Consider the following 144179-nt stretch of genomic DNA (forward strand, 5'->3'; position numbering starts at 1 on the left):
AATTGTTACGTGGGATGTGTAAGCACTTTATAAAATCAATGTACTGTTTATGTACTGTGTGGAAAGGATCATTATTGGTCAGAATATTGTATTAGTAATCTTGAAGCATTGCAATGATTATAACTAATCAAATCTGAAAGAGCTTAAGGGTGCGTTTCCACTAGTGCAGTGAGGAATCGCCGCGGATTCTCCACGGACGAATTCGCATGCAGAAGTGAAATCGCATGCGGTTGTATGCAAATTTTACAGCAAATTCGCATACGATTTTGCATGGATGACGCTGTGTGCGAATTTAACCATGGCAGTGCCTGTGTGCTTTTTTATTGATTTCATGCGAAATCGTATGCGAATTCGCATTAAAATTCGCATACAAAAACGCCATGCGAATTCCCTATTAAATACATTGTATGCGAATCGCGTGCGGTGTGTGCGGTGTCCGAATTCGGATGGCTCTTCTGTGCAGATTTTTCCTGCACAAGAAAACGCTCCGTTTTCCTGACAAGTGGACACAGGCTCATTTACTTTTATTGGTTATGCGAATTTGCATGCGGGGAACGCATGCATATTCACTTTAGTGGAAACGCACCCTGAAAGAATCTTGAAGTGAGTGAGATATTAAGGCTGACATCTCTATTTCCTTTTAACCCCCTTGCCGTTCCAATTATTAGCCTATCTCTAGCTACATGATAGCCGCTGAGCAGCGGCATCCCCCCCACCTACTCCGCCGATCTGCGCAAGCAGGAAATCCCGCCATGGCGACGGGGCGGGATGACGTCATGGACGTCGGGACGTCAGAGGGAATCCCGATCCACCCCTCAGCGCTGCCTGGCACTGATTGGCCAGGCTGCGCAGGGGTCTGGTGGGGGGGGCGGCTCGGCATGGCGGGTAGTGACGAATCGACGGGTAGCGGCGGCGATCGCGTACCCGCAAAGTGCTAGCTGCGTGTAGGAAAAAAAATTGCGAAAATCGACCCAGCAGGGCCAGAGCAATCCTCCTGCGCGAGTTACCCCGAGCTCAGCTCGGGATAACCGGCAAGGAGGTTAAACAATGAGGATTACCTGACAGTCCTGCTGATCCATTGACTCTAATACTTTTAGCCATAGACCCTGAACGTCATGCAGTTCAGATCTTTCTGACTGAACTGAAGTCTGACTGGATTAGATGTATGCATGTTTCTGGTGTGTGATTCCAACACTATTGATGCCAAGGAGATCAACAGGACTGCTAGGCAACTTGCATTGTTTACAAGAAAATAAATATGACAGACTCCCTATCCTTCTCAATTTAGGTGTCTTTCGTTTAGCACATTAAGGCCTCTTTTCCATGGACTGTTGAACTGTGTGCTCAGCAAGCAGTTACCAGGCAGCAATGAGCAGTTGTGAGAGTCTAAGAGGCATTTTACTGCCTATCAACAGTTGGTGGAAAAGAGGCCTAAATGTGCCTGTCATATACTTTGTTGTGCTAATCAGCAGTGCCCATTTAGGTCGAAAAATTACAATTCATTCATTTCTTAATGGAACTAGCAGTTAAGCATAAGAACTGAAATGAGAAGAGCACAAACACACGAAGGCCTCTTCTCCAAGGACTGTTGATAGGCAGTGAAATGACTCTCAAACTCTCACATCTGCTCACTGCTGCCTGGTAACTGCTTGTTGCTGCCTGCTAACTGCTCTCTGCTGCCTGGTAACTGCTTGCTAAGCACTCAGTTGAACAGTCTGTAGAAAAGAGCCTTAGGCCTCTTTTCCACGGCCAGTTGAACTGTGTGCTCAGCAAGCAGTTACCAGGCAGCAGTGAGCAGTTGTGAGAGTTTGGGAGGCATTTCACTGCCTATCAACAGTCCATGGAAAAGAGGCCTTAGTGTGTTTGTGTTCTTCTTATTTCAGTTCTAATGCTCAACTGCTAGTTCCATTAAGGGCTGGTGCACACCGAGCGGCTTTTTGGGCGTTTTCAGATCCGCTTGCGGCTGCGGATCTGCTTGGTCAATGTATCTCAATGGGGTGGTGCACACCAGAGCGGCAGGCGTTTTGCAGAAACGAAAAATGCCTGGGTGAGGCATTTTTTGGATTTCGGATGCGTTTCTGCCTCAATGTTAAGTATAGGAAAAACGCAAACCGCTCTGAAAAACGGCACTTCAGAGCGGTTTTGCAGGCGTTTTTGTTACAGAAGCTGTTCAGTAACAGCTTTACTGTAACAATATATGAAATCTACTATACTGAAAACCGCAGCAGCAATCCGCAAAACGCTAGCAAAACGCCATAGAAAAATTAAAAAAAGCGTTTAAAAATCTGCTAGCATTTTGCGGATCTGCTAGCGGGTTTTGGTGTGCACCAGCCCTTAGAAATGAATGACAGTCATTTCACTGCCTATCAACTGTCCGTGGAAAAGAGGCCTTAAATACATTAGTTAGTGAAATTGTCTGATAGCTGTACTTAATATAGATTGCCACACATCTGCTGAAAAAGGGAAATTGAAATTAAAGGATAAATTAACTCATAATATTCCATTCACCCTTTCCCAACTCCTGCACCATCTTATTGTGGCATGTTGTTGTCAACTCACTGCCCATACATTTCTATGTGCCTGTTCACAGTACAACAGTGTTACTGAATGTGTTAGGCTGGTTTCAGGCACTGTTCACAGTGGTCAGTTTTGTTGCAGAATAATTATGCATTACAACTCACTATCCTTACAATTATATTGGCCTGTTTACAGTACTGGGTTGTAACTAATCACAGTATTCTAACTCGCTGCATGCAGGCTTTGCATTAAAGTCTGTAGCCAGTCTCCATTTCAGTTCACACTCATTATAAAGCATTACAACTTGTGTGTTATGCAACTAACCACTGTGAACCTAGCCTTAGGCCTCATTTCCACGGACTGTTAATAGGCAGTGAAATGCCTCTCAAACTCTCACAACTGCTCACTGCTGCCTGGAAACTGCTTGTTACTACCTAGTAACTGCTCACTGCTGCTTGGTAACTGATTGCCGAGCACACAGCTCAACAGTCCGTGAAAAGGAGGCCTTAGATCTCTTTTCCACGGGAAGTTGAACTGTGTGCTCGGCAAGCAGTTTCCAGCCAGGCAGCAGCCAGTGAGCCGTTACCAGGCATCAGTGAGCAGTTACCAGGCAGCAGCAAGCATTTGTGAGAGTTTGAGAGGCATTTCACTGTCTATCAACTGCCTTATATGGATGGTCAATGAAATGCAAATCTTTCAGAGTTGATGCAGGATTATGCCAATTCTGAATGCAAATTTATTGAACCTGAAAATGGGTCAATCAAATTTCACCTTGGCTGGATACAAATAGTCCACTTTAAGATCTCTTTTCCTTGGACAGTTGAACTGTGTGCTCAGCAAGCAGTTACTAAGCAGCAGCAACTACAGCAAGCAGTTTGAGAGGCATTTCACTGCCTATCAACAGTCTGTCGAAAAGAGTCCTAAAGCTGCATACCTTTGCATTAAGTATTGGCATAATGCTGCATCAACTGAATGATTTGCATCTCATTGACCTTTAATTGGCTTATATAAGCCAGGTGCTGCTTGCTTTCCACGGGCTTGCCATTTCACTCTCCGTGCATTCAGTAGGATTTTTTGCTTGCTATTGATTTGCCAATCACATTTTATTGCTACTCTCTTTTTGAAGTGGGGTGACCCCTGGGGGAATCGCAAGCATTTTGCCATGATGTGAAATTGAATGTGAAAAAACACACATAATGTATGTCTATGGGCCTACCACAATTTCCAGCAGCATCTGAAATGTTTTTTTTCTATGTTTTAAAAACTGAGTACACGCACTACTCTATCACATACCACATGCAATTTCCATTGCCATTACCATTGCCAACCACTACCTGGTTTGCAGATGCTTCAGGAAGTTGTGGCTGGCCAATAGAGATGACATAATTTACAGTTTCATATTGAGTGAAATTTCCTGTGATTCCCCAAGTGTGATCCCTGCCTTAGGGCTGATTCACACTACATTAGCTTTTTAAACACTAGAGATTTTGAAAACTCTTGCTAATGCAATGCTATGGGGGATTTTTACAAAATCACATCGCTCCAGTGTGAACACTCACATAGGATTACATTGACAAGAGCTTAATCACAAAGTGCTTAGAAAAGCTCTTGTAGTGTGAACGAGCCCTCAGAATGACCACAAATACAGTAACTCCCACACAAGGTCAGGTAGGTAGTTGATTATTATTAGGGATGATTAGAAATGTAGATTTCCGATTCTGCAGAAATTTCGATTACTGAAAATGCCAATTACCGATTCCATGGGTTTCTGATCTCCGAGGAAAGTATTTTTGTTATTTTGTTAATAAAGTTAGTTCATAATAACAATTCTGAGTATTGAACCAATCAGAGAATGCAGAATGTTGCTCTGGTAATCGCAATACCACATACATTTTAGGCCAATCACAAGACTCAGAAATACTCGGTAGTACCTGAGTCTTGTGATTGGTGTAAAATTGCTGCGGTAATCTGATATGATATTCACTGACAAATTCAGCATTCTCTGATTGGCCCAATGTTTCCGAGTTCTGTGACTGGGCTAAAATGATTGTGGTTATGTGGCATTTCCGCAGAAATCCGATTTCTGATAAGGCCCAGTTCACATTCGCGTTACAAACAGATCATAAGCAGAATGGAATGAATACTGCACAAACGGAACGGAGGCGAACGGATCCAATGTTAACCTATGGAACCGCTCACATGCATCCGTTCTTACAGATCTGTTGCGTATGTTCCACTGAACGAAATGCAACTTAGTTGCAGCACCTATTTTTCCAGACCGCAGAGCCAAACAGAAACGGAAGCTGAAGTGCTGCATTGGGGGCAATGGGAGAACGGAACATTTCTTCACACTAGTGAAGAAACGGAATGTTCGGAGGGCTAATCCACTAGGTGTGTGGGTCTAGGGGGAATGTGGGGATGATCCTCTGGGAGTAAGGGTCTGCGGTGATGTGGGATCGGGATGTGTACCTGAGAGAGTGAGCGGATGGGTAAGGGAGGGTTTATTACCAGGCTTCTGTCTTCTTCCTTTATTGCGTCCCACATCGCGTCAAACTTCCTCCTTCCAGGTTGTGGCACGTTAATTGGTACGATTGCTGCATACATTGCTACTAAGGTTGTTTAATATAAATTTAAATAGTTCAGCAGTGTTTGTAAGTTTCCATATTACATGTGTGAATCCTTGTGTTCCAGCCTAGTGAGCACAAATTATTTATTGCAGGTCTGCTCTTGGTAGCCACTCCCATCCTCAGCTGAACTGTTTTTTCCCAATTTCTAATTGAGAATCACGTCCAATTCAACTATGGCAGCTATCATACCTATTTAAGCGCTGGAGGTTGGTCACTCGTGCCATTTAATTCCTAAGTGCCATTTATTATAAAGTGCTTTACAACTTACCAAGAATTTACCAAAACGTCAACCAGGAATTCAAACAGGATTCAACAGCCACAGGACTCTGCTGGAAACAATAACTCTGCATCCAGAACTGCCTCCAATGCTGTTGCTAAAAATGCCACTGCTGGACATATGTTGCACAGCCAAGTAGACTCTGCTTCTTTATTTACACAGGTTAGCTTGCACTAACTGCATACTCATATAAACTGTTTAGTAATTGGGAATGTCCTGGTTATAATCAGAGACCCTTACAATGTTTACTGCACTTTTTCTTATGTTCTGTCTGTCTGAATACCTTTACAAGTTGCATTGCAACATGCATCCTCCCAGTGTACCACACTCCATATTAATTTCACCTGCTCTGCTTTCCTCACCTTACTCAGCTTCTCATGAACTGTTAGCTCTCCTGAAATCTCTCTCTCCCCCCAGCAGCTCAAACACCTCACAAACATTTAAATCCCATTCACATTTGCTTACTCTCTCCCTCCTACTCTTACTTGCAGCTGGTGATATATCACCTGACCTCGGGCCACAGCTTGCTGCCTGACAAGCATCCCCTGCTCGCCTGCTTCACACACTTTACAGCCCTCTATCCACAAATAACCTCAACATCCATCCTCGCCCCAACCTTATTTCCATCCATCCCACCCACAAACACATGCTCCCCCTATCATGCGGTCTCTGGAATGCCAGATCCGTCCGCAATAAACTTACAGCGGTCCATGACCTCTTTCTCTCCAAATCCCTAACCATCCTCGCACTCACTGAGACATGGCTCACCCCCTCTGACTCTGCCGCAGAGGCTGCCCTCTTCTATGGTGGGCTTCACCTCAGTCACACACCTAGACCAGACAACAGGACCGGGGGAGGGGTGGGTCTGCTCCTCTCCCCATCCTGCACATTCCGTGTCCTCACTCCACCTCCCTCCCTGGCTACAATTCACATCATTCGAGGCCCACACCATCTGCCTCTACTACCCCCTCCCTGCCATTGTTGTGGTCTTATACCGCCCTCCAGGCTCCACACCACAATTTCTCGATGACCGTGCCTCCTGGCTCCCACACATCCTCTCCTCTGACCTCCACACCATCATCCTCGGGGATTTCAATATTCCCATCGATGAACCCCAGAACTCCGTTGTGACCCGGCTACTCACCATAGCAAACTCACTTGGCCTAGTACAACACACCAACACCCCCACCCACACTTCAGGTCACACTCTCAACCTTATATTCACTAAATCCAACACCATTGCAGACCTTGACATCGCACCCTTTCCACCCTCAGACCACCACCTTCTCACCTTCAACCTCCTCACAGAAGGCACCTCCAAACTACCCGCCCACTCACCTGGTCGATGGCAGTGAGATCTACGCAAGCTCTACCCTAGCATCTTTGCAGACCCCCTCCATGCCCTCTACTCCACTCTCCCCACCCTAACCTGTCCTAATCTTGCTGCAGCTCAGTATCGCCAAACTCTCTCATCAGCCCTAGAGAAAGCTGCTCCACCAATATCACGCCGCAACCGCCCCACGTAACCCCCAGCCCTGGCGCACTACCCATACTCGCAACCTCCAGAGGGAAACACGCGCCACTGAACGGAAATGGAGGAAAACTCGACTTAACCAGGATTTCCTACAGTACAAGACTAACCTGCTGCAGTTCCACACTGCCCTTGCTCATGCGAAGCAGGAATACTTTACCAAGTTAATCGGAGCATAAGCTACCAACCCCCCGGTGTCTTTTTGCCACTTTCAACTCCCTGCTTAAACCCACTCCCCCCACCCTCCGTTTCTTCCCTCTCTGCCACAGATTTAGCCACCTACTAAACAAACAAAATTGTCTCCATCCGTCAGGAAATATCCAATCTTCAATCTTCACCTCCCACCCCCTCCCAACCAGCTTCTCCTCCACCCTATCCTCCCCTCACATCCTTCACTCCTACTACCACCGAGGAAGTCAACCACCTACTGCAGACTTCCCATACCACTACCTCCCCCCTTGACCCCATCCCTTCTGATGTACTCAAGCCTCACTTCATGGAATTGGCCCCAGTCCTCACCACCCTGTTCAACCTCTCCCTATCCACAGGCACCTTCCCCTCAGACTTCAAGAAGGCCACTGTACTACCCCTGCTCAAGAACCCCTCCCTCAACCCCTCACTGCCCTCCAACTACCGCCCTATCTCCCTCCTCCCCATTGCCTAAAAACTCCTTGATCGTCTGGTTCACAAATGCCTGACCCAGTACCCCAATGCCAACTCACTGCTAGACCCACTGCAATCTGGATTTCAGCCTGCCCACTCAACCGAAACTGCTCTCACCAAAGTGCTCTCACCAAAAGTGGTCAATGACCTTGCCTTAGCTAAAGCTGAAGGTAAATACTCCATTCTCCTCCTCCTTGACCTCTCAGCAGCTTTTGACACAGTAGATCATCCCCTACTCCTCCAGTCCCTCCAGTCCATGGGCATTCATGATCTCGCCCTGACCTGGCTTTCAGCCTACCTCTCTAATCGCTCCTTCACGACCTCCTTCAATGAGTCCTTGTCCACCCCAACCACCTCTTGGTGGGGTCCCCCAAGGCTCGGTCCTTGGCCCCCTACTGTTCTCCCTATACACATCCTCCATTAGCAAGGTTATCTCCTCCATGGGTTTTAACCTCTTGAGGACTGCAGTGCTAAACTCCCTAGTGACCAGGCAATTTTTAGTAAAATGGGCCACTGCAGCTTTAAGGTTAAGCTGCAGGGCCGCACAACACAGCACACAAGTGATCCCCCCCCCTTTTCTCCCCACCAACAGAGCTCTCTGTTGGTGGGGTCTGATCGCTCCCCCATGTTTATTTTTTTTTTTAAATAAATATTGTTGTTTCTTTTTTTATTACAAAATCCCCTGTTTCTTTCAATGTCAACCCTCCCTCCCTCTCTCCCCACAGCCAGCCAATTATGGCGATCGGCTGTCATAGGCTTCTGCCTATGAGAGCCGATCGCTCTCTTGTCCCCCAGGGGGACAGCCGTGTCACACGGGTGTCCCCAGTGCAGCGCTGCTGCTGATCGCAGCGCTGCACCGTGTAAATAGACACCGATCACGCCCTCTAACAGTCTCCCGAGCGGCAATAGCCGCTCTGAGACTGAAGGCGGGGCGGAGGATCAGGAGAGGAGCCTGCGCGCGATCTCCTGCAAAACAGAGCCCCAGGACTTTACGCCAGTTGCCGTCACGCGAACCTGGGGCTGCCGCCGCGGCCATGCCCATCGGCGTCGGCAAAAGGTTAACTATAATCTGTATGCAGATGACACCCAAATCTACCTCCACACCCCTGACATATCTACCACTACCATCGACAAGGTCTCCTCCTGCCTATCAGCCATCTCCTCCTGGATGTCCACTAGGTTCCTGAAACTAAATCTAGACAAAACGGAATTTATGATCTTCCCACCCCGGCCATCCATGAACCTCCCAGATGTGCATGTCACTGTTAACCACACTACCATTCGCCCTACCTCTCAAGCCTGCTGTCTGGGTGTCACCCTGGACTCTCCTTCACTTCCCACATCCAAAACCTCACAAAGTCCTGCAACTTCCACCTTCGTAACTTCTGTAAGATTCGCCCTTTCCTGATCTCTGCCACCACCAAACTCCTCATCCATGCCCTCATAATTTCCCACCTTGACTTCTGCAATGCCCTTCTGTCTTGTCTCCCTATGACCCGAATAGCCCCACTGCAGTCCATCCTGAATGCGGCAGCCAGAATTATCCACTCCTCCCATCGCTCCACCACGGCGGCTCCCGTCCTTGAATCCCTCCACTGGCTTCCTATCAAGTCCAGAATCAGATTCAAGATACTGTGTCTGACCTACAAATCTGCCCACAAAACCTGTCCAACCTACATTTCCGATCTTACTCAGAGGTACACACCTAGCCGCTCACTCCGCTCTTCCAATGAACTTCGCCTGACCGCTGCCCGCATCACCCAGTCCCATGCACGCCTCCAGGACTTCTCAAGAGCTGCTCCAACACTATGGAACTCCCTACATTCACCCATTAGGGCAGCCCTCTGCTTCAACATCTTCAAGAAAGCCCTCAAAACTCACCTTTTCACTCTGGCCTACTACCCCTCACAAGTGCTCTAAACCCACAGCTGAACTCTGGTCCCCTACCTTTCTTGTCCCTACCTCTCCCTCTAGATTGTAAGCCTTTGGGCAGGGTCCTCCTCCTTTTGTGTCCTACCTGATCATGCACCCCCATTACTGTGCACCCATGCTATGCATTTGAGTGAACCTAACTAACTTGCCTAATCTCCATGCTCCATCCAGTGACTGACTAAGCATTACCTTGTACTCATACTGTGCTGTGTGATCTGGTTTTTCTTGTATTCCTGTATTGTCATTATGTCACCCCTAAATATTGTCTGTAACCTAAACTAATGTCCAGCGCTGCGTAATATGTTGGCGCTTTATAAATACAATAAATAAATAGTCATGTGACGCGATGTGAGACGCAAGGAAGAAGACAGAAGCCTGGTAAGTTAACCCTCCCTCACCTGCCCGTGTATGGTGTATGGATCGAAGTGAAAACGGATTGGATCGACCGGTGATCAGATCTCTTTTCACAGATCCTTTAGCCAGTGTGAACGAAGCCTTTTGGATCCGGTGAAGCGGAAACCGGATCCACATTACTGGATCTGTTTGGCTTTAAAATCGAATGTGAAATGGGCCGTACTGCTGCAGTAAGCCGATTTCCGATTAAAAATGTGGAAATTTCAATTCCACAGAATCTGAATGAACGTCCCTAATTATTATGTTTGAGTTCAACCTCTTGAGCGTAATATAATGGGGACATACCGTAAGTCAGCCAAGTTCACCCACGCAGCTTAATCTGATTCCTCAAATTATAATAAAATATTTAAATAAATATGCACATGGAATCATTTGAATGCATTCAATCTTGTAAAATTGTAAAATTTGCATTTTTACAATAATTGCTACACAGATGATATTCACGTCATACCGAGTGTATGCAGATGTCTGGGGCAGGCAGGTCAAGAACACTGGAAGACAAAATTAAAATCTATTAATATCAAGTTATGCAGCAACACAAAAGACATTAGGGGTGATGGTTGGGGCTTCAAATCTTTTGCACGGAAGGACGTGCAACAGAAAAGAAAAGCGATGCGTGGTATTCTTCTGTAGAAATAGTGCTAGGCCAAAATAAAACCTGCCCCGGACCACTTCCAAAGCCTGGAACCCACTAGGAGCGCTTTTTTGAGCCCTTTGTGATTTGAAAAGATCTTGCTAATGTAATGCTATGGGTGTGATCCCACTTGAGCGATGTGATTTTATAAAAATCCCCCATAGCATTGCATTAGCTAGAGCTTTTTCAAATCACTAGTGGTTAGAAAAGGCTGCTAGTGGGTTTGAGCCCTTAGGCCTGGAACCCACTAGCAGCACTTTTATAAGCCTTTTCTGAGCACTTGTGATTTGAAAAGCTCTTGCTAATGTAATGCTATGGATGTGATCCCACTTGAGAGAATTACCACTAATCGCCGAGCCGCTGGCAATCGCTAGCGCTTTTTAAAGTGCTAGTGCAATAAAAAGTATATGGCAGTGATCTCACTGCCGCCATTGCCGGCCATTCCCGATTATCTCATGAACGCAATATGCAGCGCTTTCTCATGATTTCTGAGTGATCGCAGTTACAGTGTTAAGAAAACGCTAGTTGCGATCGCTCAAAAAAAAGTACAATGAAAAATATGGTTTCATCGCGTAAAAATCACAGCAAAATGCTAGTGGTAATCGCTTGCGTTTTGCAATTGTAAGAATGAATGGGCCCTCCATAGCAAGAGCTTTAAAAAACGCTAGTGCTTAGAATAGCGCTGCTAGTGGGTTCCAGGCCTAAGAGCCCTTTTACACTTAATCAGTTGCTCTCAGTTATAACTGAAAGAAAACTGATTTTCAAAGTACAGTAAAGCCCATGTTTTCCTATGGCCTCTTTTACACTTAACGCACTTAAAGGGATACTGTAGGGGAGTCGGGGGAAAATGAGTTGAACTTACCCGGGGCTTCTAATGGTCCCCCGCAGACATCCTGTGTTGGCGCAGCCACTCACCGATGCTCCGGCCCCGCCTCCAGTTCACTTCTGGAATTTCTGACTTTAAAGTCAGAAAACCACTGCGCCTGCGTTGCCATGTCCTCACTCCCGCTGATGTCACCAGGAGTGTACTGCGCAGACACAGACCATACTGGGCCTGCGCTGTGCGCTCTTGGTGACATCAGCGGGATCGAGGACACGGCAATGCAGGCGCAGTGGTTTTCAGACTTTAAAGTCTGAAATTCCAGAAGTGAACCGGAGGCGGGGCCGGAGCATCGGTGAGCAGGATGTCTGCGGGGGACCGTTAGAAGCCCCGGGTAAGTTCAACTCATTTTCCCCTGACCCCCCTACAGTATCCCTTTAACTGAAATCCTCTTCCCAATGCACTGCTGTGGAAAAAACGCATACCAACATGCACTAACGTGTACTATCGCATACTAACGCACACTAACTGATTAAGTGTAAACGGGGCCTAAGGGTGAGTTCACACTGAGAAAGAGATCACACTCCTGTCTGTGGGAAAACGATTCCTAGTTGCAAGCTTTCTTCCACATGGTATGTGCGCTTTTTACAGTAGCCAGTGAATGTCAATGAAGGATTGCATGTGTTGTTTGGGAAAGTAGTGCAATTATATTTTTTCTTTTATGCTATACAGAACCGCAGATGGCTCCTGAAAACGTAGCAGCCCCATTGGAAAGCATTACTTTCATTTCCACCTGCGATTTTGCATTGCGGCAAAACACCTACGATTTTAAAGGGACACTGAGCAGGGATTAAAAACACAATATGGATTTACTTTGGGCTTCCTCCAGCCCTCCGTAGCCCGTGAGGTCCCCCTGCGTTCTCCTGGCTCCTCTCTTGGTCTCGCAGGCGGCATCATCAATCATCGACTTTCGCCTGAAGTCACCAGTACGAGTCCCCGCTGCGCACATTACGTGTCATCAGGCTTGCCGCTATGCATCATCATGCTGGCCGGCGTGAGAGTCCTGCACATGCACAGTTCTCTAGCTTTGAACCGCGCATGCACAGGACTCCCATGATGATGCATAACGTGCATTGCAAGATCCCAGAAATAACCTAGAAAATGATTTTTTTATAAAAGAAGTGGCCTTTTCATAAGTGCTTTTACTGAAACTGCCCACCTTGGGAACAAAGTCCTGGAATGCAGCAAGTCCCTTAGCGGCGGCCATCTTCTCTCTTTCCACTGAGGCTGAGCCATTTCTGTTGTGTGATGGTTTACTTCTTTTTGAGGGAAAGAAAAAGGCCTTGTAACAGAACTTCTGCCAGCACTCCTAGTGGTGTAAAGTGATATAACAAGGATATAACATTGAGTTATTATTCATTTTAATAAAAAAAATGAAGTAGTGGTATTTTAATTTAAATTACTTGCTGTATTGGAATCATCGTCCCCTTGCCCGCTCATTGGGCTCTGAGGAACAGCTAAAATCATCACAACAAATTTAGGCACCTGCTATGCAAGCTGCGGCATCACTCCCGCTATTAGTAGTTGTAGTTCACATAGTGGGAAACCCTGGATTCAGCTATTTAGCAGTAAGGTTAGGCGAGGATGGGGAAGGTTAGGAGTTAAGATTTAAGGGGGGGGATTAAGAGTTAGGGATTATGGAAGGGGAGGGGAAGGTTAGGAGTTGGGGTTAAGGATTGGGGTTAAGAGTTGGGGGTAAGATTAGGTTCCCAGGGAGGGTACCTAACCTTAATCCATAACCCTTAACCCTAACCATTACACCTAAACCTTAACCCCCTCCATAACCCTAAACCCTTTACCCTGACCCTTAACCCCAACCCTCAACCTTCTCTTTTTTAACCGCTAACCCTTAGGGCCCATTTACACTTAGTCAGTTGGTGTGTCTTAGTGTGCGTTAGTACGCTTTTTTTCCATAGCAGTGCATTGTGAAAAAGATTTCAGTTAAAACGCGTTAAGTGTGAAAGGTGCCATAGGAAAACATGGGCATTACTTTGAAAATCAGTTTACTTTCAGTTATAACTGAGAGCAACTGATAAAGTGTAAATGGGGCCTAAACCTCCCCTCCATATAGCGGGGCCCAGATTTGTTGCACTCCTTTCAGCTGTTCCTCACAGCAAAGTGAATGGGCAAGGCGGCGATTATTCTAGTAAAGCAAGTTATTTAAATTACAATACATTTTTTTTAATTTAAATTAATAATTCAAAGTTATATCTTTGTTATGTATTTTTTCACTAAGGCACACATTCTGCTACAAGGCTTTTTAAATTTCCTCACCTAGAAATCAACTAATCAGCAGCCAGGAATGGCTCAGTGAGACGAGGGAAGATGGCCGCCACTGAGGAACTTGCAGCATTCGGGGGCTTCGTTCTCGGCAAGTATCATTTTTTTTTTTTTACAGATTGTGTTAAGCAATTTAGGTGGCTAACAAACTGATGTAATTTTTTGTGTGTGTGTGTGGCACTAGTCTATGGGGATTCCTGCTGTGTATTAGGTAGGTGCTTACAATAAAAGCACTGCATGTTAAAATGGGTGAGAAATGCACGTGATAGTAGAATATTGGTAATTCTGCTACCTAAGCATGCTATCAAGGCCAGATTTATACTCTTTGTGCCCCTAGGACAAGTATGTTGTGGCTTCACTTTCATGTGCAACAGCGCCCCTTCCATTCCATGTGCAGCCCCCTCTTCCAAGAGTATTATTCGTGTACTGCAGCCCCTTTCTTTCATAAACAGCTCTCTTGTGCATCAGTTTCTTTTTTCATGTGTTGCTCCCCATTTTCAGCCTCCTCTTTCATGTCCAGGTGACCCCTTGGGCTGCAGCCGCCCAAGACCCAGGCCTTTGTGGCCTATCCAGAAATTCAGCCCTGGATGCTGTACATGAAAGAGAGGGACTGCTGTACATGGATGTTACTTACGTGAGAAGGAGCTGCTCAGTGGTGTCGCTTAGGAGCCGTGGGCCCCGATGCAAGTTTTACAGTGTGCCCTCCCCAAGTACTCTATACATAACAATTAATACGGGGCACCAAAACCTGCCAATGGCAACTACAGTGTCAGAGCAGAGGTGCAAGAAGGGAATGGAGAGCAGTTTGTTAATGATTACCACTAGTCAAAGTATCTATAGAAGTGATTATTATGAGCACAGGACAAATAGAGAGCTAATATTGAAGTTCAGGGAGGGCACTACGGGGCCCTTCTGGCCCAAGGGCCCCGATGTGGTCGCTACCTCTGCACTCCCTATTGCTATGCCCCTGGGGCTGCTCACAGAATGGGAGGGTATTTACTGGAAAGGGGTGGGGGCACAAGAAAGTCAGCCTAGGGGAGGAAAATGCATAAATCAAGGTTTCCAGTTTACTCTGTGACCCAACCAGCAAGAAGACATTTCATCAAGAATAAATTAACTGCCACTCAGCACAGGTTGTTTTTTTACTGCTTATTGATGTGCAAAAATAAACAGCTGCCGATCACCCTGATGTTTAATCAATGCATATTTAATGCTGCTACCAATCTCCAGTAGTGAGCTAATCGTATGACAGATTTGCACATTTTGGTTTGACCAAACCCAGAATGTGCATCAAAGGAAACAGGACCTTCAGTCAGGGACTGCTGTTTAATGAACTCCCAGCCAACTAATTAATCAGCTCTGTAAATTTCAGGATTGAGCTGGCACTTTGTAGTCAGCTCATCAGGTTTGAAAGCTGATTAATTAATTAGCTGCCAGTTAATTAATTGACATCTGATTAGCCTACTGCAATGTTACTGTAATGTTGCAAATTTAGGATCTGATCTTAAACCAGAATATGCATATTTGGTAAACTTTTTGCTCATCACGGCCAATCTTGCTTTTAGTCAATGAACTGCTTGAAATTAACTGAAAGTTATTGGTCAAATCCTTGGCAGCCGAAATTATTTATTTTGCACATACCTTAAGTGGTAGACTTGAAAAGACCCTGAGCAGTGCACTAAATTGAAAATTTGGACTTACCTGGGGCTTTCTCCAGCCCCCCTAAGCCTGCGAGGTCCTCCGGCATCCTCTTGCTCCCTTCTGTGGTCCTGCTCGCTGCTCCAGTCCACTTTGGCTGAAGTCCTGAGGGAGCCTCCCCGGCATGTCATGATGCCAGTCTCGGTAAGCGTCCTGCGCGGTTCTCTAAAGACTGAATCGCACATGCGCAGGACGCTTAAGGCAACCTGCATGATGAAGCGCTTGGGGCGTGCATGCATATGTAAAACTGTGTACCTTGTACAAATGAGTTTAGATGCTCACACAGCTACTCCCCAAAATACTTTGTCTACTCCCCTATTGTCTCCACCCCATTACCCTCTAAATTGCAAGCTTGCAATGGCAGGGACCTCCCCTAGTGTTTCCTGTTTCTGTGAACTTTTTCAAATAAGCCTGTACCAGTGCCCTATTGGTGATGTTTCAAACTGTGTATCAATTGTATGTGTTGTACTTATGTTGTTAAAAGATTTGAGTGCACATTATGTTAAAATACTCATTTATCTCTGCTCCCCACTATTGTTAGTTGTGTACTATGTAAAACACTACAGAAGACATTGGCGCTATAAAAAAAAACAAAAAAACCCCAGACTGTCAGGACTGGGAGGTTTCGAGTTGTTGCCAGTTTCTCAGTTTGTGCAAGTGTGGAAAATAAACAACAATTGTTACTACTCTGTGCAGTGTGTGATATGCCTTCTTAAAATAGAAGGCGCTTGCGATAATTCAGCTTTAAGTAAACAACTGTGGTTACCCACAATGCACCGCTACATAATATGCAAATTATCTCTTTATGCCCCTGAAGCCAGACTTAAATCCAGAACCGCTGGTGTCTAGCAAGCCTATAACTTGCTATAAATTATAGAGAGCCACACCAACCCCACATGCAGACAGCCTGTTTTGGACTCTTGGTCCTCCTCAGTACATGGCAGGGATTGGTATGGCTCTATGGGATAGGGCTTGAACCAGAACAACACAATACCCAAGCAGCTCAGGGTGACTTAAAACTAATTGGAAAGTATAGGGGACTAAAAGAGACTGAAAAGCCCTCACTTCCAGCTGCTTTGGTACCCCATGCAGCTGATTAGTCATGCACAAAGAGGAAAATATGTTCTGTACTGAAAAACTAGAGACAATGATTTAGAATAAATCTGTAAAGGTGGAATTCTACTTTTAAGACTTTATTTTTCCTGTAAGCTGCCTTGCATCTTCCCCTCCATTCTACAATTCCTAAAAATGAGTCAGATTGACAGCAATGTGCACTACAATAGAGTATGATTGTCTCATGAGTAACATACCACTCCTGAGTTGTTTATTTAGCTGTTTGGCTGGATACTACAATATATTTTAAGACAATCTCCAAAAATAAAAATGCATTTTGACAGAAGACATATACAGTATATCAAAACAGCTCAGCAATGGAATGCAGTTTAAGTACTTGTTTTAGAGTCCAGCAACCGGTCCGTATAGCATGTTCTATATAATTTAACGATAATAGAAGCTATCCATAATGTAGTGTAGATTGACATTGGCCAATGGTGAAAAGCAGGCATTGATCTGCTATTTAAATGTGATAAATGCATAAAAAGTGTTTCTAGGACTTTAGGTGCATAGGAAATGTGTTATTTCACATTTTTTTTAATACAGACAACATTAGGGGCATTTTTACTGTTGTCCCTGACAAAGCCTATTGTGCATATAAACTTTCGAGTGTAAAAAATTTATTTGAATAATGTTTCTATTTAAAGGAGAACTGTAGTGAGAGGTACTGTATATGGTGGCTGCCATATTGATTTCCTTTTAAGCAATACCATTTGCATGGCTATCCTGCTGATCATCTGCCTCTAATACTGTTTGCCCTAGACCCTGAACAAGCATGCAGCAGATCAAGTGTTTCTGACATTTTTGTCAGATCTGACAATATTAGCTGCATGCTTGTTTCCGGTGTGATTCTGCAGGCAGATAGCTCAGCAGGGCTTCCAGGTAACTGGTATTGCTTAAAAGGAAATCAATATGGCAGCCTCCATATACCTCTCACTACAGTTCTCCTTTAAATGTGCTAAATGCGTAAAAGGTATACCAATGCACTTAGCAGCTGTTTCAAATCGTGATAACAAATGCTGTAGCTGTAGATTCCATATTATAAAGAAAATACACCTTTTGGAAAGCACATGACATGAATATATATATATATATATATATATATATATATATATATATATATATATATATATATATATATATATATATATATATATATATATATATATTGTATTCAGCACTCCTTAAAAACAACGTACAGCCAACCATTGGGATCTAGGTAGGTGCTTTCATATAAAAAAATGTATTGAGCTTCCACTCACGCGTTTCGGTGTTTGCCACGTGGCGTGGCAACTCATGTTGCATCTGAGGCTGCAGCTGCTCTTAGATGTGACTCCATGACCCCATATTCAATTAACTTTTCTCCCAAGTTTTCTCGCAGGAGGTGTTTTCACAGCATATAAATAAAATATTTATTTTGCACCCACCCATTTTTTACATAGATAAGGATAATACTATGACTGTATTTCTGCTTTGCTGTGTAAATCTTAGGATTTCTGATTTAAAATGTACCTGAGCCAAAGCTGAGGTACAGAAATAGATAATTACCTGAAGTGAGGGAAGCCTACTGAGGCTTCCCTCTGTGTTCTGCTGTCCCCCCTCACTGAGTACGGCCCCATGCTACTGCGCATGCGTGGCTGTGCTCACAGGGCAACTGCACAGCTGTGCTAATGGCAGAGGAGGCACACGCCCTGGAAGTGGAAGGGGGCCGGGCTCGCGAGTGGGAGGACAGAGCATGCTGAGGAAAGCCTCAATAGGATCCCGAGGCTTCCCTTTCTTCCGGTAATTATCTCTTTTTGAACCTGAGCTCCGACTTGGGTTCCCTTTAACAAATTAGGTAGGGGCAAGAATATACTTTTCATTTGCATGAAGTGTATTCATTTACCACTTCCTACTCTAACTCATACTTTTATAAGTCAAAGAATGTATATGTATAGCACACACAGAGTAGTTACACTAGTCGGGATATTATCTGAGCAAACCATTCTACATAAAATCTAAAGTAATATGTAACTCCCTGGGATCTAAATATGACTATTTCATTTTCTACCGAGGGAATGGCTAAACTCCTCTAGGCCCAGATGTAAAATGTGGAACACGGGCCCCAAGATATTCCTCTATTAATAATTGATAACATCCAAAAACACTTGTGACACAAAATACAACACATTTCACAGCCTCAGTGAGTTTTTTCCCATTAGTCCACACCATGCAATGCCTGGAGAGCAGCACCTCAGGTGTATGAAACCTGATTGTAAGCTGGTGCCAAGTCTCGGCCGGACTGCCCACACAGCCCTGGAAGCATCCACTCTTCAAATAAGGAGATGGTCCACCACTGGCTGCAAATTACTGCTTATTGTGGAACAAGTACACTACATGTTACAGACTGTAGTCCTTCCTCAGATGTACAACAGCGACTGAACATACATACAGGGATGGTCGTAGTCAGCCAACTTCGCTACGCTGGAACTACACGTAGTTCTACGCAATTACGCTTCGCAAACTACGGTTTCGAAATCAGAAGCTTCGCTAGGTTTGCATTTCGTAGACTACGCTTTAAAACACGGAAGTTTCTTGTAGTGCGAAGTGTAGTGTATGTGGACCCTTATACCCATATGCGGAAAAATGTCTGCAATAATCCGCTAAATATGCGCATGGGTGAACTAATATCTCCGTACATTCCACCTTCCAATGGGGAATTGTATACGAATAGAAGGGCAATAATATTTCGGCGCGTGCGCAATGATCCGTATAGACGCAGTTACCGCACGTGTAGTTGACTTCGCAATACATATGTCAACTATGCGTAGCGGGCAAAGCTTCGAATAGCGGTACTACGACTATGTGGGAAAACATACGCAATGTTTTTAAACTTTATCTATGAACTACGATGCGTAGTTGCAGACTACGACGCGTAGATTCGCGCTGGCGTAGTTTACGAGCAAACCTGCATACATACACAGATATAAATGCATTGGTGGGCTGCCCCGCCCAACTTTCAATACTCCACCCAACACGCAATTAACCCTTTGAGTCTATAGTCCCAGTGTGGTGCATACATAGCACCCTGTCCAATACATAACGGTCTTATGGCACTCCCCATGGGCTACAAATAAATATAATCATATAACTGACCGTGACTCTAGGCACTTCTGACATGGGGAGTTGGGCGGGGTAGCCCACCAATGTATTTATACCTGTGTATGTATGTTCAGTCGCTGTTTTACACCTGAGGAAGGACTACGGTCCGTAACATGTAGTGTACGTTCCACAATACACAGCTAGTGATTTGCAGCCAGTGGTGTGCTGTCTCATTATTTGAAGTTTTTTCCCGTTACCCTGATGTGAAGGACAAGAAATGGAAGCAATGAGCTGTGCCCATATTAGCTGTAGTCAAGTCATAAGCTAACTTTTGATTGGCTATAGAAGGCATATGTAGCTGCAGTAGCCATATATGCATAGCTATTGTCTGACTATATGCTACCCTGAAGGAGAGTATTGTCTGGCAAATGCTGGATATTTGCCATGGCACAATATTTATACTTCTTGCACCCATGGCAAGGCAACAACGTAATTGTGCCAACCCCTCTCCCTTCGCTTGCTGCCCACATCCCATGAATAGCAGCCCCTCTTCTATGTGCAGCAGCTTTTCATCTACAGCCTCATTCCTCCTTTCATGCGCAGCCCCTTTAAAGGGAACATAAACTGAGAAGGATATGGATTTTTCCTTTTAAATAATACCAGTTGCCTGACTCTCCTGCTGATCCTGTGTCTCTAATACTTTTAGCCACAGCCCCTCAACAAGCATGCAGATCAGGTGCTCTGACTGTCAGACTGGATTAGCTGCATGCTTGTTTCAGGTGTGTGATTCAGCCACTACTGCCGAAGAGTTCAGCAGGACTGCCAGGCAACTGGTATTGTTTAAAAGGACACATCCATATCCTTCTCAGTTTATGTTCCCTTTAATGTACAGCTTGAGCCCTTTTTATATACAGCCCCACCCCTGCTTTCATGTGCAGCACTTTTCTTTTATTTAAGTACATTCCCACATGAGCAGGCGCTCCCTTCCCATCTCCTCTTTACTGTGTGGAGGCCTCTCTTAGCTGCTGAAGTCTTTCTTCAATAAAAGTATCCCCTCTCTTCCATGAAACAGGTGGTTTTGGCACAAGGTGCCAAACCCTGAAACTAGGCACTAGGGATGCTCATTCGGATTCTGCTGAAATGCAATTTCCGCATTTCCGATCGGAAATTGCATTTCCGCATCGGAATGCGGAAATCGGTAATACAAGTGCGGTAGGCATCATCAATCAAATCAAATCATGGAAATTTCCGCCGATTTTAACATCGATTTTCTCAAAAACTATAAGGTCTTTTTGAAAACTTTTTTTCCATCTTGTTCACAGTCTTCTGTTTAATAAATCCTGAAAATTTGGTGTCTAGGACCTATGGGGGCTTTGCTATTAACCGCAAAAGTCGTCAGCTTTTGACTGTAATTTAAAATGCAGAGCCAAAGTCAATCAGAAGACTCGGAATGAATAAACCAATCTAAGAATGAGGAATTAGGCGGAAATTTCCGTATTCTCTGATTGGCTCATTCATTCTGAGCCTTCTGATTGGCTTAAAATTACCGCATATCGGATATTGCAGATTTTCTGCATTTTATATTACAGTCAAAAGCCGCCGACTTTAGCGGTTAATAGCAAAGCCCCCAGAGGTCCGAGACACACAAATTTTTAGGGTTTATTAAACAGAAGACTGGGAACAAGATGGGAAAAAAGTTTTCAAAAAGACCTTTATAGTTTTTGAGAAAATCGATGTTAAAGTCGGCGGAAATGTCTGCGATTTCCGGCGGAAATCCGCATCGGAATGCGGCAATCGTTAGCGGTATTGGTAATCGGCAATGGCGGAATGCGGATTTTCCACAGAATCGGAAATTGGCATTTCCGACCATCCCTACTAGGCACCACCAATTACTCCTCCCACCGAGTTGCTAAGACTCAGAGTTGGAATAGTATTTAATGCCACCGGGGATTTGAGCGGTAGCAGAGTGAGCCGTCATTTGGCTTACCGTGCCCAGCTCACCGACAGCACACTAATATGTACGCCTCTTCCAGATACATTTCCCCTTCTTGGGCAGCAGCACACCTATTCCAGGTGCACACTTTACTCAAATGAATGTGTCTAACCCAACTTCTTCTATGCTTAAAGAGGAACTTCAGCCTAAACAAATATACTGTCATTAAAGAGACTCCGTAACAAAAATTGCATCCTGTTTTTTATCATCCTACAAGTTCCAAAAGCTATTCTAAGGTGTTCTGGCTAACTGCAGCACGTTCTACTATCACCATCTCTGTAATAAATCAACTTATTTCTCTCTTGTCAGACTTGTCAGCCTGTGCCTGGAAGGCTGCCAAGTTCTTCAGTGTTGTGGTTCTGTGATGCATCTCCCCCCTCCAGGCCCCTCTCTGCACACTGCCTGTGTATTATTTAGATTAGAGCAGCTTCTCTCTTCTCTCTTATCTTTTACAAGCTGGATAAATCCTCCTGTGAGCTGGCTGGGCTTTCACATACTGAGGAATTACATACAGGCAGAGCTGTCTGCACTCTGCAGGAAGAAACAACCTGACACTTCAGTGGAAGATAGCTGCAGGGGGAAAGAAACACACAAATGATCTCTTGAGATTCAAAAGGAAGGGTGTATACAGCCTGCTTGTGTATGAATGTATTTTCTATGTGTGGACATTCTGTACATCAACCTACTTCCTGTTTTGGTGGCCATTTTGTTTGTTTATAAACAAACTTTTAAAAACTGTTTTTAACCACTTTTAATGCAGCGAGGAGCGGCGAAATTGTGACAGAGGGTAATAGGAGATGTCCCCTAACGCACTGGTATGTTTACTTTTGTGCGATTTTAACAATACAGATTCTCTTTAAGTTACATTAGTTATGTTAATTAAAATAGATAGGTAATATAATCTCTTACCCACCCTGTTTTAAAAGAACAGGAAAATGTTTGATTTCATGAGGGCAGCAATCTTTTTGGTTGAAAGGAGGTGACAGGGTGCATGAGACACAGTTCCAACTGTCCTGTGTCCTGATCACCCCTCCCAGTTGCTAGGCAATGTGAATAACAACATATGAAATCCCATCCGCATCAGCATCAGGGAAAAAAGCCCGGGCAGTTTTCTTTGATGGGGCGGAGCTTAGCTTTTGTAAAGCTAAAAATAAGGCTTATGTAAGAAAAACAAAGTTCTGATGCTGTGAAACTGTTAAAGAAACACCAAGCCTTTTCAGTGCTGCTGAGCAGATTTTTAGTCTGGAGGTTCACTTTATCCTCCCTTGTTTGAGCAGCTGCAGCCCATGTGACTTTGGTAGAAATCCAGCCTTGACAGGGCTTTTCCCTGTTTGCAGACATATGCAAGTAATATCTTGCCCTTTTGTTAATTGTCACTACAGTGAGGATAGTTTGGGCATCAGCACTCAACTATAACATAGTGGGTGCCATCAAGTGCAATATCCGCTGTGGGTTAGTAGTTTAGATGTTTGCCTTTGGTTATTATACAGGCAAAGTGCCAGCTATCAGGATTTCAGGTGCTTGGATGTGGTGCAGGGGGTGAAGACAAAGAAAGATACACTCCATTTGGTAAGTTTAATGTTAGGCAGTTTAGTAGTTTTCATTAGTTAGAGTAAAGTTGCCTATTAATTGATTGCACAATCTTACCAATTCTATGTAATAGAAGGGTAAGCTGAGTAAATATATTTTGAATGGACCCGCTAGGTAGTCCCTCATATTACATAGAAGTGGTAAAATTGCACAAACAAGATTGTATCATTAGTGGGCACCTTAAGACAGAAACTCAGAACTTTCTTTATGCCCTAAAAGATTAGGCACAGCATGATACACTTAAAGAAAAATATTCTTTACAATTTACGGAAATCCTAAAAAACCCTGAAGTTTTAACTGGATTAATTTTCAAGGAGCCTCAGTCTTTTCCTGTACAGGCAGAGCCATGCAGCTCTCATTCACAGCTACTAATTAGGCTAATTGCACTCTGATGTAGCTAAACAAACACACAGAGCTCAGTGAAGTGGATTGCTACAGCATTTATATGTGGAATGAACATTTTTAAATTGTGTGCTGTGCAAAAATTTGGGACCTCTTCAAGATTAGGTGTCAAGAAGGGATTCATTCTGGTGTTCTATAAGCCATTTGCAGAGGCAAGAATCTTTCTATCACATTGCACTATCCAGAGATTCTGCAGTAATAGTAGGAAGACTTGTTCCACAAAGTCTTCGCTATACAATAAATCAACCGGCTTGCCACACACAAGTTCTAAGTACCTGATCTGCTGAGTGAACATTTACTCCCTAATCAAAAAAATTGGCCAGGGAGTAGAAATCATTTTACCACCTTTCAAGATTTGATCTGGAATCTAATTGGAAATTGATTGAATTGCCACATCTGTTGGTACTGTACTGCTCAATGAAATGCTAAAGTGATGCAGTCCCTTGCCACTCCCTATTACTGGAATTGATAGGTAGTATATTAATAAGGTCAATAGATTACTGGCAGTTTTGGTCAAGTGATCAGATCTGCCAAAAATCAAATATTTGACCACCTGTGGTTTCATTAGCAGCGAGAAAGAGAAGTGAAGTCTATTTGCAGCAACTAGTGGGTGCAACTAATCACTAGAGTAAGAATCTGTGAGGCTCATGCAATGTAAAATCCTCATTCATTTAGAACCAATGTTTCAGCAGAAGACTTTATGTAGAATTGTACCTTAAGATATACATTCTAGAGAAACTAATTCTACTCAAACATCTCGTTAGAAGTAAGGTCAGCTCTCAGCTACATGTTGTTTAGTACGTGACTTTCCCAGCCTGAATAGAACAACATTTTTCATCAAATATCAGGGTACATGTCAGCATAAACCCAAATGATAGTCTTGGTTTGACTGGCCTGCTCAGGGGATTGTACATCAATCGTAGAATCTGTCAGAAAGCTTATAATGTAGTTAACACCTATAATTCACCCACAGCCCACCTACATTGGGATGTGACTAATTAACGCTTGTTAGCTGGAGACTTTTACTGTATATAATATGTTTCCGTAATCCTATGGGGGGACCGCTTGTTACCACTTGTTACCCTAGCTTCTTTTACTTTGCTGCTGCTTCATAAGATGCTATGATGTATTTTTGCTTCCTGATTTCCTGTAACCAAGATTACTACTGAATGAACACCTTGTATCGCTGATTGATGCAAATAATACTCCTACATGCTACAAGTATCTGAAGGCCTGTGTATCTACTAAACAGCTGGGAGAACTTCCAATTGATAGAGATGAGTTGTGAGGATTGGTACTGAAAGAGATTTACAATAGAAGAATTTATCAATATTTACAACTAAGGACTCAGCTGACCATATGACTTGGACCTTAGTGGAAATGTAGATACATTCACTCCCCTTCCCATGTCATCATACAGACTTTTTAAATGTTCAGAGACTAGAGTGTGGTCATCTGGAGAAGAACTCCCTGACTATACATGGAAGGGATCTGTTGGAGTATGTATTGTTATGAATGTTGAATTGGGTGCCAGGTGATGCCAAAAGTGAAAATATAGGTAATATAATATTGGCAATATTTTACTATTGACTTATCCGGTTCCCTATTCTATTACTATCCTCACCCTTTAATGCCTAGCACTAACCCCCCCCTCTTAGTGCCTAACACTAAGCCTGCTCCAAATGACTACCATTAACTCCCATCCTATTTCCTAACACTATCCCCTGGTGCCCAATGTACCAAACCAGTAACCAAAATACTAGCCGTACAGCTACTAATAGCCAATCGACTAGTATTAACTCTAAGAAGTAGCGGAAGTACTAGTCGAACTGTATCCAGTTGGCTACTATCAGGTCCCCAACTCACTACCTTGGCTCCTTATGGCTGCAATTAACATTGTGGTCTATTATGGGCCTGCCAAAGTGGGCACCCAAATGAACTGTTAGGTACATCTGAAATTATTTTGTACAAAATGAGAGTGGTAAATAAGTCTTGAGATAAAGCATATTTACTTTTTTCTTTCTAAGTTCAAGTCCATTTTAAAGGAAAATAGAGGAGCTATATCCAAAATACAGTATTTCATCAAGTTGATTTTGATAAAAGCATTCAGGAAATGTTTTGAAATGTCAGTAAATGGGCCTCTCTAATCCTCTTGGTCTGCAGAAGAAAAATAAAAGCACTTTCCATCTGATAAACACAATTAGTAACTCGATACAAAAAGAAGAGAAAGAGACAATCTTTGTTTAATTTGTACTATTACAGGTCCTGTTTATATCTCTGGGCCAGGTAGCACTCGATCAATTGATGTTTCTGTTACTGTTGTTGTTACATCACTGCTGTCTTCCTCCAAAGTGACTCTCTTGGATAAATCAAGCTAATCACAGCTCTACTGCGTTTTACTTCTTTCCTTTTATTTCTTTTGCCTTACCTCACTTTGCTTATGTGAAATCTAAAATATTAATGACCCACGGTGAGTGGCAAAGCTTTAAAGTTCTAGGTTGCATCTGACTGTTCTCACTTTTGTTCGCGTGCCTCGCAGCATCTGCTACCAAAGCATTGTTTTATTTTTAGAAGCAGCATTTAATGGTGCCAATGCTGCATAATACGTCTCTAGAATTTAAAGCAGGGACAAATGGAACAATACAATCCATTAAAGTACCTTTCACTGAGTGCCGGCTGAAGCTTGATGAGTCTAGAGTTCGGCTCAAAATAGGACAGGAGAATCCTTTATGTATTAATATGTGATAATACCCCCCTTCCCCCACCCTCCACCTCAATTTTCTTGATCACCCAAACAGGAGATGCATTGTTTGTATATTTGTCCTTCCTTCGTACCTCCGGAGAACAAATTTACTAACTGAATGGTGCCCTTCAGAACAACAGTTTTGTCAAGCTTCCATGGTAATGTCTTTGCAGCATAATTTGAAGCATACAATAGTTTTAAAGTATTCACTCTTACGTGACTCCTGGACCTTTATATCGGAAGTCCTTCCACAGTCGTTCACTGCAAGGTTTTCAATCATAAGATGAAAAAGTGGAATCTTACTGACAAAATGTGTTTATTTAATGCCGGTAAAATTTGTCATTGTCTATATGTCCGTTATATAGTTACATAGTTATCTAGGTTGAAGAAGAGACATGTCCATCAAGTTCAACCTCTTAAGCTTCCCCATACTTTATTGCAGATAAATGAAAAGCCATAAGCTTGACTGGATCAAAGTACCACCCTCCCACACCTAGCAATTATAGCTGTGGATGCCCTTCAATGTAAGTATCCAAGCTCGTTTAGACATAGAATTTGCCATAACTACTTCTTGTGGTAAAGCATTCTATGTCTTAATTAATTTCACTACTTAGAACCTCTCTCTTAAAGGGCAACTGAAGGGAGTGGGATATGGAGGCTGACATATTTATTTCCTTTTAAAGGGACTCCGAGCTCAAGTAAAAAAAGAAAGTTGTACTCACCCAAGGCTTTCTCCAGCCCAGTGCTGGTCGGGAGGTCCCACGACGGCGTCCTGGCTCCTCTCCTAGTCCCCGCTCCGGAATGGCTGACTGGCCGCAGCCCGGGCGACACTCTACTGAGTGTCGGGCTGTTCCTTCTGCGTATGACGCGGCTGACGTCACACGCCGGCCGCCTCGCGTCATCACGGCGGCCGGCGTGGCAGTACGGCGCATGCGCGCTTTAATTGCGCATGCGCAGTACTTTCACGCCGGCCGCCTCAACGTGTGACGTCAACCGCGTCATACGCGGAAGGAACAGCCCGACACTCAGCAGAGTGTCGCCCGGGCTGCGGCCGGTCAGCCATTCCGGAGCGGGGACTAGGAGAGGAGCCAGGACGCCGTCGTGGGACCTCCCGACCAGCACTGGGCTGGAGAAAGCCCCGGGTGAGTACAACTTTCTTTTTTTACTTGAGCTCGGAGTCCCTTTAAGCGATACCAATTGCCTGGCTATCCTGATGATACTCTGCCTCCAATACTTTCAGCCATAGACCTTGAACATTCATAGGCAGATCAGGTGTTTCTGACATTATTGTCAGATCTGACTATATTAACTGCATGCTCGTTTCGGGTGTTATTCAGACACCACTGAAACCAAACAGATCATCAGGGCTCCCGGGCAACTTGTATTTTTTAAAAGGAAGTAAATATGGCAGCCTCCATATTCTTCTCATGTCAGTTGTCCTTTAATAGGTAATACAATAACCTTTCCTCCTGATATTTTTCATGGCCTCCTGTTTTTAGTAAATCTGTATTCCTTATATGAAATTTGATTACATCTGAAATTAACATATTCAGTATTATGTAATTTGGTGGCACAATTGCTTAGTGGATAGCATTCTTACCTTACAGTGCTATAGTCCTCCTAAATTCATAGCAAGGACAGTATCTTCATGGAGTTTGTATGTTCTTCCAGTGAGTAATGGGCAAATAAGGCCATTTTCTTTTCACTGAGTGCAAAACCCCCCAAAAAGGATACTATTTCAAATTAATAAGAAATGTATATAACCAAATGGAATTACGGTATAAAACATACAACTTTATTTCGTCTCTTAAAAATGGCACATTGTGCCTTCTAAAACCTCCCCCACCTCCATCATGTGCACAAATTGTCAGAAAGTCCTGCATGCATACAAAAAAATTGCAAAAAATGTGTCCTCTAGGGTACCCAAAAAATATTTCAATGGTCCACCTAAATGGATTACTATACATACAATGCCATTTGACCAGGAGTGTTAACACTCATGACATTCAAATATTTACAGACAGTTGGCTTCTGTGTACTTTTACTGTTTCAACATACAGTATATCACATTGGGGTGAACAGATTGGTATTTGACTAGTGTGGTCCCAGAAGGGTATATCTGTTCCTGATTTGTGGGGACAGTCCCTAATTATCAAGCTGTATCTGTACATTTTTACTCCAACAAATGCCCTTGGATTTGACCAACTTTGTAATAAAATTAATCCAATTCATTAAATAGTCTATTTTTTCATTACTTTCTCTTAGTTTTGTATCTTATGGATCCCTTGAACAACATTGCAAGTCTAGCACATGCAGTCCTGTCCTTTCCTTTCTGGTCTTGTCACCACCTGATCAACAAGATTAACATTAAGAGTAAAATATTTTGAATGCATGTTTATAATAGTGTCAGGTCAGGACTAATATTGCCCCAAGGTCCTCCAGAAGAGTGTGTGATGTGCTTAGAAGCACCAGATCATGTTCCTGGAAAATACTTTAACATGCTGGCAACTATTACACGTGTGTCTTCTATTCGCTGGAGCATGACAGACTGCCCATAGTAAGTGTTGCTTCGGGCAGCATCGAGAGCAGGAAAACTCCAGATTCCTGACTATCAATTCTAATATTTTCCCTGCTGTGCTGCATAATTAAAATAACTAAGATATTTACAAGGCTACTGGCAAAGTCCTGGACCTACATATTTTCCCATTCCAGCAATGGACCTACATACTCTATTTTCACATATTCAGGCTTTGTAGTATTATTTTCTCTACCCACTTAATTACTTCCATAAAATATATGTTGTTTTGGCATCTAAAGCTGTAAAAAAATTCACACATAATGGGCTAGAAATATTTAGCATTGGTAAACCTAACTGTAAAGGCTTCTGCACACTTGCAATAAAAGTTGTTTTATATAAACAGTCTCACCAAGCTTGCCTGTTATTTGTTCAGTAACAAACTTGAGTCCAATGACCATCTAAGAGAGCAAGCAAAGTCTATGAGCAAGAGCATCTGATGTGTGAGATTTTTTTCAGATGACGGTTGTTGACATTCGCCCAGTGGCTTAAGTACAATTCATGGGGCCCCCCAGCAAAACTTTGATGTCCACCCCAATGTTCACACCCTTTCCCTTGCATCCTCTTTTTGCCCTTCACAGGCTTGGGAACCATCTCACAAGAGCCATTAAACAAGTGTGGCCATCATGATTTTTATACTCATATAACAAGTGTAGCCACAAAAACACCTGATCTGAAGTATAGTCCCGTGTATCGGAGGAAGAGAAGGTCAGTAGTTGTGGGACCCCCACAGCTCTGGGCCCCCCTGCGATCTCATGTGCTGCTCCCCTCTAATTAAGCCCCTTCATTCGCCTTTTTGTACTGGGACCCAATGAACATGCTCTATTTTGTATTTTTGTTGTTGAAATACACCGTCACATTTTGCACAGTTGTTCGAGAAAATGATCAGATTACAAGACTTGCCTATTGACAATTCCCAATTGTTATTGCAGATGTGTACAAAGCTTTAGGGCTCCATAAACACAACTGCAAACAGGTGTCTCTGTATGCGCATGACATAAGGAGATACTGTGAGGATGAATTAATACTAAGCAGGCTGTAAATATATCTTGTCTATCTAGCTGTAAATCCAGAGCAGTTATACTGGCTTCTAGTTTTCCATGCTTTAGCCATGCATAAATGCACCTACCATCCCTCCTCCTCTCCCTTACTATGTACTACACCCCTCTTTTCCCCACCTCTACCATTCTCCATGCTGTGATTTGCATGGTGGAGTGTGGGAGAGAGAGCAAGAGAAAACAGAATGTTTAGGAGAAGAGAAGGGTAGGTAAGCTGATGAGCACTAATAGCGTGTGCATAAGCCGAAGGAGCTCCTGAAAATCACAATTTTCACAATTATCGATAGCCATATGCGGCATGCTTCACTACCCACTATGGAGCTACCAGCAATAATGATGATTGAGTCATGCATGAGTCATGACTCCTATAGTATGAGCACAGTGCTACCACCACCAATATTGGTACCACAGTGGCCAAGCAACTCAGCTACCCAAGTCCCACCACAAACATATTTTCTTCGTCCCTCTATACTGAGGCTGCCAATAAGAGCTATGTGGGAGCTCTTAACCTCTCTCCAATGTGCTGTCACCATATATTGATAAGTGTTTTCTGCCCTCTAACCTAATCCACCCCCATGTGACCTATTCTCCCCATGCCTTTCTTTTTTTTCAATGATTCATGTCAACTCGTGTGACCCCCAGCCTCTAATTTATCCTTCACACATCTCCTGACCCCCATTTTCACCTAACCTAACGCGCTCCTCCCATGCTACCTTTCTGGACACCAACAACCACTCATCTATCTTTCCAACCATTTTAGTTCTACTGATTCTCATGTACCCACATTTGCTCGGCTCTATTTTTCCAACCTTCTTGACATCATTGCTGACCTTTAACTTCTCACCTATCACTTCCACTAACACTCATTTATCACTTCCAGCTACCCAACCAACCCTCAACTGCCTAGGTGAACTTTTTAACTTGACAATTCTGTACTGGATCTGTGGGTACACTGCAAGATTTTTCATAATAAAAAATGTAAACAATATTTAAATACCAGCTGGCACAAGCTACACTGTGTGCAGGTCAAGCCACTGATTGAAATTTGATTGGCTGTTGTAGGCTCCACCCAGTCTTTCTGAATTGTAACCCCAGTCACCCATTGACCAACTGTACCAAGTTTGGGGACACTATCTTTAATACTGTAAGAATGATAACATTTTACATTTCCCTTTTGAAGTCATTGGGTGAAATCTGAAGTGGTCAATGGTAAAAGCTGTTTTTGGCTCCAAATGTGAACCAAATTCTTCAGATTGAGCCCCTAACTATGAGATCCAAGTGCGAGATCGCTTAACAAAGCCCAAGCAGCCTTCACCATTATGGGCCAGAGAAGTGTGCAAGATGTGGATGGCGAGGCCAATCCAGGTCAATCACAGCGGAGCAGGGCAGGAGGGTGGAAGGACATACAGGCAGACACACAGTGGTCAGCTTTGACATTCTTATTGTAGGTTAGTGTAATACTTTTTTTTAGCAAGGATTTTACAAGCATTTTCTTTAAAAAAAATTATATTTGGAAATCAACAATGCAAGCTTTTAGCTGGAGATCACTGCAGCCATTGCCTGGAGCATAAAGGTCGGAACCCTTCAGAGAATTCCCACAATGCCATTCTGGCTACACTCATGGGCCACTTAAAGAGGAACTCTAGTGAAAATAACGTAATGTTTAAAATAGTTTATTGTTTACAATATTCATGTATAGATTAGTTAGTCATTGTTTGCCCATTGTAAAATCTTTCCTCTCCCTGATTTACATTCTGCAATCTATCACATGCAGCAACATCTTTAGTAATGGCAGAATGGCAGTTGATCTCTGCAAAATATTTGTTTACTAAGAATTCTATGCACAGAGGGAAATAAAGTATGCTTGGCATTTGGAAAAAAAACATTATTTCCCACAATGCAATGATGTTCACAAACAGGAAACTGTCAGAACCATGGTCATGACATCACACTGTGGGAGGGGTTTCACCACAATATCAGCCATACAGACCCACTGATGATCTATTTGAGAAAAGGAAAAGATTTCTCATGGCAAAGGGGATATTGGCTACTGATTGGAATGAGGTTCAATCCTGGGTTAAAGTTCCTCTTTAAAATAGTTCATCAGTGGTAGAGTTTTTTTTTATTATTGGCAGCAGGCATGGGCTTCCGAATTCCGCGGAAGCTAAAATTCCGAAATTCCGCCGGAATTGGGGTTTCCGCATGGTTCCGCGGAATTCGGAATTTGCAATCCGGAATTCGGAATTTGCAATCCGGAATTCGGAATTCCGGCAAAATCGGAATCGGAATGAATTGACCAATCAGGAGATGCGGAATGAGTTGACCAATCATAATCAGCGGAGAGTTACTGCGCTAAAATAACGGTTTCAACATTTTTTTTATCCAAATTTACAAAATACAAATCAACTTTATTAACAATAGATATTTCAAATGAGCGATTGAGTGTTTCCTCCTAAATTTACGGAAGTCCGTTTAAAAATACGGAAAGTGCACGTGGCGGAATACCGCGGAATTCCGCGGAATGTAGCAGAATTCCACCGGAATGTAGCGGAAGCGGAATTTCGGTAGTGGCGGTATGCGGAATTACCGCGGAATCGGAAATTGGCTCTTCCGACCATGCCTGATTGGCAGTTAACCCCACATACCAAAGCATTAGGAAATCACGCAAAAATGGCTGAAATCAAAAGATCAGCATCCCAGCCACAAACCTTTTTTTAAAATGGGGAATAAAGATAGCATCCTCCATTTTTCTCTCAGTTCAGATTCTCTTTAATAAGAACATTTCTGCATTTTCTTTCAAAGTAACCCAGTTTACTCTTACAAGATCTCATAAAACCGAATGCTGAGGCTTTCCTGTCTTAGCCATTTATCTTGTCAGTGGGATTTTTATGCTTTTGGTAGCACAGGTTAAACAGCACACAGTATACAAACTGCATTTGTGTGAATTAACGGAATTACGCCTACATATAAATGTATCATTTGTGCTGAGGACACATTAAATGTGACCACCACCAGAAGACAGAATACAGAGACATAAAATATGTATGAAATTATGTAAATACGCTGGAAAAAGTCTTCCAGCTAAACTTGTCTAGCAGTGTTTTGAAGCTCTGCCAGCATCGAAATAAAAGCAGCAGTTATTCCTCTATTTGGACATCTGTTTTATTCCAGGAAAAGATTTGGGGAAGAATTCCATTCCGTTACTGCTGTTTTGGTCCTTACAGTCAATGGCCTTTTCACCTGTTCCTGAGAGTCCGGGAAGGTAGCAGGACTCAATAGAGACCTTCAGCATCTTCTCCAGCAGGTGGAAAGCTAAACCACAGAGCAGAAATACTAGGACAACACGGAAACATTTTACTGAACACCGTGCTTTTAACATAAAACTGGAATATATTTAGTAACTAATATAACTACAAAATGACCCTGGGATCTGTGTACAAAATATATAGCAGCCATGACCGTGGGAGTTTCTGCTTATGCATAGAGTTATCACCTGAACATGCCCAATCCCTCTTGCTTCTGTTTTAAGTAGAGCACTGGTAGGAGGGGGGCTTGATCATCTCGATTCCATAGGAAAAGCTTAGGAAGAAAGCACTGAAAGAATGGCAAACCATATCGGTAACTTCATACATACATACATTAATATGACTTCCCATAGGAGCAAATTAAACAGTGATCAGTAATACACATGGGCCAGGATTTACCCATATCATAAAAAGTCTATATTTATGCTTCCCCTGGGAGCCAACTCATAGGATGTTACTTTAACCACTTAAGGACCAGCTAACGCCCATAGGCGTCAGCAGGTCTTAAGTGTGTTACCATGGAAACGGCCGCTCCGTGAACAGCCGGAGAGCCGCCGATCGCGGCTCGCCAGCAAAATGTAAACACGCGGGGAAGAAATCCCCGCTGTTTACATCATACGGCGCTGCTGCGCAGCAGCGCCGTAGAGCAGATCGGCGATCCCCGGCCTCTGATTGGCCGGGGATCGCCGTCATTTGATAGGCTGAAGCCTATCCTACAATGCGCAGGACGGATATCCATCCTGCGCTGCTGACAGGGGGAAGGAGAGGGAGAGAGTGCCGAAAACGCTGCGGAGGGGGGCTTTGAAGAGCCCCCCCCACAAAGCGCAGCAAGCCGGCGGCGATCAGACCCCCCAGGAGGACATCACCCTAGTGGGGAAAAAAGGGGGTAAGTCTGATCGCCCTGGCTATTTCCTGATCGGTGCTGCGGGCTGGAGAGTCCATGCAGCACCAATCAGAAGAAAATCCCCTGGTCCTTAAGATCCAGGAAGCTTGAATGACACTCCTCACAGACTTGTGTTCGCAGGAGATAGAAAAAACCCCCCCTCCAAAATACAAATTATTAGTCAGAGACTGATTACAAAGAACCTATCATGGGTATGATGATAGATGACGAGATGAGATAGAGATAGATGGTTACACCTATGCTGATCTTGAGGATGGAGAAATTATGGAGGGGTGGTCGGGTCTCTTGAATTACCATTCATTGGGCCAATGTTACCATCCAGTGTTTCTTTTAGGTACCAGAAAGGGAGCCTGAATGTGTTACTATAGAGGTGAGTCTTGTTGAGCCAGTCTTTTATATGTTTACAAAACTCAGCTAGGTTTTAAAGATGAATGTTGGGTAGATTCAGTCCCTGTATAGTTTAGTAAGCTGTAGTATGGTTAGTAAAATCCTGCATTTTTGCCCCCATCAGATCAGTAAAGACAAGAACTTGCAATACTACATCCAAATGTGCAAACGCAAAGCATCAAGTTATCCAAACAGACTTTAAAATATGTGTGAACACATATACACACATATATACATACTGTATAGGGATGAGTGGGAGCATTTTCACAACATACAAAACTGTCCCAGCGTGTATAGGGCACAGTCTGTGGCAGAAGGGATTACCTTATCTACAGGGGCGCCTTTACCTACTGACCACCCAGGCAGCGGCTTGGAGCGGCTTTGATGGGGAAGGCGCAATAAATTACTGTCAGTCCAAGGGGAAATCAAAATTCCTGTCCTGAAAGACCGTTGTAAGGGACTGGAGAGAAAAAGATTTCCTTCTGTTTTAAGAAGGCAAATTACACCAAGCTTTGCTTTTTTAGTAGGAGGGCATTTGGTTCCTTTTATCCCCCTATACATTCCTAGTAGCTTGGGTCACCCTGAGCTGCTTGGTTACTCTGCTCTTTTCACAAATAGCCTTCTGCTAAGTCACTAAAGAATCATTCAGAGTTCAGAATTATAGATACTCCCTATGAAGAAGGTGTCTGGCTTATAGCTGTTCTCTGCCCCTCCACAGAGGAGACAGCGACAGCACCCTACCCCCAAATCTTACTGAGTCTGCAGAGGGAGTGAGACAAACAAACAAACAAACAGTAAACTCTGCAGACAGCTGTGTGCTCTGCTAGAATGTCTGCATGTCTAGATGTCAGGAGGATCGCCATGACTAGCTAGGTAGGATCATCTGATCCTCTCCCCTACACAGCCTGCACTTCTCCCTGAATTCAACAGGACAGTGTTTGAAGTGTGTAATGGACACAGTGGGGGTTGCAGGTTTTGTCTTTCATTGTGCATGAGTGAATAGGAGGGCAGCATCTAAAGCTCAAACAATGATAATGGACATGTAAGCAATGTGTGTAATTACATCCATCACTACTTATAGTTGAAGATGGCATAATAATGTATTTCCATTAATGCTGTCTGTTTGCCCTCTCTCTAATGCTATGTACCACTTCACGATTTTTCCAACGATTTTCCCGATGTTCATCAATTTTTTTTTTTGAGCGACAAGTAGTCATTTACATGATGTCGTGACATCGCTTAGCGTTGTGTGGTGAAAAGTGACCGTCACTGAGGATCAAGTAAAGTACTGAGGTCGCTTGACTTCTCGTTCGCGCCCGTCCTGTAATGTCACGTGACATCTCACATACCCGCTGGCAGGAAGATGAATCGCTGGACGCTTGTCATGAGGGACACCTCGCTGGATCCATCTTCCTGTGTTGTTGCAGTCACTGTGGTGAGTGTGGAGCTTAACTTTGCTTGCCCTCACCCTCTGCTCATGCTCCCTCTCCCACTGTCTCTCTGACCAAACAACTGCTACTTGGGGAACAATGTGCACAACTATGTACACTAGTCTGAGCACTCTTCAGGGGAGCCAGTAGCATTTGGAACTATTATTGTGTATTTATGTAGCACTGACATCTTCAGCACGTTACAGAGTACATAGTCATGTCACTGACTGCTCACTGGAGCTTACAATTTCATCCCTACCATAGTCAAACTGTAATGTCCGACCATATTATTATCATGTATTTATATAGCACTGACATCTTCTGCAGTACTTTATATAGCACTGACATCTTCTGCAGTACTTTACAGAGTACATAGTCATGTCACTGACTGTCCTCAGAGGAGCTCACAATCTAATCCTACCATAGTCATAGTCTAATGTCCTACCATATTATTATTATGTATTTATATAGCACTGACATCTTCTGCAACACTTTACAGAGTACATAGTCATGTCACTGACTGTCCCCAGAGGAGCTCACAATCTAATCCTACCATAGTCATAGTCTAATGTCCTACCATATTATTATTATGTATTTATATAGCACTGACATCTTCTGCAGCACTTTACAGAGTACATAGTCATGTCACTGACTGTCCTCAGAGGAGCTCACAATCTAACCCTACCATAGTCATAGTCTAATGTCCTACCATATTATTATTATTATTTATTTATATAGCACTGACATCTCCTGAAGCACTTTACAGAGTACATAGTCATGTCACTGACTGTCCTCAGAGGAGCTCACAATCTAACCCTACCATAGTCATAGTATAATGTCCTACCATATTATTATTGTTTATTTATATAGCACTGACATCTCCTGAAGCACTTTACAGAGTACATAGTCATGTCACTGACTGTCCTCAGAAGAGCTCATAATCTAATCCCTACCACAGTTATAGTCTAATATTTTCAATATAGGATTGTTTTGGGGTAAACCAGTTGACTTATTAGTATGTTTTTTAGGATGCAGGAAATGTCTGAAGTGTCTGAAGACAGAAACTCCATGCAGATTTTGCCCTGGCCAATGTTCAAGCCTAGGACTCAGCACTAAAATGCAGTAGTGGTACCCACTGAGCCTCTATTCTACTCATAGATATCTGCTCATCCATGTCATCAATTCTGACCCTCTACTACCCTTCCTCCCTCCATTCTACTTCTATTCTCTTGTATCACTTACACTACAAACACACTGTGCTTATCTCCAGAATGGATTATGAATCAAACTATTAGCCCCAGTGCACACCAAAACCGCTAGCAGATCCTCAAAACGCTAGCGGTTTTTGGAGAAGTTTTCAGAACGATTCTAGGCATGTTTAGAGACATTTTCTAAACATGACGAGTGTTTTTGTGAAGCAGATTACAAATATTGTTACAGTAAAAGCTGTTACTGAACAGCTTCTGTAACAAATACGCCTGGAAAACTGCTCTGATCTAGCGTTTTTCAGAGCGGTTTGCATTTTTCCTATACTTTATATTGAGGCTGAATCGCTTCTGCAAACCGCAAATGTGCAGCAGGAGGCACGTTTGCGGTTTGCTAAAAACCTCAAACCGCTGGTGTGCACCATCCCATTGAAATACATTAGCCAAGCGTTTTCACAGACAAATGCGGTTGGCGGCAGTGGTGCTCAACAGAGCTCGAATATTCGAGTAGCTCGAATATTCAAGCTCTTTTTCAGCTATTCGAGCTCGGTATTCGAGCTCGGAATAGCTGGAGATATTCGAATGGGCTATTCGAGTGAACTCGAATAGCACATTCACTATTCGCGCTATTCGAGCTAACAGCGCTATTCCAGCTCAAATACCGAGCTCGAATAGCGTCATAGCCCAGATTGATGTCCTCAGAGCCCATCAGAGGGCTCCCAGGCCCTCTGACGGCAGCCAATCACTGAGGGGGACCCTGGCCAGCCCCTACCCTATAAATAGCGGCCGCCATGTTCGGTTTTTCCGTCCTTGCCTGACTTTGTACAGAGAGAGATCTGCTCCTTTGTGCTTTGGCTTAGCAAGAGCTTTATTGTGGTCATTCACCTAGCGTTTTTGCTCACATACACCTCCTATATACACCTATATTGTTGTTAGTTAGATAGACATTGTATTTTAGTTAGTAGCTTGTGTGTTACTAGAGAGCCAGCTGCTGCAGGCAAGCTTACACAACTTTAGGCCTCAGGGCCTGCCTGTGTGGGCAGCTCAGCTGTTCTCTCCTGTCCTCTGTTAGTTTATTTCTCATCTATACCAGTACTTCTGCTGTCCTTTACTAGTACTACTGAGTGATTGTATTTTGTATTGTAGTTATATAACTGTACTAGGACTAACTAGGACACTCACTGTCACTGTTTGTTCATAGCTCCTGCGTGTGACCGTCTGTAGTGTACACACACTCTATTTCCTTCTGATTACTGATTAATTATTGTAATTTCTAGTTGTACTTCCTGACTGTTACTACTTACTTACTGTACTAGGGACACTCACTCAGTCACTGTTCATAGGCTAGCTCCTGCGCGTGTGTGCGCGTGCGTGCACTCACTGTCTGTAGTGTACACACACTCTATTTCCTTGTGATTACTATTGATTATTGTAATTTCTAGTTGTACTTCCTGACTGTTACTACTTACTTACTGTACTAGGGACACTCACTCAGTCACTGTTCATAGGCTAGCTCCTGCGTGTGTGTGCGCGTGCACTGTCTGTAGTGTACACACACTCTATTTCCTTGTGATTACTACTGATTACTGAATCTGATTAAGTTGTAATTTCTAGCTGTACTTCCTGACTGTTACTACTTACTTACTGTACTAGGGACACTCACTCAGTCACTGTTCATAGGCTAGCTCCTGCGCGAGTGTGCGCGTGCGTGCACTCACTGTCTGTAGTGTACACACACTCTATTTCCTTGTGATTACTACTGATTATTGTAATTTCTAGTTGTACTTCCTGACTGTTACTACTTACTTACTGTACTAGGGACACTTACTCAGTCACTGTTCATAGGCTAGCTCCTGCGTGTGTGTGCGCGTGCACTGTCTGTAGTGTACACAGACTCTATTTCCTTGTGATTACTACTGATTACTGAATCTGATTAAGTTGTAATTTCTAGTTTTACTTCCTGACTGTTACTACTTACTTACTGTACTAGGGACACTCACTCAGTCACTGTTCATAGGCTAGCTCCTGCGCGTGTGTGCGCTTGCGTGCACTCACTGTCTGTAGTGTACACACACTCTATTTCCTTGTGATTACTACTGATTATTGTAATTTCTAGTTGTACTTCCTGACTGTTACTACTTACTTACTGTACTAGGGACACTCACTCAGTCACTGTTCATAGGCTAGCTCCTGCGTGTGTGTGCGCGTGCGTGCACTCACTGTCTGTAGTGTACACACACTCTATTTCCTTGTGATTACTACTGATTACTGAATCTGATTAAGTTGTAATTTCTAGTTGTACTTCCTGACTGTTACTACTTACTTACTGTACTAGGGACACTCACTCAGTCACTGTTCATAGGCTAGCTCCTGCGCGTGTGTGCGCGTGCGTGCACTCACTGTCTGTAGTGTACACACACTCTATTTCCTTGTGATTACTACTGATTATTGTAATTTCTAGTTGTACTTCCTGACTGTTACTACTTACTTACTGTACTAGGGACACTCACTCAGTCACTGTTCATAGGCTAGCTCCTGCGCGTGTGTGCGCGTGCGTGCACTCACTGTCTGTAGTGTACACACACTCTATTTCCTTGTGATTACTACTGATTATTGTAATTTCTAGTTAGTGTACTAGGGGACACACTCACTGTTCACTGTTCACACTTACTGATTACCGATTATTGTATTTTGTATTTGTACTGTACTAATCAGTTAGCGATCTAATCACTTAGTGATTAGTGTCACCTCACCCACCAACCCACTCCATTAAAGTACCCCACTTTTCACCCGCCCTTTTAAAAAACTTTTGTGTTTACGCCCAAAACATCTAAGATGTCTGGAAGTGGCAGCCAGCACGGTTTGGGCAAGGGGAAGGGCAGCAAGGGAATCAGGAGGAGAGGGAGCAGCATTGTGGCAAGCCGCGGCCGCGCCACCATGCACAGTTCCGCAGCCGCAGCAGCAGCAGCAGCGTCAGTGGCTAACATTCCTCCTATAGCCACTGGCCGCGGACGCCTTGGGCGCCGCCCAGCAGGAGCATCTGCAACTCACGCTGCAGAGACACAGCAGCAGCAGCGTGTAGCACCTGCTCCGATTTTCCTCCAGCCGGGTCGGAAACGTCCCATTGAGGAAAAGGATGCAGACACTGTGGTGCAACTGATGACGGAGGATGAGCAGCCCGCCATCAGCTCTGCATCCGAGGCCTCCACCCTCACCACCACCACCACCCCTGTTCGCAGCAGCCGCCCAGCAGGGCCTGGGGAGGAGGCCAGTTCACCGTCACTCGCCGACCTGTCATTCAGCAGTCTTTTGACCCCAGGCATCATGAGTAAATTGTCTGCTGTTGTTGGCGATCTTGAGGAGGAGATGCTGATGGGCACTTTGGGGGAGGAGGGATTGGACAGCAAGACTGTGGCGACAGTCAAGCAGCCCATCCATGCATCAGGAGAGGAGTTTGGGGGGTCATCATCCCAGCAGGACATGTTTCAGGAGGGGGAGGATGATGATGACACGGTGACAGACAAAGACTGGGTGCCACCAGCTCCAGGGGATGTCGTCATCAGCAGCTCTGAGGAGGAGGAGGATGCGCTTGTGGGCCTTGCAAGGAGGCGCATCATTGCAAGCATTGGCAGCAGTAGGCAGGTCCCACAGCCTGCTGGTGTCTCAGGCTCAGCAGCAGCAGCAGCAGCATCTGCCAGTACCACCACCAGCTGCACCCAAGCCCCCGCCCCAACCACCACAGGGAGACAGGCAGCAGCGGCTCCAGGCCGTAGGGGGTTGTTTTTGTCACCAATCTGGCGGTTTTTCACCATGCCCACAGTGTACAGCAAGTACGCCACTTGCAACCACTGTCAGCGGAAGTTGAGCAGAGGTGCAGACCCCTTAAAGTTCAGCACCAGCTCGCTCATCAACCACCTTGCTGCGAAACATTTCCACCAGCATGAGGAGTTCCAGAGGCTTAAGGCATCTGGTTCTGGCAGTGGCACCACACCCATCACTGCACAGCCTTCAGCAGCATCAGCAGCAACAGCAGCCACCCGCCCTCCTGCTCCTCCAGCAGCACCAGCCAGAGTGCGGAAACGCACTGCTCCTCCCCCCTCTGCAACTCCTGCCGCCGACACTGAGGCCTGTTATGGCAGCCAGTCCTCAGTGGCCTCCTTTGCTGTGTCTGCTGATTCCCGTGCCAGCAAAAGGCCACGCCAGAGCCCTTTGAGCGAGTCCTTCCAGGGGGTGGTTAGGGCTCTGCCTCCCAGCAGCCGTCGCGTGCGGCAGCTGAATGGCTTGCTGGCACGGGCCATGTGCTCCCAACTCCTGCCGTACACGCTCGTGCAGGAGGGGAGCGACATGCGTGCGCTGCTTGCTTGTGCAGCCCCAGACTGGCAGCTCCCCAGCAGACACTTCTTCGCCCGCAAGGCCATTCCTGCACTGCACCGCTTTGTGATGGCCAATGTGGAGCGAGGGCTGGAGCACGCGGTTGGTGAAAGGGTCCATGTCACCATGGACTCCTGGAGCAGCCGCTTCGGGACAGGCCGCTACCTGTCCTTCACTGTCCACTGGGTCAGCTTGGTGGAAGGGGGTGAGGATGGAAGAGCAGCAGCGGGCACAGCAGCAGCAGCAACACAGTGGGTGGTGCCACCCCGCAGGGTCAGGGGAACTGCAGCAGGTTCCTCCGATCCTCTGCCATCCTCCGGCACACCTGGCCAAACCCCCCGCCTCAGCAGCAGCGTGAAGGCCCGCCACTGCCAAGCGCTGCTGCACTTGGTCAGCCTTGGGAAGACCAAACTGACGGCAACCCATGTGTTGGCCAAACTCCAGGAGCAGGAGAGGATTTGGCTGACCCCCAGAGGCCTCAGAGTCGGAGAGGTGGTGGCCGACAATGGGGCCAATCTGGTTGCCGCAATAGACAGGGGAAACCTGACCCACATCCCCTGTCTTGCCCACGTGCTGAACCTGGTGGTGCAGAAGTTCTTGCGCACCTACCAGGGGATGGGCGAACTGCTGGAAACGGCAAGGAACGTTGTGCATCACTTCCGGCGCTCGGCTGCAGCCTGTGCGAGCCTGGAAGACGTGCAAAAGGAGCTGGAGCTGCCACGCCATCGGCTGATCCTTGACGTTCCGACTCGCTGGAACTCCACCCTGGCGATGTTGGAGCGTCTGGTTGAACAGAAGCACGCTGTCAACCAGTACCTTGCCCTGGCCACTGTGTCCGCCGCTCAGAGAAGGGACAGGACCAGCAACATCCCGTCCATTGTCCCCGATGATGACTGGAGGCACATGCAGCAGGTGTGCTTAGTGCTGGCTCCCTTTCTGCAGGCCACTAACATGGTGAGCAGGGACCATGCTATGGTCTGCAAGTGGGTGCCCCTGGTTTGTCTGCTGAACAGGGCCCTCGATGCTTTGCTGGAACAGGGAGCGGCAGCCTTGGACCAGCAGGAGTGTCATGCAGCTGCACAGTCCACCTCTGAGGGGGAGGAGGAGGAGGACTTGGTGGAGGTCCCTGACCTTGCTGCTGATGAGGGGGATCAGCACAGTGCAGCTGAGTTGGTGCGGGGGTGGAGAGAGGATGAGGCTGAGGAGGGAGAGGAGGAGGATGAGGACAGCACTGCCGCCGATGTGCCAGCACATGTGGCCCGCCTCTTCCCAATGGCAGCGCACATGCTGACGTGCCTGCGCAAGGACCCCAGGGTGATCCAGATGAAGCAGAGGGAGGACATCTGGATCAGCATGATGTTGGACCCACGCCTCAAGGGGAAGTTGAGCCAGTTCCTGCCGCCTGCAGGAGGAGACCCAGCGCAACAAATAAGGAGCTTGCAGCAGGCCCTTGTTGAGCGCTTGGAGGAAGCCTTCCCCCAGCCTTCCACCCCCACTGTCCAGCCAGCACAGAGGCAGCAGCAGGTGCCTGCATCCAGCAGCAAGCGCCCCACAGACCTGCTGACTCTCAGCAACGAGCTCTACAGGACTGTAGAGGCTCCGGCAGCAGTGACTAGAGAGGAGGTGCATGCAGCAGCATCCTCCTCCGGTCACAGCCAGCGCCTGACTTGAATGGTGGCTGACTACATGGGGTCCTACAGCGGGCTTGACAGCAATGCCCCTGTTGATCCCATGGAGTATTGGGTCAAGCGCCTGGAGATCTGGAGCGAGCTGGCGCAGTACGCCCTGGAAGTGCTGTCCTGTCCCCCTTCCAGCGTGCTGTCCGAGCGCTGCTTCAGTGCAGCTGGTGGCATGGTCACCGAGAAACGCTCACGTCTGTCTCACAAGTCTGTGGACAGACTGACGTTTCTCAAGATGAACCAGGCGTGGGTGGAAGGCGAGTTCCTGGCCCCTGTTGTCGGCGAGAGGGGGACATGAACTGAAGAACCATCGTTAATGTGCCTTACCACCCTTTACCACCTCCTGGCTCCTGCTCACTAAGCCAGCCTGGTTCACTTTGACTATTACGTCGCCTGCAGCCACACATTTTACACCTACAGTGGGCTGCTGTGTACTGCCCTTCTGCTGTCTGTCTGTGTTTCCCACTGCCAGGGTACACAGATTTACCTTCTGCTGCCACTCTGCCACCAGCTATTACGTCAAACAATAGCTATATCTGTCTGTGTAATTTGTTGTAAAAACAAAACAAATAAACCAAAAAAAAAAAGGTTTAATTTTTCTGAGGTGCCCGGTTTGAAAACTGTGTTGTCCCAGTTGTGTATTGGACACGATGTGGGCTGCACGACTGCTGTCTGGGACCTCCTGCTGTGTTTATTTACAGCCCTGGTATCACCGCTAGGTACCAGGGCTATTATGTCACGCTGCCTGCCTGGCCTGCTGCCACACTCACACTACTCCTCCATTCCTCCTGCTGCTGCTGCTGTCTGTCTGTTTCCCACTGCCAGGGTACACAGAATTTCCTTCTGCTGCCACTCTGCCACCAGCTATTACGTCAAACAATAGTTGCTCACATTACTCCTCCATTCCTCCTGCTGCTGCTGCTGTCTGTCTGTGTTTCCCACTGCCAGGGTACACAGATTTACCTTCTGCTGCCACTCTGCCACCAGCTATTACGTCAAACAATAGCTATATCTGTCTGTGTAATTTGTTGTAAAAACAAAGCAAATAAACCATAAAAAAAAAAAAAGGTTTAATTTTTCTGAGGTGCCCGGGTTGAAAACTGTGTTGTCCCAGTTGTGTATTGGACACGATATGGGCTGCACGACCGCTGTCTGGGACCTCCTGCTGTGTTTATTTACAGCCCTGGTATCACCGCTAGGTACCAGGGCTATTATGTCACGCTGCCTGCCTCATTGACTGCCTGCTGCCACACAATCATCCTCCTCCTCCTGCTGCTGAATTTACCTCCTGCTGTCTGTGTGTTTCCACTGCCAGGGAGCACATACAATGGCGCTTCCAACATGCGTGCGCAACCAGCTATTTATTACGCTCAAAAATAGCTGCATTTCTTTAAAAAAAAATAAAGAAGATGAAATGAAGAAGAAATGAAGAAGATGAAGATGATGAGGAAGAAGAAGAAGATGAAGGAGAAGATAATGATGAAGAAGATGAAGAAGAAGAAGAAGAAGAAGAAGAAGATATAGAAGAAGATATAGAAGAAGAAGATATAGAAGAAGAAGATATAGAAGAAGAAGATATAGAAGAAGACGATATAGAAGAAGAAGAAGAAGATATAGAAGAAGATATAGAAGAAGAAGATATAGAAGAAGAAGAAGAAGACGATATAGAAGAAGAAGAAGAAGATATAGAAGAAGATATAGAAGAAGAAGATATAGAAGAAGAAGATATAGAAGAAGAAGAAGAAGATATAGAAGATAAAGAAGAAGAAGAAGTATATACAGTACTGAACAACATTTTGGACACAACTTCGCTTTCCACCTTTTTTTTTTTAAAGGAACATCCCCACATAATCACTTGCTGTTGTTACTTGGAAAAAAAGATGTTTCTTGCATCATTCACCCTCAAAACAAGTGTTGGAAGCTATTTAAGGCCAATTCGAATAGTCAGCTCGAATAATGAGCTTGAATACCGACTCGAATAGTGAGGTCGAAGTCCGAGGTCGAATCGAATAGTAAAAAATATTTGACTCGAATATTCGACCGAATTCGAATAATTTACTATTCGAATTCGACAAAACTCGAATTATAAAAAGGGGTATCCGAGCATCACTAGTTGGCGGATCGCTGCTAAAACCGCTCGGTGTGCACTGGGCCTTAAACCATCTTATCATATCAGCCCTTCAATGTCATGATATACCCACTCCAGTCTTACCCTAACAGGTGGTAACATATCTGCATATCTCATAATGTTTGTGAAAAATTATTTTGAAATTAAGAGTGTCTTGCTTGATAATCCAATCTTGCAATGTGACTGCCATTGGAACTTGTAGTGTGGATGCTGTATTTATTTGAGGTGCATACTGGCAGCATGTGCTGTATGGCATACAATGCTGATCATCCACAAGGCAAACTTAGGCAGCTGCCTAGGGTCTAGAGAGAGTTTAGGGGCCTGGTGGTTGCTAGTCCCCACCAAATCTAACTAAATAGCCAGGTGACCATCAGTGGAGGGCAAAGTGTTATCTTGCCTAGGGCCCCATTTCATAGTTATCCCTCCCTGATGGCTTATATCTTGTGTGAAGTGTTCTATAATGTATATGATTTTTGTTTTATTTTTTTTATGGGGGGGGGGGGGGGGCACAGGATTTCTTGCCTGGAGTGACAAGAAGGCTAGAGGCGCCCCTGCTTATCTATGTTGCCATCTCTTGCTGAGGTGCTGCAACTTGGACAACTTTCACAACTGGAAGTTCAGCTGTGAAGGCAGAAGTATTCTGAGGTTGGAGAGCAGCATACAGTGCAGAGGAGAAAGGCGGTGACATAATTACGTTAAGTTAATCACTTCTGCTTCAGACCCCCTTACATATCAAGACAGTTTCACAATTTGCTCCTGCTCATACTTACATACAAACCCTATATGCATGTTTATATGCATTTTGTAAAAGAAAACAGTATGAACCCAGCCTGATTATTCTGAGTCTGCATCCATGCTGTACGGAGTAGACACATATTTGCTGTGTGTATACTGTATATAAGCTAAGTATCCAGCTCATAGGCTCTGCCTGCATTATGATACTTATCCTACGACCTCAAAAGCAAAATAAATAGATAATTATAGGGTTCACTGACTTTGCTGTCACAATATTGTTAGTACAAGCACAGGCATATAGCTAGAGTTTACCACTCCCTTCTTCCTCCAGCAAATCTTTGGACCCACCCCTATTCCAGCCCAAATATCTAGTATTAGGAAGCTTTTGTACTCAAGTCCCCTCAAAAAAATTAGGTACACTTTGGGCCCAGCATATATCCTGAGTAGGACAGGAAGCAGTATACATTTTGCCTTCAGTATTGGGTCACATCTGCTCTCTGCCTTTCACAACACTGTCTGGCATGCAGCTGTATAGCTCCATATGGCTCCTGGGTGTTCTGTTATGTGAAACCAGGGATGGGTACTGCTCCCTACTCTACTGTGGGCATTGGTTATAGACAGAAGAAGGCAGGCACACCTGGTTCCCAGACACCCCTCGATCAAGGGTGTCACACCGACTATTGTTACACCTCTGCCCAAGCAAACCTGTAATGTGACTAGGAAGTCCTGTGATTCCAACCCCATCAATACAAAACAAACAGCAAATGTAGTTCCAGGTTTACACCTTTATTTTCTAACACCCCTATTCAATGCCAAGCAGCAGAAGATAAAGCAAATGCAATTCTGGGATGCATAAAACTGAGATACTAGTATGCTACTCTCTCTGTTTAATTCACTTACAAGGCCACATTTGGAGTAGGAGGTACAGTTTTGGCTACCACACTCTAGAAAGGACATTGGCCTCAATTCACTAAGATTATGCTGGTGAAAATAAGGCAAGAGAAAACTTACCACCACACATCCATCTTGCCTTATTAAGGTGTAGAGATAAGTTTTCACAGTGAGAGAGTTATCTTATCTCTTCAGTCATTAAGTTACCTCCTCTGTAGTCATTTTCACATGCAGTTAATTAACAGCCGGGGCCATATGCAATTCACTTTTTCACCTGAGTTTTCTCCTAGGTGATATTTTTAAACTTGGCAATAAAATGCCTTTTAAGCCAACAGCAAGCAAGAAAATACTCAAAATAATTTTGGTAGTACTTTTTAACTTGCTTTTTGGTACTTTTTTAGTTGAAAAGTGCTGGAAATTTATTTTAAATTGAAGATGAAAACTTATCTCCTAGGAGAAAACTTAGGTGAAAAAGTGAATTGCATATGGCCCCCTGTCTTTAACTTTAGAATTCTGTAGTTCTTTTAACCACTTCACCACTGAGGGGTTTTACCCCCTGAGCACCAGAGCAATTTTCACCTTTCAGCGCTCCTTCCATTTATTCGTATATAACTTTATCATTACTTATCGCAATGAAATGAACTATATCTTGTTTTTTCCGCCACCAATTAGGCTTTCTTTAGGTGGGACATTATGCCAAGAATTATTTTTTTCTAAATGTGTTTTAATGGGAAAATAGGAAAAATGTGGGGAAAAAAATAATTATTTTTCAGTTTTCGGCCATTATAGTTTTTAAATAATGCATGCTACTGTAATTAAAACCCATGAAACGTATTTGCCCTTTTGTCCCGGTTATAAAACCATTTAAATTATGTCCCTATCACAAAGTTTGGCGCCAATATTTTATTTGGAAATAAAGGTGCATTTTTTTCATTTTTGCGTCCATCCCTAATTACAAGCCCATAGTTTATAAAGTAACAGTGTTATACCCTCTTGACATAAATATTTAAAAAGTTCAGTCCCTAAGGTAACTATTTATGTATTTTTTTTAATTGTAAATTTTTTAATTTTTTTTTAATTACAAAAAAAAAAAAATGGGGAGTGTGGGAGGTAATGAGTTAATTTTATATGTAAAAGTCATTTATTTGTATGTGAAAAATGTGTAGGGTGTAGTTTACTATTTGGCCACAAGATGGCCACAGTAACTTTTTGTTTTAATGCGACCTCCAAGCTTCCTTCCGGAAGCTTGGAGGAAGTATAAGGAGGCTGGACACGTGAGTTTTTTCTCACAATGATCGCGCTGCCCATAGGAGAGCAGCTGATCATTGCGGGGCTTAGATCAACGAACTCATTGATCTCTGGGCGAGCGGGCGGCGGCGTGTTTACTAGCGGCGGGCGGCGTGTTTACGAGCGGGAGCGCGGGCAGCGTCGGGAACGCGGAAAGTACGTGTTTCTCCGTCCCTGGTTGTTAAAGGATGGAAAAAGGGGCGGAGAAATACGTACGCGCGGGGTAAAGTGGTTAAGGATTGAAACGTTAACTTTAGAGATCTCACCTTAACTTAACCTTCTGCCGCCCGCGTCACGCCAGTAGGTGTGGCCGCGGCTGCAGCCCCAGGACCGCCTAACGCCAATTGGCGTAAAGTCCTGGGGCTCTGTTTTGCATGAGATTGCGCGCATGGTGCGCGCGCATCTCATGCTCGGAGGGCGGAGCTCCTCCCCGCCTTCAGTCTCCGAGCGGCTATTGCCGCTCGGGAGACTGTTAGATGGCGATCACGCCGTCTATTTACTAGGTGCAGCGCTGCGATGAGCAGCAGCGCTGCACTGGGGACAGCCGTGTGACACGGCTGTCCCCATGGGGGACAAGAGAGCGATCGGCTCTCATAGGCAGAAGCCTATGACAGCCGATCGCCATAATTGGCTGGCTGTGGGGAGGGAGGGAGGGAAGAAATTTAAAGAAACAGGGTTTTTTCAAGAAAAAAAAAACAATAATATTTATTTAACAAAAAATAAACATGGGGGGAGCGATCAGACCCCACCAACAGAGAGCTCTGTTGGTGGGGAGAAAAGGGGGGGGGTGATCACTTCTGTGCTGAGTTGTGCGGCCCTGCAGCTTGGCCTTAAAGCTGCAGTGGCCAATTTTGCTAAAAATTGCCTGGTCACTAGGGGGGTTTAGCCCTGCAGTCCTCAAGTGGTTAAAGGACTTACGATGTGAGCATTGAAAAAAAGTTAAGTACCTCATGTCCATTGTAGTCCTTAGGGCAGACTATCAGCGCCTTCCTTTCAACTGACTGGCGCTCTGATAAGCTAATCCTCTTTGCATTGCTGGCCTGGCCCAACACCCGGGTCGCCTTATCAGATGGCGACTAGAATCGCCGCTTTAAAAGATCCAGCGTCTGCGCAGTTCTCTTAGCCTAGTGCGGCTGTGCAGGTATTCTGTGATGTCTGCGGCCATCCTCGCTCCTATCACTCTGTTGTATGTCATGTGGGCGTGACCACACGACTGCCCACATGACATTAATGAAGTAAAAGTCAGCTGCGCCCCCTCAGCAGAGACGAGCAGCGCTGAGGGACGCAAGATGTGACTTGAACCGGCCCTTAGCCTGAATACTGCAGGAAACTGGTATAGAAATAAAAAAAAAAGATAGATACTTATATTAGCTGTTTTTATAAAATCCTTGTAAATATATATATATATATATATATATATATATATGTATAAATATATATATATATTTGCCTGTAGTTCAGTTTTAGCATGACTGCAGTTTATGCAATGCCCAGAACCATGTTAATCATGCATATAACAGCTGGGATTATGTTGATGACACCCCTCCGGTTTGATTTATTTTTCAGAACTCCGTCTCCGTAAATCTTCTTTTCTCCTTAGTCAAAACAGTTATTCTTTGCAATTTCCTGTTTGTCATTTTCTGTTTCTTCAATCGGTTGATCAAAGATACTTCTGGTATTTTTTAAACCCTATTTTATGGCCTAATTTTTATGGTTAGTATTTTAACAGGCTTGCAGTCTCCATGCACCTTTTTATTTTTTTTTCTTCTCTACGACCTCTTAAAGCTTTCAATCTTACATCCTTTGACTCCGTCCCATTGCCAATGCTTTGCGATTTATTAAAAATGGATTGAACACTGCAAAAAATATTAACAAAGTTCAATAGTTCACCAGATTTAATGTAGAAAATTATTTCTACAGTCATGTCCATGTCACAGGAAATTCTTCAAATACTGAATCTTTCCGAAGCAATCTTCGACTGGTTCTAAAGCCAGGAAGTGAAGTAGGCTTTATACCACTCCATGGCAAATATGTATTGAAATAGTCTAAATAATTCCACCAAGGGATGCTTTTGTTTATCTTATTTTAGCTCTGTCAAATAATCCCTGCTTGGTTCCTTTGTTATTCCTTTGAAAATGTTCAGTCTGATTCCAGAATGCATTAGTGTTTACTTTATCAAACCCTAGACACTGATATAAAGCAGACATTAGGGGGGGACTTAGTCACAACACATACTTTGTTCTCTGCTGCTAAATTGGAATTAAGTGCAAATTAATAACCGTACTGTTGCTGTATCCATGTCAAGCGCATAGTCTGTGCAGTCTATCAAACGCATGAAGTATATTCTGTGCTTTGTGATAGGAAGACTGCTGTTGTGAAAAGAAAAGCTAGAATATTAAGAAAGGAAGGTTTAGGGAAGAAAACGTAGAGATGTTGATGATTCAGTATTCCTAAAAAAAAAAAAAAAAATCTTCAGAGACAAAAGAATCATCCTGTTTCCAGCTCACATTATAGAACCTTTTTAATGGTAATAGGAAAAATTGGAAATTCTTCTACCATGCAAATCTCTGCTGACCCAGGGTTAGAAGCCCTGCAATTTAATGAAAGCCACTAGCTGCCTATCAGTTAGATGGCGGGATATTAAATAATACAGCTGTATAATTGATAAGCAGCTAGAACTGATTCTTACTGTTCTGGGGGCTGATTGTCATTGTACTTCTATGATAATAGAGCTAACTGCAGGAGGGGGTTATTAAAGGACTAGTACAGGGTAAAAAGTAAGCAGTTAAAATCTGACAGAACTGACATTTTTTGGAATTGGCCGTCTCCTCGTGGGGAATTCTTAGGATTTTCTTTGTTTTCAAAAGCTTTTCCTGAACGGCAGTTGCTAAGTCTAACTTCCAAAATAGTGTGTAAGTGAGTAGGGAGGCGGGCTACTATCTTACTAATTTGGCAGTTAGACTTAGCAACTGCTGTTAAGGAAATGCTTTTGAAATCAAAGAAAACCCTGAGAATCCCCTAAGAGGAGAGGGACTAGTCAAAAACCTGTCAGTTCCGTCAGATTTTAACTGGGTCATTTTTTTTGCTATAGTGATCCTTTAACCACTAGGGATGAGCGCACAGATTTTTTCAGAATACCGAATTCTGAAATTCATTCAATCTTGAATCAGAAAAGGTAAAAAAAAGAAAGCAACAAATGTTTGTGGAGTGCTGTAAACAAGCTAGTGTCTATTGAGTAAGCTCGAAGGATGGCAAAGTAAAAATTTGCTAGAAATTACCATCATTTAGTGATTTTTACAATGCAAAGTTAGAATCTGTTAAATTGGAATTAGTTAGGAATTGCATGCGAAATTTCAAAATTTTGTCAGATTTGGTAATTCCAACCACCTCTATTTATCAGTTGGGGACTGAGTGGCACAGGCACCTTTAGGACCAAAGCCTTTTAAAAATATTTTTACTCTGTGATCACTGTGATTGTCCCACAGTGATCTCAGGGTCAGGAGCCAATCAAATTAGTGCATCAGTGCATGAAACTGATCTTGTCAATAGATAGCTGAGTGTAGCGGTGGCGAGTGAGACCGGTGGAAGGACACAAGCCATAATAATTGAATCTACACCATGTGAGGCTTACGCAACCACAAGTCTGGTGTAGGTGTTGGTCCTCCTCTACCAGGGACCACCTCCCATGCTCCCCTGGGTGTGTCTGTTCAGACCCATCCAGACCAACAGATCAGCACAGCGGCAGTGACAGCCTGGGCTTACCACTTCCACCTTCAGGTCTCTCCAGCACATCTGCTGCATCCACTAGGTGTTCTCTGAGTTTCTCTGCACATAGTATAAGTTCACTTGACAGGTAGACCAAGTAGGAGACAGAGACCAGAGGACAACTAATGTCATGCAACAAAAAATGTGCACCATCCATCCTGTTCCTTGTGCGGTTTATTGCATCCTCATTGTCTTACATACATCGTATGGTTGTTGTCGCCCATAGACACGCCATGTGTGCTGGCGGCTATGGCAGTTTGGTGAGCGGAGGTGGGGTGGCAGGCACAAATTGCGGGCAACCAACTGACCAGAGGACAAGTACAGGCTGAAACAGGAATGCCGAAGAGACCCAACAGTGGTAAGCCCCATTGCTGCCGTTACGCTGATCTGTGGGTTTGCCAGAGAGGCATGGGTTGGGGGCCCTGGTGGAGGAAGTTGAAGGAAGAAGTCCAGGCCCCTCCTCCTTTCCAGAAATAAGATGGGGGCTGAATGCAGGAAGAGGTGCTCCCTAAAAGTTTCACAGAGGGGCCCCTTGAGACATAGTTACTCCTCTGAATGCATCTCACCCAATTATAACAATAGGTAATCTAGCACACCTGGACTGAATTATTTATCAGATGTGTGATATGGATTGATTAGGATTGATTGCGCTCACCTAGATTGTATCAGAGAGGTCTGTGAATTAAGGAGAGTGTGCTAAAACGACTACTGTTGCCTGCAGTTATCAGGATTTGATCCCCCAGGTGACAGTTCATGGCCCAACACTATACAGAGGCATTACTGCCCTCCAGGCTACAGATGCATTATGCCACTATAAAGGGGGGCAGGAAGATAACACACAACACATGATGGAGCTGCTCTGAGCAGAAGGGGCAGAGAGGGAAAGCAATAGATTCAGCCAGCACTATGGACAGATGATTTGTCAGTCTGAATCTTTTATTGATGCATTGGAGGAACTGGTAGTGGGCCTCTACACACACTAGACCCTGAACAGTAGCTGAGAACCATCTAGCGTGTGTTAAAATTGCGCAAAAGGTGGATCAGCGCAACACCAGGCCGCCTCCGAATGGCCTCCAATCAGAGATGCGCTGAGCCCCCCCAGAAACTACAAACGCACCTTGAACCCAAACAGAAGCTCTGCATATACACCAAAAGCATGGCTGTTAAGTGGGAGCAGCTGACCAAAAACGAAATAAATTAGTACATAGCAAGGAAATGAACAGCGCTACTTAAAAACAGGCAAGTGCCTACCTGCAAAAGAGTGCAAGCCCCACTTGTGGGATATAATACACACCGAGCATACACATGACCTGTCTACCACTGGAGGATGATGTTAGTTTCCTGTAACAGCTTGCATGCAACCTATTAAGTACTCGTCCCTCCCACTGCGAAGAAGTCGATCCTCCATGGGAGGGGCCTGACACTAACTAAATCCTAACCTATGTATATGCATAGCCTGGGTGCGGCTAATCAAATACAATTGAAAATTGAACATTGCGCAAAAGGTGGATCAGCGCAACACCAGGCCGCCTCCGAATGGCCTCCAATCAGAGGTGCGCTGAGCCCCCCCAGAAACTACAAACGCACCTTGAACCCAAACAGAAGCTCTGCATATACACCAAAAGCATGGCTGTTAAGTGGGAGCAGCTGACCAAAAACGAAATAAATTAGTACATAGCAAGGAAATGAACTGCACTCTTTTGCAGGTAGGCACTTGCCTGTTTTTAAGTAGCCCACAACCTCCCCAACACCTTAATATCTAGTTATCTTGCTTACAGTCACTGCTATGTATCCCCTTTTCTTATTTCTTTCTGCTTCGTACACAATTAGGAATGACAGCTGAATGAATTGTGCGCCCCCTCCTACATTGCATTACATTGCTAGGAGGGCACAGGGGGGTAGATGAGACACAGGCAGACACTGGACCGAGGAGACACCGGGCAGAGTGGACACAGGAGGATGCCAGAGACAAAGGGGACAGAGAAAGAGACAGGGGGGGGGGGGCAAATGAGCACAGAGGGGGCAGTAATGGGGGGACACCTTTGGACCATAAGACACTGATTTCCCTCCCCACACCCAACTTTTAGGGGAGAAAAAGTGCATCTTATGGTCCAAAAAGTACGGTAAATGCCATTTTTATGATCCATTCTAACTTCAAGGGAAATTTTTACAAACACACTCACTAATCCACACAAACACACCATGGGAAAATAATACAGAAATGAATAAAAGACAGATTTGATTGCTACATTCTCTTGGCTTTAAAAATAATATTTTCAGAAAAAGTGGAGGTGCTCTTTGAACATTTTCCTGTCTATTAAAAAAGGGGTTTCCCTGGCCCTGGTAAATGTTGCAATGTACCCGATGAGGTCTGACGAGAAGTTTTACCCTCTAGAATGTCTCGCTGGCCAGGGCCCAGATTAGGCATCCAGTCCTTCACCGTCTCCGAAGGTGCCCTGACCACCTTTTGAGGTAGACCGGTCTCAGGCTCGGAACTTTTAACTAAAGTTTCTGCTTTGACCTGCTCTGCCACCCCTCCCACCTGTATCTTGGTAGCACAAACTGCCACTCTCTCCAAGCAATTCTGATGGCAATAGGCTGACCATTCCAGTAAGTGACCTGAAGCCCAGTCAATCTGTGGGGAGTGGAGTTGCAACCAAGGCATACCAAGAACAATGGTGGAGGTTGTCATGGGCATAACCAGGAACCGTAATCTCTCTTCATGCAACGCCCCTAAACAACATGACAACAAAGGGGTTTGAAGAAGAGATTGACTACTCTGCAACGAAGAGTCATCCACTGCAGTGACCAGAATCTGTCGGTCAAGCGGGGACAAAGGTATCCCCAATTTTTTAACAAAATCGTAATCAATGAGGTTTGCCGCAGACCCGGAGTCCACAATGGCTTCTGCGGAACTAGTCTGACCCTCCCATGTAATAGAGCAGGGAAGGAGCAGACGATCATTGTTTCAAAGGAAACGACTGCTCGCCTATGGTGTTGACCAACCCCAGACGGGAGCATTCTCCTGGCCCCTTAGCACCATAACGATTGCGTTTTCTTGGCCCTCTGTGACTCTTTTTCACCTGACTCAACCCTGAATACCCGATTTGCATCGGTTCGTCTGCGGGTGATGGAGATCGAGAAGAGTCGTGTAAGACAGACCTTCTAGCATTCCTACCACGAACCTGTCTCTGGTAGTGCAAATGGCGATCTATCTGTACGGCCAACGAAATTGCCTCATCTACAGATTTGGGCTCAGGATGTCCAATCATCACATCATAAACTGCATCCGACAACCCTGCCAAAAAACAGTCCAACAGTGCAAATGAGCCCAATCTCACAGAAACTGCCCACTTCCTGAACTCCGCTGCATAATTTTCAACTGGATCCTTGCCTTGCCGCAACGTCTTGAGCTTCCGCTCAGCGGTAGAGGCAATGTCCGGATCATCGTAAATTATAGCCATGGCTTTAAAAAATGCCTCAACCGAGGCCAAAGCCCCATCTCCTGGCTGGAGATTATATGCCCAGGTCTGAAAATCCCCTGACAACAGAGTCTTAATAAACGTAATTCTCTGTGCCACGGTTCCAGATGAATTAGGTCTCAACTCAAAGTATGATAACACTCTATTCCTAAAGTTCTGAAAGTCAGATCTGTGACTAGAAAACCTCTCGGGTACAGGCATACGTATGTCTGTGCTAGGAGGAGATTGCACTGAGTTTATAGCTGATTGAAGTTCCTAAATAGCCCCAAATAGCTGGCTGATATGGGTCTGTTGGTTCAAAGTTACCCCAGAAAGATTGTTTACCGCGGTACTAGTCAGGACTTCAACATGCCTATACAGTGCGTCCATTTGTTTTGGGTCTGCCATTCTGTAACGATTGGTGTCAGCACGCAGAGAGAATCCGATCATTGGTGATCTGCAGTATCACCAAGAAGGCAGATATATACCTGATTATTGATGATCTGCAGAATCACCGATAATACAGATATATCACTAACCTCTGGACACCTATATAGTGTGTGTGTGTTTGGTGCAACAGTAATAACTTTGAGTGAGGACCACCCGAGGAGCAGGTGGTTCTTGGCAGTATGAGAAATACCTCCCTTTGGAAGTGCAGAGATCTTGCAGCAGCCTGAGACATCCAAGGGGGCGGAGTCCCAGGCTGAATAGCAAGAAGACCCGGTGGCTAGTGACCCCTGGAAGATGGGTGTCACAAGCAGGTCTGGAGAATAACACAAATTATAATATAGTTCCCTAGTCTTGGATGCGAGGTCCGTGGTCTCAGCACCCTGGAACTAGTCTGGAGCATAACACAAAGATAATACAGTTCCCTAGTCTTGGGTGTGAGGTCCGTGCTCTCAGCACCCTGGAACTAGTCTGGAGTATAACACAAATTATAATACAGTTCCCTAGTCTTGGGTGCGAGGTCCGTGGTCTCAGCACCCTGGAACTAGTCTGGAGTATAACACAAATGATAATACAGTTCCCTAGTCTTGGGTGCGAGGTCCGTGGTCTCAGCACCCTGGAACTAGTCTGAAGTATAACACAAATGATAATACAGTTCCCTAGTCTTGGGTGCGAGGTCCGTGGTCTCAGCACCCTGGAACTAATCTGGAGTATAACGCAAAGATAAACAGAAGTAATCTGGCTCAGTGTGAATTCCCAGGTCCTCCTGGTTCAAACACACTGTAGGATCTGACTATGGTCTGAATGCTTCCACGTAAGTGTTCGCAATGGCAGACAACCAGCAACTGACAAGCAAGCTGTATATATAGTTGCAGGACTCAGCCGACCCGCCCGAGCCACTCAGCCAGTCAGGAGTCCAGCAGGAATCAGCTGATCGTCTGGATCAGCTGATACCTCTGCTGCTGGTATAAAGGTCCTGACTTCTGGCGCGCGCGTGCGTAGCTCTCCATCCATCTGTGTGAACTAACAGACCCAGCCACACCAGACGCATGCTGCTGCGTGCAAACCGCCGCGTTGGACGCGGAAACAGCCGCCTTACTGCCAGTAAATGCGGCGGCTTTTCCGCGATCTCTCACAAAGGGGTTATACATTTTATCTTGTGATGCACAAACGTGTCCTACTTAATGTGGGTTATTGTATTATTCTAAAGTATTAAGACACATTTTCTAAGAAGAAAATATCCAAAACCATTGTTTAATCAGACATAAATAATAGATAGGGTTGTTTTTTATATGTACCGCTATTGATTTGCCTCTCAAACTGCATTTTTTTAAAATAGCTTTTAAGATTTATGATCTTGACAGGCATTTTACTGGAGCAGAATGGCATGAAGAAAAATTGCTGCTTAATATTTACACTGTCATTTAAAAATGGATTTAATGCATCCTCAAATCAGAGTGAGCTCAATAAACAGAATATCACTGAAGTTCCAGGCTGAATATTTGAATAAGTTTTAATATGTTAGTATAAAAATAGCTCTTCATTGGAGCTTGTGAGGGGCTGAAAATGGATTGCATTAGTAGAGTTCTATCTAGAGGAGAACTAAACTGATTTTACACTGGCACCATTTTCATGACAATGCCGAAGTTTTCGTATTTTCAGAAAGAAATATGTATTGAAGTCAATGACAAAGTGAAAACCTAATTTCTGCAGCTATGGTCTCTTCTACACCTATGAGGACTATTAGGGCATTACATCAAATGGCCTGGGCCCCCACAGGGGCAAAACTAGAAGGGAGCAGTCCGTATGATCGCGGGGGGCCCAGAGATGTGGTGGTGCCCAATTACTAACCTTCCCTTCCATCTATACTTCAGATCAGGTATTTTTGTCGCTACACTTGTTGTGGGTGCGAAGATCATAATGACCCCCCTTTTTATGACCCTTGTGAAATGGGCCCCAAGACCGTGAAGGGTACCGAAGGTAGGCAAGGGAAGGGGTGTGAACATTGGGGGGCTCCATGAATTGTAGTTATGCCACTGGCTCCCCAGCAAAATTATGATAGCCCCCCACCCAGCCCCAAGGTCGTACAATCCATTCTCCCCCGTAGTGGCCAGCTGTTTTGCTCCACCTCCCACTTGTGCAGAGTAATCGCTGGGAGCACTGTGTTATAGTTATCTAGTGCACGCTGCATCTAGTGTCCTCTTCCTCCGAGGAGCCACTCACTCTGTGCTGCGACCCTGGGGCTCCTAATGGCCATGAATTGGGAATTTCAGAATGTCGGCATGCAGCACGCCAACGGGCATCCTTTACATGACTTCAGGATTGCTATCATTTACTTGCTGGAACCTGATTGGTTGCTTTGGGCAACAATTCTATATTTACTCCATGTTTATCTGCACAGGTCTTGATATATCAGTTCCAACATGTTTTGTTAATGACCAGATAAACATGACCACAGGCCTGTAGCGTAATGTGCTGGATAATGGCATTGAATCTGTCTGTGTCGCTCCCTTCTCCATCCATTAGGGGTTAAAATAAATAGTGACTTAAATGCATTCTGCTAAATAAGCTAGTTAAAATAAATCCAACTATTATACAGATTATGGAGTCTTATTGCAAACTCTTAATGGAAAACAAAGTTTTACTGTTCATTTGCTGTAACATTGCCTATAATGATGCATGAAGAAGCTTGAAAGTGGAAAAAAAATGCAATTACAATGTTTTATCTAATAATCTTATTAAGCAACATGGAATTGTGAAACAGATGAGGACTTCATCATAACTGATATATAAACTGACTTCCCTCTGTACATGCCTGAATTCTGTCTTTGTTATATAACATCGAGTATCAATTTAGATAAAGCCAAGTGCTCCAAATCGTGACTTTATGTGTAAGTTTGGAAAAAAAACATAATGGCAATTCCAGGACACAGTTTGTTAAGGGATTAACTTTATGTGGTCAAGTACTGAAGATTTATGCCCAGTGTTAATAATCGCAGCCAGGATTTTGGTAAAATATGATGATACATAACTAAGCCCATATGTCTACTGAGTGGCTGATAGCCATGAAGGGACCCTCTCGGTGTACAGGTGTGCTATCACTGGACTCTTTTGTCTTTACTTCTCTTTCTTCTGTGATATTTGATAAATCGATTCAATGTGTGGAAAAAGATCTGCATTATAGCAAGTGTGAAAGTGCCATTGTCTGATTCAAACCAGTTGTACCTTGTAGATTTGAGGTTCCAATGGGTCTTATTGAAACGTTCTGTCTATGTAATAAATATATTCCTGTGTTCGTGGGTGCTATGTTTTAAATGGTCAAAACATTCAGCAGTGGGATCTGTGAGATGTTGGATATTGTGGGAGATAGTTGACAGTCACAGGAGTTGACGTGATGTTTCAATAAAGTGGGGTGTCTGGTTACAAAGTTTTAGGCCCATTTTACACTTGCCCTGCAAACCTGCGTTGCATTACCCTGTTTTACCACCGGGAAACGCAGAGGCAAATCAAGGCAATGCTGCCACTTACGAGTTCGTATTGCGCTGGGAGTGCCCGAACCATTGCCGAGCCACTGCAAAGTCAACAGCACGCTATTGTTGGACTTTTGTGGTGATGCAGGGGCGACGATAGTATTGTAAGTCAGTGGGTGACACAGGAATGTTGGCGGGGAGGTGCAGCAAGCTTGTGTGGAAACCAGGGTTGTAACGTTATGTATATGACCCTGCCACAGGGTCATATGATTGACATTTTTGCATTGCGGTGTGATGCGATGGGGAGGGCCATCGCACTGCAAATGCACAGGCCAGGTGTAAAACCAGCCTTGATGAAACCATGAAGGGGACTTTTTGCTGTTTTTTTTTCACATAACTTCTAACAACATCACCAGGATTTCCTGTTTAGAAAGGCATGATTGAGAGAAGAAGGTGGATTGTATTGCTGTTTATACTATCTTGGTCATTTGGCAGGTGGTTTGAATTACAAACTTCAGTAAGCATCGTGGATAAACCTGGGGCTCCATAAATGGACTAAGGCTATTCAGGCAGATTGCAAAGTACTTTTCTTTTCCTGGCTGGGGCTACTGGTTTTGAGGCCCATCAAGGGAGTCTCAGCTGTTACTTAATTGCTGCATTTGGTGCCCAGTTCTGCATCGGCTGGCCATGCACTTAATATGGCTGCCAGTGGTGTGGTTGGAGCATAAGGTTTGAGGCTAGTTCCCTGATCTTGTACTATGCCAGGGGCGTAACTAGGCCCCACCGGGTCCCCCTGCAGAATTTCTGAGCGGCCCCCCTGCAGAATTTCTGAGCGCTCCCCCCCTCCTGGGGCCCGCTCGGGCCATTTTGGGGGGCTGGAGGGGTCGCAGCATGAGGGGAGAGCTATGACCACATTCGGTGGGGAGGGGGGACGGTCCCCCCTCCCTCACCTCGGGCTCTCCCCTCTGCGCTTCCCTCCAGCATCAATACATTTGGGTATGCAGGCGGCGGGCAGTGGCAGTTACATACCTTCTGTGCGCTCCAGCGTGGATATTCCTCCCTCTAGTGTCTGACGCGACTTCTTGTTTATACAGGTCAGAGGCTAGATAGAGGAACTGCCGTGCTGGAGCGTACGGAAGATATGTAACTGGACCGTCCCCCCTCCCCATCGAATGTGGCCATAGCTCTCCTCTCATGCTGCGACCCCTCCAGAGCTTCTGTTTGGGTTCAAGGTGCATTTGTAGTTCCTGGGGGGGCTCAGCGCATCTCTGATGGAGGCCATTCGGAGGCGGCCTGGTGTTGCGCTGATCCACCTTTTGCGCGATTTTCAATTTTCGATTTTATTTGATTAGCCGCACCCAGGCTATGCATATACATAGGTTAGGATTTAGTTAGTGTTAGGCCCCTCCCATGGAGGATTCACTTCTTCGCAGTGGGAGGGACGAGTACTTAATAGGTTGCATGCAAGCTGTTAATGGAAACCAACATCCTCCTCTAGTGGTAGACAGGTCATGTGTATGCTCGGTGTGTATTCGACCCCACAGGTGGGGCTTGCACTCTTTTGCAGGTAGGCACTAGTCTGTTTTTAAGTAGCGCTGCTCATTTCCTTGCTATGTACTAATGTAATTCGTTTTTGGTCAGCTGCTCCCACTTAACAGCCATGCTTTTGGTGTATATGCAGAGCTTCTGTTTGGGTTCAAGGTGCGTTTGTAGTTCCTGGGGGGGCTCAGCGCATCTCTGATGGAGGCCATTCGGAGGCGGCCTGGTGTTGCGCTGATCCACCTTTTGCGCAATTTTCAATTTTCGATTTTATTTGATTAGCCGCACCCAGGCTATGCATATACATAGGTAAGGATTTAGTTAGTGTTAGGCCCCTCCCATGGAGGATTGACTTCTTCGCAGTGGGAGGGACGAGTACTTAATAGGTTGCATGCAAGCTGTTAATGGAAACCAACATCCTCCTCTAGTGGTAGACAGGTCATGTGTATGCTCGGTGTGTATTCGACCCCACAGGTGGGGCTTGCACTCTTTTGCAGGTAGGCACTAGTCTGTTTTTAAGTAGCACTGCTCATTTCCTTGCTATGTACTAATGTAATTCATTTTTGGTCAGCTGCTCCCACTTAACAGCCATGCTTTTGGTGTATATGCAGAGCTTCTGTTTGGGTTCAAGGTGCGTTTGTAGTTCCTGGGGGGGCTCAGCGCATCTCTGATGGAGGCCATTCGGAGGCGGCCTGGTGTTGCGCTGATCCACCTTTTGCGCAATTTTGTTACCATACTTGTTCACAGTTTAGTAGATCAAAGTATTAAAGGCACAAGAGTAGTTGGACAGCCGTACAATTGCCATTTTTATAAGGGAATAAACATGGCAACCTCCCTTTTATTATAGGGTAAATTTAGGGTAAATTTAGGGTAAATTTAATGCAAACAGATCTGCATCTAAAACTACAGTGCCATGGCTGTATGATGAAATCTAACCTATTATGTTGAAATAAAACCTATTATATACTATTATATAAAGTAGTAGTGATCACCACTGTGTTTGCCTGTATAAAAAAATCAGCCCCCCCCCCCCTTATAGAGTGCCTAAGGTACTTCGGGTAAAAATGTCAGGCCCTCTCTTAATGATGAGATTAAAGATTAAACGTTCTGCACCATTACATCACGCTCGCTGGTTTGACAACTCTATAAAGGAACTAAAGAAACAGGGACGCAGACTGGAACGAAGGTGGCGCAAACATCAGTCCCCTGATGACAAACTTTCCCTAATTGCTCACCTGAAAAAATATCACACGACGATTAACAAAAAAAAGTCCTTATTCCTGTCTCACGAAATTGCAATTGCAGCCAACAGATCTGCCCAACTCTTCCGCACGTTTGACAGTCTCTGCAATCTATCTTGCAGGAAATCCAGCATCAGACCTTCACAGGAACTGTGCGAGAAATTTTCCCACTTCTTCTCAGACAAAGTCTCCTCCATACGATCTGTCATTCAATTCACAGCCCCAGAAACCCATGCAGAGCCATATAACAGGTGCAAAAATAGCCTACCACCATGGTCTGATTTTAAGGTAATCACTGAAAAAGTCATCTTGGATATCCTCTCAAACCTTCGCCAGACTACCTGCGATCTAGACCCTGACCCCACTAAGTTCATGTTGAAATGCCCTGAACTATTTGCACTGGCATTCCACAAAATAGTCAACGGTTCCTTAAAAGAAGGGTGGTTTCCCTCCAATCTGAAAGAAGCAATCGTCAGGCCACTACTCAAGAAACCATCCTTAGACCCAGATGCTCTAAACAGCTACAGGCCTGTCTCTAACCTCCCCTTTCTGGGAAAAGTTATTGAAAAGGCTGTCTACCTCCAACTTGAAGCCAGGCTCTCCAGAAACAACATCCTTGACCCTCTTCAATCTGGCTTCAGGAAATATCACAGCTGTGAAACAGCCCTCACCCAGATTTGCAATGATCTGCTCATTGCAAGAGACAAGGGTCAATGTTCCATCCTGATTTTGCACGACCTCTCAGCGGCTTTTGACATAGTCGATCATGAAATCTTGCTCAACAGGCTACAAGAGTACTGTGGCATAGATGACATTGTTCTCCAGTGGTTCAACTCCTTCCTGGCTGGCAGAACACAAAGGGTAGCCTTAGGGCCCTTCCTTTCCAACCCTGTACCACTAAAATACGGTGTACCTCAGGGCACAATATGGAGAAATCATACAAAAACATGGCCTGCCGCCTGACATATCATTGCTATGCTGATGACACCCAGCTATATTTGTCATTCAAACCTGGCATCACAGACCCTACTCCACAAATAAACTCATGCTTAGCTGAGCTTCAGGAGTGGATGAATATTAATTGGCTAAAACTTAATGCGGGCAAAACTGAGGTTCTTGTTATCGAGGGCCTGGGCTCAACAGCAAAGCAGCCCCAGTCTCAACCAACACCGCTAAGGATAGGGAGCTCAGACCTGAACAACTCAGACTGTGTGCACAGCCTGGGAGTACTGATGGATGGGAAATTAAGCTTCAGGAATCAAATCTCAGCTGTTGTGAAACATTCCTTCTTTCATCTAAGGAATATTGCAAATATTAAACACCTAATTCCTTCAGAGGATTTTCCAACCCTAGTTCATTCCTTCGTCACATCAAGGTTAGACTACTGCAACTCCCTCTATACAGGCCTGCATAAGAAAGACTTACGCTGCCTGCAATTAGTACAGAATGCCGCCGCAAGGCTGTTAACAAGCCAACCCCGCCATTGCCACATAACACCAACCCTGTGCTCACTCCACTGGCTACCGATAAAATGGAGAAATCTGTTTAAGATTGGCTTACTGACATTCAAATCCTTGCACAATCTGGGCCCTGGATACCTGAAAGACTTGTTGCAACTGCATCACACCTCCCACAATCTTAGATCAAAAGGACGTAACACCATGGTCACCCCCAGAGTCTACCTCAAAACCTTTGGAGACAGAGCCTTTTGTCATGCTGCCCCTACAGTTTGGAACTCCCTGCCACACCCAATCAGGACAGCTCCATTCCTGGAAGCATTTAAGTCTAAACAGAAAACCTACCTCTTTAGTCTGGCATTCATGAACATCTGACTATCTCCTCTGTAACACAACCCAGCCTGCAACCCTGTATTAATCTGAGACACAACTATGCGCTTTGAGTCCTATGGGAGAAAAGCGCTTTACAAATGTTATTGTATTACTGTATAGTATGAGGGAAGGGAGGAGGTGGGGTCAAGGTTAAATACTTACCTGTTCCAAAGTCTTCAGGTCACAGGTGAGACTCCCCCTTCCCCCCACATCGGCAGTACAGTTGTGGCCATGTTTCCAAGGACTGCCGAAGCTCTTTGGAAATTTCTGCCTGCATTACCGTGGCCCGCCAAAGCTCGCCAGCAACCAATTTGGCAGATGGGTGTGGCCAAAGCCTTAGCGGCAATTTTTTTTGAAAAAATAGCAATCAACTGCCTGGAAAGATGACGCCAGAACAGGTAAGAACTTAACCCTTACACCCCCAATACTCCATCATTTAGAAAGGCTCTGTCATTTCTACCTTAGGTACTCTTAAGAACACCAGGTTGCCATGTTAATTGAAAGCGGCAATTGGTAGCATCCACAGCTTTTTCTTTACTTATACAGAAGTTTGGATTAAAATCTGCCAAGAATAAAAGTGCCTACATCAACTTGTAATGCAATGATTACAATGCTTGGTGGCTACTTTTTAAAGCAGTGATCTTGCTGTGCCAAACGTGATGAACAGGGTAGTTGAAAAGAAAAACAAGTCCTCCTTTCTGCTTTATTGAAACTATTGGCACTTTATACTTTACGGTGTCCAGGTTGATCATCAGTTCATAAATTCATAAAGAAATATATATATATATATATATATATATATAAATATATATATATATATATAATACAACAGTACAACAGTATATATATTTTTCAGGTGACCTGCAAATTACCATCTTTGTCAATGGTCTTTGCTGTGCTGTGGTTTAGACATTAGGCACCTAACATCCTCTTTAACACCTGATGGTACTTCAGTTCAGCATCAGATGGTGGCTACAGCTCATGACGACAGACAATATTTTCTTTTGTTTACTGATATCAACCGAGGGACAAATCATCTCCAATGGACAAATTATATCCAGTTCTTTCAAACACAAATGCTCCATCAATACTGTTATTGCCATTAAAGGTTAATGGAAAAATTCTGTTATGCAAATTGAAGAGTGCTCAACTTTACAAGTACATGCAGACTGGCACCAACAACAAATGAAATGGTATAATTCTGAAAACACAGTATGTGACCGTCTTTATTACACACTGGCTGTAAGAGCAGAGCAGAGATGAAGCTTTATCCACAATATTTTAATTGCTGAACCTGGTGAGTGGTGGGTCACTTAACTGCCTTCCACTTTCCTATATAGATGTTCGACTACAGCACAGTGAAATGAATAGCACTTCAGTTTCGAGCTATCACGCTATTGTAGAAAAGCGGTATTGGAAAGTAACACTGAACTGAAACACAAAGGCAAATCACACCATCGGGCATTTGGGGAGAAGGTAGAGTAAGTTTTAATGAACAACTTTTTATTTTTAATGAACATCTTTTAATCTGTTAAATACAAAATCTCTGAAATTAAAAAACAAAAACAAATTCAAAATGTAATTTTTTTGGTTGGTCACAAAGAGCCTGATCCAATTCACTTTTTCTCCTAAGTTTTCTCTTAGGTGATATTTTCAGATCTTGGCAATAAAATACATTTTAAGCCACCAGCAAGCAAGAATAATTATGACAGTACCTTTCCAACGACTTTTTAGTACTATTTCAGTTGCAGAGTATTGAAAGATTGTTTTAAGTAAAAGAAAAAAAGAAATCTCTTAGGAGAAAACTTCTAGATGAGGCCCAAACTCTTCAGTTGGTGGCATTTTATGCCTTTCGAGAGAAAAGATTTCAGAGAGACCAGCAGTGGTGTGGTATCGATATCGGTAGTATAAGTTGGAATAATCTAGGAGAAAAAAAACAATACCCACAAAGGTTGGATGCAAAAACTTGCAACCACTGTATAAACCTATATGATAAAACCATCCATGCTTGATATTCCAGGTCTGCTGCTTTGAGTTGTTTGAGGGACATATAATTTGTTAAAAAAAACTATAAACCCCCCAAACAGGATATGAACTTTCTAAACAGCACAGGGGGTGGCACCCTGGGAGTATACTGTTATAATTACCATGACTTATATACATCTTTTAAAGAACAAACCAAGCATGCAGCTAATCTAGTCAGACTTCAGTCAGAAACATTACTGTTATAATTACCATGACTTATATACATCTTTTAAAGAACAAACCAAGCATGCAGCTAATCTAGTCAGACTTCAGTCAGAAACATTTGATCTGCATGCTTGTTCTGGGTCTATGGCTAAAAGTATTAAAGGAAAAAGATCAGTAGGACTGGCACACAACTGATATTCAAAAAAGGGATGATGGGAAGGAGGGGAGGGGCATGTTTTCATTATAAGCAACTTTGAGGATAATATGGGAAAGAGATAAATCATTATAGCTTTCTGGAGTTTCTTAGTGCTGGACATACTATTACAGAGTCACAAAAGCTTATTTTGGGACTTCCAACGGTGACATTCTATTCTAACAGCCCACACTTTGTTCTGCATAGAATCTAGGCCTTTGCTGGTGTATCTTTAGGAAATGGTATTAGCCGTGCATTGGACTGCTCCCCAAGAATCCTATATGTCAACACAGGCAATGGACAACTCCTTAAATGGCCCTACAAGACTTCTGATTGGAATCTGAAGATCTAGTGAGTGATCTGGATTACAAGTGAGGTGCCTGGCGACCAGTAATGAATGAATGTGGCTAACTGGCTGTTTTTGTTTCGCCCTAATTTTCTATAGTTTCCCAAAACTGAGGATATTTGTGAAAATATATGAGCATGGGAAAATGCTTTTTTACCAAATGCATCTAAAGTACGCCTGAAGTGAATAAAAACAATTTTTTACTTACATCAGTGGAGGCAACTGGCTAGCCTCTGAATGACTAAGAGGTTTCCCGAACATTCCTACAGCCGATCACTCCAGTGTATGATCCCTCTATACCTAACCTATTCCACTTGTGGCAGCTGAATAGGTATCTTCAAGTCCCAAGTGCAACCATGGATAAGGCTATCTAAACAGGGCATGTATGCAAAAATATGCGTATACCTAGCAGAAGAAAGTGCTAGTGCACAGAATCAGGGCCGGATTACCGACCAGGCAACAAAAGCAGTCGCTTGGGGCCCCATTCAGAGTCAAAGGGGCCCATCAGCACATAAACCAGCCATTGCCATCCTGTCAGCGGTGGCTGGTTAAAGGGACTCTGAGCAGTGCAGTAACTATGGAAAGATGCATATCATTTTAAAGCTCTCTTTCTCCTCTTTCCAATGATATATAAACCGCCACCCTATGCCTTTTAGTTTTTGCTATTTTCGCGATCGAAATCGCGGTCGCGGCAATTTCGATCGCGAAAATAACTAAAAAACTAAAAGGCGTAGGGTGGCAGTTTATCTATAATTGGAAAGAGGAGAAAGAGAGCTTCAAAATGATATGTATCTTTCCATAGTTACATTGTATTACACAGGACGACGATTCAGCACAATGCAATGAAATATAAGGAACCCAGGGGGATATAATTACAAACATCATGCTGGTAGGTGTGAGGATGTAATTCATTAGCTGTGGGTATGCTTAAAGGCATACCCACAGGCACTGCTCGGTGTCCCTTTAAGGGCTCTGCCTCTGACACAGGAGACCAGGGTTCGAATCTGGGCTCTGCCTGTTCAGTAAGCCAGCACCTATTCAGTAGGAAACCTTAGGCAAGTCTCTCTAACACTGCTACTGCCTATAGTGGCTGCAGCTCTGGCGCTTTGAGTCTGCCAGGAGAAAAGCGCGATATAAATGTTATTTGTCTTGTCAAATGATGGCGTGCGCTGCTAATTGTGTTCAGAGCCAGGCTCTCCTCCTAGGTCCCCCTCCTGCTACTGTGCGCTCTGCCACTGCCCACTCCTCCCTCCCTTCCCACAGAGAACCACAGCTGCAGCAAGAATGATAGTAACAGATGGCAAACGCTCATTCACCTATCCATGATCCAAGCGATAGAGATCCCGTCATCTTAAACCCATCTGTCTCTTCTACAGTGCAGCCGCTCGCTCTGAACTGCCTGATTCTCAGATCAGACAGGAAGTAGGAAGTAGTAATAGTAGTAGTAACAGAGCGGCAGCACTCTAGAGGAGACAGATGGGCTCCGGATGACGGGACCTCTATTGCTTGGATCGCAATAGGTGAATGTGAGTCATCTGGTGCTGTCATTCTCCCCCGTTGCGGCTGCCTTCTCTGCTGGACTATCGTATTCACTGGGATGGAGGCTGTATGGTGGCTGTCTAGTTTGTGAGGAAATCGGTTGTTCGATGGTGGGGGTGGTTATGTAATTCTGTCTGGGGAACGGCTTCCGGTTTGGCGGTGTCCAGAACTTTCTGCTATTGCCAGGCTGGAGATGCAGGGGGAAAGTGCTGCTGCTGTGATATCTGGCTCCCTCTTCACAGGGGTGCCCCAGCCCCTGAGTGCAAATGTCTCAGCCATTCATCTCTCACTCTGCATTTTGCCGCTGCTATTCCCTGCATTGTGCACCCACAGAGGAAAGCGGGCTGTTGCCCATAGCAACCAGTAGCTCAGCTGCCACGGTGTGTGCAGCATGTTGCTGTGCAGCTGCATCTTCTGATTCTATTACGACATGATGGGGGGGGGGCCCAAATCAGTTACTTTGCTTAGGGCCCCATTTAGCCTTAATCCGGCTCTGCACAGAATGGAGCCATGCACAGGTGGCTTCATTCTACTCTGCATGTGTGGACCTTACTCATGCATGCCCAGTCTGTACACGCTCATCCACAGCTGGGAGCACAGCCAAAAGATGAAGAGGGACTCTGCGCTGGAATAGTGGGCTCTATGAGGATCCAGAAGGTCTCTGCGCCATCCACAGGCTTCATACTACTGAAGTGTGTATCTAACCTTTGTTTTTCTAAATTACTTCAGGTGCACTTTAAGTCCATAAGCAAACACATTTTGAAGAAAGTTCTAATTTTGTATTAATGTGTATCTATGAAAAATCCATTATATATTTTTGTGAAAACGTTCAAGTCAGGCAAAATGATTGGCGAAAATTAAAGCTCATCCCTGCTGGTGACAGATTTAAAACTTGGATGAACTTTCATGCTATGTGTCATCTGAAATATCTCCAAGTGCTGTGAAAAGAGTTTGTAGTATATTTGGGAGCTACAGGTATGATAGCTGCTGAGGGACTTGATTGAATGTGCGTGTATGGAAAAAATAAGACAACTGCAAAAATGGTCAGTTTCTCAGGTATTACCTATTTGTAGGTTCACGTACTGAACTGAACAGCTTTGCCTTAGTTTTTACGAACTGTTGATAAAAACATTGTTCTTAGCATAATTTATGAATGAGTGACAACACGTTACCTTAAGAGAAATGATACAGTCTTGGCAGAACTTGAATAATTCAAATAATAAAAAAAAATCCCCTGTTCACTCAAACAAAATGGAAATAAGTTTTGACTAAAGAATATTCAGAAGTCAGTATCTGGTGGAATCAAGTGATTTGGAATCATGCGAATAGGTATGCTCTCCACCAGTTTTTCACATTGGCTCAAGTACACCTTCATAAAACCCGTTCTGCTCAACTTTGCTTGATGGTTCATGCGCATACAACTTTCTCTAATTACAGATGTTCTCAATAATGTTCAAATCTGGATTTTGTGCTGACCTTGATTTGGTGATCCTCAATCCAGGTCTCCATCCCCCTGATGGTGGGGCATAGCACATTGTCCTGCTGGAAATACCAATCCAGTCATAGCAGAAGGAAATTATTTTTTTTGTAGTAAAACTGTGTATGTGGCTTCATTCATTTGTCCACCCTTCACAAAGACACATGTTCATGGTTCCAGCCTTGCTGAAGCACCCCCAGATCATCACTGATCCTCCTTCATATTTCACAGTTGGTGGAAGACCCTGTAGGCTGTAGGATTTCTAACTGTATCCTGTGCTAATAAAGCCAGGATCGGTACTTTCACTTCGTCACTCAAAAAAACCTTTCTTTCCATCTCCTTTGGTCAGGTCATGGTCAGTAGTTATTTTTAAATTCCCTATTACCATAGACATCCTTCTAGTAGTGTTTTTCCATCCAACTGATCACATTGCAACAGTAGATTGTCCATTATCACATGTATCTGCCATCGGCATGACGTCACAGCTCTATGAGCTGGTCAGGAGCCAATGAAATCCGCGATCACTGTGAGCCAATTTCATTGGCACACATTGATGACAATGTCAGGTGCCAATGAAATCGGCTTCTGACTGGCTCACAGAGCTCTGCCGTCATAGCAACGGCAGAGCAAGTGGACTGGGACGACAGGTGAGCATCGTGATCGGCAGTAGCAGCGATTCTATGCAGTGTAACATCAGAGAGCCCCAGTTTTTGGGGCCATCGGTCTCTTGTTCTTAAAGGGCCAGAGACCGCTGGTACTACAGTGGTTAAGTGATCTTTTAAAATGTATTGTAAGGGATGGAGAAAAAGATGTTCGAAACCAAACTGCAGTAAGTGATACAGCTTGTACTTGGGGAATACTTTTGTTTAATACGTCATGGAAGTCCTCTTTAACTGTTATGCGTTTAGAAATGTGAAATATTGTTTGCTGTTGTAGTTACTGCACTTTGTCATTTGTCTGTGAGTGCTGCCTTGAATAAGCCCATTTGTGTGAAATGTGTCTTTGTCTATTAGTCCGCGCATACATTCAGCACAACGTCCACATCTGGAAGCCGTGTGACAGGAAGTCCAGGGCTCTCTTGTACATATATTTCATTTCTGAAAACATGACATGATTTTCAAAAGCCAGATTGTGACTAAAAAGCTAGAATGCTGTTTTTACAGAAGTGTATAAACTTGTCAAATCAGATAGCACTGTTATTACTTATAATCCTCACCTGGAAACCAATAAATAATATCCAAGAAGGTACAATCAATCTTTGCAGATGCATTTATTTAAGGCAATCTGTTCTCCTCTGTTAGTGCAGACTCTGATACATCCAGAGAATTCTAATCTAAAATAATATTTTTCACTTTTTACAGAATATTTATGTAAAAGGAAACAGTAATATTTTTGTTCCCTGAAATATTATTAAAGCTTCACCTGTGCTGGAACATTATGGACCAACCTGCGTTCTTGTTTGATTTTTTGCTTAGAGTGCCATAAAACTCTAAAATTGGGATGATGTGCTTAATAAAGGATTGTTTCTATTTAGAAAAATAAAGTACACAGAGTACCTGAATTGGCATTGGGGTGTATGCGCTAAACAGCAATAAAAATAATGACATGGGTAAAACTTTACGCACGATGAGTAAAATATAATGCATCGTGTTTCCTATTGTTTCTTTTTTCCTAGTCATTTTTCATATCTGTACCAATTCTAATGATATCTTTTAAATTACCTTTCAGGAAAATGGGGCCTTAATTGGTAGCCACAGCCACAGGATTCTGGCCTTTTCTTGTTTTTCTTCCCTTTTCCCTACCTGCTTCCCTCCCCCTGAAAGTGTGCAGTGTGCTCCGGTGTAGCCTGTGGGACATTGGTGCAGGTCGTGGAGAGTTTCTGGACCTGGATTTTTTTTTCTCCTTGCCGCTAGCTGGACCCATTTTCTGTGCAGGCCATGTGGAGTCCACCGCTGCTACCCAGGAGGTCGGAGGCTCTACTGAGGTTGGAAGACACTGCGCTGATCGGGACACCTTTGGCCTTGCTTGATGCTGACTCTTTCCATTCATCCATCGGCTGCTGCTGCCTGCTCAACTGCAGCAAGGACACCTTTGGTTCAGCCCCTCTATGATGCCAGCCGCTAATCTGGAAGTAAGGGCCATGGCGGGATGCTTCTGTGACAGCCAGATTATCTTGACCAGCCCTGTCGAATGCTGCCCAGGATTTGGGACCCATCATAGAAATTAACACTACTGCACCTTTTGAACTAGAACACCTTGGCCAACACTGCCAGATGCCAGATGTCAGCAATTGGGATCCTCAGCTGCATCAGCCATCACTGCCAGTTTCTTTCATGAAGAACTGGGCCATCACTGCTGAACCTTCGCCTCCCTCTCCTCCCTCGATGTCTCTTCAGGGATAACAGATGATTTTCAAAGGCGACTGCTGGTGCCGTAGAATAGCAGCCTCGGCTGTTTGCTTTTGGACATTTACCCCCTTACTCTCACCATCCAATCCACCCCCCTTCCAGAACCTGTATGAGCATGTGACTGTGATGCATGGGGGAGACCAGCAGCACTGAATGTAAAATGTAAATATTACTCTGGTCCCTGCGCTACTCTGCATGTGTGTCTGGGCCAGGTGTGTTCGTGGGGTATGGCGGGGAGAAGTTTGGTTTACAGGGGGCCCCATGACAATTTTGTAGGGGGGGGCCTTATGGGCTGTTGTTACATCCCTGGATGTGTTATTATTATTATTTAGTATTTATATAGTGCGAACATCTTACACAGCGCTGTATACAGTATATAGTCTTATCACTGACCCTCAGAGGGGCTCACAATCTACTCCCTACCATTTCATATGTCTAGGTATGCATAGTGTAGTGTATGTATCGTAGTCTAGGGCCAATGTAGGGGGAAGCCAATTAACTTATCTGTATGTTTTGGGGATGTGGGAGGAAACCGGAGTGCCCGGAGAAATTGGCTACACGGGAAGAACATACAAACTCTTTGCAGATGTTGACCTGGCTGGAATTCGAACCCAGAGACCCAGCGCTGCGAGGTGAGAGTACTAACCACTATGCCATCGTGCTGTCCATGTATGGTGACATTTAGCCCACAAAACATGTGTTGAGCTCAATAAACATTTTGCCTTATAACAGCTACTATGGATTTTCGGCAGTCCACTCTTTCCTCGATTTTAAATTGTTTTTAACTGTTTTATATTTATAGCATCTTCTTACCTAGTTATACTTAGTTATACCCGTTTAGATGTACAGCAACATGCCATGCATCAACCTATTTGGAGAGTTCTCCTTATCCACTGTATAAATAGAGCAAATCCTGTCATATAATTTGTACCGCAAACATGGCTGCCACCGCAGTGCAGGTGACAGGAGTGCACCGAAGTAGACAATTCTTCTAACTCCAACTTTTTCTTGTACTTTATTTTTTAGGCCAACTTTGACACTGGTCAGCAGAGATTAAACTTCTACGATATATAGTACTTGCAGGAGAACAAATTGGGTAACATATTATAGTGACAATTTTTTATTGCTATTAAATCCCTAACCAGAGAATATAGCTGACAGAAATATGAGCAATAAAGAATCACTAAATCAAGAAAAAGGAAGAATAATGATCAGAAATAGGCCCACCAGCCTGCTCCCTTATCCGAGGTGCTGGAAAAAGGTTACAAGAGTAAAAACCACCGAGCCGTGAACTGTAAGCAAATATTTACAATTCTAAAGAAATCCTCCTAGCCGTGTATGGTGCAGTTTCATGCCACCGTGCTGCTAAACAGGTGTATGCTTTTTCAGCCCATCCGCTCTGCAGCTTGACAGCACACTACTATTAAATGCACAGTATATAACCCTGCCTGTCACTGCTGATATATGGCCGTAAGATTTCCATATCCAGACTTTATGGAAAGCCATACACCCTCTATTTCCTTAAAGTTTTCTGAGCAGCACTGACTTGCTGCTGTCCAGACTACAGTAACAAATTTGTTCTCCGAATCTGTTATGTTTAATGAGTGCATTACTGGTGCCATGTTACAGAACGTTTTCCATCAGAGCTTTCTATATTAAAATCAGCACCTCAACAAGGTGGGTTCAGTAAAAAAAGGTTGAGGTCCCCATGGCAGAGATAAGCTGATTTTATCAAATGGATACCTGGATCCGAATGCCCTAAAACCTTTTCAGTAGTTAAAGGAAACCTTAAATGAATACTGTAAGGGGGGGTCCTGTGCCCGCGCAGCCACTCCCCAATGCTCCGGCCCTGCCTCCGGTTCACTTCTGGAATTTCATACTTTGAAGTCTGAAAACCACTGCGCCTGCGTTGCCGTGTCCTTGCTCCCACTCATGTCACCAGGAGCATACTGCGCAGGCCCAGTAGGGTCTGTGCCTTTGAAGTACACTCCTGGTGACATGAGCGGGAGCGAGGACACGGCAACTCAGGCGCAGTGGTTTTAAGTCTGAAATTCCAGAATACTTGAGGCGGGGCCGGAGCATCGGTGAGTGGCTGCGCGGGCACAGGATGCCTGCGGGGGACCATTAGAAGCCCCGGGTAAGTTCAACTAACTTTTCCACAACCCCCCCCCCCCCCCCCCTACAGTATTCCTCTAAGTAAGAGGGATATGGAGGCTGACATATTTATTCAATGTTAAGCAATACCAGTTGCCTAGCAGTCCTTCTGCTCCTCTACCTCTAATACCTCTAATACCTTTAGCTATAGACCCTGAACCAGCATGCAGATCCGATGTTTCAGACAAAAATCTGACAAGATTATCTGCATGCTGGTTTTAGGTGTGTCTGATTCAGATACTGTTAATGCCAGAATGATTAGCAGAACTTCCAGGCAATTGGCTTTATTTAAAAGGTATTGCTTAAAAGAAAATAAATATGGCAGCCTCCATTTATTTCTTGCTTCAGGTTCCCTTTATTGCTCTAGTTTAGGCTTGTGGTTTTTTTTTGCATATTGAATGGAATAAATCACCAATTGCATGGCACATTAACCATATTTGCATTATTATTCCTCATGCAGACTCATAGAAAAAGGCAGGTTAGGCTCAAACTGGATTCCCACTTGTTCATGGGCCCCATAACAGCTGCAGTGGATCCTATGACTATTGGTACTCCCCTACCAAGCACTTAAGTAAAAAGAAAAAAATGATCTCACTACAGTGAATGGGTAAGGGGTCTAGAAAAAGACCCTTGTACTCATTGGCTAGAGTGGAGGGCCTATTTGCATGAACCTTCTTTTCTCCACTAGCGTGAACCCTCATCCTCAGGGCCGGATTTACCATAAGACACTGTAGGCACGTGCCTACAGGAGCCTGATGATGGAAAGGCAGCGCCAGATGAGAGTGTAAATGAGGGGTTACTCTCCCTGCTCTCGGGAATTCCACCTACGAGATCTCCCTTCAGTCAGGGGCACCTCTAGCTACTTAATACTGAGGTTTTTCTAGTTACCTAATACTTTGGGGCACCCCTAGCTACTTAATATTGAGGTTACTTCTGGCTACCTTAATACTAAGGGGCATCTGTAGCTACCTATGACGGGCAAGTAAAGTAAGGGAGTAGTAAAAGCTGGGACAGCCAGCACACTTGTGGTGCGGTTTGGTGGAGGTTTGTAGGATCATGGAGGGCAAAATCTAAGGTGCCAGGACATCGTGTCTATAGGCTCCTGTGAGGTAAATCCGGGCCTGCTCACCCCTTCATTACAGAGCATCCCCTCTGGACAAGGAGAGTATCCGAAGTGCTTCTATGTCCGTGGTGGACATAGGAGCACTTTGGATACTCTCCTTGTGCGCACAAAGCATTGTAAAGGAGGGGGGATTGTTTTTCTCCCTTTCAGGGCATCCACCAAACTATTGAGCAACATTAAGCAGCTAATAACGAGCGCTTGGGGACACTTGCGCTGATTTCTCCCTGCTCATTATCAGGTCATGGAGGGAAAGCTTGTAGGTCTTTTGAGGAGGACCTCATGGTCTTTTTTTTAATTTATTTACTATAAATAAGAAAACAATTCTGAGCTGACCAATGTTTATTTTATATTACTAACCAAAGTGCAACTGGACTGCGTGTTCTTAAACAAGTATTCAAGTGAAATTCCTCTATGGCTAAAAAAAAAAAAACTATTCCTTGCTACACAAATGTTTTTGCATTTTAATGTTATTGCAACCTTGAAAATATTTCCCTAGTACAATGTATGTGTTTGTCAGCATGCACACAGCTTATGCTGTTGTGTGTGCATGGTGCACTTGGACACATAACGTTAGCTCCCTTGTGCGATTGGTAAGATGCACTGTCTGTCCCAGGAGAGGACATCAGGATGTGTGCTCCTAATCCATTGATAGGTTTGATGCAATGAATGTGTTTGCATGTCTGCACTATGCATGTTACAGGGCCAGAGTTAGGACACCTATGTTTACCTGGGTACTTCTGCACAGTATAGGTGACTAAGCATAAGAATGCATTCTTCTGGTAGTGGCTGGATAGTGTAAGTAGTGGCTGGATAGTGTAATGGTTAAGGGCTCTGCCTCTGACACAGGAGACCAGGGTTCGAATCTCGGCTCTGCCTGTTCAGTAAGCCAGCACCTATTCAGTAGGAGATCTTGGGCAAGTCTCCCTAACACTGCTACCGCCTATAGAGCGCGTCCTAGTGGCTGCAGCTCTGGCGCTTTGAGTCCGCCAGGAGAAAAGCGCAATATAAATGTTCTGTGTTTGTTCTGTGAACTAAAACCCCGGCTTTTAACTTAGCTGTAGGGATAACAGTTGTGCCTGGATGAGTGAATCTGTGAATGCATTTGTTTGAACATTTGCATGAGAGTGCAAAGGGTTAATAGATTTTTGCTAGTACAATGTATGGCGCCAATGTTTTGGAAATGTGCATTTTTTTCAGTTTTGTGTTAATTACAAGCCCATAATTTAAACAAAATAAAGTTTATATATCCTCTTGACATACTGTCCAAATTAAAAAAAAGTTCAGTCCCTAAGGCAACTATGTATATATTTTTTTTATTGTAATTTTGTTTATTTTATTATTTTTTTTAAATGCAAAAGCTTTATTTGGAGAAGCAAGGGGGACCAGCACCCAGTGGGGAGATGATGTGTGCTAAGCGGAATAGATCTCATGATCTTCTGGGGTAAAAAGTATGCAGTGAAGAAGTCTGCAGCACCACATCTGTATTAAACCTCTTTTAATGTTGTCAAGATAAAAAGATAGCCATGGACAACGACAGACACTGTTTTGGACAGACTTGTCCTTTCTCAAGCTGTGTAGGCCTACACAGCTTGAGAAAGGACAAGTCTGTCTGAACCAGCTTCTGTCACTGTCCATGGCTATCTTTTATTTTGACAACATTAAAAGAGCTTTAATACAGACGTGATGCTGCAGACTTCACTGCAAAGTTTTATTTAGCTAACTATGGTAGAGTGTGGGAGGTAAGTGGGTTAACTTTAAATGTATGTGTAGCTTTTTTGTTAAAACATTTTAAGTAGGTGTAATTTTACTATGTGGCCACAAGATGTCCTCACACATTATTTCCCTGAGCATACTCTTATTACAGGAACAGACAGTAATGGGTGGACGTGACCACAGGCAGTTCATTGATACCGGCGATTGCTGACAAGTGGACTTAGATTAACTGCGCTCCTATTCATCTCCCCTCTTATGATTGAGGCAAGAACGCACGTGGGAGCAAGTGGGAGTGTGTTGCAGCAATAGACGAATATCTACACCCCCGGGACTTCAGATGGAGTTTCCTAGGGCATAGATATACTGCACAAGGGGCAGCAACTAGTTAAGTTTTTAAACATAACATAAAACTGTGGGATATCTTAAAGTCATTTTAGGAGTAGCATGCTAGGTTATCTCATCAGTTTCTTTTCACTTATGTTTCACTTTAAGTCACACATGGGAGAACCAGTTGCTGAAAAACTGACATGAAACATATTTTTAACTGATATTGCACCTAAGTGCCAATTTATACCCAAAATTAAAGAAAACATTCCTTGTGGGAATTTAATGTAGGTAAATCATGAGGTAAAGTGAAAACAGCAAAACCTAGCGATATGAAACAAAGCAGCCATTAAAGGCACTAAAGAACTGAATGCCTCAGGCCCACTGGTAAATACCTATAGTGCTACTGTTTTCTTTGAACATTATTATTTGCCAGGCTCTCACAGGGACACTGCTCTGGGGGATTATAAGTGGTAACCCCACTGATTCTAGAAATAGTTAGCGTTCCTTTGTCTCTGTATATGGACACCCATGCATTATACTTGGGCCAGCTGCAAGATGGAGAGGTTAGCCTGATACCCAGGCTGCACACTGAGGTCACAGAAAAACAACTGGAAGACTCCATCAACTGAACAGCAATACAAATATTTATGCTCCCTGTGCACATACACACATTACACTCTCTCTATGGGGAGGATTCAGACAAAAGCATTTTGCTGTAATGCATGGATTTCTCACATTATACTGCACAAGCAAACATTTATATGCATTAAGTCTTACCAAAATGTGATGCCTCTTAATTATACAATGCATAAAGTAATGGGTGAGTAAGCAGATAACAGGTGCATTTGAGCTTGTGCTTTTTGCTTGCTCTCTTACTATTTTATGTATTATATGAGTAACAGGTATTATGCTTTGAGCGGTAAGACTTTTCATGTGCATAAACCTTTACTCACATAAAATAATATATGTATATTATCATTAATAAGTATATATACAGCACTAGATATGGCCCGAACGGTTCGCCAGCGAAAGGTTCCTGGCGAACTTCCGGGGTTCGCGATCGCGGAGAACAGCAAACTTTTCTGGAAGTTTGGTTCGCCCCCATGGTGCATCATGAGGGTCAACTTTTACCCTCTACATCATAGTCAGCAGGCACAATGTAGCCAATCAGGATACACTCCCTCCTGGAGCCACTCCCCCCTTATAAAAGGCAGGCAGTGTCAGGCTTTTCACTCACTCGTGTGCCTGCATTAATTAGAGAAGTGAAAGCTGCTGCAGACTCTCATAGGGAAAGCTTAGTTAGGTTCTTGTAGGCTTCTTAGCTTGCTCCTTGCTGATTCTTATTGCTAAAAAAAAATGCACCCCTCAACAGCTCTTTTGCGAGCTAATCTTGTTCTTGTGATCTATTTTTTTTTTTGTGTGTGTGGCCCACTGACACGTGTGTTGCATAGACAGCCTTGGTAATTCCTACTGTGTGTGCCACTGCCACTGCCAGGCCCAGCACATTCAGTGACTACCTGTGTGTGTGACAGGTGCACATTGTAATACCCATCACTGCATATACCTACTACCTGTTGTTCACTTCAGTGCACCCACCTACCTACTTGAGCACATGCAGTATCACTGTGCCTGTCCGGTACCTGTGTGTGTGTGTGTGTGTGTGTGTGCCAGGTGTACATTGTAATACCCATCACTGCATATACCTACTACCTGTTGTTCACTTCAGTGCACCCACCTACCTACGTGAGTGCACGCAGTGTCACTGTGTCTGTCCGGTACCTGTGTGTGTGTGTGTGTGTGTGCCAGGTGTACATTGTAATACCCATCACTGCATATACCTACTACCTGTTGTTCACTTCAGTGCACCCACCTACCAACGTGAGCGCATGCAGTGTCACTGTGTCTGTCCGGTACCTGTGTGTGTGTGTGCCAGGTGTACATTGTAATACCCATCACTGCATATACCTACTACCTGTTGTTCACTTCAGTGCACCCACCTACCTACGTGAGTGCACACAGTGTCACTGTGCCTGTCCGGTACCTATCTGTGTGTGACAGGTGCACATTGTAATACCCATCACTGCATATACCTACCTGTTGTTCACTTCAGTGCACCCACCTACCCACGTGAGTGCACACAGTGTCACTGTGCCTGTCCGATACCTGTGTGTGTGTGTGTGTGTGTGTGTGTGTGTGTGTGACAGGTGCACATTTGTAATACCAGTCATTGTATAACTGTTCACAGTACCTGTGTGACCGCACGTTGTGTAATATCCGAGCATACCTGTTAACTGCACCTGTGTGAGAGCTGCACATTGTATTGTAATACCAGTCACTGCATACCTTTCGCTGCATCCGTGACGGCACATTGTAATATACCTGGCAGTCAGTGCATACCTTTCACTTGAATGGATGGCAGACTTGCCCTCCATAACAGATTCTCGTTAAAGGTAGTAAAGTCATTTAGTAGTGTCATATACAGCAGGGCCTCAAAAGTCCTCCTGTATTGTTATTTTTTGTCACTACCTCGGGACTTGCATGTCATGCCTGCTGCCTTCCTCGGATGTGTGGTGGTAGCCGTTTCTCAGGCTCCAACTCCGGACCGGAATCGAACCCTGACTCCCCGGCTGTGCGCTTTCTTTAACAATGGTAGAGAAAGAACCATCGACAGTATGAGCAGCGATGGACTACTGGATGCATAGGCTTGTCCTGTGGCCAGAGCTGTCTCAATTTGCCATCCAACTTCTGTGTTGCCCTGCCTCAAGCGTCCTGTCAGAAAGGACCTTGAGCGCAGCTGGAGGCATTGTCACTGAGAAGTCGCCTAAGTCCCAAAAGTGTTCAGTACCTCACCTTTATCAAAATGAATGAGGCATGGATCCCGGAGGGCTACTGCCCGCCCGAAGAATAAGTCAGTTCCCACACACAGCATCTCTGCCTGCACGCCATGTGACTGCCTGCCCCAAGACTAAGTCGCTCCCCACACAGCATCTCTGCCTGTACGCCATGTGACTGCCTGCCCCAAGACTAAGTCGCTCCCCACACAGCACCTCTGCCCGCAGGCCGATTGACTGCCTTCTCCGCCACCACCAACAGGGTCCAGAACTCCAGGTGGATTCCTGAATTTTTAAGGCCGCTGCTAGCAGCGGCCGCTATAATAGTTTTTCTGGTGTGTGTACATGCCTGCCTAAGTTTTCTGGCTGCACTGCAGCTGCAACAACAAAACAAAAGGCATGTACATGTGCCAATCCCCTTTGTGATCATTACCTTGCCGCGGTTAAGGGGCTTGCGTATCACAATGAAGCAATGACCGCTAGCTATATGAGTGTCTCGGGGGGGGGGGGGGTTGGGCGAGGCACACCCAAAATAATAAGGTTGTTGCTTCATTGTGGACAGACCAAATTTGATCAGCTGTACAGTCACTGTTCTGTCATTCAGCTACCTCATCTCGGCGACCATATGGGCTGGAAAGCCGCTATCACCTGCACTCTCGTCATGGTGCGCATCAGTCCAGCACAGCCGTCACTACACAAACAGCTGTTTGCAGTCACTGCATATCTTTCACTGCATCTGTGACTGCACATTGTATTATACCTGGCAGTCAGTGCATACCTTTCACTTGAATGGATGGCAGACTTGCTCTCCATAACAGATTCTCATTACAGGTAGTAAAGTTGATCAGTGTCATATACAGCAGGGCCTAGAAAGTCCTCCTGTATTGTTATTTTAGGTCACAACGTCAGGACGTGCATGCCATGCCTGCTGCCTTCATTGAATGTGTGGTAGCCGTTCCTGCTCATTTGCCCACAGCGTGCCTGCTGCCTTCCTTTGATGTGTGGTGGTGGTAGTCGTTACTTAGGCTCCCACTCCGGACCGGAAACCAACCAGGATTCCCCGGCCATTTCCCGTGGTCACCATGCTACTAAGAAAGTACCATCGAAAGATTCACACAGTTGTATGAATGGCAGACTTGCCCTCCATAACAGATTCTCGTTAAAGGCAAGTGGTGTCATCTCTGGCACACAACGCTGGGTCAAGGGTCCATCTAGCCACAGAAGCCTGGTCTGCAAAGCACGGTCAGGGCAGGTACATTACTTATACAGCAAATGGGTCCTTACTTGGATGTGTTGTAGCCGGTTCTCAGGCTCCCACTCTGGACCGGAATTGAACCCTGATTTCCCAGCCATTCACCGTGGTCACTCACAATGGCAGACTTGCTCTCCATAACAGATTCTCGTTACAGGTACTTAAAAATTCAGGAATCCGCCTGGAGTCCTGGACCCTGTTGGTGGTGGCGGAGAAGGCAGTCAAGCAGCCTGCAGGCAGAGATGCTGTGTGGGGAGTGACTTAGTCATGGGGCAGGCAGTCACACGGCGTGCAGGCAGAGATGCTGTGTGCAGGGACTGACTTAGTCTTCGGGCGGGCAGTAGCCCTTCGGGATCCATGCCTCATTCATTTTGATAAAGGTGAGGTACTGAACACTTTTTTTTACTTAGGCGACTTCTCTTCTCAGTGACAATGCCTCCAGCTGCACTGAAGGTTCTTTCTGACAGGACGCTTGAGGCAGGGCAAGACAGAAGTTGGATGGCAAATTGTGACATCTCTGGCCACAGGTCAAGCCTGCACACCCAGTAGTCCAATGGTTCATCACTGCTCACAGTGTCTACACTTAAGGCCAGGTAGTCGGCTACCTGCCAGTCGAGACGTTGGTGGAGGGTGGATCCGGAAGCGATAACGCGTGGCGTTGGACTAAAGAATGTCCGCATGTCCGACATCACCATGAGATCGCAGGAGCATCCTGTCCTTGCCTGCGTGGACATGGGAGAAGGATTACTGGCAGTGGCACCTTTATTTCGTTGTGCTGTGACATCACCCTTAAACACATTGTAAAGCATAGTTGCCAGCTTGTTCTGAAAGTGTTGCATCCTTTCTGCCTTCTGGTGATTTGGAAACATCTCAGCCACTTTGTGCCTATACTGAGGGTCTAGTAGCGTGGCCACCCAGTACAGCTCATTCCTCTTGAGTTTTTTTATCTAGGGGTACCTCAACAGGCTGGACAGCATGAAAGACGCCATCTGCACAAAGTTGGATGCAGACGTACTATCCATCTCCTCTTGCTCTTCCTCAGTGATGTCAGCTAAGTTCTCCTCCTCTTCCCAGCCACAAACAATACCACTGGAAAGTTGAGCAGCACAAGCCCCCTGCGACACCTGCTGCGGTTGTTCTTCCACCTCATCCTCCTCCTCCAAAACAACACCTTCCTTATCATCTGACCCCTCTTCCCCAAACGACTCTTCCTTTTCCTCCCCCCTCTGTGCTGCCACAGGTGTTGAGGAATCATCTGCTTCTGCTGAGAAATGATCCCACAACTCTTCCTCCCGTTCCTGTTCCTGTTCACGCTCCTCCACAGCTTGATCCACCACTCTACGTACGACACGTTCTAGGAAGAAGGCATATGGGATCGAGTCACTGATGGCGCCTTCACTGCGACTCACCAGGTTTGTCACCACCTTAATGAGCATGCAGACATTTCGCATGAGTGTTCAGTACATCGGCCAGAACATCCCCATCTCCCCAGACTTTGTCCTTTGACTGTAGTTGTAGAGATACTGTTTGGTGTCTTTCTCCTGTTGTAGCATGCGGTCGAACATCAGGAGGGTTGAATTCCAGCGAGTCGGGCTATAGCAAATCAAGTGTCTCACCGGCAAGTTGTTTTTCCACTGAATATCAGCAAAGCGTGCCATGGCCGTGTAAGACCGCCTGAAATGCCCACACACCTTCCTGGACTGCTTTAGGACGTCCTGTAAGCCTGGGTACTTAGACACTAATCTCTGAATTACGAGATTGAGCACATGTGCCATGCAGGGTACATGTGTCAACTTTCCCAAATTCAAAGCCGAAATGAGATTGCTGCCGTTGTCACACACCATGTTGCCGATCTCCAGTTGGTGCAGGGTCAGCTACTGATCCACCTGTTTGTTCAGAGCAGCCAGGAGAGCTGCTCCAGTGTGACTCTCCACTTTGAGGCAAGACATGTCTAATATGGCGTGACCGTGACACCGTCGTACCTGGCATGCAGCATAGGCTGAAGAGGAGAGGAGATCGCAGCACCAGTAGAGTTGAACTGCCACCCAACCAAGGAGGAGGATAACAGCGAAGAGGATGTAGCAGGAGAAGAGGAGGTGGCAGCAGGCCTGCCTGCAAGCTGTGGAGGTGTCACAAGTTCCACTGCACAGCCACCTACTCCCTGCTTGCCATCGCTCACCAGGTTGACCCAATGGGCTGTGAAAGTAATGTACCTACCCTGACCGTGCTTGGCAGACCAGGCATCTTGTAACGATCGGTGAAGCACAGAGAGGATCTGATTACCAGTGATCTGCAGAATCACTGGGAATACAGATGTATACCAGATTATACGTGATCTGCAGTATCACTGATAATCCGATATACTAGCTAACCTCTGTTCACCTGAGTAGAGTGTAGTGTTGGGTGTAACAGTAACACTTAGAGGACTAGGCCTCAGTGCAGCTAGGAGTACTGCACAGATTCCTTCCGCAGACCTGAGCTCTCCAAGATGGGAGGAGTCAGACTGACAGTAGGAAGGACAGACTGGAAGTAACCTTCAGGAGGATGGATTACTAACAGAGCGAGGAACCGCCTCTAACAGTAAGGTCGGTTCTCGAGGTCGGACAAGCCAAGTCGTACACACACGGACAGATAAAGTACAAGATCAGGAGGCAAAGGCGGAGTCAAAGTACAGGCAGGGTTCAGCAACGGGGTATCAGATATATCGGGGTACAAAATCAGGAGGCAGAAGCAGAGTCAAGGAACGAGCCGGTGTCCGGCAACAGAGTATCAGAAATATCGAGGTCCAGGATCAGAGTTCAGAAGGGTAGTCAAGGCAGGCAAAAGTCAACAGATAATCACAATCAAACTAGTACTTTAGCTATCAAAAGAATCTAGCTAAGTGTAGGATTACAGCTCCAGCTGGTCCCGACACACTTGCGGATCTGACTACGGATCTGAGTGCTTCCACGCAGTGGCGAGGCATAGCAATAAGTATAGCAGCCATAGCGCTGCTATAGGGCCCTACGCCACAGGGGGCCCGTCCGTACATCAGAACTTTTTTTAAACTTTTTTTTTTAAATTTAGGTCCGGTCCGGTCTGGGCCCCCGCCACCCCCCTCCTCCCCCCCGATAATTTTACAACTGCGGGCCCCCCCCGGCCCCCCTCCTCTGATAAGGTGGCTGGTGAGGAGGGGGACTACTTGGCGGCGCAATGATACTCCTGGCGGCCGGGCCCGACAGTTACTCTATAGTTCCGGCTTCCGGGCCCGGCCAGCCAGAGAGGAGTGACGTCACTGACGTGCGTGTGTGCGAGGGAGGGAGCGGACAGTGCGGCGCCTGCCTAGTAGTGTGTTGCGCTGCGCTGCTGACCTGTGCCTGTCTGGACTGGAGGCCGGAGCGGAGAGGAGCCTATGAGAGCGGAGCGACCCGACCCCACACAATCTGCCAGCCATTTGTAAGTAATTAATGTGCCAGCCTGTCTAGTGCTGCTGGCTGCTGTGGAGGGTGGATGGGGGCTGGGGAACGTCCTAGACTTGATGGCTGCTGTGTGGACGGAGGTGGGTGGGGGTTGGGGAATGGCCTGGCCGGGGGACTTGATGGCTGCTGTGGATGGAGGTGGGTGGGTGGGCCCCCCTGGCTACATATACTGGCACATATACCCCTGGCTACATGTACTGGGCACATATACCCCTGGCTACATATACTGGGCACATATACCCCTGGCTACATATACTGGGGACATATACCCCTGGCTACATATACTGGGGACATATACCCCCCCTGACTACATATACTGGGCACATATACCCCCTGGCTACATATACTGGGCACATATACCCACCCTGACTACATATACTGGGCATATATACCTCTGGCTACATATGCTGGGCACATATACCCCCCTGGCTACATATACTGGGCACATATACCCCCCCGACTACATATACTGGGCACATATATCCCCCCTGACTACATATACTGGGCATATATACCTCTGGCTACATATACTGGGTGCATATACCCCTGGCTACATATACTGGGCACATATACCCCCCTGACTACATATACTGGGCACATATACCCCCCGACTACATATACTGGGCACAAATTCCCCCTGGCTACATATACTGGGCACATATACCTCTGGCTACATATACTGGGCACATATATCCCTGGCTACATATACTAGGGACACTGGCTGTTTGTCATTATGTGCATTTACTGGTGAAAAGCTGTCTCTTATTATGTGCATTTACTGGTGAAAAGCTGTCTCTCATTATGTGCATTTACTGGTGAAAAGCTGTCTCTTATTATGTGCATTTACTGGTGAAAAGCAGTCTCTTATTATGTGCATTTACTGGGGAAAGGCTGTCTTTCATTACGAGCATTTACTGGTGAAACGCTGTCTCTTATGTGCATTTAATGGGGAAACGCTGTCTCTCATTACGTGCATTTACTGGGGAAACGCTGTCTGTCATTATGTGCATTTACTTCATTTTTTTTTATGTAAGTACATTAGCTAGTATAACTACATTAGTTAGCCCACCCACATGACATCATGGCCACGCCCATTGAAAAAAAAATTTCCTCGAACATGTTGCCCCCTACCCATTTTTGACTGCCCCCTCATATGTGCCGGTCTAGAACAGGCCCTGTACCCCTGCCTACATATACTGGGCACATATACCCCTGGCTACCTGTTCTGGGGACATCTCTCCCCCTGGCTACCTGTTCTGGGGACATCTCTCCCCCTGGCTACCTGTTCTGGGGACATCTCTCCCCCTGGCTACCTGTTCTGGGGACATCTATACCCCCGGCCACCTATTCTGGGGACACCTATTGACCTGGCTACTTATACTGTACTTACAGGGGTGTGGGAATGTTGGGGTGGAGGGTCCTGGAGGAATGTTTGGGTGGGAGGTTCGAAGTCCGTGGGGTTGAACGGTCATGTGGGGAGGGGGGGGCCCATAAAAAAATGTTGCTATGGGGCCCAGTCATTTATAGCTACGCCCCTGCTTCCACGTATGTGATCGCACGCCAGACAAAGAGCAAGTGAACAACCAGCAGTATATATACTCTAGGACCTTTCCAGGACCTCCCTAATTGCTGGTCCAATGAGAGCAGTGGAAATTGTCAGCTGACCCAGCTGGTCAGCTGACTCCCTTCTAACTGTTATTTAAACTCTGCCTCTGTGCTCGCGCGCGTGTAAGTCTGAATCTTGGTGGACTATCAGTCCCAGCCACACCAGTACTGTCTAACAATGTATTTTGTGAACCGCTTGCGGGGGCCGCCTCCAATGCGGATTCCGCCGTTCTCAATGCGGATTCCGCCGTTCCCAATGCGGATTCCGCCGTTCCCAATGCGGATTCCGCCGCTCTGCCTAAGCGGCATGCAGCGGTTTTTTCCGCGTTGTGACGCCCTGCCGGACGCGGAAACAGCCGCCTCACTTTGAGAGACGACGGCTTTTCCGCGTTTCCTCACACATCTGTGGTCAGATGGACCCTTGACCCAACGCTGTGTGTCAGAGATGACTCCACTTGCCTCTCCACTTCACTGTACAGTTTGGGTATCGCCTTTTTTTGAGAAATAATTGCGGCCTGGCATCTTCCACTGCGGTGTCCCAATGGCCACAAATTTTCGGAAGGCCTCAGAGTCCACCAGCTGGTATTCTAACAGCTGGTGAGCTACTAGTTCCACCAAGCCAGCTGTCAAACGCCGGGCAAGGGGGTGACTGTCAGACATTGGCTTCTTCCACTCAAAGATTTCCCTCACGGACACCTGGCTGATGCTGTGGGCAGAGGAGCAGGAACCGCTCAAGGTGAGAGGCGGAGTGGAGGGGGGTGGCTGTGATTGTGAAAGTGCAAGGGAGAAAGCGGCTGAAGATGATGCACCTGAAGGAGGAAGAGGAAAAGGAGGGTGGCTTTTCTTTTGTGTGCTGCTTTTCCTCAGGTGGTCTTCCCATTGCAGTTTGTGCCTTTTCAGCATGTGCCTTCGTAAGGCAGTTGTCCCTATGTGGGTGTTGGCCTTTCCACGGCTCAATTTTTGGAGGCAGAGAGAACAGATGGCATTGCTCTGATCTACGGCAGACACACTAAAACATTTCCAAACCGCTACCCCCCCCCCCCCCCCCCGGGGTGTGGGCACTATGGTGGCCTCAGCAGCTGACGTTGAAGGGCATGTTGGCTGGCTGTCCATAGGTGGCGATACATGCCGCCGGACACTGCCACCAGCTGTTTCTGACAACTAGCTCCCCCTGCTTCTTTCAGCAACTCGTCTCCTCCTAGTCCTCTCTGACTCCTCCTCTGAACTGTCCCCCTGTTCATCTCCTCTATTGGGAACCCACGTGGCATCCGTATCATCATAATCATCCTCCCGAGCTTCACTTGCCTCAGACACCTCATAAACTGCACCAACAGCAGGTACTTCATCATCCTCCTCCTCACACGTTACGTCCATATTGTCGTCTAACTCAGACATATGAGGTGTTCCCCACCAAATAACTCCTGCGAGGTGTCAAATGCAGCGGATGTGGTGCTAGTTGTAGCGCTGCTGGCTGCAGAAGATGAGGTGTTCTGTGTTAAATAGTCAACCACGTCCTGACAATCTTGGGAGTTGATGGGACGTGCCTTCTTCTGAGCACTGTACTTTGGGCCAGGGCCGCACTAAATCACGTCAGCACGACCTCAAACAGACCTGCCGGGTGGCCTGCCTCTGGGTCTACCCCTGCCTCTGCCTCTACCTGTTTTGTCCATTTTGTCCATATTGGGGGGGGGGAGAAGTGAAAGGTATGCACTGACTTGACTAATACAATGTGCAGTCACACAGGTGTAGTGAAAGGTATGCAGTGACTGGTTTTAGAATACAATGTGCAGCTGTCACACAGGTGCAGTTAACAGGTATGCTCAGTATATTACACAGTGTGCGGCCGGTCACACAGGTACTGTGAACAATTATGCAATGACTGGTATTACAAATGTGCACCTGTCACACACACACACAAGTACCGGACAGGGACAGTGACACTGCGTGCGCTTACGTAGGTAGGTGGGTGCACTGAAGTGAACAACAGGTAGGTATATACAGTGATGGGTATTACAATGTGCACCTGTCACACACAGCCAGGTACTGGACAGGCACAGTGACACTGCGTGCACTCACGTAGGTAGGTGGGTGCACTGTGAACAACAAGTAGGTATGTGCAGTGATGGGTATTATAATGTGCACCTGTCATGCACAGACAGGTACCGGACAGGCACAGTGACACTGTGTGCGCTCACGTAGGTAGGTGGGTGCACTGAACTGAACAACAGGTAGGTATATGCAGTGATCGGTATTATAATGTGCACCTGTCACACACAGACAGGCACCAGACAGGCACAGTGACGCTGCGTGCGCTCACGTAGGTAGGTGGGTGCACTGAAGTGAACAACAGGTAGGTTTATGCAGTGATGGGTTATATAATGTGCACCTGTCACACACAGACAGGTACCGGACAGGCACAGTGACACTGTGTGCGCTCACGTAGGTAGGTGGGTGCACTGAAGTGAACAACAGCTAGGTATATGCAGTGATGGGTATTACAATGTGTACCTGTCACACACAGACAGGTACCGGAGAGGCACAGTGACACTGTGTGCACTCACGTAGGCAGGTGGGTGCACTTTGAACAACAGGTAGGTATATGCAGTGATGGGTATTACAATGTGCACCTGTCACACACAGACAGGTACCGGACAGGAACAGTGACACTGCGTGCGCTTACGTAGGTAGGTGGGTGCACTGAAGTGAACAACAGGTAGGTATATACAGTGATGGGTATTACAATGTGCACCTGTCACACACAGCCAGGTACTGGACAGGCACAGTGACACTGCGTGCACTCATGTAGGTAGGTGGGTGCACTGTGAACAACAAGTAGGTATGTGCAGTGATGGGTATTATAATGTGCACCTGTCATACACAGACAGGTATCGGACAGGCACAGTGACACTGTGTGCGCTCACGTAGGTAGGTGGGTGCACTGAACTGAACAACAGGTAGGTATATGCAGTGATCAGTATTATAATGTGCACCTGTCACACACAGACAGGCACCAGACAGGCACAGTGGCGCTGCGTGCGCTCACGTAGGTAGGTGGGTGCACTGAAGTGAACAACAGGTAGGTATATGTAGTGATGGGTTATATAATGTGCACCTGTCACACACAGACAGGTACCGGACAGGCACAGTGACACTGCGTGCGCTCACGTAGGTAGGTGGATGCACTGAAGTGAACAACAGGTAGGTATATGCAGTGATGGGTATTACAATGTGCACCTGTCACACACAGACAGGTACCGGACAGGCACAGTGACACTGCATGCGCTCACGTAGGTAGGTGGATGCACTGTGAACAACAGGTAGTTATATGCAGTGATGGGTATTACAATGTGCACCTGGCACAGTAGTAATTATACCACCAAGGGGCCAAAGGCCAGCTGTGACTGACTGACAGGGCTGTATATCATGCAGGTGGGCCACACACAAAAAAATAGATCACAAGAACAAGATTAGCTCTCAAAAGAGCTGTTGAGGGGTGCTTTTTTAGCAAGAAGAATCAGCAAGGAGCAAGCTAACAAGCCTATGAGAGCCTAACTAAGCTTTCCCTATGAGAGTCTGCAGCAGCTCTCCCTTCTCTAATTATTGCAGGCACATGAGTGAGTCCAATGCCTGACACTGCCTGCATTTTATAAGGGGGGAGTGGCTCCAGGAGGGAGTGTAGCCTGATTGGCTACAATGTGCCTGCTGACTGTGATGTAGAGGGTCAAAGTTGACCCTAATGATGCACTATGGGGGCGAATCGAACTTCCCAAAAAGTTTGCGGTTCTCCGCGATCGCAAATCCCGGAAGTTCGCCGGCGAACAGTTTGGGCCATCTCTAGTACAAACCTAACCATGCTATTTTTATTAGTGTATAAGAAAATAAATTATCGAATAGAAGCACATTATTTTCCATAGTACATAAAAGAGTTGTATGTGAATATATGCGTTTATGAATACGTCTAATGCAGCAGGATAGTGTTTTCTGTAATATTTTACAATTGCACATACAGCGATGGCTATAAATTATTACTTTTTGACACATTTATGCTCCTAATGCTTGTGATTGGCTTTAGCATCTGTGACAGATCATAATTGATTTATTTGCTAATAATTACAGTGTGTCCTTCAGATTTAGAAATTATTTTATAGACAATCAGTGAATGCAAGAGAATTGCGTCCCCCCCCCCCCCCCAAACAGAAAATGGTACCTAAAAATCGCAAAATGTAATAGAATCCTGGCATATGCAGAGTTCTGTTGTGCTCAAATACACACAACATAGCCTTTGTCCTTTCAGGGTGCTGCTCACTAATATATAAACAATATAGAACAGACCAGCAAGGATTTGGGAAATCCAAATCCACAGCAAATTCAGGGTGGATTTAACAAATCCACCTTCGACGGACCCTGGATTTGTCCATCACCAGTTTGGAAAATGAATATGGTTGGCTTCACAATGATGCATCCTGGCTGCTTTAGCGAGCTCATTTAGTAAGAGTTCTTATCCGTATTGTCTTCAGAACAAATCCTCCAAACATTAATAATCCCTGTCACTGTTGCTTTTGTTTTGTTGCTGATGGGAAGATACCCGAGCGGCAGCGCTCTGTTTTCTTTCTTCTTTTCTATTGCATGTTGATATATCAAACAGTAAATGTCACTCACTCGCCATATACGTCCCACTTGCAGTATATACAGTATTGATGACAGCACTGTAGATCTACCGCTGGAGAAAGATTTGATCAAATTAATTCCACCATTTCAAGATTTTAAATGCATTCACCAAATATCCAGGCATTAAATCACAATGCCTGGAGCTGTGCCCATAAGGTCTGCTAAAGAATAATTCAAAGGTCAATATCAATTATTATTTGGAGGCTAAGTCTGGGGGCGAGCTATCTGTGGTACTCTGCCGCCCCCCCCCCCCCCCCTTTTCCTTCGGGGTGCAGTCACTGTGCTCCTGAGTGGTGGCAGTGCCCAGGGTGCTGTCAGCGATGCCCCCTCCTATTTCTTGGGGTCATGGGAGGCCTACATATGGACCCCCTGTCAGAGCTGGGACAAGGTCCTCCAGCACCCAAGGCTGAGACACCAAAGTGCGCCCCTCTATGCCTGCCACCCCAGCCGTCACACACTGATTACTATTAGACTAAGAGGACCACAGGGCCCACAACCTCCCCAACACCTTAATATCTAGTTATCTGGCTTGCAGTCACTGCTATGTATCCCCTTTTCTTATTTCTCTCTGCTTCAAACCCAATAAGGAATGGCAGCTGAATGAATTGTGCGCCCCCTCCTACACTGCGTCCTGAGGCTGGAGCCTCTCCAGCCTATGCCTCGGCCCGGCTCTGCCCCCTGTTGAGTTGCAAATAATTTTGCGTGGGCCAACACCTGCAGGGCATAGCAGTTATTTAGTTAGTTTAGACCCTTCACATTATTATTATTATTTAGTATTTATAAAGCATTGACATACGGAGCGCTGTACAGAGTATATTGTCTTGTCACTTAACTGTCTCTCAAAAAGGCTCAAAATCTAATCCCTAGAAAAGGCATATGTCTATGCAGCCTATGTATCATAGTCTAGGGCCAATTTAGGGGAAGCCAATTAACTTAGATGAATGTTTTTGGGATGTTGGAAGGAAACCAGTGAGCCCAGAGGAAACCCACTCAGGCATGGGGAGAATATACAAACTCCATTCAGATAGTGCCCTGGCTGAGATTCTGGCAAGCTGATGCAATATGCATTTGTTGTGCCATTTTAATTAGTCAATAGACAATTGGCAGCCAGCGTATAGTCAAGTGATGCCTGGTTTGAGCTCACACCTTTTTTTCTTTTGTATGTAGTTTAATTATTATTATACTTGTATGGAAACAGATAAACCTATTTTCGAAGCAAGGGAATTTTTGCTTAGTTTTGCTGCACTTGGCTTCTCAAGGAGTCATACATTAAGAGGAACTTCAGCCTAAACAAACATAATGTCATTAAGTTACATTATTTCTGTTAATTAAAATAGATAGGTAATACAATCTCTTACCCACCATGTTTTAAAAGAACTGGCAAAGGTTTGTGATTTCATGGGGGCAGCCATCTTTTTGGTTGAAAGGAGGTGACAGGGAGCATAAGTTCCAACTGTCCTGTGTCCTGATCACCCCTCCCAGTTGCTAGGCAATGTGAATAACAACATAGGAAATCCCATCATGCTTTGCACAGCATCAGGGGAAAAAAGCCCAGGCAGTTTTATTTGATGGGCGGTGCTTAGCTAAAATGTAGCTAAAAATGAGACTTCTATAAGAAAAACAAAGGTCTAATGCTGTGAAACTGTTAAAGAAACACCAAGCACTTTCATAAGAGAACAGAGGCGCCAGCAGGATAAAAGGTAATAAAAATTTAAAAATTTGCTGGGAGGCAGTGGTGGACTTACCTCCAGAGGTGCCATTCGTGCTACTGACGAGCTACTGTTTGTCCCCTATCTTATTGCCTGATGAAGCGGGCTGTGCCTGCGAAACGCGTTGCATCTTTTGGGGTACCAATAATAATCTATTTGTTTAATTCAGACAGTATTTTGAGTCTGCTTTCCGGAGGTAAGTCCACCACTGCCTCCCAGCAAATTTTTAAATTTGTATTACCTTTTATCCTGCTGGCGCCTCTGTTCTCTTACGATAATACTGTGTCCACCCCTGGTGGAGGGGGGACCTACCCCTACTTTCCTGATCTACAGAGAGCGACATCTTAATCCTTAGTGAGGACAGATCTAATCTCCTCACCTGCATCTACAGTGGTTGCCTAAGAGGTAACCCATGTTTGTGAGTATATTCATCTCACACTTACATTTATCCATGGTTTCCAATACATACTACACTATATTGGGCTCTCGGTGTCTCCTATTTACCAAGCATTTTCAATTTTGCTGAGAAGATTTTTAGTCTGGAGGTTCACTTTAAATATAACAGAGTAACCGAGCAGCTCCGAGTGACCTAAAATCACAAGGAAAGTATAGGGGACTAGAAGGCAAATCACACTAGGCATTGCTTTTTAGTAGGAGGGCTTTTTGGTCTCTTTTAGTTCCCTATATTTTTCTTGTGGTTGTAGGTCACTACTAACTGCTTGGTTACTCTGTTGTACTGGTCCAAGCCCAATCTCATAGAGCCATATCAATCCCTGCCATGCACTGAGGAGGACTAAAAGTCCGAAACAGTCTGTCTGCATTGAAATAGGGTCAGTAATAAAAACCTGATAAAGGTTTGATCGATTTTTGCTCTATTTTATTGTATTTGTTGCTGTCTATGTCCCTATTGGCAAGACAATTCCTACGAGGACAGGATGTGATTACAATTCTTGCAGGGATACAGACAGTAATAAAAAGTTCCAAAGCTTTTCTAACCCTTTTCCAGAAAAATAAAATCATTTTTCATAGACTTCAGTTTTAATAAATTCTGTGCAGTCTTAAATCATAGTTTGTTAGTGATATAAGCATTATGCATTACTACCTACGGAATTAACAAAAACGATATTTTTCATTTTTATTACACAAATTTAGATACTGTATATTATTAACATTTATTTATTTTATTGATTCTGCTTTTTTGGTGGTGGACTGTTATTTTGGGGAAAGTTATAGTTTTGCCTAATCTGTTGGACAGGTTTATAATAAGTAAAAAAAAAAAAAAGAATTAATGTAGCCATTTACGTATATTTTTGTGCAAACATTTTAGTATTGAAATATAAGCAGAGAGCTATTTACTGGTATGAAATAAAACAAGTGAAGAAATATAAATTATTAGTCTCACACTATAGTCTAAATTGTCCAGAATGCTAGCTGGATAGCAGCCAGGGCAAATAAAATGTACAAGGTAGCTGCTCATTGGTTATTTAGCACACAGAATCCTAGAAAATGGTCTATATTTATTGAAGAAATCAAGAAATACAGCAGTTAGTCAGACAGCGGAGGGGACATGTAAAGTAGCATTTTGCATGCAGAAGAAATTACAGACAAATGTAGAAAAGTGTAAGTAAATGTTTCTGATAAATGAAAAATAGAATAGAAGATAAATGGAACAACTGCCATTGTAACCGATAAGATTGCCACCATCATTTTCTTTTTTTGTCAGGTTAGAACAAGACACAGAACACATGAGTGATGGGAATCCCCTATGATCAGTTTATATTAAGTTGTGAGCAACAATTATGATTCATGGGCTGGGAAGCTACCAATGCAAGCCTGCCAGTAGATGCATGTGGTCTGACTTCAAAGCTAGACGTTCACTGATGATCATTATAGAGATGATAAATGTATTGTTCTGCATAATGACTAAACGTTCAATTTTTTTGTTTATTGATGTAAATTGATGTTGCCTCTTTATTGAAAAGTTTTACAGTTTCCCTCTAGTGTTGACCAGTTTAGCCAACTTTACATGAACAGGTTAACCACTCCTTGTTACTACATGTGTAGCGTGTTCAGGGCCAGATGTTTGGGAAGGCCACAAAGGCCTCGATCTTGGTCGGCTAATGGGCAAGGTGTGGCTATAGATGGCCCTCACTGTTCGCCGGTGAAAGGTTCCCGGCGAATTTCGGTGGTTCGCGTTTGCGGTGTACCGCAAATTTTTCCGGAAGTTCGGTTTGCCCCCATAGTGCATCATTAGGGTCAACTTTGACCCTCTACATCACAGTCAGCAGGCACATTGTAGCCAATCAGGCTACACTCCCTCCTAGAGCCCCCCCCCCCCCTTATAAAAGGCAGACAGCGTCAGGCATTGGACTCACTCGTGTGCCTGCAGTAATTAGAGAAGGGAGAGCTGCTGTGCAGAGACCTATAGGGAAAGCTTAGTTAGGCTCTTGTAGGCTTCTTAGCTTGCTCCTTGCTGATTCTTATTGCTAAAAAAGCACCCCTCAACAGCTCTTTTGAGAGCTAATCTTGTTCTTGTGATCTTTTTTTTTTTGTGTGTGTCCCACTGACACTTGTGTTGCATAGACAGCCTTGGTAATTCCTACTGTGTGTGCCACTGGCAGGCCCAGCACATTCAGTGACTACCTGTGTGTGCGACAGATGCACATTGTAATACCCATCTGGCCATCGCTGCATATACCTACCTGTTGTTCACTTCAGTGCACCCACCCACCTACGTGAGCACACGCAGTGTCACTGTGCCTGTCCGGTACTTGTCTGACTGTGTGTGACGGGTGCACAGTATAATACCCATTACTGCATATACCTACCTGTTGTTTACTTCAGTGCACCCACCCACCTACCTACGTGAGCACATGCAGTGTCACTATGCCTGTCCGGTACCTGTCTGTGTGTGACAGGTGCTCATTCTAATACTTATCATTGCATATACCTACCTGTTGTGTTCAGCGCACCCACCTACCTACGTGAGATATACCACTACGTGCATACCTGTTCACTGCACCTGTGTGACTGCACATTGTATTAGTCAAGTCAGTGAATACCTTTCACTTCATCCCACCAATATGGACAAAACAAAAGGTAGAGGCAGGCCACCTGGCAGGTCTGTTCGAGGTCGTGCTGTCATGATTTTGTGCGGCCCTCGACCAAAGTACAGTGTTCAGAAGAAGGCACGTGCCATCAATCCCAATATTGTCAGGACATAGTTGACTATTTAACACAGAACACCTCGTCTTTCTCAGCTTCTGCACGGAAGTGTGACATATCTTCCTCCTCCTGCTCTGATTCTGGCACCCCACTTAACACTCAGTCGGCCGCCAAAACCAAAGTGCCATCACCCCAGGGCTCAGCGGTGTGGACATTTTTTTGTGTGTCTGCCTCAGATGAGAGCAATGCCATCTGTACTCTCTGCCACCGAAAATTGAGCCTTGGAAAGACCAAGACCCACGTAGGGACAACTACCTTATGAAGACACATGATTACAAGGCACAAACTGCAAAGGGATGACCACCTGAGGAAAAGCAGCACACAAAAGCAAAGCCACACACCGCAGTGGAAGATACCAGGCCGAAATTTTTTCTCAAAAAAGGCGATACCTAAACTGTATCGTGATGTTGAAAGGCAAGTGGTGACATCTCTGGCTCACAGCGTTGGGTTAAGGGTCCATCTGACCATGGATGCCTGGTCTGCAAAGCACGCTCAGACCTCTGCCCGAAGACTATGTCAGTCCCCACACACAGCATCTCTGCCTGCACTCTGCGTGACTGCCTGCCCCAAGACTAAGTCGCTCCCCACACAGCATCTCTGCCCGCAGGCCGGTTGACTGCCTTCTCCGCCACCACCAACAGGGTCCACCCAAGATAATAAGGTCATTGCTTCATTGTGGACAGACCAAATTTGATCAGCTGGACAGTCACTGTTGTTCTATCATGGAGCTACCACAGCCCGGTGACCATATGGGCTTGAAAACCACCACAGCCTGCACTCTCGCCATGGTGTGCACCAGTCCAGCACGGCTGTCACAACACAAACAGCTGTTTGCGGTGCGTTACACAGTGAGTTTGGTGTGTCAGTGTGAAGCAGTACTCTAATTACACTCCCTGATTGATGTATACACATGCAAGATGTTTTAAAGCACTTTAGGCCTGCAATTTAGCATTCAATGTGATTTCTGCCCTTAAAACGCTGCTTTGCGTCAAATCCAGATTTTCCGTGGAACTTTTGCTATCTATCCCACTCATCCATGCAAAAACTCAGATGTTAGACTCCTTGAAACATCTTTTCCATCACTTTTGTGGCCAGCATAAGTGTTTTTAGTTTTCAAAGTTCGCCTCCCTATTGAAGTCTATTGAGGTTTTTGAATGTTCGCGCGAACCGAACTTGTGCGGAAGTTCGCAAACCCGGTTCGTGAACCTAAAATCAGAGGTTCGGGCTATCTCTAGGTGTGGCTAGACAGGGAAATGGGGTGCTAAATATGGAAAAGAAACAGTGGCGTAGCTAAGGAGCTGTGGGCCCTGGTGCAGGTTTTACATGGGGCTCCCCCAAGAACTTTATACATAACAATTGATACAGCGCACCAAAACTTGCCAAGGACAACCACAGTGTCAGAGGTGCAAGAAGGGGATTGGGAACAGTGTGTTAAGGATTACTACTATTCAAAGCATCTATAGAAGTGATTATTACCAGCACAGGACCAATAGAGAGCTAATACTGTGATAGAGGGTGGACCCTTCGGGGCCCCTCTGGCCCAAGGGACCCGGTGCGGTCACTACCTCTGCACCCCCTATTGCTACGCCCCTGAAAAGAAACCTACACATTCAAAAGGTAGGCTGCAAATGAGGGCAATTTATGGAAGAGTCAGAGCTGCTGCCCAATAGAGCTGTTCATGAAAGAGAGGGAAGAAGATCTAGCAATATTGCAAGCTGTAATGTATGTGTAGATGCATTTTTAAGAATCTGGTAATATTACCCGGGGATGCATGACTTGGCACTACACGTGGTGACACACGTATGACAAAGAATCAGGCAATATCTTTGAGGATATATATATAATATATATATATATATATATATATATATATATATATATATATATATATATATATATATATATATATATATACACACACACAGTGGGGTGCGAAAGTTTGTGCAACCTTGTTAATTGTCATGATTTTCCTTAATAAACTGTTGGTTGTTACGATAAAAGATGCCAGTTAAATATATCATATAGGAGACACACACAGTGATATTTGAGAAGTGAAATGAAGTTTGTTGGAATTACAGAAAATGTGCAATAATTGTTTAAATAAAATTAGGCAGGTGCATTAATTTGGGCACTGTTGTCATTTTATTGATTACAAAACCTTTAGAACTAATTATTGGAACTCAAATTGGCTTGGTAAGCTCAGTGACCCCCGACCTACAAACACAGGTGTATCCAATTATAAAAAAGAGTATTTAAGGGGGTCAATTGTAAGTTTCCCTCCTCTTTTGAATTTCTCTGAAGAGTAGCAACATGGGGGTCTCAAAACAACTCTTACATGACCTGAAGACAAAGATTGTTCACCTTCATGGTTTAGGGGAAGGATACAAAATGCTGTCTCAGAGATGTCAGCTGTCTGTTTCCACAGTTAGGAACACATTGAGGAAATGGAAGACCACAGGCTCAGTTCAAGTTAAGGCTCGAAGTGGCAGATCAAGAAAAATCTTGGATAAACAGAAGCGACGAATGGTGAGAACAGTCAGAGACAACCCAAAGAGGCAAAGACCAGCACCAATGACCTACAACATCATCTTGCTGCAGATGGAGTCATTGTGCATCGTTCAACCATTCAGCGCACTTTACACCAGGAGATGCTGTATGCAGAGAAAGCCTTTTCTCCACCCACAGCACAAACAGAGCCGCTTGAGGAATGCTAAAGCATATTTGGACAAGCCAGCTTCATTTTGGAATAAGGTGCTGTGGACTGCTGAAACTAAAATTTAGTTATTTTGGCATAAAACAACACAGCATTTAAAGAAAAACACCTGCTATCTACAGTAAAATATGGTGGTGGTTCCATCATGCTGTGGGGCTTTGTGGCCAGTGCAGGGACTGGGAATCTTGTCAAAGTTGAGGGACACATGGATTCCACTCAGTATCAGCAGATTATGGAGACCAATGTCAAAGAATAAGTAACAAAGCTGAAGCTGCACCAGGGCTGGATCTTTCAACAAGACAACGACCCTAAACACTGCTCAAAATCCACTAAGGCATTCATGCAGAGGAACGAGTACAACGTGCTGGCCATCTCAGTCCCCAGACCTGAATATAATTGAAAATCTGTGGTGAGAGTTAAAGAGAGCTGTCCATGCTCAGATGCCCTCAAACCTGAATGAACTAGAGATGTTTTGTAAAGAGGAATGGCCCAAAGTACCTTCAAGCTGAATCCAGACTCTCATTGGAACCTACAGGAAGCGTTTAGAGGCTGTAATTTCTGCAAAAGGAGGATCTACTAAATACTGATTTTATTTCTGATTTTTGACGCCCAAATTTATGCACCTGCCTAATTTTGTTTAAACAAATATTGCACACTTTCTGTAAATCCAATAAACTTCATTTCACTTCTCAAATATCACTGTGTGTGTCTCCTACATGATATATTTAACTGACATTTTTTATCATAACAACCAACGATTTATACAGGAAAATCATGACATTTAACAAGGTTGGCCAAACGCTCGCAGCCCACTATATATATATATATATATATATATATATATATATATACATATATATACGTATACAGTGGTGTGAAAAACTATTTGCCCCCTTCCTGATTTCATATTCTTTTGCATGTTTGTCACAAGTAAATGTTTCTGCTCATCAAAAACCGTTAACTATTAGTCAAAGATAACATGATTGAACACAAAATGCAGTGTTAAATGATGGTTTTTATTATTTAGGGAGAAAAAAAACTCAAAGTCTACATGGCGCTGTGTGAAAAGTGATTGCCCCCCTTGTTAAAAAATAATTTAACTGTGGTTTAACACACCTCAGTTCAATTTCTGTAGTCACCCCCAGGCCTGATTACTGCCACACCTGTTTCAATCAAGAAATCACTTAAATAGGAGATATCTGACACAGAGAAGTAGACCAAAAGCACCTCAAAAGCTAGACATCATGCCAAGATCCAAAGAAATTCAGGAACAAATGAGAACAAAAGTACTGTAATTGAGATATATCAGTCTGGTAAAGGTTATAAAGCCATTTCTAAAGCTTTGGGACTCCAGCGAACCACAGTGAGAGCCATTATCCACAAATGGCAAAAACATGGAACAGTGAAGAACCTTCCCAGGAGTGGCCAGCCGACCAAAATTACCCCCAGAGCGCGGAGAAAACTCATCCGAGAGGCCGCAAAAGACCCCAGGACAACATCTAAAGAGCTGCAGGCCTCACTTGCCTCAATTAAGGTCAGTTTTCACGACTCCACCATAAGAAAGAGACTGGGCAAAAACGGCCTGCATGGCAGATATCCAAGGCACAAACCACTTTTAAGCAAAAAGAACATTAAGACTCGTCTCAATTTTGCTAAAAAAAAATCTCATTGATTGCCAAGACTTTTTGGAAAATACCTTGTGGACCGACGAGACAAAAGTTGATCTTTTTGGAAGGTGCGTGTCCCATTACATCTGGCGTAGAAGGAACACAGCATTTCAGCAAAAGAACATCATACCAACAGTAAAATATGGTGGTGGTAATGTGATGGTCTGGGGTTGTTTTGCTGCTTCAGGACCTGGAAGGCTTGCTGTGATAGATGGAACCATGAATTCTACTGTCTACCAAAAAATCCTGAAGGAGAATGTCCAGCCATCTGTTCGTCAACTCAAGCTGAAGCGATCTTGGGTGCTGCAGCAGGACAATGATCCAAAACACACCAGCAAATCCACCTCTGAATGGCTGAAGAAAAACAAAATGAAGACTTTGGAGTGGCCTAGTCAAAGTCCTGACCTGAATCCTATTGAGATGTTGTGGCATGACCTTAAAAAGGCGGTTCATGCTAGAAAACCCTCAAATAAAGCTGAATTACAACAATTCTGCAAAGATGAGTGGGTCAAAATTCCTCCAGAGCGCTGTAAAAGACTTGTTGCAAGTTATCGCAAACGCTTGATTGCAGTTATTGCTGCTAAGCGTGGCCCAACCAGTTATTAGGTTCAGGGGGCAATTTCTTTTTCACACAGGGCCATGTAGGTTTTGAGTTTTTTTTCTCACTAAATAATAAAAACCATCATTTAAAACTGCATTTTGTGTTCAGTTATGTTATCTTTGACTAATAGTTAACGTTTTTTGATGAGCAGAAACATTTAAGTGTGACAAACATGCAAAAGAATAAGAAATCAGGAAGGGGGCAAATAGTATATATATATATATCTATATCTATATCTATCTATCTATCTATCTATCTATCTATCTATCTATCTATCTATCTATCTATCTATATATATATATATATATATATATATATATATAACATTCTGGCAATATAACAGTTAGGCAATATAGCATGGGGTGCGTAATTATGTGATAGTATTTTATGAGCATGCATGAGTAATTATCTGTTTATATGCATGAGCATGCATGCATAATTATGTGGGTATGCAAGTAAATTATTAAGTAACATATTATGGCAGGCATGTATAATTATCCAGGAAAATATCCAAGAGCAAATGTATGGCAATCTAGCAATACATCTGAGGATGCAAATATAATTATTTGGCAATACTTTTGGCCATGCTTGTGTAATTATGTACTGTATGTTGTGGGACCATCGTATGACAAACAATAGTTTTGGGAAGCATGTATATTGCTATGGCAATATGTCTGAATACATATATAATTATTATTATAATTATCTGGCTATGCATTTAGGTATGCATGCGTGTTTACCTAGCAGTATATATGAGAACACCCATATTATGATAATTCATCTTTTAAGCCAATTTAAAATACAACAAGGATACAGTAATCCAACAACACTGGCAAATCAAATACACTGAAAATAAATGTTTACATAGATATTGTGAAAAACTCAACAAAAATTAGTAAATGAGGCCTTTTCTAGTATAAGCTGTAAGTCACATTACTGTAATCAACACATGCAGGTAGCAGAAGACTATTGTAGATATAACAGTAAGAACAGGGCAGGATCTGTTATCTGAATACATTGGAAAGTTAATTACATCTATAAAATTGTACTCTTCCCAAGATGACTTGCAAAATTGGAATCTTTGAAGGAAATCCATGGGGACCAGACAGAAGAGAAAAGTATCGGGTTTTTGGAGGATCTTTCAGTAAATTTCCTTCTATGTTTTTATATTACAGACATAAGAAGATCTCTAGTGCCTTGATGTAAAAAACTAATCTGCATTAATCAAAATCATCTGCTGGCTATCTGGACCAAGCTCACACTTGTTCTGATGAAAACATAATGTTAACTCAGGAGACAGTAGAATGCCATCTTTATAATAAAATTAACGTGTCATTTAGGGGTCTTTTATTAAAAAAAAAAAAGTTGAAAAAGTAGTTTGCATATTTAAAGCAGACATGAACGCAGAACTTCCTCCCTGCTCTAATAGATACGCAACAGCATAATACGTTTTAAAGAAAATAATTTCCTTGTTACAGTTGATACAAATCATGCAATAAATCTGCAGTATCTCTACTTCCCGCTTTCATTAACCTTCCTGGCGGTAAGCCCGAGCTGAGCTTGGGCTGTGCCGCGCAGGAGGATTTCTCAGGCCCTGCTGGGCCGATTTGCATAATTTTTTTTTTTTTTGCAACACTTTGCTAGCACTTTGATAGCTGTGTGTGCATTCTGATCGCCGCCGCTACCCGTCGATTAGCCCCTGATCACCGCACGGCACTGCACCGCCCCCCCCAGACCCCATGCGCTGCCTGGCCAATCAATGCCAGGCAGCACTGAGGGGTGGATCGGGACTCCCTTTGACGTCACGACGTCGATGACGTCGGTGACGTCATCCCGCCCGTCGCCATGGCGACGGGGGAAGCCCTCCAGGAAGTCCCGTTCTTTGAACGGGATTTCCTGATCAAAGATAGCCAGAGGCGATCGAAGCGGGTGGGGGGATGCCGCTGCACATGATTTAACAAAAAAATGTTTTTAAAAACACTGCTGCGCTGCCCCCTGGCGGTTTCCAATAGACCACCAGGAGGGTTAAAACAGACATATTGTTAACATCCTGCATTGACCAATTATGCTCTCTGCTGAGGGATCAATTTACAACTTGTGCTTAGTCAAAGATGAGGTTGAATTAGACAGGCGAAACTCTCTAAATACATACAGGGTGCATTTCTCTATGTTTTCCTTATGTGCTGTGCAAGAGTTCAGGTCCACTTTTAGGCCTCTTTCACAGTGGGACGTTAAAGTCGCGCGTTATAAAAATGTATAATGCAGATTAATGCACAGTAATACAAAGTCTGTGCGACATTCACAGTGCACACGTTGCGTTGTGTGTAACGTGTAGCAATATTTAGAAAGTGCTGCATGCTGTGCGTTTAGCAATACATTTGCTGCGTTATGTGTTTTGCACATGCTCAGTAAGGTTTTTTTTTTTTAAATGTAACGCATGCGTCGTTTTCGTTCCATCAGTATGCGACAAAAACGGCGCACCAAAAGACACATAACGTAGTGCAAAATAACGGACAATTTTATAACCTACATGCGCTGCATTAGGGGCACGTTGTGCGACTTTGACGTCGCATCAAACGCAACGCCCCACTGTGTAAGTAGCCTTAAAGGACCACTGTGAGCAAAAAATTGAGTTTTAACACACATTTGTACGTATGAATATGCAATGTACTTTTTCCTCTAAATAAAATGCATTGTATAGATTGGGTTTTTCTTTTTTTTTTTTCCTTCAATGAAGCAGTTACTTAAAGTAGTCATTATTAATCTAATGACTCTGAACCTCTTACCAATAGGCTTTGAACGTGTATATCTCCTCATAGGGGATTCTCCAGATGTTCTTTACTTTCAGAGTTCACCGACGGCAGTGGCACAGTCCAACTGACAAAATAGTGTGCCTTAAAGGGAACCTTAACTGGTGGGGGAAAAAAATTCACTTACCTGGGGGCTTTCCCGAGCCTCCTGCAGCCGTCCCGTGCCCGCGCCGGTCCTTCGGTGCCCTCCGGTCTCCCTCCGCGGCTAAGTTTCGTTTTCGCACGACTGCCAGTCGTCCTCGGGCAAAGCGTCCTCTTCTTCAGCATTCCCCGTCGTAAAGAGCCGTAAAGCGCGTCCGCATGACGCAAAACGCGGAAGAAGAGGACGCTTTGCCCGAGGACGACTGCCAGTCGTCCGAAAACGAAACGTAGCCGCGGAGGGAGACCGGAGGGCACCTAAGGACCGGCGCGGGCACAGGACGGCTACAGGAGGCTCGGGAAAGCCTGCAGGTAAGTGAATTTTTTTTTCCTCACCAGTTAAGGTTCCCTTTAAGGCCTCTTTCACAGTGCAATGTTAAAGTCGCATGTTAAAAAATGTTTTAACGTGGACTAACGCACAGCAATACTAAGTCTGTGCGACATTCACAGTGCACACATTGCGTTGTATGTAACGTGTAGCAATATTTAGAATGTTCTGCATGCTGTACGTTTAGCAATAAATCTGCTGCATTGTGTGTGTTGCACATGCTCAGTAATGTTTTTTTTTTTAATGTAACGCATGCGCCATTTTCGTTCCATAACTGTGCGACAAAAACAGCACACCAAATGCAGTGCTAAAGAATGTACTATAACGTCCAAATTATAGTCATTCAATGCGTTGCATTGGGGGCCACAATATGCGACCTTAACGTTGCATCAAACGCACCGTCCCACTGTGAAAGAGGCCTTAAAGTGGACCTGAACTCTTGTACAGGATAGAAGGAAAACATAGAGAAATGCACCCTGAATGTATTTAGAGAGTTTAGCCTGTATAATTCCCCCTCATTTGTGTCTAATCCTAAGTTGTAAATTGATCTCTCCCCTGTGTCACATGACTGCCATGGCAGAGATGGCAGATAAGCTCATTTGAAAGCATATGCTGCTAACAATAAATTTGCTTCCATGAATCTGGAAGTAGAAACCGTGCAGATTTATTGGAGGATTCGTATCAGCTGTAACAAAGAAATGTTTTTCTTTAACCCTCTGGGAACCAGCTACCTAACCCCCCTTAAGGACCAGGGCCTTTTACCTGCGGGTGAGGGGGTCAGGCAGCTGGATCCCCAGTATTGTTAGCTAAGCATTAGTGTCCCCAGTGTAGCCAGGTGTCTCCCGTATTGCCAGCAGCCTTTACTCACCTTTCAGGCTCCAGTGATGAGCAGCTCTAGCCCCCTCTGCTCTGGCTGGCATCACTACTCGCACTGCCGTTAAGTTCTGGATCCCGGCTTGATGACGTCTTCAAGCTGGAACCCAACAGAGCGAGCCATCAGAGCGAGCAGAGATGCCGACCAGAGCAGAGGGGAGTGACGATCGCTGGGGGTACGTCAGGAAGGTAAGCGGATCCTCTTCTTCCCCTCCTACCACCGCTGCTCTAATAGTGCTCACTATGGTCCGCCGGCGATCGTAGTAATCATGTGATCAGGAGGCAAGCATGATGGCTCCTGATCACTTAGGGGAGATGTCAGCTGTCATATAACAGCTTAATCTCCCCTCTCAGGTGCGCACGATCGCGTCGGGAGTGGAAGCAGCAGGTGGCGTAAATCCTACGCCAAATCAGAGTTAGACAGCCACAAGTGCGGCGTAGGATTTACTACCACCAGTCCCCAAAAGGTTAAAGGATATTATGCTGTTGGGTATCTTTTAGAGCAGAGAAGAAGTTCTGATTTCAGGTCCACTTTAAGTGGGCGAGCCCCCAACATCTTCGTGGAGGTCCTAACCAGGAACTCAGGAGTGGTTATGAAAAGACCTTGAGAAATATCTTGGTAGAGGTACTAGTCCAATACCTGCCAGTATGTGCTTCAGGGCAATCCAATTAATAATTACAGGTTAAACCCGAAAAATTAGAATATCGTACAAAAGTCCATTTATTTCAGTAATTCATCTTAAAAGGTGGAATTCATAGATGAAATAGACTCATTACATGCAACGTGAGATATCCCAAGCCTTTATTTGTTATAATTGTGATGAATATTTATTATTATTATTATTGATTTATAAAGCGCCAACATATGGGACACGTTATATAAGCAAAACCAGAAAGAGGACCGTGTCCCATTGGTTGTCACCTACAACCCACACCTGGAAATTTTAATGAGGATTGCTAAGGAACTTCATCCCATTTTAACCAGGGATCACAGACTGAGAAAGATATTCCCTAAACCTCCACTCTTGTCATATCGGCAACCACACAATCTAAAACAGATGATTGTCAGGAGTTCTTTGAATAGGCCTCAACAAAACGGAACATCACCCTGCCGACAAAAAATATGTGGAACCTGCAGACACATTTACTCCACTGACAGGGTAACGATACCAGGTTCACAACAGGAGTACAGCGTACAAGGTACATTTTGCTGTGGTTCCACCAATCTGGTATATCTGATCATGTGTGCTAAATGCCCCAATGTGATGTACGTGGGAGAAACTGGACAAACTCTGCGCAAATGTATGAATGGACACAGGCACACTATTAATGATACCAAATCTGGACTCCCAGTTGCTACACACTTTCGGTCCAACGGACACAGCATGGATGATCTTCGTGTCACTGCCCTGAACGGTGGCTTCAAAACGTCAAATGATCGATTAATAGCAGAAACAAAATTTATAAATTGGTTCAAAGCTGTGCAGAACGGTTTGAATAAGGACAACAACTTCTTATATTGGTATGAGGCGGATAATATTTAAACTTTCTCAGCCATTCTAGCTGAACTTGTGAACTAAGAATTTACGATACCTCTGGGTCAATCCTAAACCAGGTCTGTGAGCATGGCGTAAACAAGGATGCTTATCTTAGCTAACAACCTTTAACCCCATTTAGATAGTCTGTTTGAATTAAGGCATCTTAATGACATGTATTTATGCTTGAAAAAAATATATGTTTTCCCTTTTGATGTTGCATGTATATAAGCTGTCTGTACCACCAGCCTGCAAACTAACAGGATATAAGCCCGACAAAGGCTGAAAGGCCGAAAGCTTGCTTATTTTTATTCATTTTTAGTTAGCCAATAAATGGTATCATCCTGATTTTAAACTTCTTGCTTTTACTGATGGCTAACACGGTACAATACCCTACTGCATAATTAGAGACAAAATACAAAAATGATACAAAATACAGAATTGGTAATGACAGTGATAAAAGTAACATGATGAATAAAATATATAATGATTTCCAAGACACAATGGGGGGAGAGAGCCCTGCCCAGGCAAGCTTACAATCTAAAGGGAATGGGGGGGGGGGGGAGAGGAGCACCCATAAGCTTACAGCTTATGAAAACCCCAAAATCAAAATCTCAGACCATTACAATATTGTGAAAATATTCAATATTCTTGGCTCAACGTGTCTCGCATCAGCTAATTCATCCAAAACACCTGCAAAGGGTTCTTATTTCATATATTATTTTCACCTTTTAAGTTAAATTACTGAAATGGACTTTTACTCTATATTGTTATGTTTCAAGTTTCACCTGTAATACTGCAATTTACTCCGGGAGCAATGTTCAGTCTGGATGTATATGTACAGTATATGTACATATATATTTTAAATATTAAAATTTTGAAATGCAGTGGTCCTTTAAGTTTGCAGTTTTTATAAAACAGTGATCTGAGCTATTTTTTCCAAAAGCGATCGCTGTTTTGATAACCTATCATAATTGCGTACATGTAAAAAGTGCGTGAGGAAAAAAGGGTGGAGAATATAGCTGTTAAGTAAAGTTTGCGTTATTGTTTACTGCTTCATATATCTATATTTTCCTTTTTCTATAGAGAGACTTTGTCTATATTATGAATTGCCTTTTGAAACATAACAATATGGAGCTGCCAAACAGTTATTGATATAACCTTTAAAGTGTCTAGTTACGGCTATAGAGGATAACTTTTTCCACAAGCCCACGCAACTCTATTGTTAATGGATGACAAGTCTATTGCTGCATTGGACACAGGACTTTAATGGATACTTGGGCGCTGAACGTAATGGCAAGCCCACAGAATTATATTGCTAATTAGCAATTGAATTCAGTGGGCTTACCGTTGTGTGCAGCACCCGTGTTTCCATAAGAGTCCTGTCCAATGCCATAATAGACTTGTAAATGCATTGCTGATAATTAATATCATAGCAGATGCCCAAATTTCTCCATGACCACCCTTTTTGCCGCTATTTACACTGTAAGCAATAAGGTGCCTTTTTTCCCGAGGTAGCGTATGCGCCAAAATGACCTGTTTCGATCATGATTACCCTAAAGCAGTGATGGGGAACCTTTTAGAGGCAGAGTGCCCAAACTGCGACCCAGAATCCACTTATTTATCACAAAGTGCTAACTCAGAAATTTATACTGAAAACTGCTGTTTTAGTTTTTTTTTTTTTAAAAAAGCCAGTCATACATTAAAGGCCAATCTGCATCTAAAATCCAGCAATTACCCCCATGTATGAAATGCAGAAATTACCAATTACTCAAGGCTGGAACTATAGGTCAATTGTCAGGAGGTGAACAGTGAGGTATCAATGCGCAGTGAGGCAGCAGGTGAAAATATAGCCTTCTTTCACCTGCCTGCCTCTTTGCGCGGTACTTGACTGAAGGTTTTCTGAGGGGAGGGTAAATAACGGGGGGAATTATTTATTTTAGTAACACAACAACTCTCCAGCAGTGCATGTGCTGACTGAGAGGGCTCGGAGTGCCTCCTCCGGCACGCATGCCATAGGTTCACCAACGCTGCCTTAAAAGTGCCGATCTGCAGTTCTATTCAAACAACATACTTGCTCCACACATACGCAGCCTTCCTAAAACTCACTTCAGTAAAAAAACAAGTTCTAGAAGAATATGTTACGCTCTGTTTTTCCCTGATGTTTTTCTGATGCCTCTTTTTGGCCAGATATGTGTGCAGCAAATACATTTTCACATAGAGAACAGCAGTTCTCTTTGCTGAGTTACTTTGATCCCAGGCTTTCAGCCATTATTCAATAAAATGTCACCAGGCAGGCTCTGGGCAGAGGATAACTGTGTGCATAAACGGTTACTGGCTAGCAAATAATATGACCACTGCATTACCATTCAGAGACTGCAAACATCACGCACGCAGCTGGCGCATTAAAATAACATAACCTGCGACTGGAAATATGCAGGCGATTTACTAAAAGGTAAATGCAGTGGTGCAGACCTGTGTTCATTGTCAACTTTCTCTCAAGGAATCGCCATTTTTTAAAGAGACGGTACAGCTTTATTAAGTTATTATAGGTTAGTGTCACTCGCTCCCAATAAAAATAAATACAGTTTATCTGAGAAAAAAATGTTTATAATATTTTATCGATTAAACCTAGATATCTAGACCAGAGATGTCGAACTCCAGTCCTCAAGGGCCGAGGTCCTCAAATTATGGGACAGAATCAAAAGTGGTGTGGTTCAAGCAGAACACAGGGCCAGATTTATCAAGAGTGTCTGAGACAAAATATTAGTAGGTTTTTAGAAATCCGTGCAGAACTGTCTCAGGCAGGAGCTAGGAAGGGCTCTCAGGCAGTGGATTGTGTGAGGGAAATTGCTGTTGCTGAGGTAACCAACACACCTGCTGTATTGAAAGCAGCAGGCTCTGAGGAGGAATTCAGCATGGGGTGGAGCACCATACAAATCATGTCTAGCCTGCACTCTACAATCATGTCTAGCCTGCAGTTCTACATCTGTAGAACTGCTATCAAGCACTTCTTAATATGCGCCAGTTTAGGGATGGATTTGCACTTTTCTTAACTGTAGTGCAGCTCTAGAAATTCACGCTAAATTGCCACCATTACCTAGGATTTAAGAAGGTTCTTATTATCATGCAGAACTGTTCTCCCTGCTGGTTAGAACAGATTAAGAAAAAAAAACTGTCGGTAGTGCGTTGATAAATCTCCCCCACAGTTCTCTATTTCTCAGTTCATCCTAAACACTGGCATGGATATGGCCCTTGGGGACTGGAGATAAACACCTGTGCTCTACACTGACCTGTGAAGATAAGTAGACACAAAACATGCTGTTGTGAATTAATATGCTTCTTTGTCCTTACAATTGGTCTGCTCTTCTTTTTGAGGTACGTAAGTCCACAGCTTATCCTTCTTTTAAATTGTTATTAAGTTAAGTTTGTTTTTTCATTGTCATTGGCACCTGGTATGTATTTCAAGCTTTTTAGTTTGTCACCTTCTTTTTGGAAGGTTGAGTACCCCCCCCCCCCCCCTCACACACACACACACAATCTCAACCAATTTTTGGGTGCCCTTTTTGCATGTATACGTTGGAAGCCCCGCAGTCCCCAGCTAGCAGAATCCAAATCCATGACATCCAGGAGCTCCACATCTACATCTACCACTTTGTTGAGTAGACAGGAAGTGGCTATTGTTTACAAATACCATTGTGGATTAAAGGGGGGACAGTAGGGGACAGTCACCAGATCTCTGTATCCATACATCCAGGATAGGAGGTCTTATTTATTTTCATGTAGATTAGGAGAAAAACAGATAAAATCTATTTGGTATAGTTGTTGTTTGAAAGTGGAAGTCACTTAATTTCTAAGCAGGTTTACTTACAAGAGAAAGTGTTTAGCACTAGACATATTTAGGAAGAACTCCAAGAGCAAAAAAAAAGCCTACAGATTGATTATAACAAATGATAATTTGCATGATATAGGTAAAAAGGTGCATCCAGTGAGGAAGAGAAACAGAAGAAGTTAGAGCTTACATTCCATTATATCAGTCCATTATATTACAGGGCAGTAATGTCAAAGGTAGGAAAGTGCACAGTTCACTAGAGTTCCTTTGGACACAAATGAACAATACAGAAAGAAGAAGTGTTTACAGGCTGATGTATGGGGTAGCGATATAGGATGTTATGAGCTTATAGTTGGTATGGTTCAACGGATCATTGTTGACAATGCAAAATGCCAAGAATACCTACTTCCCTGTTCAATCCAGTTCTGCTTGGTTTCCTCTTCAAACCAGAAGAGGGTTGGTGCATCACATGATTGTACAACACTGGGGCATGTCCTTGACCTGCACAGTATTCTTAGAGTGGAGGAAGATAAAACTGTCAATGGCACTCTCAAAGCTTTTTTTTTTTTGCCTTTCAACGGGCTATAGTACACAAGTTACTGTGATATGTCTATGCAACATGTTGCATTCAGGTATAACGTATCTTTTCTATCATATCTTTACAGTAGATAAGTGATTTTGAGAGGGGTGGGGGTATCTTCCCTGCTTTGACATAAAAAAGAACATGCTTCTCTCTATTGCTTTTTGCTTACAGTAAAAACGATCCCCTTTGCTGTCTTGGCCAGCAGCCCTAAGTGGGAAATTATGCACAAAATGTTGAGTTGTCTGTGGCTGGCTTGCCTGTAGCAAAGAGACATTGCCAAAATCGGAATACTGTGTACCCGAGGCGGATTAAATGTGCACAGATGGGACACAAAGGCGTGTTCCCATATAAAGGACTTGCCTCTGTGTTTCCCTTTGGCGCTACGTTCTGTTCCCAGCTGCCCCCTCCCACAAAATCTCCCGGAAGCCAGCTTGTCAGCAATCTAAAGGCTCATACACGCGTGCAGACAATCTGCCCAACTATCGTTGCAACTTGTAGGTTGGACGATAAGTTTGGCATGTGTACAAGCAATAAATGACTAGACAACCAATTGATAACGAGCGGTTTGCCCAATCCAACCAGCGTATTTACTGACCAACTATTGAGCAAGTTGACCACGTGTGCACAAGTCATTTGAACAACTTGTTGGTTTTTTGATTGCAGGGCATGGTGTGCATGCAGTATTTAAATGAGTTAGTTGTTAAGCTGGTCAGCGCGTGTGTACGTCATGGTCATACAAACAACAAGTCGTGTGGTTGGTCGGTCGTGCATTAAGTTGCACGTGTGTACGTACCTTAACTACCTGAAGACCACCTCACGCCAATTGGTGTGAACGTGGTGGCTTCCCCAGGAACGTGTAATGCCAATTGGCGGGGATGAAGATTGTAGGTGATCGCGCATGCTGATGCACGTGCATCCCCACTTGAATGACGGAGCTCCGCTCTGTCATCAGTCTCCCAGCGGCGATCACTGATAGGAGACTGTTAGACAGCGAAACAGCCGTCTATTTACATTGTACAGTGCTGCGATCTATGGCAGTGCTGTACTGGGGACAGCCATTTCACTCAGCTGTCCCCTGGGGAGGCACAAGAGTGATCGGCTCTCATAGGCTGATGGGTATGAGAGCTGATCGCTGTCATTGGCTGGTGGGGGGAGGGAGGAAGGGGGGGGGAATAAATAAATAAAAAATAAGTACATTTATTGACAAAAAATATATAAATAAATACAAAAAAAAATAAACACTGCACGAGGGATCAGAGCTCACCAATAAAAAGCTCTGTTGGTGGGCAAGAAAGGAAGGGGAGATCACTTGTTTGCTGAGTTGTACGGCCCTCAGCGAGCCCTTAAAGCCGCATTTGCCTCAATTGTAAAAAAATAGCCTGGTCACTAGGGATGTGTAAGCCTGTGGTCCTGAAGTGGTTAAGAGGGGAAGGGGTATCCTTAACTGGAGTGGCACTCCTGCATAATGCCTCTTCCCTGCCTCTAAGAGCATCTTACTAGCCCCACCCCTTCAAAGCCTCTCCCCACACCTACTCCTCCTCTCTGTGATCTGTGCTCTTGGAGGAAAGCACGAAGTGGCACCTGCAGAGTCATGGCCCCGGAGTCACAGCCATTTTTATTTTTTTTTAAATACAAAAGAAACTGCTTGAAAATTGGAGATAGGAGCGGCAGTAATGGGTGCTACCTGATCTGGCTAGACCCGTGTAGATGAGGCTTAAAAGGAAAGCAGAACTTAATCTGCCGGTGACTTGAGGAAATCTATAGCCCTAAATATTCAGGCTTGCTTTAGGCCTCCAGCTTGATGCCGCAAAATCACAGTTAGGTACAGAGCAAACACTTAGGCCTTGTTCATATTGCGTTCCGTTCGCGTGTCCGTCCGCGTTGGGGGTTTTTTTGAGGCGTCTTTTTTTTCCAATTCCCGGCGCTTGGGTGGGGGATTTTTTTGTGTTTTGTGCTTAGCGTTTTCTAAGCGGTTTTTCTAAGCGGTTTTGTAATTCACTCCATGATGCAAGTCAGGAAGTGAACTCTTTGACCCGGAAAAGAATAAATACAATGAATCTATTCTTAAAAACGTGAACGCAATCGCCTTAATGCGCGTTTTTGTTCACGTTCGACGATTTTCCTATATTTTCCACTGACGCGGAATCGTCTCGAAAATGGAACACACACCACATTCCTAGCCGCACTGCAAACGACCCGCGCTGATATGAACTGTCTCATAGACATTCATTGGCCATGCGGTCGGGGGGCATTTTTTAAAAACCACAGGCGGCCGGAAAAAAAACTGAAAACGCCTGAAGTGTAAACAAGCCCTCAGGGCTATTTTTTTTTCTCTTCTAGTGCTTTGCTGACCACCTGTGATCAGGAAAGCACAGTGACGATGAAGCCATATGGGAGAATTCACACTGCAGCATTACGATCTGTATAACACGCTGCATGCAGCATTTTCGGAGCAATCACAATGCGATTCTCGTTCCCCATGCAATCAGCAAAACAAAAGCACAATTGCTAGGAATTTGCAATTGCGCTTCACGGTCGCAAGTGTGACCTGGCCCTTATCCCAGGCAGGTAAAAGTTTACTGTTAAGGTAGCCATACACTCATCGATATTTTCTCATTTGATTCCTTGCAGATTTGATTCATCTGCTGGTAATCGATTCCCCAAAATGTCAGATCGATCGATTTTTTATCTATTTTAAACAAAAAATCGATTTAAAGAATTGATCGGACAGGTTGGAAAATGTATAACAATCAGGGCGGTGCAAGAGCATTGGCAGATCGATGGCCTATAGCGTTGCACTGCATCAAACAGTGCAACTCTGCAGTTCGATCAATTTTCAATATATTCCCTACTGGAATCTATTGCAAATTGATATGCAGTGTATGGTAGGAATCGATTCATACTGAATAGATTATGTTCAGAAAGGAATTGATCGTTTCGTAACACTGGGTGGAAATCTATAAGTGTATGGACAGCTTTATGTTATTTTTTTTTTATGCCTATTATTGAATAGTTCTCATCAAGATCTCAAAATCAACCGAAAAAAAACAAAACACTAAAATAAATTATACTGTCAAAATAATAAAAAAAGAGGTATTGTTCAAAAGACGCACAGCGTTTGTTACATTTTGAACAACATTATTTTTCTCTGTTAGTAGCTAAAAACCAATAACATAATTAGGTGGGGTGTTTATCTTCTGGAGCAGTTTTGCTTTCTGCAGCTTTTTGATCTCTGACTGGACCAGTTACTGGGGGGGATTAAAATATTAGTAAGTGCATTATGAAGCTAGCCAAACACAATCAGGCTTAGCTGAAGTAAATTTAGGAGTGGATAATAGTACACATTGTGCATTCTCGGTGTGTACATTGTGAAAGGAATTTAATCTCTTTATGTGTGTCGTTAATGTATGCTGACTACTGTATTAACATTCATGATCAACTTTGATTAGCGTCTTCCACATATAAAATCCCTTCCAGCTATCCCAGGGTAAAATGAAGGTTTGAGTGTCCTCTGAAAGCATTGTACCTTTCACCTTAGCATAATGCTGCCTAGATGGCTTTTAAGAATAGCATACATTGGGAAAAAGAGACAATCAACAGAAAGAATTTGTCTTGCCCGTGCATTTACATCCAGCTTGGAATTCATACATTACAGTTTAATACGCTGCTCTGGTTTCAACAAAGAAAACTGGATTTTTCTGTCAGAAAATACCATCCGGTGTTATTGACGATGGCTATAATGAGTGATTACACCTAGCTTACAGCTCCCCCCTATGTGCTACCTGAATATTGCACAAACAGTTTTTTAGTGAACCTGAAAGCACAGCTGCATTGTCATTTCATTCCCTGCCTGAGCAGATTTTACTCACAGTATATCAGAACTGCATTTAAAAATTGTATTCTGGATTTTGTTGAGTAAATACACTCCTCTACAAGCTAAAGCCGGCCATACACGTATAGATTTCCACCCAATGTTCCAAAATAATTGATTCCTCTCTGAAAAGAATCAATACAGAAAGAATGTATTCCTACCACACACTGCACATCAATTTCCAATAGATCCCATTAGAGAATTTATTGAAAATTGATTGAACTGCAGCGCAGAGCTATCGGCCATCGATCTGCCAATGCTCTTGCCCCGCCCCCGATTGTTTTAAAATTTCCATCCTGTCCGATTGATACTTTCAATCAATCTGATGAATCTGCTAGGAATCTGTAAGGAATCGAATGAGACAATCGATGAGTGTATGGCCCCATTAACTGTATTTTTACTGTTTTTTTTAACAAATATTACCTGGTCATTATTTGCATATTTAAAGAGAAACTCCAACCAAGAATTGAACTTTATCCCAATCAGTAGCTGATAGCCTCATTTACATGAGAAATCTGTTCATTTTCACAAACAGACCATCGGGGGTGCTGTATGACTGACATTGTGGTGAAACCCATCCCACAAGAAGCTCTGAGTACCGTGGTACTTCTGGCAGTTTCCTGTCTTTGAACCATCTTGTTACATTGTGGGAAATAGCTGTTTCCATCTGCCAAAAAAGCATGGAGCAGCTACATCACCTGCCAGCAGTAAAAATGTCCTCATGTAATAAATGTCAGAATGTAAATCAGGGAGAGGAAAGATTTGACAATGGGCAAACACTGACTAAATCATTTATACATAATTATTGTAAAAATGAAGCACTTTTTTATTACATTATTTTCATTGGAGTTCCTCTTTAAGCAACGTTTTTTCAGTGTCCCCCAAACAGAAGATGTAACATTACAGCTTCTGTTACTAGAATGCCTCCAGCAGTAGAAGATGTTTTTTTCTTCCTCCTCTAATGCCTGGCACAGACCATGCAATCTCCCATCAAATAGATCGGTCGAATAGATCATTTCTGAAACGACCGATCTGATATACGATTGTTCTTTTGATCAATTTTACGATCACTTCTATACAAAGTTGGTTCGAAAAATGATCGGAAATCAGATCAGACGTGTCAGAAATGATCTGTTTGACCGATCTATCTGACGGGAGATTGCATGGTGTGTACCAAGCATTAACCCTTCTGGCGGTCAATTAAAACTGCCAGGGGGCAGCGCAGCACTATTTTTTTTTTTTTTTTTTTTAATCATGTAGCTAGCCTAGCGCTAGCTACATGGCAGCCGCTGAGCTGCGGCATCCCCCTACCCCCTCCGATCACCTCCGGCGATCAGGCCCATCAGGAAATCCCGCTCTAAACGGGATTTCCAATAGGGCTTCCCCCGTCGCCATGGCCACAGGGTGGGATGACGTCACCGACGTCATCGACGTTGTGACGTCAAAGGGAGTCCCGATCCACCCCTCAGCACTGCCTGGCACTAATTGGCCAGGCTGCACATGGGGTCGGGGGGGGAGCAGCATTGCGCAGCGGGTAGCGGCGAATCAGCGCGGAGCGGCGGCAATCGGGCCCTGCATGCAGCTAGCAAAGTGCTAGCTGCGTGTAATAAAAAAAAAATTGTGCAAATCGGCCCAGCAGGGCCTGAAAAATCCTCCTGCGCGGCATAGCCGGAGCTGAGCTCGGGCTTACCGCCAGGAAGGTTAATGGAGGAAGAATAAACATCTGCTACTGCTGGAGGCATTCTAGTAATGGAAGCTGTTACATCTTCTATTGGGGGGACACTGCAAAAAATGTTGCTTAAATATGCAAATAATGACCAGGTAATAATGTTTGTTGAAAAACATTGAAATACATACAGTTAAGGTGCCCATACACTCATCGATTTTTCTCATTCGTTTCCTTGCAGATTTGATTCATCTGCTGATTCATCTACTAATCGATTCCCCAAAATGTCAGATCGATTGAAAGTATCGTAGCTTCTTGTATTGTAGCTTCTTGTATTGTAGCTTCTTGAGTAGTGCAGGAATATAGATTGATACATAAAATTATTTTGAGGAAAACTAATGCTGGCAATGCACTGGTCGATTATAGGATGACCGATTGACCTAATGATCCATTTGATTCATTTATCAGTTACAATAATCGAAGTAAAAAATCGACCAGTGTATGGCCACCTTAAGATAAACTAAACTAAGTGAATAGATTTATACTTCAGCAACGTTTCCTCCAGCCCCCTTAAGGCCTCTTGCACACTGCATGCATTTCCGATTCCGCTTTTTAATCGGTTTTTACCTCCGATTCAGATTTTTAATCTTTGCTGCATGCTGCATTTTTTGATCCGTTTTTCTGTTGAATGTATTCAGGAAAAATCGGAATTGAAAATCGGAAACGGAATCGGAATCAGAAAACGGATTTGCAGTGTGCAGGGAGCCTTATTCTGTTTGCTCAATTGCACCCCCTGATCGCACTGTCATGGCCAGGTGAGCTCAATGCAAGTGCAGTTACAGCCTTAGCGAACTGTGCATGCGCAGAGCGCTCCCAGCAGAGCGACTGGGCCAGTCAGGGGATTTACTGTGCCATGCTTTGAGAGAACAGAGTGGCCCAGGAGGATGGCGATTGAGCAGATGGACTAAATAGGGTTGGAGAAATCCCCAAGTAAATATAAATCTATACACTTTGTTTATCTCAGGTACACGGAGCTGTCAGCCATACTACTTGTTCTACTTACATGTATGTACATACAGTGGCTTGCAAAAGTATTCGGCCCCCTTGAAGTTTTCCACATTTTGTCACATTACTGCCACAAACATGCATTCATTTTATTGTAATTCCACGTGAAAGACCAATACAAAGTGGTGTACACGTGAGAAGTGGAACGAAAATCATACAAATCAATAACTGCAAAGTGGGGTGTGCGTAATTATTCAGCCCCCTGAGTCAATACTTTGTAGAACCACCGTTAGCTGCAATTACAGCTGCCAGTCTTTTAGGGTATGTCTCTACCAGCTTTGCACATCTAGAGACTGAAATCCTTGCCCATTCTTCTTTGCAAAACAGCTCCAGCTCAGTCAGATTAGATGGACAGCGTTTGTGAACAGCAGTTTTCAGATCTTGCCACAGATTCTCGATTGGATTTAGATCTGGACTTTGACTGGGCCATTCTAACACATGAATATGTTTTGTTTTAAACGATTCCATTGTTGCCTTGGCTTTATGTTTAGGGTCGTTGTCCTACTGGAAGGTGAACCTCCGCCCCAGTCTCAAGTCTTTTGCAGACTCCAAGAGGTTTTCTTCCAAGATTGCCCTGTATTTGTCTCCATCCATCTTCCCATCAACTCTGACCAGCTTCCCTGTCCCTGCTGAAGAGATGCACCCCCCGAGCATGATGCTGCCACCACCATATTTGACAGGGGATGGTGTGTTCAGAGTGATGTGCAGTGTTAGTTTTCCGCCACACATAGCGTTTTGCATTTTGGCTAAAAAGTTCTATTTTGGTCTCATCTGACCAGAGCACCTTCTTCCACATGTTTGCTGTGTCCCCCACATGGCTTGTGGAAAACTGCAAATGCATACTGTAAGGGGTATCCCTACTGGCCAATATCTGCGGTTAAGACGCAATTGTTCTGAAGATGGGGTTTTCAGGGAAGAGGCCAACATCCTGAGGAGGAGATTCAGGGAGAGGGGATATCCAGAGGGCACCTTGAAAAAAGCCTTCAGAAGAGCGGATGCCAGTGCGCGAACTTCTTTACTCGTGACGGGCCCCCGTGTGAGAGATAATGATAGACAAACCGTGCGGTTTTGCACTAGATACTCGGCTCAACACTCCAAGATTGCCCATATTATTGAGAAACATTGGCATATTCTGACCAATGATTCCAAATTGAATAAAGTCATCCCCACCAAACCTCTGTTTTCTTTCAGACGGGCTCCTTCACTGAGAGATAGGGTGGTGAGTAGTCACTTTTCGGATCCTATTATTGGATCCAAACACTGTAAAGTGACAGGCACTTACACCTGTGGTGGCTGCACGATGTGTAGGTACATACAGGTGGGAAAAAGTGTCAGGCTGCCGGATGGTAGAGACTGGAAATTGGCACATTTTGTTAATTGTAACACCACTCTGGTAGTATACTTGTTGCAGTGCCCCTGTGGGGCATTTTATATAGGAAAAACTAAACGTGAACTATGTTCACGCATGTCTGAACATGTTACGAATATTAAAAGTAAAAACCTTTCCAGTCTCACCCCCGTAGCCAGACATTTTAAAACCATGCATGCGGGTAGTCCCACTGCAATGCGATTTGTAGGCCTTGATCGGATCCATGCCTCCATCAGAGGTGGGGACATGGATCGTTTATTATTACAAAAGGAGTCACGATGGATTTTTGAACTGGAGGCCACTAGGCCCCCTGGTCTGAACGAGCATACTAGTTATGCTTTGTTTTTACCACTTTGATGGGTTTCGGGTAGCCAGGGCTGAACTGGCATCTGTGAACTGTTTTGCTGATCTCGTGGATATGGGGGGCTTTTTTACCGTACATCGTCAGACATGCAGTCATGAGTTCAATGTATAGGGAGTTGCCATATTATGGGCTGACATTTGCCTATATACCAGGAATATTTAGAAATGCGGCTTATGTTGATATGAGCCGCAATTCATGTCAAGTTCCTGGGTGTTTGCAGGAGTATATATTTAGAAGCTCTTTGTTGTCACTATATTCTGTCATTATATTTTGAGACTGATCTTATGCTGTTGGTAATTTGAGATCTTTGTGTTTTACATCGTATTTGGGGATGATTTAGGAACTGTTTACCTGGTGCTGCCTCTATGTTGTTCCCCTTTTTGGTCTGGCGTGGGCTGTGGCTGTGCTCGTCCTCGCCCGCCCCCTCCGGCGGCGTGTCTGGGCGTGGGGGCGGGGTTTGGCGGACGGGCCGTGTTGGTTGCTTGGCGGCCTGCACGGGGTGTCTGCCTGCCCCGCCCCGTCGCCCGGCGGGTGTTCGGGCGTGTGGGCGGGGCTGTGTTGACGCTGCGGGGGGATGCTTTGCGTCCGCCCGCGGTGTCGGCTGGCTCCGCCCTCCCGCCCGGCATTGGCCGCTGGTGGGGGCGGGCGTGGCCGGGCCTCGCCGTCCATTCCGGACCCTGGGGGAATAAATAGGAGGCGACACAGGAAGTGTCATACCTCCAGAGGAAGCCGGAAGTCCGGCGAAACCGGTCGAGGACGCATGTGCTGCGTCCCGGCCTCCCCGCACCACGCACCTGGACCTGTCTGGCTCCTTCCCTCACACTTGGACTTCCAGCCCAACCGGCAGCCTCATCAGCAATCAGCTTTTGTCAGCCCCAGCCGGAGACCAGCCCACAATGATTTCTTAGCCACTGGACATCTGAACTACCCAGAGGGTGATTCTTGGTGGATCTCAGCGGAGCACTACAGCACATGTAAGATCACATCATGTTGCTCCAAGCTTTGTTTGTCTCCTCTTGTTACCATTAACTGGTTGAACTGTGCTGGGGGCTTGCTTGCTGCTTTGCCTATGCTGCTAACAATCTGACTGAACTGTGCTACATGCTGCTATTAACTTGTCAGCTTCAGCTGAATGCTGTTATTGAATCTGATTGAACTGTGCTGAATTTATATGAAGCATGTATTCTACCCTATGAAGTGAAATTGCACGCCTGGTCTTTTCTGCAGTCTGGATTAGAGGCTTATGCTATTGCGGCTTACTATTCGTGCTGGATTTCCTGCTCCTATTCCTCATTGGATACTATGATCCTGATCATCTAGCTGCTAACCCAGTGTTCTTCTGCATGGTGTATAAACTGAGAACATACGAATTAATGCACTAATCCTTGGGGACACTGCTGTTCCACTACTGGAACTTCCACATACATGTATATATTTTTTATGTGGATTTAACATCAACGTTTTGAGCTCAGACGGACATTTTTTGATTGGGACCTTGCAGTGGTGCAGATGCATATGCATCACTGCGATATTATAGTCTAGGTTAAGCGGAGGATATATTGGGGCAGTGGGATTGAGTCTGTGGGGGAGGGGTTTGTCAGGTGGGGTGGGGTGGGTGCATCAATGGGGAGGTCTGGGAGGCTCACATTTTTAAAGTGTTGTGCTTTGATACAGTGATTAATAAAGGTTTTTGTAAATATTTTTACATAAGTATTTGAGTAGAATTTTGTTTGGTCTGGTCCATACCTACCCATATACATCTCACAGTGTTTGATTTGCAAATGGAACTTCTTATGCTTTTCTGTTAACAATGCCTTTCTTCTTGCCACTCTTCCATAAAGGCCAACTTTGTGCAGTGCACGACTAATAGTTGTCCTATGGGCAGATTCCCCCACCTGAGCTGTAGATCTCTGCAGCTCGTCCAGAGTCCCAATGGGCCTTTTGACTGCATTTCTAATCAGCGCTCTCCTTGTTCGGCCTGTGAGTCTAGGTAGACGACTTTGTCTTGGTAGGTTTACAGTTGTGCCATACTCCTTCCATTTCTGAATGATCGCATGAACAATGCTCCGTGGGATGTTCAAGGCTTTGGAAATCTTTTTGTAGCCTAAGCCTGCTTTCAATTTCTCAATAGCTTTATCCCTGACCTGTCTGGTGTGTTCTTTGGACTTCATGGTGTTGTTGCTCCCAATATTCTCTTAGACAACCTCTGAGGCCGTCACAGAGCAGCTGTATTTGTACTGACATTAGATTACATATAGGTGCACTCTATTTAGTCATTAGCACTCATCAGGCAATGTCTATGGGCAACTGACTGCACTAAGACCAAAGGGGGCTGAATAATTACACACACCCCACTTTGCAGTTATTTATTTTTAAAAAATGTTTGGAATCATGTATGACTATCGTTCCACTTCTCACATGTACACCACTTTGTATTGGTCTTTCATGTGGAATTCCAATAAAATTGATTCATGTTTGTGGCAGTAATGTGACAAAATGTGGAAAACTTCAAGGGGGCCGAATACTTTTGCAAGCCACTGTATGTATTGCACTGTCTATGTTTTGATTTTAGTGCTTTTTCTACACAAAAGGCACAGACTAACCAGCAAGCTCATGGTGACCCAGAACTCATTGGGGTGTGTAAGGGACTACAATGGTCCTAAAAGCCCCCTTACTAAGATGTTAAGAAAAACAAAAGTTTGCTTTCCTAAAACAGAAAAAAAAGAGAAAATCCTTCTTAGTATTTCCCATTTTAACTGTGGCTATTTAGATGCCGATCTTGATGACATTTCCTCCCTTACTCTCCTCTGTCTTTGTATGCATTGCTCGCCCTTCACTATAGAAAGTGCATTGTCTCAGCATGAGAAATATTGGCCAATCAGAGAGGAACAGAGGTGTGGGAGGGGAAAACAGGAGGGAAAGAGGATTTAGCCAATCAGGCTGCATTTGTTAAGTCTGAGGGGAAGTAGAGAAGCAAAAAAGGAAAACCCAGCATGCCCTGCAACTTCCTTTTGTGTACCAAATTTTGTGTGTACCACTGGGGAATGATCATTTATCAACAAGAAAAGTAATAGTAATTTTAACTTTTGAATTGCCTGGTTAGCATCCTTATTATTTGTTTACCAGAATAAATAAAAAAAATAAAAAAAATTTTTTTTTATCCTATGCCTGACAGTTACACTTTAAAGAGCTCTGACAGGAGCAGTACTGACTCTATTCAAAACAAAAGTCTGCCTTCTTGAAACAGAAAGTATTTGTAACTATCTAGGTGGGAGATGTCTCCCAGTGCATCACTGGGTTCACCATGAGCTTAGTAGTCTGTGACTCTATTCAGGTTCACTAAACATAGCAGAAAGGACCACACAAACTTGTAATTATGTGTAATTATGTAGTGCAGGGCAACAGTGGCAATGTTAGCTATTTGCGAAGTCTTAAGTTCTTAGAAATCAGACATATAGCCCTAATGCATTGTGCCTTTATTGTCCATTTAGCTAATTGTTAAAGATTTTGTTGATTTCATTTTACCTCATGATACATTAACATCAACAGACAGGAGAAAAATGATGAATTTACTTTGCACAGAACTTAGGGTGCAAATCAAAGTTAATCAAACATGCATTATCTCAATTTGATATGATCATTTGGTCTATGACAGATTTTTAGCTGTTTCACATCCGTTACTTAGGAACTAACTTACTGCACACAACAGGCAAGCGCTGATAAAACTCAGTAAAGCCAGACTTGTGTAATGTAATACAAACTGTGGCTTGGAAGTTTTGCTTTTTGCTTTTGACTCTTCTTATATAAAAACAGCATAGCCATCAGCAGTGGAGGTGGAGTGTCTTGGGTGTGGTTCAGGGTCAGGGCCCATCTGACATTCCACCTCCACTGCTGATGGTTACACCTGGCATTTCATTCAAATGCTTTTCTGCAATAAAGAGCAACAGTAAGAGATGTCAATGCAAATATATAGTGGTCTGCAAGTGTTAAAGTGGACCTGGAATCTTGCACCCTGTGGGCTTGATTCACTAAACTGTGATAAGTCATATCATGGTCGTTTGTGCGCGATCACGAATTTGCATGCGCAATTGCAAATTATTATGCGCAATTGGGAATTATCTCGTGAAAACGATAAGCGATAGCAATAATTCAGCACTGCGTGCTCAAATTCGCGATCTCGCGCAAAAGCGAAAATGCGCGTGACAACGCCCGTGACATGACTTATTACGGTTTAGTGAATCAAGCCCTGTATGTATTTAGACCACCTCATCGGTGACTAATCACAACTGTATTTTGATCTCTCAGATGTGTCAGCTGGCTGCCTCGGCAGAGCAGCTAATTGGTAAACATAGGACGTTAACCCTATGTCTGCTTCCTTGAAAGCAGAAAGTAGACAGATTTATTGCAGGGTTTATATCAGCTGTAACAAAGAAATATATTTTCTTTAAAGGTTGTTATACTGTTGCTTATCTTAGAGCAGAGAGGAAGTTCTGAGTTCAGGTCCGCCTTAAAGGATACTAGTTTTGTTTCCTCAATTGTAACACATTTTATAGTGGAAACAAGCGATCTGAGCATTTCCTAGGAACAAAAGGCTGTGGTCTGGGTGAGGATGTATACTCTATGATAGGAGAGGAAAACATATACATATGTAATTACACTTTTCTTGCCAGTCGCCACGTCCATGTCACAATTGATTTTAAACCGTGTTTATCTACATTGTGTTAATTTGGGATTCAGAATTATCTCTTAACTAGGTCACCATTGTTCTACAGTAATACTTTAGGATGAGATGTTATTTCATGCCGTCGTCAGCTTTTTTTTTTTTTTTCTTCAAAATCAAAGGCTCCCTGTCACATATAAATAGATTGGTAAAGATACATGCAATAACCTGTCAGTGTCATGCATTCTGTTCCATAATCTGAATGACACTGTACGTAATAAAATGTTCACTTCAATATATGTCCGCCAGTGTATGCTTACATTTGGGCTCAGTTTAAAATAAGCCTCTGCTGTTGAGAAGGGGATTCACATATGAATAAATGCAAACACAGTAGAGGAAAATGTATATGCAAGATCCCTCCTCCATATGCATGTGCACCTCTGTGCTGCTGGGCGATCTGCCTAATATTTATTTATTTATTTATTGTATTTATAAAGCGCCAACATATTACGCAGCGCTGAACATTCATTTAGGTTACAGACAATATTTAGGGGTGACATACAGCAATATGACAATACAGGAATACAAGAAAACCAGATCACACAGCACAGTATGAGTACCAGGTAATGCTTAGTCAGTCACTAGATGGAGCATGGAGATTAGGCAAGTTAGCTTCACTCAGATGCCTAGCATGGGTTCACAGTAGTGTTGGGCGAACATCTAGATGTTCGGGTTCGGGCCGAACAGGCCGAACATGGCCGCGATGTTCGGGTGTTCGACCCGAACTCCGAACATAATGGAAGTCAATGGGGACCCGAACTTTTGTGGTTTGTAAAGCCTCCTTACATGCTACATACCCCAAATTTACAGGGTATGTGCACCTTGGGAGTGGGTACAAGAGGAAAAAAAAATTTAGCAAAAAGAGCTTATAGTTTTTGAGAAAATCGATTTTAAAGTTTCAAAGGGAAAACTGTCTTTTAAATGCGGGAAATGTCTGTTTTCTTTGCACAGGTAACATGCTTTTTGTCGGCATGCAGTCATAAATGTAATACATATAAGAGGTTCCAGGAAAAGGGACCGGTAATGCTAACCCAGCAGCAGCACACGTGATGGAACAGGAGGAGGGTGGCGCAGGAGGAGAAGGCCACGCTTTGAGACACAACAACCCAGGCCTTGCATGAGGACAAGAAGCGTGCGGATAGCATGCTTTGTACCACCATGCAGTCATAAATGTAATAAAGATAAGTGGTTCAATAAACAGGGACCACGCGGCAACGCTAACCCAGCAGCAGCACACGTGATGGAACAGGAGGAGGCGCAGGAGGAGAAGGCCACGCTTTGTGAGACACAACAACCCAGGCCTTGCATGAGGACAAAAAGCGTGCGGATAGCATGCTTTGTACCGCCATGTAGTCATAAATGTAATAAAGATAAGAGGTTCAATAAACAGGGACCACGCGGCAACGCTAACCCAGCAGCAGCAGCAGCAGCAGCACACGTGATGGAACAGGAGGAGGCGCAGGAGGAGAAGGCCACGCTTTGTGAGACACAACAACCCAGGCCTTGCATGAGGACAAAAAGCGTGCGGATAGCATGCTTTGTACCGCCATGTAGTCATAAATGTAATAAAGATAAGAGGTTCCATAAACAGGGACCGGCAACGGTAACCCAGCAGCAGCAGCAGCAGCAGCAGCACACGTGATGGAACAGGAGGAGGCGCAGGAGGAGAAGGCCACGCTTTGTGAGACACAACAACCCAGGCCTTGCATGAGGACAAAAAGCGTGCGGATAGCATGCTTTGTACCGCCATGTAGTCATAAATGTAATAAAGATAAGAGGTTCCATAAACAGGGACCGGCAACGGTAACCCAGCAGCAGCAGCAGCAGCAGCAGCAGCACACGTGATGGAACAGGAGGAGGCGCAGGAGGAGAAGGCCACGCTTTGTGAGACACAACAACCCAGGCCTTGCATGAGGACAAAAAGCGTGCGGATATAGCAGCAATGCTTTTTGCCGCCATGCAGTCATAAATGTAATACAGATGAGAGGTTCAATAAACAGGGACCGGAAACGCTAAACCATCCCAGATGTTCATCGGTCATGTTACTTGGTTGGGGTCCAGGAGTGTTGCGTAGTCGTTTCCAATCCAGGATTGATTCATTTTAATTTGAGTCAGACGGTCTGCATTTTCTGTGGAGAGGCGGATACGCCGATCTGTGATGATGCCTCCGGCAGCACTGAAACAGCGTTCCGACATAACGCTGGCTGCCGGGCAAGCCAGCACCTCTATTGCGTACATTGCCAGTTCGTGCCAGGTGTCTAGCTTCATGCCCGGTTTCAGGTCCAGCGGTGCCAGCCACAAATCCGTCTGTTCCTTTATTCCCCTCCAAATTTCCTCCCCTGTGTGCTGCTTATCCCCAAGGCAGATCAGCTTCAGCAACGCTTGCTGACGCATGCCAACAGCTGTGCTGCACTGCTTCCACGATCCTACTGCTGCTGGTGCTGGGTTAGCATTTCCGGATGAGGTACAGCTTTGAGATGCGTTGGAGGAGAAGGAGTCAGAGAGGTAGGTGCTGCTGTTGTTATCCAGCTGTTTGCGGCGTGGGCAACACCCGCGCCGTAGCAGGTGAGGAATCGCTGCCAGGCTCCACAAGGTTCACCCAGTGCGCGGTAAGGGAGATGTATCGACCCTGGCCGAACGCACTCGTCCAGGTGTCAGTGGTGAGGTGAACCTTGCAGGCAACGGCATTCTTCAAGCTTCGGGTTATTTAGCTGACCACGTGCTCATGCAACTCAGGCACTGCAGAGCGCGCAAAGTGGTAGCGGCTGGGAACAACGTAACGTGGGATGGCCACTGACATCATGCCCTTGAAGCTGTTTGTCTCCACCACTCGATATGGCAGCATTTCGCAGGCCAGAAGCTTGGCTATGCTGGCTGGCTGTTACTGCCACGGCCCGGGGGTCATTTGCTGGCAATTTCCTCTTGTGCTCAAACATCTCAGAGACAGACAACTCAACCGTAGCGCTGCACACCGAAGGGCTGTTGGTTGTTGTGTTTGATGAACACTGGGAGACCTCAAGAGCACTAGTCCGGAAAGTGACAGTGTCAGCATCGTCTGATGTTTGTGAATGTTGTGAACCACGCAATGGCTGGGCTACTGCTGCTGCTGAGGCGGGTCTGGTGGTGAGTCTGGTGAACCCAAGGGAGGCAGTGTTGCTGGTGGTACCCTGTCCTGCCGCGTTTGCCCACAGAGTGGGATGTTTGGATAGAATGTGGCGGCTCATGCTGGTGGTGGAGAGGTTGTTAATACTTTTCCCCCTGCTCAGGCGGGTCTTGCACACCTTGCAAATCGCCATGGTAACATCCTCAGTGCAGTCTTCAAAGAAAGCCCAGACTTTAACTGGCTGAGGACTCGGACCTCGTGCGTGATGTGCTGGTGCTGCTTAACCCACTGCTGGACGCTTGAGAGGTCATCCAAGTAATTATCTGGTCCTGTTCTTTTGGATCTGTGAGGGTTGTTGTCCTGGACAACATGGGCAGTATTGAGTGGGTTTTCTTGGGTGCTCCCCTGTGGCCTGTACGTGAACCGTCAGGGGAAACACCTCTTCCCTTGCCCCTCCCTCTTTCACCGGATTTCTTCCTCATTTCACTTATCCTTAAAGTACACGCTGACTGGCAGCAGTACAGTGGCAGTACAGAAATGCTATACAGTGGTGGGTGAGCGGTGTACCACTATTGTCAGCAGTGACACAGAGCACAATGCTATACAGTGGCGGGTGAGCGGTGTACTACTGTTCCCAGCAGACACAGAGTGGAAGTAAACACAATGCTATATAGTGTGGCTGAGCCGTGTACACAGAGTGGCATTAAACACAATGCTATATAGTCTGCTATATAGTCACCCCGAACAGGGTGATGTTCTGCAGAACCCGAACAGTGGCAAACACTGTTCGCCCAACACTACTGGGAGGGAACGCAGATTTTAGTACCTAAACACACGATACAACATGTTTTCCGGGGTCGGACTCTGAGGCACATACAGATGGTCCCGATCATCATCCTCATCATACAACTCTTCTCCTGAGTCTGACCCACCCACCACCTCTGCCACCCCAACATCCCCAGACACAGACCCCTCATCGTCCTCAACATTAACTTGGGATGCTGGCCTGAGCCAGACCTCCTCCTCCACATCAGGCCCCATCATCTCCTCAATGGCAGCCCTCATTAATCGCTCTGGCGACGGACTGATGGACACAACGTTCTCCTCCGGGGAGGGCTGCTGCTGACCACTGGCTGCTGGGGTGGATGTTATAGCTTGCGTGGGGCGTTGGCTGTTGCTGTTGTTGGGAGTGCTGCTCACAGCGGAGGTCTCTGGGGAACTCATGTTGAGCTCATATAGTGGTTGACGGTGAGTGGAGTATTACTGATCCCAGCAATATACACACTGACTGGCAGAGTACGCAATGCTATATAGTGTGGCTGAGCGGTGTACACAGAGTGGCAGTAAACACAATGCTATATAGTCTGGCTGAGCGAGCGGTGTACTACTGTTCCCAGCAGAATCAGAGTGGCAGTAAACAATGGTATATAGTCTGGCTGAGCGGTGTACACAGAGTGTCAGTAAACAATGGTATATAGTCTGGCTGAGCGAGCGGTGTACTACTGTTCCCAGCAGAATCAGAGTGGCAGTAAACAATGGTATATAGTCTGGCTGAGCGGTGTACACAGAGTGTCAGTAAACAATGGTATATAGTCTGGCTGAGCGGTGTACACACAATGCTATATAGTCTGCTATATAGTGTCAGTAAACAATGGTATATAGTCTGGCTGAGCGAGCGGTGTACTACTGTTCCCAGCAGAATCAGAGTGGCAGTAAACAATGGTATATAGTCTGGCTGAGCGGTGTACACAGAGTGTCAGTAAACAATGGTATATAGTCTGGCTGAGCGAGCGGTGTACTACTGTTCCCAGCAGAATCAGAGTGGCAGTAAACAATGGTATATAGTCTGGCTGAGCGGTGTACACAGAGTGTCAGTAAACAATGGTATATAGTCTGGCTGAGCGGTGTACACACAATGCTATATAGTCTGCTATATAGTGTCAGTAAACAATGGTATATAGTCTGGCTGAGCGAGCGGTGTACTACTGTTCCCAGCAGAATCAGAGTGGCAGTAAACAATGGTATATAGTCTGGCTGAGCGGTGTACACAGAGTTTCAGTAAACAATGGTATATAGTCTGGCTGAGCGGTGTACACAGAGTGTCAGTAAACAATGGTATATAGTCTGGCTGAGCGGTGTACACAGAGTGGCAGTAAACACAATGCTATATAGTCTGGCTGAGCGAGCGGTGTACTACTGTTCCCAGCAGAATCAGAGTGGCAGTAAACAATGGTATATAGTCTGGCTGAGCGGTGTACACAGAGTGTCAGTAAACAATGGTATATAGTCTGGCTGAGCGGTGTACACAGAGTGTCAGTAAACAATGGTATATAGTCTGGCTGAGCGGTGTACACAGAGTGGCAGTAAACACAATGCTATATACTCTGGCTGAGCGAGCGGTGTACTACTGTTCCCAGCAGACACAGAACAGTGAACAGAATGCTATATAGTGTGGCTGAGCGAGCGGTGTACCACTATTCCCAGCAGACACAGAACAGTGAACAGAATGCTATATAGTGTGGCTGAGCGGGCGGTGTACCACTATTCCCAGCAGACACAGAACAGTGAACAGAATGCTATATAGTGTGGATGAGCGAGCGGTGTACCACTATTCCCAGCAGACACAGAACAGTAAACAGAATGCTATATAGTGTGGCTGAGCGAGCGGTGTACCACTATTCCCAGCAGACACAGAACAGTGAACAGAATGCTATATAGTGTGGCTGAGCGAGCGGTGTACCACTATTCCCAGCAGACACAGAACAGTGCACAGAATGCTATATAGTGTGGCTGAGCGAGCGGTGTACCACTATTCCCAGCAGACACAGAACAGTAAACAGAATGCTATATAGTGTGGCTGAGCGAGCGGTGTACCACTATTCCCAGCAGACACAGAACAGTAAACAGAATGCTATATAGTGTGGCTGAGCGAGCGGTGTACCACTATTCCAAGCAGACACAGAACAGTGAACAGAATGCTATATAGTGTGGCTGAGCGAGCGGTGTACCACTATTCCCAGCAGACACAGAGTGGCAGTAAACAGAATGCTATATAGTGTGGCTGAGCGAGGTACACAGAGTGGCAGTAAACAGAATGCTATATAGTGTGGCTGAGCAAGCGGTGTACTACTATTCCCAGCAGACACAGAGTGGCAGTAAACAGAATGCTATATAGTGTGGCTGAGCGAGGTACACAGAGTGGCAGTAAACAGAATGCTATATAGTGTGGCTGAGCAAGCGGTGTACTACTGTTCCCAGCAGTGACACAATGACAGGGGGGACCCTGGCTAGCGTGGCTGGAGCGCGAACTACCCTGCCTGCCTACCCAAAGCTAAACCCACAGACAAATGGCGGAGATATGACGTGGTTCGGGTATTTATTTACCCGAACCACGTGACCGTTCGGCCAATCAGAGCGCGTTCGGGTCCGAACCACGTGACCCGTTCGGCCAATCACAGCGCTAGCCGAACGTTCGGGGAACGTTCGGCCATGCGCTCTTAGTTCGGCCATATGGCCGAACGGTTTGGCCGAGCACCGTCAGGTGTTCGGCCGAACTCGAACATCACCCGAACAGGGTGATGTTCTGCAGAACCCGAACAGTGGCGAACACTGTTCGCCCAACACTAGTTCACAGTAATGGAGGTGCAAGATCAGGTAGGACACAAAAGGAGGAGGACCCTGCCCAAAGGCTTACAATCTAATATTGCAGGAACAATGCTATAACTGTGAATATGCCAATGCTGCCTTTGGAATCTGGGCAATCAAAGTGCTGCAAAGGATTTCTTTCCATAATGATTAAAAGGAAAATTACACTTTTATTATAAAATTTCCTTACACTGAACCTTTAAGTGAAAATAAAATGATGAGATAAACAAATGTATGCATATACTGTATAGCAAAAACCTTAAAGGGGAACTGAAGTAAGAGGTATACGGAGGCTGCCATATTTATTTCCTTTTAAGCAATACCAGTTGCCTGGCAGCCCTGCTGATCCTCTGCCTCTAATACTATTAGCCATAGCCCCTGAACAAGCATGCAGCAGATCAGGTGTTTCAGACTTTAAAGTCAGATCTGACAAGACTAGCTGCATGCTTGTTTCTGGTGTTATTCAGATACTACTGCAGAGAAATAGACCAGCAGGGCTGCCAGGCAACTGGTATTGATTAAAAGGAAATAAATATGACAGCCTCCGTATACCTCTTACTTCAGTTCCCCTTTAAAGAAGACGTTACTAAAATCTCACATAATTCACATTTTTGGGTTAATAATCTAGGCTTATCAAAGATTTAATCGTCGGTCTCACTGCAATTTGCTATTGCACTGTATGTTTACTTACATATGGAGTGATGATCACCTATTCAATTTCTATCTCTCTCCTGCCATTAGGAATATTGGTCAAAGCCACTCACATGCTTTATTACCTCTTATTGGTTATCAGGGAAAATTAGACTGCAGTCCGACTGCAGAGCGACTGGGATTTACAGCACTGGAATATTACCCCGTACAGAGGTTAAAAAAAGTGAAACAGGTAAGTTCGTAATGGGCTATATATAGTACAGCCACATGTATATCTCATCACGTTACATGTCACTTCAGGTACACTTTAAACAAAGGGCACATATGCCTAGGGAGAAACAGTAGAATTCACATCTAAGTGCTCTCACTAATACCAGCTGTTTCCCTCTAACTTACATACCACGAAACGCGTTGCCTAGTGCTTAATAAAATTCGGTAATTGTAAGGATCTGCTGGGGTGCCTGCGCAGGCAGGCAGCCTTTTGACCACTGTTCAGGTCTGCATTCTGCAGGTCTCTGGAAGAGAGACCTTTTGTCAGTTGTGCAGCTTGCTGCTGAGGAATTTGCATACGTTTGTCATGCAGATTGCCTAGCCACATCCCTTGTGGGCTTGCTCTATAAAGAGCTATATTTCCCACAGTAAGTTGCTGGTCATAAGAGTTAGTCCTGTGGAACACTCGCCTGGAGTGTCAGCCTTGCTCTTTGTTTGAAGATTAGCCTAGAGTAATTCCTGGAACTGCACTAGGCAGTTTCCCTAGTGCAGTTAGGATTGCATTATTTGTATTGCCTGTTCTGTCTGTCTGTGGGGTGCTAACCAGAGCAGCGGTTGTTACTGGTAGGCCCCTCTGTTCTGTTGTTGCCTTACTCGGATCACACTCGCTCTGACGGTAAGAGCAGTGGATCGTATCTCTTACGTATTCCTGTTTTCGTGTGTCTGTCTTGTCTGCTACGACCGCTTGCTGGAGGCTCGGTGAGGAAACCGTTAAGCAAGCGCTCGCGTCCTCTGTTTCATGTTTGTTTGTCGGTGGTTAGTTAGGCGTGCTCGTCTCTGTTGTGCTTATCACGCGGGGACCGCGCACAAACGCGTGCACTGTTGCGAATGAGTGCGGTGTTCGCGTTTAGCTAGAGTTTGTTATTTTCCTTATCTCCTCATTGTATGATTTGCTGTGCCTTTGCTACTCTCGTGCTCTGCCTTGCTGTAGCCTTGTGTCATCTCTGGCAATCGCCTCTCCCGCGATTGCGTTCCTACTTCATGTCTGCTGTTGTGTATGCACCGTCGCGGGTTGGCGACTAGTTTGGTGCACACACATACAATCTGTCGCTTTGCTCTCTCTCCTTCAGGGCTATCTTGCCCTGCGTTTCTTCCCTTCGTGCAATTCCTGTCTGGCGTGTGTGGCAGGGCAGAGGAGCTGTTCCTCTGCACTCCACAGCTCCATCTGTCGACAGGAATTTCCCTCTACAGGTGCATTGCACCTTTTGCTGGGTTCCCGCAAATTATACGCTTGTGGAGGATTTCCGCAGTGTCAGCGCACGTCTTGTGCGCTGATCACGGAGAGAATCCCACAATAGTTACAGTATGACCAGCCCAACCGAAATTCCCAGTGTAGAGGGAATTTCCGATTTGTATGATTTGGTCAAAGATGGGTCCTGTATCTTTAAGAGGTTTAAGATACTTGACTCTGAAACCAGAGATGAGTTTATATCCGAATGTTCCAGATTCTTGGCAAATCCTGAATTTCAGGCCACCAATATTTCCACTTGGAGTGCTCAGATTGCTTACAATCTTTTCCAAGGTGATCTGTTTGTGTGGGCGGATGAGTGTGCCAGACACGTGAATCTGAGATATAACCCTCACAGATTTCTGAGTCATGTATTTTCTCGTAAGCTTAGAATTCCCCTGCCAGGTCATTTCTATAAGTTTTTTCCTGCAGAGCATGATGCTGATCAAATCAGGTTATGCAACATTTCAGTGTCATTACCATATGTTAATGAATTGGTGGTTGCAGGCCAATCTGCTGATTTGGCTTGTCAGCCAAAAGATTTGTTGCCCATAGCAACCACAAATAAAGAGGTTATTTCTGTCAAGTCTGAAATGTGCAAAACCATTCAGTATGATAATGATGTTTCTCAGTCTCCGGGTTTTTTGCCCCAATCCAAAGTTTATGTGGATCCTATTATAGGTAGGATCACACACTATATTAAAGCAGTTAAAAAGTCTGTCCTTGTTCCTGAACTCCACCCATATGGAGATTATCTGGATACTGGCCTGTTTGAACCTCCATTTGCCTCATGGGACATTGGGGCCTTGATGGAGGAATTTAATTTTGATTGGAAAGCCTTTTGCGATTTTTACATCGCAAAAAGCGAAGATGTTTTGAATGATTGTCTCAATTCCGTGTACACTTTGATAGATTCTGATGAGTGTGACAGGTGTTTTGTGGATCCAGTGTTGTATGTGTGGCAGACGATTTTGGATGAGTTGCACACACACCAATCAATTGATTCCAATAAAGAGACATCGTTGTCGGATGATTGTTCCTGCCTTTCTGGGGTAAAGCATGTGAGTCGTGACACTGTGCGATCTGAAGTGAGTGGGTGTGCCACTGTGGTTGATTCCTGTGCGAATCCTGGAGGATTCTCTCCTGACTGCGTGCAGTTTGAATCTGTGCGATCTGATACCTGTTTCTCGGATGTTCCTGCCGATTGTGATCGGCATGGATGTGCCAGTTTTCTCAAGGATGTGTGGGATTCCTTGTCATTTAGAGACAGATCTTTAAGATCTTCCATCTGTGATCCTGCTATGGGGAGAATTCCTAAATTATGCAGCATCAAAAGTAAAATTAATATGTCTAATAAAGTTTTTCACGATGTTGTCGCTATTTCTACTGCAGATGCGTCTTTGTCTCACCCTGTTCACACCTGTAAGGTCCCATTGCCTGGCGACAGTTGCTCCAGTGTTTCTGTCCTGAACGCCTTACAGTCTGCCCCGCAGATCGCGGAGGTTTGCGCTATGGAAGCGTCAGTTTCACAACCTGTAGCGATTTTTGATTTGCAAGTTTTGCGTTCTGACTCCTCGGATTTGACATTGTTAGCCGAATCTAAGAGTGAGACAGCGCTTCGGTTTTGCGAATCTGACTCTGAAGCATCTTTGCTGGGTCCAGAGAAAGATTCTCTGAGCCTGCCCTGTACCATGAATAACAATATGATGTCTAATCACACTGACATTTGTGAGTCCCTTTCTTGTTCTGAGGAAAATGCTGATTCTGCACCCTGTACTCTGGATGAGTTAATATAGCCTTGTTTAGAGTCTCCTGCAGTGTCCCTAGAGGCTCGTCTAGGTATTGCCACTATACTCACCTGTTTTTCTGCAGTTTTGGAGTTGCAAGCTAGTTTGACTGCTACACAGAATTCTGGGTGCAGTGAGATTAAAGTTAGGGAGTCAGTGTGTGTTCCAGTAGATATTCCTGTACATTCCGCTCATGATGATGAAATTCAGTCTCAGTTTATGGTGGAACCTTCCCTGGGACATCTGCCCTGTCCACAAAATAAAGTTCCAATTTTGCCCTGTAACATGGATAGTTCCGAATCTTTCTCAGAAAACTTGAAAAATGATGTTCCTGAGGTCTTGTCTGATGTCCTGGAGACCTCCGAGTTCCTCCCAAAGGGTCCAGAACTTGTAGGAGATTCCTCCTGTCCCCCAAGTCCTTCTGAGGTGCTGCCCACTTAAGTGGGCATTGCTGTTGTGCTGACTACCTTTGCAGCTCTGGTGGAGCTTCACTCATATGTAGTCAATGATGTTATTATTGTCACAGAGATTTCTAGGTTTGAGTCCAAGCCTTCTTTTGAAAGTCCTGTGCTTGAGACCACTGCTCATGATGATTCTCTGCCCGGTACTGGTTTTGGTCCTGTCGTGCTGGACTCTGAGGTTGGCAGTTCCCCGACATGTTCTGAGGTTTCTCCTGTGCTGGTGTACCCCAATGTGCTCTGTGACCCAGAAAGCCCAAGTGTGCCTCGGTTACCAGCATGCTCAGATGCTTCCTCGGTGGAGACATGCTCTGATATGGCCTGCCTGGTTGCATGCCCAGAAGTGGTCCCTGAGAGTCTTGATCTTGATGGGTGTCCTCGTAATTCTGAATCCAGAATAGTCATTGGTTCCATAGGAGGGCTTGATAGTTCCCCATGTGAGCCTGGTGATTGTTCTGCCCTCTTGGGATCTCTGTGGAGCTTCAAAAGATTCTGGGAGATTACGGGAGAAATTTTGCTTGGTACCCTGGATAAGATCAACAGTGGCTTTTGTGTTGTAAGGGACACTTCGAACAGGTATTGTGGCAGGTTTGGCATTTTCGGACGCTCCTTGGAAGGTGGTGGGTATTGTCTGGAGGGTGTCGATGGCTTCTTCTCTGGCGTTCACAGTCCTGATGGGTGTTATACTGAGACTGGTAGTACTGATGGATATGTTTCGGTGGCATTTGCTTCCGATGAGGTCGGTTTCGGCTGCACTGACTCTGGAATTGGGCCTTGTCAGGCTGTCCTGACCTTCATGAGTCTTCAGTTAGAGTCTTTTGTTACTATCAGTTTAGAGGGTCGTCTGGAATCCGACCCTAGAGGGGGGGGGGGGGTACTGTGAGGATCCGTTGGGCTGCCTGCGCAGGCAGGCAGCCTTTTGACCACTGTTCAGGTCTGCATTCTGCAGGTCTCTGGAAGAGAGACCTTTTGTCAGTTGTGCAGCTTGCTGCTGAGGAATTTGCATACGTTTGTCATGCAGATTGCCTAGCCACATCCTTTGTGGGCTTGCTCTATAAAGAGCTATGTTCCCAACAGTAAGTTGCTGGTCATAAGAGTTAGTCCTGTGGAACACTCGCCTGGAGTGTCAGCCTTGCTCTTTGTTTGAAGATTAGCCTAGAGAAATTCCTGGAACTGCACTGGGCAGTTTCCCTAGTGCAGTTAGGATTGCATTATTTGTATTGCCTGTTCTGTCTGTCTGTGGGGTGCTAACCAGAGCAGCGGTTGTTACTGGTAGGCTCCTCTGTTCTGTTGTTGCCTTACTCGGATCGCACTCGCTCTGACGGTAAGAGCAGTGGATCGTATCTCTTACTGATTCCTGTTTTCGTGTGTCTGTCTTGTCTGCTACGACCGCTTGCTGGAGGCTCGTGAGGTAACCGTTAAGCAAGTGCCCGCGTCCTCTGTTTCATGTTTGTTTGTCGGTGATTAGTTAGGCGTGCTTGTCTCTGTTGTGCTTATCATGCGGGGACCGCGCACAAACGCGTGCACTGTTGCGAATGAGTGCGGTGTTCGCGTTTAGCTAGCGTTTGTTATTTTCCTTATCTCTTCATTGTATGACTTGCTGTGCCTTTGCTACTCTCGTGCTCTGCCTTGCTGTAGCCTTGTGTCCCCTCTGGCAATCGCCTTTCCCGTGATTGCGTTCCTACTTCATGTCTGCTGTTGTGTATGCACCGTCGCGGGTTGGCGACTAGTTTGGTGCACACACATACAATCTGTCGTTTTGCTCTCTCTCCTTCAGGGCTATCTTGCCCTGCGTTTCTTCCCTTCGTGCAATTCCTGTCTGGCGTGTGTGGCAGGGCAGAGGAGCTGTTCCTCTGCACTCCACAGCTCCATCTGTCGACAGGAATTTCCCTCTACAGGTGCATTGCACCTTTTGCTGGGTTCCCGCAAATTATACGCTATTTGTTGTCATTGAGGTAAGCCACCTCACTTTTTTCTATCTTAGCTCATTTTTCCACAGTTTTATCAATATTTGGGTGCCTCTTTCCCCCTTGTGTTGCCGCCCTCCTTCAGGAGCGGTGTTCTGTTTTGGTTAGGTGTGAGCTCACCCATATAACCAAATTGGAGTTGTTTGCCAAGAGTGCGACCAGCATCCAGTGTATCTGGACACCCGCTTGGAGTTGGGAGTTGTTGATCCCCATCTGCTGTCAGTGGTTGGTTGCCCTTCTGCAACCTCCGTTTGTGAGTACCACCCTCTACCACACATTTGACTCTCTGCCATTACTTATTACACTATTGGGGCTCCCGTTGTCTCTGTGCTTTTTTATCAGGGTGTCACTCTTGATCACCCTATACATCTGCTTACATAACATTCATCATTAGAGAGCCTTCACACCCCTGCCAAGCTCTCTTAATCCTTACTGTCTCCTATAAATATGCATGCATGTGCACCATGCCGTCATGCACAGAATGCCCAGAAGCTGAAGGGTGTGAGCCAAATGTGAATATATTAAACATTATGGCAGAAGCAGGACCTCCATTGCTGGGATGGAGTAGGTAACTGCTGCTACTGCCACACTGTCTCCTATAGCTTCATGTGGTTATTTTGAACACAGTATTATATTCTTCTTGGTTGCTGTGCCCACTATTCAGTGTCTTTTACATGCAGCAGCATGAATGTGGCTCCGTTATGATTGTGGGCTTTTATAATCCACAAAAGAGTTCACGGATATTGTTATAGAGTGAGGAGGCTGGAGAGGGGAGAAGGCCCTGCAGCTGTTGAGGGACCATAGGTCAGAGGAGGCTTGCTGCTGGACTTCACCTCTGATGCTCCCTGCAGGGTATACAGAAAACATTGGTGCCAGTTTCTATGTTTAGGCTGTATGTGAGGAAAGGAAGTTCACACTAGCAGCACTACTATGGAAACATGCATGCCCAGGACACTCCCGGCGCTGGTGGCAACATAGAGGCAGGTAGCAGCAAGTATGGAGGGGGCATGAATATGGACAGCATGCGCCCTGAAGATCTGACCGGTGTTTCAAACGGGGAATTCAGCGGTAAGATGGAGGGATGCTAGATGAAAGAAGTAGCCTGGAGGAGTCTAAAGAGTCTCTAGATATACATTAGCAATTTTTATTCACCTCCAGTTTGCCCCGATTCACCTTTAAATCTCTTTTTCTGGCAAAATGGACAAAAAAAACCCAATGGGGTGAAAAGGAGATACCAGAGTAGGAAGGTACCCTCTGGTTTCTGCTTCTTCTCTTCTCTGTTCCCCTCAATCCCAGTTTAGTTGTGAGGTCTGCAACAAGTATCTTCTTCTACAGGTCTCCATCTTCCCAGGTAATTCCAGTCACCATTCTGATAAGAGTAGTGGTCCTGTCTGTTTCCATTGTCCACATCCCTCACCACTGAACTGAGTACTGGAGGCATTGGGACTGGTCAACATCTTTGAAAAGGAATGATGGCAGTGACATGGGGTGACAAGAGACCCAGAAAAAGGCACCAGAGTAGCAGGACTGGATGCCTATTTGGAGGAGATTGACATATTTTCTCCCTGTCAGTTAGCCGCAGATCCTCACTGAGCTCCTTTGTCTTAGCCATGACTGTCCACAAACCATCTGCAGGGAGCTGCTTTTTTCACCTGTTGAGATGATTAAAACAGCTGTTCCCAATTAATCAGGGTAATTATGATGCTTTAGAACAGCTTGGACTATTTGGAATGGTATAGAACTTTGGATTTTCCCACAGATTGTGACAGTTATTCTATAATAATAATATAATATAATATAATATAATAATATAATAACAATAATTTTGCACTGGACACTTTCTGCTCAAATGTAAATAAAAGCTGAGAAATGTTTTTTTCTCTCCGCAATAATGCCTCTTCTACGTTGTCTGATTATCTTTTGGGAGACACGTAGGTCATTTCCTGTAAAAAAAATGACTTGCTGGTTGAATAAAAGTAACTTTAAGTCAAAATTTGCCAGGGGTATGAATAACTGTAGCTCTATGGAGAGAGTTTTCGTTTGGATTACTGATACTGTGTTGCGTGAAAATGTGTTAGACTATTTTAAAATACCCTAAGCACGATCTCACTGAGCAGGTATAATGTACATAATTAATGGGACTGGGTTTGGTCTACAGAGAGAATTAGAAATGGACACAAAAAGGCCAACATAGAGAGTATCAAGAGATGATTGTAATGTAAATTAACCAAAGAAAAGATTTGAAAGAATACACCTTGATGAAAAGATGTCATAAAAGATCTTATAAAAAGTCTACGAGTGACTTGAAGGGAACAATATTCCCTCACAAAGATCACAGTAGTTAACGGCAGTGCCAAAATTCAGATCTTTTGAATCTTTACAGTGTGTCCTCATCAGTAATCGCTAATTCCCCATCATGCCTGGAACCTCTTTCACATGTGCGAGATGGGAATACTGCCCAAAGGCTCTTAAATTATCTGTAAAAAAGTAAATGAACCATAATCAAAGTTGTTAATTATCTGTGATAATTTTATGCACATCTCTTATTTTGATCTGCGGTGCTCAGAGGTTCCTTGACAGATATTCATGATCTCGTCATTTGGGAAGAAAGGAAACTGATAAAAGTATTTCTGATGTCATGAGCTGTAGCTCACAATTGCAAAGGTAGATTATAAAGGACTTTTATTTTTCGATGAAGGGGAGCAATGTGGAAAGAACAGTAACTTACAAGAGTCAGAAAACTATCATCTTTCAGTGTTCTCATGACTAAAAAAGGACTAAAGACTAAAGCGCTCTGGTGTGTTGTGGTTGATACTAGCTAAAGGCAAAATTGGTAAAATTCAGATGTTTTGCAATTAGATGTCAGAGGGCTTGAGTTATTATTAAATAAATGTATTTTTAACCAGACAGAAAGATTGCATGGGTGGATATATGGGTGGATATTCTTTCCTGCATTTAATAGTAGATATCAATGGGGTGAAATGATGCTTGGTCACTTATCTACAGGTATTGGTGCTAGTAGAGACAAAAAAGGACACATGGACACCTGGACCCCGTTTTGTCGTAATATTGACAGATAATGGACACAGTAGAATAAGTAGAAAATGTACTCACAAGTGTGGGTTGCTCCAAGAGACAATGACTTGTAAGGGCATATAGGGAAATAATGTCCCCACTCGGCCTTTGGAATGGATATGTTGGTCCCTGCTCCAAAAAGATTGACTCCACAATCAAGTTTTGGGGTGAGTACCTTAACCAGGGTAGGGTGACTAAGGTAAGCTAGTGAGGCATCTAAAAACTGAAAACACTGTTTTAGACCAATGCAAAAGTGCTATGCAAGCTGTAAAAACCCGATCCTACTTTGAGAAGGAGGCACTGTAGGTTTTATGAATTATTTTTTTTTTACATACAACCTACTGTGAGCTGCCTCCTCAAGTTAGGATCAGGCTTTTATAGCTTGTATAAAACTTTTGCATTGGTCTAAAACAGTGTTTTCAGTTCAGGTATGTTACCCATAGTGGGCGGCCACAGTGCCCACTATTTTATAGGGCCCCTTTTCACCAGGATGCCGGCAGATAAGGTTGGGCATTGGTGGGTGGGGGGGTATTTAGTGTTAGGTGTTGGGGGGAGCATTTAGTGTTAGAGGTTGGTAGGGGGGTCCTTAGTGTTAGGCAGTGGGCAGGGGTCCTTAGTTTGAGGTATTGCTAGAGGGGAAGGCTCTGTTGGAGACAGAGGCGTATCTAGAGGGGTGCAGGCATGGCTCATGCCATGGGCACCACAGTACCATGGGTGCCATACCTGCCCCTGTGCTGCACCCCCATGCCTGCCCCTGTGCTGCACCCCCATGCCTACCCCTGTGCTGCACCCCTATGCCTGCTCCATGCCTCCACATCACTCAGACCTTTGGGGAACATGGCTACTTAATTTATGTATGTAGGGCACACTTAGCTTAGTGTTAGAAAACAGGACAGAGTTGGTAATAAGAAGAGAGATCTTTTCGAAAAAGTAATTTCATCCATATTCCAAGCCGGAAAACACAGGGCAACCATAACACATGTATGCGAGAAAGGACGTTGTTTTTAGAGGGGAAGGGTACTCTGACCGGGGGGAGGGGGCACAATTTCAGTGTTTGCCATAGGCTCTATATGACCCAGATACGCCCCTGGTTGAAGAGTAAGGTTAGGTTAAGTCACAGTAAAATATCGGTAAATATTGCCAATATTTTACTATATGAATTAAGTAGAAGGATATCCATAATTGTATTGAAATTCTACTAATGGCAATTTCCTGCACCCTTTTCAATGGGAGCCTTTATTAAATGTACATAGCTGCACATTTAAACCATTTCTAAGGAGATGTTTTCATCATCAATTCCCCCTAGAGCTATACACACCATCTCTTCCTATAGAGATGTATCCACTAGCCATTCATATACAGCTGCATGCCTTATTTATTCCTTTAGCAGTGTATCTGTCATTTGGAGAAAGATGTTTGCATCGTGTATTCCCATAGAGTTGTATAGGCCATCTATTCCATGAGCTCCACCATTCATTACTTACGGAGATGTACCCACCATCCATTCATATATAGCTGAAAACACCATACATTCCAATGGAGATGTATCCATCATTTCTATGAAGATGTATGCATCATCCATTTGATCGCAGATGTATGGCCCATGCCTATGGAGATATATGCAGACCATTCATACACATGCAATGTATGTATTATTTGTATGATGCTCTATCCACATTATGCTCTGCATGCAAAATAGAGATGTTCCTATTATGACTATATTTTCTGTTTAAAGTTATGAGGAAATCTAAAAGGCTATTTTCTTGTTTGTTCATCAAGGCCATCTAGATATACACTTTAAATCAAAACTTTCGTTTACAGTCAGTCTCCTATTGAATATTTTAGTTAACATTTTATATATATAAAAAAACTATCTATCTTTTCTCTTTCTTATTTTTTTAACTAAACGCTAATTTCATACTTTATCCTACTGGATGCATTTTGAGCCTTTGTGTAGCTGTTTTAAAGTTGTATTGATTTTTCCATATTTAGCTGTGCCGGAAAAAAACGCCTTCCTCCATATCACTAATGCAATAAACAGGTTTCACTTGTAAGTGGCGTACATAATAGGTAAAATGAACCTCTGCCTTATACAAATTATACAAATTGGATGTCAAATCCACTTAAGTTTAGTTTAATCTTGTAAAAGTACAGTGTGTCAGTCAGCTAGTTGCATGATATGCTGTTAAGACACAGGTCTGAAAACAATATGGAAGCTGATTACCTATTCAACATGATTATATCTGTTGCAGATTACAAAGAACAGCGAAGAAAAATCTACATTTTTTTTTCTAACACGTTATAAAGAAGCACAGAGGTGCCTAGGCGAGGCTTTCACATTTCAAACAGAATCAATAAGGAATATTGAAGTAATGGCATGTTATTTCTGTTCACTTGCGTTTTAGAGGTGTGAATGTAACTGGTGTTATAACAAAGAAAAAAATATCATACTTCAAAACATTTGTACAATGGCCTGTTCCATAGTCATCAATAGTGATGGCAGACCATGGAATGGATCGGTGAAGGACTAGAAAGGGGGCAGTGGCAATTAATTATCTTCTAGCCCACTGTTAAAGTATACCAGTAAGCTTGTTAGACTAAGGTTGGATATCTTCGGAGAACTCTAGAGGTCATTAGTAATCTAAAAAATATTGACTGTGATTTTAATTGTTGGCTGTTAATATTATTATAATTATTTAGTATTTATATAGCACCGGTATCTTCTGCAGAGTTGTACAGAGTATATTGTATTGTCTATTTATTGAACTCTAGTTGAGAGGGATACGGAGGCTGCCATATTTATTTTCTTATTTATGTTTAATTAACCACTTCAGCCCTCAGTCGTGTTTCACTGTATGCATCCGAGCAATGTTCACCTCCCATTCATTCGCCTATAACTTTATCACTACTTATCACAATTAACTGATCAATAGCTTGTTTTTTCAATCACCAAATATATTTTTCCAGTCTGCCATTAGATTAGAATTAGCACTATCCCTACACTTAGACTTTCATTTTTTGTGCAAGATAAGATACCAGATAATCTGGATAGTCCCATCCCCTCTTCAGAGAAACCAAACTAGGTAATATGATGTATTTTATTGGGGAGCAGTTGTGGGAGTAAGATTGTGGTTGTCCTTCTGGGGAGGAAGCCATATCACCCAAAGTCTATGTAAGGATTTGGTTTGGAACGTCATGTACTGGGTAAAAAGCTTAGTAGTCTAGTGCACCTATGGCAAAGAAAGTCACATAGTTGGGGCCTTAGGCTCGGTTCCCACATGAGCGGATGCAAAACAGGCATGGTAAATGCATCAATTCCATCCGGTCGACATCCGCCCATCTAAAGCATCTGCCACTTTCCACCACCACTCAGTCCCTGTACTCAGCTTGGAGGTCGGCAGAAGCATGGGGTTCTCCATAGGCTGCATTAGACCAATGCTCCCAAGCAACAGGGGGAGTTTTCATTGCGTGTACCTGTGTGCAGGTACCGAGTAGCAGCGGGACATGAAGCCTGGGAAAGATGTATTACCCCCCCCAGGCTATATAGGGGAACTCATCTG

At 44.5% G+C, this 144179-nt stretch overlaps 1 long non-coding RNA gene across 1 annotated transcript; it reads left to right on the forward strand.

Annotated features, from left to right (window-relative positions):
* Positions 1-13465: 13465 nt before the first annotated feature.
* On the forward strand, positions 13466-73517 carry LOC137517793 (uncharacterized). The gene is made up of 4 exons (XR_011020669.1): positions 13466-13621; positions 13712-13846; positions 26818-26899; positions 73262-73517. It is a non-coding gene; the product is annotated as an uncharacterized lncRNA (long non-coding RNA).
* The last annotated feature ends 70662 nt before the right edge of the window (positions 73518-144179 follow it).

Source organism: Hyperolius riggenbachi, chromosome 5 (genome assembly GCF_040937935.1).
Source record: "Hyperolius riggenbachi isolate aHypRig1 chromosome 5, aHypRig1.pri, whole genome shotgun sequence".
NCBI classification, from domain to species: domain Eukaryota; kingdom Metazoa; phylum Chordata; class Amphibia; order Anura; family Hyperoliidae; genus Hyperolius; species Hyperolius riggenbachi.